At 31.2% G+C, this 144179-nt stretch overlaps 8 protein-coding genes and 1 long non-coding RNA gene across 11 annotated transcripts; 2 read left to right on the forward strand and 7 right to left on the reverse strand.

The window, feature by feature from the left end:
• Positions 1-24302: 24302 nt before the first annotated feature.
• Positions 24303-25238, reverse strand: LOC7491108 (uncharacterized). Its single transcript, XM_002313453.4, has 2 exons — positions 25071-25238; positions 24303-24992 (listed from the first exon to the last, which is right to left on the reverse strand). The coding sequence occupies exons 1-2, from the start codon at positions 25198-25200 to the stop codon at positions 24601-24603; spliced, it is 522 nt and encodes a 173-aa protein (XP_002313489.1). The 5' UTR covers positions 25201-25238; the 3' UTR covers positions 24303-24600.
• A 22770-nt stretch (positions 25239-48008) lies between these two features.
• On the forward strand, positions 48009-50479 carry LOC7491107 (40S ribosomal protein S14). The gene is made up of 6 exons (XM_052455790.1): positions 48009-48231; positions 48647-48766; positions 48870-48915; positions 49452-49537; positions 49651-49780; positions 50182-50479. The coding sequence occupies exons 1-6, from the start codon at positions 48229-48231 to the stop codon at positions 50247-50249; spliced, it is 453 nt and encodes a 150-aa protein (XP_052311750.1). The 5' UTR covers positions 48009-48228; the 3' UTR covers positions 50250-50479.
• Positions 50480-56795: 6316 nt separating this feature from the next.
• Positions 56796-57796, reverse strand: LOC7489313 (NDR1/HIN1-like protein 1). The gene has a single exon (XM_002313452.4). It carries the CDS (start codon positions 57610-57612, stop codon positions 56983-56985), a length of 630 nt encoding a protein of 209 aa, XP_002313488.1. The 5' UTR covers positions 57613-57796; the 3' UTR covers positions 56796-56982.
• A 12199-nt stretch (positions 57797-69995) lies between these two features.
• LOC7489312 (malonyl-CoA:anthocyanidin 5-O-glucoside-6''-O-malonyltransferase) lies at positions 69996-71444 on the reverse strand. The gene has a single exon (XM_002313451.2). The coding sequence runs from the start codon at positions 71442-71444 to the stop codon at positions 69996-69998; it is 1449 nt and encodes a 482-aa protein (XP_002313487.2).
• A 2108-nt stretch (positions 71445-73552) lies between these two features.
• On the reverse strand, positions 73553-74849 carry LOC7489311 (NDR1/HIN1-like protein 26). Its single transcript, XM_002313450.4, has one exon. The coding sequence runs from the start codon at positions 74620-74622 to the stop codon at positions 73882-73884; it is 741 nt and encodes a 246-aa protein (XP_002313486.1). The 5' UTR covers positions 74623-74849; the 3' UTR covers positions 73553-73881.
• A 9981-nt stretch (positions 74850-84830) lies between these two features.
• On the reverse strand, positions 84831-94554 carry LOC18101988 (serine/threonine-protein kinase Nek5). 3 transcript variants are annotated; one of them, XM_024608792.2, is made up of 15 exons: positions 93996-94545; positions 93830-93896; positions 93680-93745; positions 93560-93606; positions 93417-93462; positions 93232-93312; positions 93093-93135; positions 92944-92993; positions 91838-91919; positions 91713-91762; positions 90792-90865; positions 89563-89614; positions 88824-89477; positions 87232-88740; positions 84831-85898 (listed from the first exon to the last, which is right to left on the reverse strand). In XM_024608792.2, exons 1-14 carry the CDS (start codon positions 94091-94093, stop codon positions 87247-87249), a joined length of 2904 nt encoding a protein of 967 aa, XP_024464560.2. In that variant the 5' UTR covers positions 94094-94545; the 3' UTR covers positions 84831-85898; positions 87232-87246. The 3 variants fall into 3 exon arrangements, with proteins under 3 accessions (XP_024464560.2, XP_006378991.2, XP_024464561.2); XM_006378929.3 differs by lacking the exon at positions 84831-85898 and having other exon boundaries at positions 86963-88740; positions 93996-94233; positions 94415-94554; XM_024608793.2 differs by lacking the exons at positions 84831-85898; positions 91713-91762; positions 93417-93462; ... (2 more) ...; positions 93830-93896; positions 93996-94545 and having other exon boundaries at positions 86963-88740.
• Positions 84983-85630, reverse strand: LOC112328674 (NDR1/HIN1-like protein 3). Its single transcript, XM_024608758.2, has one exon. The coding sequence runs from the start codon at positions 85628-85630 to the stop codon at positions 84983-84985; it is 648 nt and encodes a 215-aa protein (XP_024464526.2).
• Positions 94555-110458: 15904 nt separating the features above from the next.
• LOC112328675 (uncharacterized) lies at positions 110459-111109 on the forward strand. The gene has a single exon (XM_024608759.1). The coding sequence runs from the start codon at positions 110459-110461 to the stop codon at positions 111107-111109; it is 651 nt and encodes a 216-aa protein (XP_024464527.1).
• A 3451-nt stretch (positions 111110-114560) lies between these two features.
• LOC127905768 (uncharacterized) lies at positions 114561-115418 on the reverse strand. The gene is made up of 2 exons (XR_008060106.1): positions 115249-115418; positions 114561-115161 (listed from the first exon to the last, which is right to left on the reverse strand). It is a non-coding gene; the product is annotated as an uncharacterized LOC127905768 (long non-coding RNA).
• Positions 115419-144179: the final 28761 nt, after the last annotated feature.

Below are 144179 nucleotides of genomic sequence, written 5' to 3' on the forward strand. Positions count from 1 at the left end.
GGTTAGAAAGTTGATCATGAGATTCTATAATATGGGGGTTGGTACTCAGTTATTGTCGATGGAAGTGGTGTATGAACAAAAGTCAGCGACGGGAATATTGGGCTGACATAAAATTCAAATCTGGTTGAGTTTTAGTTTTCGAAAAGTTGAGTTTTTAATGGGGTTGACATTAAATCCATATTCCTCTTGTGAGTTTCTAATTGGTGAATGTTTTTTTTTTTTTTTTTAACATTTTGATGTTACATGACTGGCTCACTAGGCAAACAGGTTGATTTGGGTGCAAATGCTAATCCTTGCTTATGATTTTAGAATGATGACTCCATTGTAAATTTTAGGAAAGTTATGGTCATGGTTGTTATGCCATATCTGATGCAGGAAAGGGTTAGATGGTGGGATAAATTACCTTTAATATGATACAATTCTCATTAAAATTAATGCTCCCATTTGAGTGCTTCTAAATATGAAGTTAATTGGCAGAAAAATGTTTCCATTATACCTGGCCAATAAGCAATACGGAGTAACCTAAAAAACTGCTAAGAGTGTTTGTGTTGTGGGATTTCCAATGCGTGACTGTATCATTGACCTTTCTTCACTCACACGAATGGAATGCAACCTAGGAATTTCTGGAAGCTCTCTCAAATATCCATGGTTTTTCTTTTCCCTTGGGTTCGCCTTTAATTTCTGCCAATGTGTTTATTTCTAGTGGACTGGCATCAAATGTCCTAGAAAAGGCTTTGCCTTCACCAATATTTCCACTTTCACCAAGCCGTTGTATTGTGTTAAAGATCAACTACAAGATCAAGGCAAGTCTATTGTTAGATGATACCTTTTGTTGCATGATAATCTATCCCTATATCTCTGCAGTCTTGGTAGAAAAATAATTAGATGGTACATTAAATGGTTTAATGCATAAATATAAGCATGAGTTGCAAAATGTTGGCAAATAGTTTTCCTGGTAGTGAGAATCCACATGATTGGTGTAAAGCAAGTTCGGAGGTGCAAATAGTCTTCAGGAGGAAGCTGACGGCATGCTTCTTTGTGCTCTGATCTAAGAAATCACAAATATCCAAAATAGTCAGATTTAATGGTAATTGTCATTTGCAATGAACCAGCTAGAAGGTGTCGATTGTGCACAACTCAGATACGATGTAGAGGTGATTCAGTTAGGCAAGAGTGTGCAGAAATTGAACTTATTGCAGGTCATTTGTTTGAGCTAGGAATTCATATGACGACAATATTATTAGCAGAGGTTAGTTGATTGTGAGTTTTGCAAATCGGAGGTCCTCAACATGTCAATATGTTTCCAAGAAATTTTTAGAAGGCTTACATTGGGTGACTCGTATTTCCTTAGAAAGATGGGAATGGTGATATGTTAAGAACACATGTAAATTCAGTTAGGTGCATCAAACAGCTATCATATAGTGCATAGGCACATCACAAATATAGCTTAAGATCATGGGGCTGAATCGTGTGAGCTATTGTATTGAATGCCCTGAGCCTATTGGAAAGAAAATTGTGTAGCTCCTGTTGCTGGAAAGCTCCACCCAATCAGCTGCTCTGCTTTCCAATTGGTCATGGATGAGAATTTAGCACCTTCAGACATACAAGCTACTACTTCACAAGCATACACATTCAAGCTGTACAGGGTTCGAGGGAAGAATGAAATCATGATCAAATAGCTTGAGATTACACCACTGCCAAAGTTGCCCACAGCTATGCCAAACCAAATGTCCGGTGAAATACCATTAGCAGCTACTTTTGTGCAATTAAGATTACACACAATCGATGTTTATTTGAGGTTCTTTTGATAAACAACATAAGCCTTGTTTGATTGGTTGGAATTCTCTTTGTCAACCAAAAGCTTGTGGAGGCGTAGGATTTCAGAATGTTGGAGATAATAATGAGGCTTTTCTTCTAAAACTTGTCTGGACTTTTTTCCCCAATAGTTCAGCTCTATGGGTTCGAGTTTTGCATGGAAATATAATCAAAAGTTGACCTCTCTTCCTTACACTCTCAATGGGACGAACGATTCAGAAATATGGAGAGGTATTGCTAGAGTTTGGCCTCAATTATTGCATGGGTTCTCTTGGTTGATTGATAATGCTGGTCCTCTTTATCTTTACTTGTGTACTCCAATTCCAGGTGTGTTTGAGAGAATCTACTATTGACAGCTATGTTACTCCTTTAGGTCAATGGTGATGGGAGGATTCTCCTCTTTTCTTCCTCTATTTATTTAAAGATAGCTAGTATTCAACTACCTTGAAGAGATTTGGATGGGGATGTCATATTAGGGAGTGTCAAAAAACTATCTCAATCTAAAAATCTAAGCTTTTAGGTGAGGTTTTAACAATAGTTTTATATTACTCTGTAACATAATCCCTAATCCCTTAAGTGAGCCTTTTGGACTTGAAACTTTTATAAGACCACCACTATCTTATACTTGATTTTTATAATTTAATTAGATAGAATAGAGTGATGAGATTCAAATTCTTGACTGTCTGGTCATTAAGAATCTGATACCATGTTAAATAATCATCTTTCCGTAAAAGCTTAAGTTATAAGATAAGGCTCCAAGAATAATTTTGTATTACTCTCTAATAGGGTGCTACTAGCAATGGAAAATTCACAACTAAATTAGCCTACTGTCTTCTTCAGGAAGGTACTTGGAATCCAACTAGTAAGGTTTGGGATTTAGCTTGGAGTTGGAATGGTCCCCAACACATTCATAGTTTTCTTTGGCTGATTCTTTGTGGTAAAATTTTAACAATGAGCAGCATGTTAGGCGTCATTTGACAAATGATGCTTCCTGTTTTCACTGTGGTTTTTGTCTTGAATCTATTATCCATGTTTTGAGGGATTGCACTCTTGCTGATTTTGTGTGGAACGGCTGCAATGCTCCTGATTTTGTGTCAGATTTCTTGATGTCAGATTACTGCTCAGCTGCATAGCACAGGGCTCCAACAGTGCATATGGTGAAGTTAGGAGATGTCTAAATGCAGGTCTCCAAACATCAATCATGGATGGTTAGTCAAACAAGAAAAGGGTTAACCATGGAGAGTATAGGTTATTTCCTGATAGAATCTATATGATTAAAACACACACTTGTGTGGAATCTCATTGGAGTGCAATTTGTGGCAGGAAGTCATTTCTCTCACTTGTGCAACTCTATGCTTTAGACTTGGTGATATCTATTTCATGACTGCTAATTATTACACTTACTTCTGCAAGCCCTTTATCATGAATAATACAAAACAATGGAGATATTGAAGTTGGTCTATTAGGCTTGACTAATTCAATGCTAGCGACTTGAGTCTTCTGCTTCAATCATGCCCGCCTTGAAGGTAGAGCATTTTACAAACATTCAAGTAGCTAGATATCACAAACTTCTTGATTAATGACTTGTTATAAGTAGGAAGATTTTTGTGACCAGAACTGATCACTGTATGAATGTAAAATAATGGAAGTGAATTTTCTACCATGTTGCATTAACTATTAGGAAGTAAATCATCCTTTTTGTTGAACTTTAAATGTGAACCTGCTTATGATTTTTCAATGTGGCAAGAACACTATCATTCTTGATAGTATCAATAAAATGTCTTAGATACTGGTCTATATGTAGTTATCATTATGTTATAACTATTTATACTTGGTCGTGATTCTCTTGAAGTCATATTGGTTGATAAGTCAGACTTGCCAATTGCCAAATGCCAATGCCTTGACTTCTTGGTTCTCTATTTCTTTTCCATTTTAGAATTTTCAAGTTACATATGTATGCCATTCCTTTTCTTATCTTTTTTTTCTCGTCAAACTCCTTGGCAACTGTATCATATTATACATTTCTCTTTCCTATTACTGTAGTTTCCTTGATTCCCAGCCTCCCAAGCTATGCTTTTGGATTTAAAAATGCGGGGAATATTGGAGGCAATTAAGATGGTAACATCTTCAAACTGTACAAAGATAAATGACGCTATCATTCTAGGTTGAAAGCTGAAACTGGTTAGAGCCAGTGAATGATATTTTCTCCTACACTTGGTAATTCTCTTGGTTACTTTGAACATTTACATGCCTCAACTTAATTGTCATACTGAATGCTCTCCTATTTCACATATCATGAACATTTCCCTCTTTCTTTTTTTCCCTTTTTTTTTTTTCATTCCTTTTAACTTTCCTCCTATTAAATGAACAAAAAAGAATTTACTACTTTTAAAGGTAAGGCTGGCTCATGCATGCCTATTCTGTCTTGGGACAACTACCTAGTCTTATCGGACTAGGTTACAAATCTATCTGTGCTGGGCCAATCCAGTTGTTCCGGTCATTCCCATGCAGGATCAGCCCCCAGTTGGCACTTGCTGCAGTCCCTGGGTAATCAACATGGTCTCCTCCCGAGTATGAAGTTTCAGGTGAGCTTGTCATCTCCACAGTTATAGGGTCCTGAGCAGGTGTAGTTGCTGCATCACCAACATGTGTCCCCCTAAGAAGATGTTGTGTCCCTCTTGTTACAGCTTCTAGAGGCCGTCTATCAAATGCCCGAAAGCTTCCTGATACCACATAGACACGGCACAAACTGAATTCATGCCTCAACTGCATTCAAGTGGACAGCCAAATAATGGTTAGTAATGTAAAATGATTGCACGTTGCATTATTAGTACATCTTTTTTAATTGCAAAAGCTAAAAGATCATGAACATGCACACCTTTGAAGTAGCATTTCTAGACGATTCATGAACTTCAATGGCTCTATACTCATTCATCTTCCATTTGGTTTTTCTTCCAGTCGGAGCTTTTCCTATATAGAACACCATGGTTTTCTTCAATCCAATCACTCGATTATCCGATGAGTAAACATAACCAGGAGAGCCTGTGGCCTTCCAGTACCCGGTTGCTGTAGTCCGATTAGGTCGCCCTCCCCTAGCTTCTCTCGCTTGCCTGGGTGTAAAGAAGAACCACTGCTCCGTGTTGCCTCGACATAATTCTCCTGAAAGCTCTGCAACATATTGCGAGAGACAAACTAAAGTTACTTGAAGCATTTTTAACAGTCCTGTGTCATGCTTATCAGTAGTTAAAAAAGAAAAGAAGTGGATGAAAAAGATTTTTACGTGGAAGATCCCCCGGCTCGATGTCGTATATGCTGATCTCTGGAATCACACGTTGCAGTTCTTGTCTCGTCCCTTCCAGCTTATTATGCAAGTAGAAGGAGACTAGCTCTTCTTCCGTTGGGTAGAAGCGGTAACCTAGAGGGAGTTCTTCCATTCTTGCACTTGTTGTTCTTGTGTTTTGATACTCCTTTTGTTTGCCGGAGCTGTGTATGCTTATATACACACACAGAGAGACACTTTGTCGATGGAAAAAAGAAGAAGATGGATTTGCCGAGTGAAATGAGAAAAAAATGCAAAGTCTGTGATTGGTGGAAACTTCCACGCGGTTGCAAGGAGATGAAGTTTTTTATCCTATGATGCTGATACACTTGTCTAAACATTATTTCTCGTCCAATGAAATCTCTTTTGAACAAGTCAGTGCACCTTCCCTCTTCTCTATTGCCTCCCTGTCAGACACAGTTTTCAAGGGGTGTGGGGCTTATTTTTGCTGTGAGGAGCAGACAAACTGGTCCTTGTCCTTGAGGGCTGTATTCGCTGTATTTGTGCACCAATGCCCCTTTCCTTGTTCAATAATCAATACACGTGTTAAGGGCACTACTGTTTCAATTTGATCACTGTATTAACATAGTCTGCGGTGTCTTTCGATCTTACCTTGAATGCCAGGTGAGGTGACGCTAACGTGAGCTTTGCTGCTAATTAAGTGCATTTTGCTGATTTTTTAAAGCTCTTTGGAGGACTTGATCATGGTCTAGTGGTTGAAGGGCGTTTATGAAGTGCGTTTATGATATTTGAGGGATAAAGTGCTTTTCTTTAAGTGCTTCTTTCTAAACAGTCGTCTTTTGAGGTGCGGTAATGTTTTTTTTTTTAAAAAAAAAATTTATTTTTGATATCAGTATATTAAAATAATTTTAAAAACACAAAAAAATAAAATTAAAGTAAAGAAAAAAATAAAAAATAATTAATTTTAATTTTAATTTTTTTAAAAAATATTTTTAAAATATAAAAACAAATGGAATCTAAATTAAAAAAAAATGTCAAAAGTTCCAATCCAATAATAATTATTCTACAACAATAAGAAACAAACATAGAGAATAAATTATTCTTTTAAAAAGGAAGGATATAGAGCTCATTAATTATTGCTTCCTCGAAAAACAGATAACGAACCACTACGGCGTGCTGAAGGGAATCAAGTGAGAGACAAGGGGAAGAGTTCAAATGACTTTTTTGAGATTATCTAGTTATCTACTTTTTTGAAAGACAAATCAAGTTAGATAATTGCTGGTACCCATACAAATTAGGGCAAACATGCGCAAGATGGAAGGCAAGTGAGTAAAAAAAAAAAAAATGAAAAATCGATTAAATCGAGAAAACTAGAAAAAAATAATTGAAAAAACTGAACCGTGAAAAAAAACCGATTAAAATTTAAAAAAAACCATCCGGTTCGGTTTGGTTTCGGTTTTATAAGCCTGAAACCGAAAAAACCGAACCCAAACAAAAAAAACCAAGCCAAACCGGTTTGAACCGGTTTTTATCTTAAAAAACCGAACCGAACCGAAACCGGTCAATTTGAACCGGTTTCGGTTTTTTTAAAAAGAATTTAGTTTAGTTACTTTTTTTTTTCTATAAAAACTAAACCGAACTGAAAATGATGCTTGCTAACATAAATTATAAATTATAAATTATAGCTTTTTTCATATCGAAGTTTTCATCGACGTGGAGGACTTGCTTATGATTAAGATGGGAGATATTTAATGTTTTACCTCTTCATATCTGCGTTAACAATACAAAAGCTCAACTTTTATTTTTCTTCCATAACCTAAGACTCTATGCTCTCTTATGTCAACTTCGTGTTCTAGCCACGAGGTCACCTCATGTGTTAACTTCAAATTATAGACTTTCTAACTAGCTTGCTTCGACAACATTAACAAAGGGCAACATGGGTGTTCATGTGAGTCTTTAAATTAATCGAGGTACACGCAAGTTGACTCGAAGATCCACGTTAAATTAAAAAAAAAAAACATGGGTGTTCATGTGAAATATAAACATATCTGTTTATAATAGATTTAAATTTTTTTTATTAAATCTAAAATAACCAACAAAGTAAATTTATTATATGATTTGTAACAAAATTTAGAATTTTTTTGTTACTATTATTAGATAGGTTTGATTAATTTTCTAATTTGTTTTGGTTGAAAACAAATGTGTCATTTACATGAAGCATGCATAGGAGGAACTACATGGATTTAAAAGTGTTGTGAGCCTTTTATACAAACTATTTAAAAATCAAATATGTACTTGCAAGATAATATAAAAATATGAATAATTTATTAAACTAGAGATAAATACAAATATACAAAGTACTTATATATAGAATTAATTTTTCTATTTGTTTTCATCTTTTTCTCAGAATAAAGCCCCTTCACCCAGAGGCTATGAATGTAGAATTAATTTAAAATTAATTAGAATTTTTCATAGCAATCCATTAAATTTGTAAAATCAATGAATATGAGAATATTAATTGGAACTGAATTAATTCCTAACAATTCATTGAATTTGTAGAATCAATGAATCTAACAAGATATAAAGAAACTGATTAATTAATTTTACATTTACTCCTAATGGTTTTAGAAAATATATTAATACAATGAAAAAAACCTTTTTATCAATAACCCCTCCCACAAATGAAAATTGGCTTGACCAATATATGAAAATACAAGGAATCGTAGAGACAAAGGAATTAGAAGATCACTATATCAGAATAGGTAGCTTTTGACTTTGAAACTTTTCTAGTGAAGTACTATCAAATTTACAGATCACTATATCAGAATAGGTAGCTTTTGACTTTGAAACTTTTCTAGTGAAGTACTATCAAATTTACTTGGTTAATTAGTGAACGTAATGTCTCAAACTATTTAATCTTTTGTGTAAACTAGGACAATAGTACACATATAGTTTCCTTTCTAGAGTTTTTTTTTTAGTTATCATAGTTGTATTCATTTTGGTCCTAAATAATATTTGGTTTCATGAGTACTTTAGAAATACAGTCTTTTGAATTTTTTTTATAAAAATAATCACGTATCTCACTCATATAAGTGATCTCTCATTTAAACTATTCTACTATTCTCCGCATGATAACCTAATATATGAGAATCATTAGGAGTACAATTTACCCTTATTACCTTTTTTCATCTAGGAATAATAATAAATTATTATTTTTTAGTGCTATTGAGAGTGTTATATGACTTAGTGTTTTTCTTTGAACCAACATTATAGGATCTATTGTCAGCTAGGTAGGGTTATTATCGCAACATTATTTCATCTTTAAAGGCTTTAAGTATATTCTTTTCAATGAAGTATATACAAGCTCTTTTGTAAAGCATTTAGTAAATGGATTCGTAATATTTTTCTATGACTTTACATTGTTAACAAAATTATTTAACAATTTTATATCTATAATAAATATATCTAGATTTACCATTATATATACTATATTGTGCCTTTCCGATTGCTAACTAGGAGGCACATTGGACACAAAATACTAGCACTAGCTTTGACTAACATGAAATATCATCTAAGAAATTTCAAAGCCATCCAACTTCCTCTCTAACGTTATCAAAAGTAATAAACTTTAATTCCATCAAAGATTTTGCGATGCATATTTTTTTACAGGACTTTCAAGACATAATTGCCTCTCTGAGCTTGAAAATATATTCACTAGTGGATTTTGAATCCTTAGTGTCATATATCCAATTTGCATTATTTTAACCCTCAAGTACCACCAAGTACCTAATATAGTGTAGCCTATAATTCAAGATGTATTTAAATATTTAAGTACCTTATTTATTGCTTTCCAATTATCCATACATAGATTATTGGTAAATATACTTAATTTGCTAATCGAGTATGCAATATATAATCTTGTGCAGTTCATAACAAACATTAAGATTTCCATCATTCAAGATTATTTATTTTATAATAAAACCCAAATATTGATAACCGACAAGACAAGACCAACCTATTAGTGGGAAACACAAAAAAGCCTAGAGAATGATGTGTTTCAAGTTTGTTAATAGTTGCAATGACCATTAACATTTGTATTGAAGTTATTCTCGACACATGTGAGCATGTGTCAAAATATTTCACACCCTTAAATCATATAATAATAAATCTTGCTTTATATATTTTTTAAATGGTTTCATTAGCTTTTATCTTCCTCTTATGACCTAATGGTTTATTTTTAGGTAGAAGATCCACTAGTTCGCATGGATGATTTTGGATAATAGACTCAATCTCATTATTGACTACCTCTTTTCAATAGAAAGTTTGGGAATAGGAAATTGTCTTGAAGTAACTTTAAACTTATTTTTTTAACAAGTTAGAAAATAAGGATCATATGTTTATTTATATAATTTTTGCCCTCTGACTCCTTCTCGACTTAATTTCATCATCTTCTATTTGATGATGACCATTTAATCTTGTTTAATTTTTCCTTTTAAGTAAAAGAGTTTCTTGTGTTTTATTCAAAGAAAACACATCTTTAAAGAATATAAATCTCTTGATTCCACTATTGCATTGGGATTAATATTCTTAATACTTGACTTGTATACAAGAAACTGACATGCATTACTATGGTAAGTATATCTAATGACGATATAATCTATAGTTTTATGTCATATCTTGATATTTTTTGAGACAAGTATCATCATTTTTGCAATACACTCCCACACTTTAAAGTATTTGTAAAAGGTCTCATTTAGTTTGACAATTTATATGGTGTCCTTTCTAACTTATTGTGAGTTACCTTATTAAGTATATAATTGGTTGTTATAATTTTCTTTCTTCACAAGTTCTAAAGTTCTTCCAAACTTATCAACATGACATTCATTATTTTTTAAAATTTGGTTTTTATATTCAATAATATCATTTTATTGAGGTGAATAAAGAGTCATAGTTTTAAGGATAATAATATTTTAAAAATAAAAGTCACCAAAAGGTGCCTTTTATTCTCCACCTTTATCACTTCTTATTACCTTTATCTTTTTATTGCGTGGATTTTCAACTCCATTCTTATAATGTTTAAATATTTCAAGAGCCTAATCTTAGTTTATTAGCAAATAAATATAACAAAACCTTATACAATTATTTATAAAAGTAATGTAATCTTTTTTCTCACCTCTAGTTTGCATAAATTTGAAATCACTAATACCAAGTAAATTAATTTAGAGGTTAACTACTTTTAATTGTTTTAAAAGAAATTGTTATGAATTTTGATTCTACATAAACTTCATATATGATTTATTTTTTCTAAAAAACCATAGTTAATTACAATTTAAGATTCATTAATATTTGTATAGAATTATAATTCACATTTCTACCATGTCGTATGTTATAAGACTTAAAGCAAGTAAGTTGAGGAGGTGTTTTTATTCTTATTGTTATCATATTTAATTACAAAGGTCATTACATTCATTTTGAAAAGGCCATCATAGAGATACTCATTTTTTAACAAACATACCCCTCTTTATGGGTATAAACTTATCACTTTTAAAAACAATTTTGAACTTATTTTTTTTTCTTAATAATGAGCTATACACTAAGGTTTTCCTAATGTTTGCAATATGGAGCATATTATTAAGGGTGATAAGCTTTTTAGAATCCATCTTCAAAATGGCATTTCTAATGCCTAGTACTTTTAAGGTTAGCAAATTCCCCCTATATAGATGGTCATCATCTACTTCTTTATAAGTGGTGAGCATTCTTTTCTTGGTGTAGACATATATTGTATTAACCCACAACTGCTTAATATTATTGATCAGGTTAATCTCTGAGATAATTGTAGCAAGCTTATATTTGATACTTCATTCGAGAGGTTATCAACTTTAATGATATAGGCTTGAGCAATCCTTCCTCTCTTAGGGTTGCCTTACTGAGACCTATTTATATATTCTTAGACTTTATGTCCAATCTTGTTATAAATAAAGCATTTGATAATGAATTTCTTAAAAATGCCTTTGTTATTCAAAACAAACATCTTTTTTTATTTTTTTATTATGGGACTTCACCACTTGTTTAATCATACTTTCTCTACAGGTCATTAAAGAAGAGTTGACTCTTTTCTTAGACAACTTATTGTCTTCTTCTATCCTCAACCTCATAATAAGATTTTTAACACTCATCTCCTTTCACTTATGTTTAAAGTAGTTCTTGAAGTATTTTCAAGATGATAGTACTTTTCAATAATAGTAGCTACTTGAAAAGATTCACTTAGAACCATCTATTTAACATGAATTTCATGCAAGATGAGTTTAAACTATTAAACTTGACTCATTATAGTTTTTTTAATTGATCACTTTGAAGTTAAGAAATTTGCCAAAAAAGAATTTGTTTTCATGTCGACATCTTTAGCCGTGTACTTTTGATCCAAAACTTGTCATAATGCCTTTCTTGATGGAACTATACACATCATAGAGTATATTGTCCAATTTATTCAGGATGCAGTTTTTACGTACAAAATCATCGTGCATCCATAACGGTCATAATAGTTGGATCAAATTCTCGTTTGATAGTTGTGATGCATTTTTAGTTAAGAACTGCACCAAGTTCCATAAAAAATGATGGTGGAATCCTCCTTACTAAAGTAATGTTTGTCGTAGCAACATTTGCAAAATCAACATCAATATTCTCTTGAGTAGAGTTAATACTTTTCTATCACAATAATAAAAATTTCATTATTTTAAACAATCTAATTATTCAATTAACAAAACATCATGCAAGAACACATTTCTAATCAAGGCCACTGAAATAGAAAACTTATTAATTTTCTCTCTCAATAATTAGCAGAACCTAAAGTTAGAGGAAGTAAATCACATGAGCAAAGTAGATAAAGAGAGCAAAAATCTTCTATTTAATTTTTTCTTTTCTTCTCTTCTTATTCTTATAATGAACCTTCCATCCTTATTTAGATAGGAGGCTAGGGATGTAAGATTAATTAGAATTATTCATTAAATTTACAATATATATATATATATAAAGGATTGACACTTAAAGTCTATATGGCCCTGACTATGTTGTCGTGCTGTCATATTAAGTACATTAAATTGTTCAATAATAAAATGATATGTTGTGTCGTGAGTAAAATCACCTAACCGTTAGATAATCTATCACTTTGTCTTTTAAACTAAAATTACTCTTTAGGACATAATTATATATAGATATAAAACATGCAATTTTTGTGATTTAAGATTCTTTAATGTTATTTTTTTTCTTTTGCATGACATCTCAAAAAAAAAAAAAAAACATCACTTCTCATGCTTTTATAAAACTCACATTGCACTCTCTAAAGTTAAGCTGCTGATTTTAAAATTCATATCTAATGCTTTTTTTTATCCTTTTAATTACTTTGTTTAAAAAAAAATAGCTAAAAAATAGCTATTAAAATAAACTTATATTAGTAATGATATGTAATGTCAGGTAACTATTGATAAATATGGTATTAATTTCTGAGATAAATGCTTTATTAATTATAATATAACTTCATTTTACCTCAATAAGTTTATTAGTTGTCCATTTTTATCTCTATAATTTATAATTTTTTAATATTAACCCTATAGCGTTAAAAAAGCTTTAATGTTACCCCTAACAATCGAAAAATATGTTTATAATTTGTTTTTTTGGTTTCAAAGTGTTTTTGAGTGATATTAACAGGATATGAGATGATAGAGGTGAGCAAAAAACTCAATAAACTGACAAAACCAAAAAAAATTAATTGAAAAAACAGAACCGAGAAGAAAAATTAAATTAACCGATTAAAAAACCCAAAATAATTTTCGGTTCGGTTCGGTTTTGGTTTTCAATGCTTGAAATTGATTGAACCCAACCGGTTCAACCATAACTCTGAAAAAATAAAAGAGACTATAAATAATCTCTAACCTAAACCAACGCCCGCAACCCTCCCTTTCTCTCTGCCTCTCCTCTCTCCCTACAACCCCTCTTTTTCTCTCTATCTCTTATCTCATCAAGTCCATCCCTGCATCTTATCTTTTTCCTGGCAACAAATTTATGAACTTCACCATTTACTTCAATCAAACTACATCACTATGAACATATCTGTTTTCCTTCCAATCTTTAGCTCTCATTTGGATCCAACTCATTTACTATGGGCGAATCTGTTTTTCTTCCAATCTTGATTGATCTCCAATTTCTATTTTCCTTGATATTTTATGGGTTTGAACCGGTTTCGGTTTTAAATTTATAAAAATAATAATGTTGATTTGGTTAATTTTTTCATGTGAAAACCGAACTGAATCGAAAATAATCACCCCTATGAGATGATATATAAAAAGAGAGAAATATTAGAAAAAAATAAAAATATGAGAAAAGTCATTTATATTAGTTATTTAGTAGTGAAGGGTAAAGCTGAATTTTTCAAAAAACTATAAGGATAACTTTAGAAAACCCTAAACTACGAGGGTAGAAGTGAAACATCAATGAACTTCTTAGTATCATTTTAATGTGGCAAGATTTTTGCACTTCCTTTAAGCAATTTGTTCAAGACTTCGGGTGCGTGTGTAGAGATTGAAACACGAAAAGCAATCTTGAAAACGAGGATTCATGAGGACTGGTGAAATCGTAGAGCCAGCTAGTGCTTGGGTGCATAGTGCATAGTTATTAAACCCAGCCCGGAGATTGACCCGGTCAAAAGACCAGGTCCTAGGTTTTATAGGTCAATCCGGGTCAACTTGGGTCAACACGGAAAAATTAAAAAAATATAAAGTTTTAATCTTTTATATAAAAAAATTAAGAAAAAATCCATGTAAATATAGGCTATACATATTGTAAATAATGAAGTTTAAAAAAATATTTTAAAAAGTTTTTTATCCCACATTAAAAAGATATTATGTTAAGCTTTTAAGTTGAACTATTTAAACCAAAAATATTTTTTTATCCCACATTGAAAAAATATAGTTTTTTTCTTGTGAACATAGAGTATATATAATACTAATGGATTTCAAATTCCACATTGAAAAAACATAGCTTTTTTATTGGAAACATAGAGTATATATACTAATGGGTTTTAAATCCCACATTAAAAAAAGATAACTTTTTTCTTTGGAACATAGTGTATATATACTAATGGGTTTCAAATTTCACATCGAAAAAACATAGCTTTTTTCTTGTGGACATAGAGTATATATACTAATGAGTTTCAAATCCCACATTAAAAAGATATTATGTTATCCTTGTAAGTTGAAGTATTTAAACCAAAAGGTTTTTTTATCCCACATTGAAAAAACATAATTTTTTTTCTTGAGAACATAGAGTATATATACTAATGGATTTCAAATTCCACATTTGAAAAACAAAACCGAGTCTATTCTAGGTCTTGCCCGGGTCGATCGGGTTTGGTCGGGTCATTGCACTTGCAGGTTTTTTGACAAACCCAGACCGGTCAACCGGGTCCTGAGTTGACCCACTAAGCCGGTCCGAGTTTAATAACTATGCTTAGATGTCGTATTGACCAGGAGATTAAACCTGTAATGATTTATACGATGAAAAGCTGTAGAAAAGATGGTCAGATTGCAAGTATCAACCTGACTTGCAAATTATGCTATAAAGACTAAGGAGATTATGATTGATTGAACTTGGGTGACTTTTTGTAGAGGGTGTTTAGGATTATTACAACGGATGTTTTTTAAAGTATTTTTTGTTTAGAAATGTATTAAAATAATATATTTTTTATTTTTTTAAATTATTTTTACATTAAAACATCAAAATTATCTGAAAACACAAAAAAAAATAATTTAAAGTAAAGAAAAAATAAAAAAAATTAATTTTTATAAAAATATTTTTAAAACATAAAAATAAATAGGTTGTGAAAGACCAATAAATTAAGTGGACATTTACAAGGTTGCGATGACTCTAATACAAGTCTTTGAAGTTGGATAGACAATGACAAGGAGGCCAAGAAGCAACAATAAGACCAAAATAGTGATGATTTTTCTATGTTGACCAAAAAGAATCCGTCAAAATACTAGATGATAATAGGGATGTCACTGGTTATTATACAGACAATTGTCAAGGAGTAGTTGGGAAAGATTCCATGCACGCGCTTGCTAGGATTTTACTAAAATGGATTAAAATTATGCACGTGTACTATATATATATATATGATTTTACTAAAATGGATTAAAATTATGCACGTGTACTATATATATATATATATATATATATGATTTTACTAAAATGGATTAAAATTATTGATTTTATTATATATATATATATATATAAAAGGACTCCTTTCTCATCATTAGCCATATAACTGCCTTTCCATCCATGTGTAAGTTTGCAAAATATCATTGGTTAACTTAACATGAACCAATGCATGGATGATATGTTGTGATACAGTAGTCCATTAACTTGAAAAATCAAGAATTGTTTTTTTTTAAATAGAAATAATAATTAAGCAAATATAATAAAAAATATTCTTTCAATAATATATATAATATTTGTTTAATTATTTTTCTATTTTATAAAAAAAATATTTTAAGTTAGTGGACTAGGATGTCACGTGTGGTCATCCATTCTTTGATTCATATCAGATCTACTAACAATATTTGGTTGAACTAAAAACCCAATAGAGATGCACGAATGGAGCAATTAGGTGGCATCTTGCTAATTAATCATATATTTTTATGATTAATATACTACTAGTTAATTGTTTCTACCTATTAAAAAAAGAAATTACTCAATAAAAACTTAATTATGAGAAGAGGTAGTAAGCAACCTCGTAAAATCAAGCGTTGTGTGGGGATCTAAGACTTTGAACCCTAAAAAAAGATCACATACTCCAAGTTATGCCATACAAGGAAAATGAAATGTTACAAATAAGGAGAGAAAGATTACAAGAATTAAAGTGTTGAAAAATAAAGAAAAGTTGTAAAGAAAATAGTAAGAACCTACGAGGAAGAAGATAAATAAAATTGTATTGAAATTGCATGCGTAAGATTAACCATTGTTCACAATAACTATGTGACCCTTTATATAATGGTACAAAGTTTGAATTATATCAAAACATGCAAACCGTAATCCTATATAGATATTGGTATCAACTAAGAAGAATTCCAATACAAACTAAACTCCATGTGTATTAATATCACATGAATTATAAGCTCATCTTGTGACTTTTTATTAGTTATTATGTTGAGGAATCCCGCTTTAAATAGAATTAAGCTTTCTTCTTCTTGGTGCATGTTCAAACCCTTATGTTCGATCGCCTTTCCTTGGTTGATTATGATTCTTGTTTGCTTGGTCAACTAGTTGATCGCTTCTTCAAAAATCTTAATTGAGTAGGACTCTTTTAGCATGGTCAATTCGATCGCTTAATTGATGTCATCTCTCTTCCCTTGATTTTTATAAACAATCATTATTCCCCTACATTTGACACATGGATGCTTATTTTTTTTTATGTAAACAATGCCCTCATATTCCTTTAGTTTCTAAATGAAAAAATATTTCCGCATCATATTTATACTTAAAATAGATCGATCGAATATGATGTGATAAGTGATATTGTTTAGCTAAAATCATTGATCATGTTTTAAAACATGTTTGACATGCCAAACATTTCAACCAATCAATTTAACTAAAAAATAGCACATGCTCTGGCTTTTAGGTGAAATGTTTAGGTTTCTCAAATTTCTCTCAATTCTTCATTCTCTACATGAAAAATCCTTAATCCCTCTTTCATAGTTTTAGAAATTTCTTTTGTTGAGATTCAATAAAAAAACCCTAAACACTTTTCTTCCTCTATAAGACTAAAATGATAGCTTTAGGCTTTATTCCACCTAAATCTATAATCATCCACCATTACCAAAACTTCATATACTACTTGCCCTGTATAAACAAAACTACCATCAATGTTTACAAGAACTGCAACCATTCTATAAAAAAGTTATCTAAAGATGAAAAAGGCCAATACTTTGCCCTAGACATCAAGAAAGAACTTCCTTTCATGATGATCATGTAAATTTGAATGCCCAGAAGAAAACCATTCCTTAATGATATCCAATGGTATTATCATTGAACATCTCAACGCAACACTATTTTGGCAACCAATTGAGGGTTTAAGAGATTTATAATATAATCCATTTATCTAGACTCTTTTCCAAACCCAACAATGAGCTTTTAGCCACCCTTTCTCTATTTTGGTTAAAGTCCAGCAACGCTTTTGTATTTTGGTATAGACTGCAAACCATTACCACATATGATTTAGTCATAATGAGTGGCATTTACCCAACTAGTGAGGGACTTTATGCCTCCACAAAGATTGATAACAATTTATTCAAAGATTTGGTAATAGGCACATTTGAATTTAGCATGCTTATTAAAATAATGAGAGAAAGAACCAAGCTTTTCACCTTTAAAGTGCATATACCTTTATGATATATTAGGTATGTGATACTGATATAAAGGATGGTGAGAATCAACAAGCATTACTACATGATCATTTAAAGTTACCAATTGGGTCAATTATAAGGTCAAGGGTCAAAAAGATTAAAAAAACATTAATTGGGTTGATTCAAGATATTTGGGTCAAGACAAGTGTTCAGTCTTCAACAAATGATGAACATACTTTAATCAATGTAATTAAAAAAGAAGATGGTAATAGGGCTTAAATAAAATTCATAGTAAAAAGGGGGAGACAACAAACACTATATTTTCTTGAGTTGTGGAGTCTTTATAGAGCCAAACACAAAGCTGACAACTTTTTTTTCAATGACACTTTTGGTTTCATGCTTACATTGAGTTTTGGGCTTTGTTATTTTAATTGTTATAAAATTTAATTTAATTTAATTTATTTGTGGTCTTATGTTTAGACCATTAAATTTTAAGTCATTAGCATTATAAATACCCTTTTGAAAGGGAGTGTAAGGGTTCCAGACTTTGATGAATGAAATTTATGATAATATTTTCTTGCTTTGGCTCTCTAAAGAATTGAATCAAATTATCAAAGAACAACAGTCTTCTTGGTGTCATCCTATACTTCTCATTCACGAATTGTTATTTGTTGGCTGTGGTTTTTAGATTCCAATAGTGTTAGTGTTTAGATTCAAGGTAATCCTTATGTCACACTTTCAAACTTGATTTCTTGGCTTTCTAGGAGTTGTATCATTTGCGTGTGGGTTACGTGATCACGTGATCATGGGTGTAAACCCCAGGATAAATAAAATAAAAATAATAATGATAAATAAATAAATAATAAAATCATTGGAATCATAGTATAATGGTATGAAAAAAAATGAAAATAATAAATTAGGAAAATAAGTGTTAAGAAGATGGAAGAAGAAAAGTTTTTTTTGGCAAAAAATAGCAAAAACGATCCAGCCATTTTGAGAAATGGCTTGATCGATTTGTTGAATCAGTCAGACCATTTACCAAAATGGTCAGATCATTTTGATTTTTGTCTTTGTAAAACTGATGTGGTGCTGTTCTGGGAGAAGAGATCATTTTTCATTTTCTTCTACTATTACACCTTTAAATGCTAAAGAGTGAAATTAAGAGTGAAAGGAAGTGTTTTAAAATATGAAAACACATCCACTCTTGGAATTAAGAAAGATCAAAGAGAAAAAAGATTTGAGTTAGAGAGAGAAGGTGATGAAAAAAAGGGGGAAAAAGGAAAAACATGGAATATTTTGAATGGTTAGGGTTTGAAGACTTGACAATCATTTAGGCCGTGTTTGTTTCCAGGAAAATACTTTCCTGGAAACTATTTTCCTCACTTTCCCATGTTTGATAAACACATGGAAAGTTAGTCAAAGGAAATTAAATTCTGGTCAAAAGAAAAGCTAACTTTAATAGCTGGAAAGTGTTTTCCTCTTTTTATTCTTGGAAAACACTTTCCTTTTTTACTTACGAACAATGAAACAAATCTCTCCCTCTTTTTCTCTCTTATTAATTAGTTTACTGGAACTGATCTCTTCAAAAAATCACTTTGCGTGGCTGTTGTAAATCTCCCTTTCTCAAATCTCTTTATTGGAACAAAAGATCATCTTATTTTAGATAATCATTTTCCTCAAATATTTCTTATTATCTGTCTTTTTTTTCTTGTTCTTGATTTGGATTTTTAATTATGATTGTGGCATAAATCTTGTGAGCTTGTTAATTTTTGAGGAAAAATCAGAACAATTTCATGCTCTGTTTTGTATAGGATTAGAACAATCAGAATAACTTAGGACATCATTCTTTCTTGGGTTTTGCTCTGAGAAGAGAGAGTATGGCTTCTATCTCTGTTCCATGCCCCAAGACTGTCTTGGTTACTGCTGGTGCGGGATTTAACGCTCAAAATCCACAACCAAAGCATAGGATCTCTTTTCCTCGACCACCCAATTCCAATCAGAACCCATCTCTCTCTTTCAGATACACGGTGTCTGGTCTTGAGGTCAGTTCATCTTGTAGTAATTTGGTGGTTCTCTCTATATCTTCATCATTTGGTTGCCCATTATAAAGTTTTTGAGTAAGACATGAATTATTCGTTGTCTCATTTCTTTTCTTTATCTGTGTGTTAAGCATGAATCTTTGATATTTTATATTGATGCAGTGAAAAATACATATGGCCCTAACAATTTATTTTGGGGTTAATGTATTCTTAAGGAAGGTTGTCTATTTTTTTTTCTTTGCCTTCTATATAGTTTGATAGCTGACTGTGATCATAGCGAAAGACAACAATGTTTCAGATTTTTGAATTAAAATTTCAATTATAGATTCATCGTTTGTGTTTTTAATATGAGTAATACCTGGAAACAAACAAGGCTTAGATGCTTATTGTTCACATTCCCAGTACTGATCATATTCCCAGTGCTTATTGTTCATATTCCTAGTGCTGATCATAGTTCACACACCTTCAACTCTTCTGTTTGTGCTGGGTTTTTTTTTCCCTCATTATATATATAATAAAAAAATTTATTCTTTTTATTATTAATCTAGTTGATTTTAAAGATTATTTGTTTTGCCATTTATTTTGAGCCATATGTATTTTTAATAAGTTATTTTTATGAACAATATGTAAATATATACAGCTAATAAGAAGCATGGATTTAGACAAAAAAAAGAGTGATGATATTAATTTATCTTTATCCTAAACCCAAATACTGTTGGATTTCCTCATGATGAACAAGAAAGTAGTCAACAATTTCTCTAATATTAATTTATCTTCAGCCCCCTGAACGTTTAAAAGTGAAGCTCTTTCACTAGTATACATCAGTGGCTTGATACCACAGATTGAACTGAACATGACATGTAGAATTACAAGTATTTCTAACTATCCAAATATATTGATTGTGTCAGTTTGATCATAATTTCTTATATTGATTGTGTAAGTATTTGATATGCTTTTTGAATGTTTATTTCTCCAAACTTTTTAGGTTTCATTATCAGAAAACTTTAATTTCTTATTATGGATAGTAAGATTATTCATGCAACATGTATGAGAGCAGCTGTAACTGTCATAGCTGCAGGAGTAGCTATTATTGAACGAGAAAAAAATAGAATTTATATACCAAGAGAACCATGTATAAATGCAATTGCTCAACGAGAATTCTATATTGATAGCATTTTGAATCGAGGTGATAGAACTTGCGTCGAACAAATTCGTATGAAACTAGTTGTGTTATATAATTTGTGTGATGTTCTCACAAGTCGTGACCTATTACGATCAACTCAAAATGTGTCTATTAGGGAGCAAGTAATTGTGTTATTACAAATTATAGGTCGAAACCAAAGATTTCGTTTTATTAGTGGTATATACTATAGATCTGTTAAAACTATCCATCGTTACTTTAGAATTGCTTATAAGCAGTTCTTAAGTTATACAAACACCTTATCAAAGACCTAGGGGATACAGTTCCCGCGGAGATAATGAATAATCGCAGATTCTATCCTTATTTTAAGGTATGAGGGCAATATCAATATTTTTATACATTAATTAATTACATCTAGAAAAAGAGGTTATAAATTATTTTTTTCATGTTTATATAGGATTGTGTGAGAGTAATTGATGGTACCCATGTTCCTGCAAATGTTCCTGTTGAAATTCAAGGAAATTTTCGAGGTCGAAAAGAGGGAACAACACAAAATGTTTTAGCAGCCATAACTTTTGATTTGAAGTTTATATATGTTTTAGCTAGATGGGAAGGAAGTGCACACGATTCCTGGGTTTTAGGTGATGCACTATCAAGACTTAGTGGACTAAAAATTCCAGAATGTATAAATTAAATATTTATAATATGCAATAAACATGTAAATTGTCTAATTAGATAAAGATAATAATAGGTTTTATTTTTTATTTGTAGGGAAATATTATCTTGGTGATGCTGGTTATGGTATTCGAAAAGGAATCATTACTCCTTTTCGTGAAGTTCGATACCACTTGAATGAGTTTACAGAACATTCACCAGAAAATAAAAAGGAGTTATTTAATCTTTTACCATTTTCATTACAAACCGCTATTGAGCGAGGGTTTGGTATTTTGAAGAGTCATTTTAGATCAATTGATGGAAAACCTTTTTGGTCTTATGAAACACAAGTGAGTGTTGTGCTTGCATGTTGTATTATTCATAATCACATAATAGGAGTTGATCCTTATGACTTTCTTATGGAAGAAATATGTTTGGAAAGTGAACCAATTAGAAGAACAATCAGCTTAAGCGAACAGGAGGAGAGGGAAGAGAATAGGGAGTGGATAACAAAAAGAGAAATGATTGCATCAACCATGTGGAATGATTATAACACTCAAAGAAACTAGTAATTGAGTGTTAATTATATGTGTTTGTTTTTATTATGTCTTTCTTAAGTTTGTATTGTTTTTGTTATATATTTGGATTGTTTGTTGACTTTATTATAATTTATTACATATTTCATGTGTTCTTTTTAAAATATTAGTTGTATTTTTTTTTTTGTATAAAATTAGTTCAATCTAAATATTATATGATTTTATTTTGTATAAATTTGTGATTTTTTTTGTAGAAATAAGTACCGTGAAGAATGAAAAATGCAAAGGTAAGCACTTCACATGGTCTAAACCTATGTCTCACATGCTACTTGAGATATTAGTCGAGGAGACACTTAAAGGAAACAACATTCTTTCACCTTTAAAGCAGAATCTTTTGTAAAGGTGGCTACAGAAATTAGTCAAAAGTTCAACGTGCAATGCGAGCTTAAGCATGTGGACAATCATCTCAAAACTGTGAAAAAAAATGGAAAATAATAACCCAACTTAAAAATAAAAGTGGTTTTGGTTGGGATGATTGTTTAAAGATGATTACGGTTTCGAAAGATGTATATGATGAAGAAGTAAAGGTATGATAAATACTATATTATATGTAATTTTTACATTTACTTTTGTTTCCAAAACTTTATACAAGGAACTGAAAATTGTATATTTTAATATTTATGAACAGACACATCCCAATCATGACAAGTATGTTAACAAAAAACTTGATATGTATGAAGCAATGACAATTGTTGTTGGAAAAGATATGGCAACCGTAAATTATGCCAAATCATATGCTGATATCAACCTGGAAGAGAACACTGAAGAGCAATTTATTTCAATTGAAAATGAAGGGAAATATGAAGAAACTTCAAAAGGTAAAGAGACATCTTCCTCTAGTGCACAAAAGAGGCAACATAAAAAGAGAAATCGAATGTATGAAGATGATAGTGTTGAAAAGTTGTCTAAAAAGATTAGAGATGTAGCGTTTGCAATTCAAAGCCTAAGCAAAAATCAACTTGATGTTAATGAGCTATATACAGAAGTGATGAAAATTGAAGGCTTTGAGGAGATCGCTCTTGGTGATGCTTTTAATCACTTGGTCCAAAATGAAATGTTGGCAAAAGCATTTATGGAAAAAAATGTTAATTTGAGGAAAATTTGGGTTCAGAATTTTATGAACCAACACTACTACATGCCTGATTGCTAAAATGATTTTACTATGATAAGAAAGTATATGTTTGTTATTTGACAAGTATGTTTACTTGTTTAATTCGGTCTAGCATGTTTATGTTTGTTAATTTGAACTAATATGTATGTGTATGACATCAAAACTTAATATTTATGCATGACTATGTTTGATGTTACATATTTATATTTATTTCTTGATGCTTATTTGATATATATTAAAGGGATAATTGCCCATACCCGGAAAAAAAAAAAAAAACAATCTTTATCCAAAAAACCCATCAAAATATTTTTGTATTTATTTATCTTTTAAAAAAATCTTCATACCAAAAAAACTCAAATATCTAACTCTTACTTAATACCATAAACTAATTTGGCTTTCTTCATATGAAAAAAAAAACATATTTTAAGCTTTTAAAATTGAAAAAAAAATATTAATAGGTTTTACTTAAGAAATATTTCATAAGGTTATATCTCTATAATATGATATGACATATATATTTATATTTTATAAAATAAGCTATATATGAATATAGGATATAATAAAAAAAAGTTCATCATTATACTTTTTAAATTTCATTCTTTTATTGTAAGTGATTAAATATTTATATTAAATATTTTATATATATTAGATAAACTTGAAAAAAAATTAATTCATTAATAAATTATTTTTCAATTTATTTTTCAAAACATAACCAAATACTGGAAAGTGTTTTCCAGTTTATTTTTCATAACAATACCAAACATCGAAAAATAATTTATTTTTCAAGAATTCACTTTTCAAGAAAACCACTTTTTAAAAGGAAATAACTTTCTAGCAAACAAACGGGGACTTAACGTGGAATAGTTATGGCTTACATGTACACCTAATTCTCCCCCCATATATTAGAACATAACAACTCCATTCAGCAAAAATATTTAACAATATGAATGTGGTATCTAGAGCATTGATGCATGGGCCTCCAGTTTGGGCTTGAATGCATGAGGGCTACACACAAGAAACATCATCGTTTTCAACAAATAGTTACTACTAACATAAGCACCTAATATATGTTGGTAGAGAAGCTTACAGATAATAATATCACCACAAGATGAGCAAGTGCATGCTCATGTTATTGAGAGGAATCAACGTCTCTAGCTTACGGCTGAAGACGTTGATCGAAGTTCAAGTAGGCTACTAGTGTGTCTCTCTGTGTTTGAGAGATCAAATCAATATATACTCTAATTAAAAACAATTAGGTTTGAATTATTGGATATTTTCAATGTTGAAGCTCTTAATAACATATATATAGAGAAAATAAAATACAAAAGTGGCATAATTTAAAATGCTCCAACATCGTCCGAAGCATCAGCTCATGATACACACTTCTAGGAGAAATAATAAAAGCACACCTACAGTAGAAATATATAATAAAAGTACACCTATAGTAGAAATACATAATAAAAGCACACCTGCATAAATGATCGATCTCCACACTTGTAGCCATAGGTAGCACACCTATAATTCCTTGTACATCACATTAAAGACGGAACTAAACAGCTAGAACAAAAATCAAGGGATGCCGATGATGGGAATGAAAGGAACATAGTAACTTGATGGTGCAAGGCCCCATTCCCTTGGCAGAGGCAGGTCAACTGTTTTGGATGAGCCAAACTGGTTTGAGACTCCACATTTTCCACCTCCTGCAGAACATGTAGAGGAGAAGGCAAGAGGAGTGGAGATGGTGTACGAGTTAGAATCATGGGTTTGAACAATCTTGGACACCATGTTTTGTCTTGAGACATAGAGCTGACTTGGACCACCGAGAAGCTTAGCTAGGCAAATCAGAGGAGTTGCTGCCGTTGAGGTGCCTGGAGGAAGCTTAACTTCAAAGGAACCATCGCTTTGTGTGGTTGTTGTGGCCAACTTTCTTACTTTGTCACACTTCACTCCAACCTTAATCTCTGAAAATTAATACAAGTAGGAAATCAAATCAGAAACATGGACTTAAAGAACATGAAAATGTTAGGGTTGGGACAGACCTGAGTAGTCATAATGGCCACCGCAGTCAAGGCAAGACACTTTGCCTTTAAGAACTTGACATGTTGAAAGCTGAATCCCTGAGAGAGCCAATGCAAGAAGCAATACTATAGTGAGTGGATGAAACGCCATTGAAGAAAAATTATATGAGAAGATAGTGTGAATATTGCAGCCTATAAATAAACCGAGGGACAGGCAGCGGAAACCATATTCAATGAAGGGCCCCCAAGTCACAGTAAGTAGTTGGTGTTGATAAATTGTGCAATTTATTTCACTTCCCTACTTCCCGTGAAAAACTTACCACGAAAGGTCAAAAGATTCTTTTTATCTTACAATATCTGGTGGAAACAAGTTCTGACATTAATTTAAAGAACCAAAGACTACATTGTTAGTTTAATAATTGATGATGTTATAAAGTTAAGATTTATGTTGTTGGATTGTCACACCCGACATCGCGACAACCGATTAAAAATTAATCTTGAGTGGAAAAAGAACAGATATCTGGCATCTTGTTTTTTTTGGTGAAAAAAGTCATGTTCAAAGAGCCGCCACCTAGTATTATGGTCACTAGTAACCCTAACTGGTCAATAGAGATTCTATGGTACGAGACTGGTTACGCAAAAAAGAAGATGCTATCACCCCTTAAGCGTCCTACCTAAGGCAAGCTGCATTGCTGGTTTTGTCTAAAATTACTAAGAATTTTATTTTCTTTTTGCTTTTCTATTATTCTTTTCATGTTCCTAACTCTGACATCAGTGAACAATTCCTACGAATATTTCCAACTTTAGCATTGGAAAATATCGCGCAAATCCAAAAATACGATACTCCTGACTCTAGCGTCAGTGAATATTTTTGCAAAAAATGATTTTGAAGAAGAAATTTGCTGTGTCATTTTTCTTGTTTATCCTTTATTATTATTGGCCCTTTTTAGACGGAAATAAATAAAAAAAAAAACATTGCACGACATATTTGCATTTAACAGTGATAGTCCACAGATTGAGCACATAGCTAAAAAATAAAAACAAAACTCAAAGAAAAAAAATCAAAGTGCGAGGGGCCCACAAATAAATCAACGAAGATCCCCAAATATTTTTGGAATTTTCTGATATCAAAACGGGGATCGTTTGGCCAAATATCAAATTAGAATGGGCATAAAAATTATGGTCAAGGCATAAGGGTGTGTTTTGCCAAACACACCCTTAGTAAACACAATTTGGGCCGGATGGGCCTAAAGCCCAGACCCGGCCCATTATTTTTTTACTCCTTTTGTTTTGGGCTAGGTCTAGCCCAACCGTATAGGTTGGACTAAACCCAGCTACCGGCCCGGTTATTGGTTCAAACCAGTAACCCAACCGGTTTCATACAATCCACACAATATATATATATATATATATAAGTTCAATATGAACATAACCCCCATATCATATCATAAAATTTAAAAGAAAAAGGAATACTAACATGCAAAGAAAGCATTACAACATAATAAGTGTTTTTAAATATTTCAAAAGGGTTAATTACAAGATAACTAAAGTACTACATGCTAAACTGAACTTTTATAAATACATCAAGGTTTACACAAAAGCATACTACATAAACACGTTAATTCCCTTTTGTTTAAGTTAAATATTTTACATAAACTTGACAAAGTAGAGTCCTAAACTAATGATCTCCCTGGATATTTGATGAACTTGTTACATAAATAAACATACCATTATATTGATAAAAGAAATATACATATGCTCATGTAATGTAGATGAAAGAAGTATTACTTTTCTATCGGATCCATAAGAATTCTAACAAACAACTTATATTTTGCTTGTAAATCTTTTAAACCCAATTAACAAACATTTGTATATTCTTAATTTGAATACTCTTATTTACTTGCATGAACCGGGTGACCTTGCAAAGACAAATCTTGTGATTCATTTCTCGGCAATCCTATCACGGATGCCATTAGTCGAAGCTAATCTTGTAATTCGTCTCCCGGCAATTCTTTCACGGATGCCATTAGCCGAAGCTAATCTTGTAATTCATTTCCCAGCATTCCTATCACGAATATCATTAGCTGAAGTTTCCCGGCAATCGTATCACGGATGCCATTAGCCGAAGCTAATCTTGTAATTCATCTCCCGGCAATCCTTTAACGGATACCATTAGCCGAAGCTAATCTTGTAAATACGCTAGATTTTATTTACATTGAACACAATATTTATTGTAATTGCATTCACCAGAAGAATTTTAAATTGTATAAGTGCAAAAAGGAGGGAAAATCACACACCTGCTCCGCTTGTCTCGTGACCTCCCCTAACAGAAGATCCAATCCTGGTTGCTCCTACTGAATCACAAGGAAGTTTTTGGTTATTGTTCCTTCAAGCCGATATTAGAGAGAATTCATATTCATTCATTACTCATATGTTACTTCCTATGCATGTTCATTTCCTCAAAATAACAAGCATACATATATCATGTATATTTTCAAAGTTAGTATCTCAATGTGCAAGTGTTCGTATGACTCAATTCTTTTATATTCTTAGATATAATATTCACGTAAAAGTCTACTGTTACTATCTAACTTTGAACTGTTACTGTCCAACTATTGTTGTCCAACCGTTGTTGTCTAGACATTGAACCATTACTGTCCAATTATTGTTGTCCAACCGTTACTGTCCAATCATTGTTATTTAGACATTGAACTGTTATTGTCCAACTGTTGCTGTCTAGACATTGAACTGTTATTGTCCAACTGTTGCTGTCCAACTGTTACTGTCTGAACACTGATCAGATTTTTAACTATATCTCGAGTTCTAGAACTCCATTTTAAGTGAGATTGATCTCGTTGAAAAGCTAAGACACGAGGCTACAAGTTCTCTAAAGGAAGGAGAACCCAGTTCTGCCTCCAAGATAGTCAAAATTTCTCATCAACTAATCAGTCCTACTACCCTACAGAATCAGTCACGACTCAATCTCGGTTGGTAACCCATAACTGGAGTTCTGCATCTCTAAATTGAGCAAGACCAATTTTTTTGGTTAGTTAACATCCAAATCTACAATTTCTATGAAGGAACCCGACCCTAATTCCCTCATCCTCCTACCCGAAATTTCACCGAAAGTCAGGAGACAAGTTTGTTCAGATTCGTCACCCCCTTCCCTTCACACAATACTTTCATAAACGACATACCACACATGAATTAACATAATTTTAACAATAAGTACTTTTTTCCCAATTCATGTCTAGGAACCCTAACCTATAATTCAAAATCAAGGCATGAATTCATTATCGAATTAAAAATGAATTTTTAAGATCATGTTTAGAACACCTTACCCGGTACGAATTAAGATTTTGATCTTCAACCAGTTGAAGATTTTCAACTCCCTCCTTTCTTTTCTTCTTGTTCAATTTCTTGTTAATCCCTTTGCTCACAAGTGTTTATCCCATCTATAAACCCTTAATCTTGGATGGGTTCTTGAAATTTTAGTGTTTCTCTCTTGATTTTGCAAGAATGGGTATAAAACTCCCTATTTTTTCTCCTTATGGTTCCTACAGATTTTTGGTGAGGAGAGAGTATTTATACTCTATATTTTTCCTTATTTGCATTTAGGCTCCATTTCCTTTAAATTTTTGAATTCCTATCTTTTATTTAACCATAAGTATGAATTTCTTCACTTTTATTTCTCATGTATTTAGTTTTCAATTTAAGTAACTTTTATTTATTTTTATTTTTCCAGGGTTTACAAAAAATCTCGAGAGGGCTGCATGGGGTCCGATGTTCCCAAAATAGGCCTCTAAAAGTTGCATGGGCCCATGGGCATTGGGCCTAGACACGTTGCATATGCTCTTAATTTTTTAGGTCTTCGGGGGTTTTTATCGTTAAATTAGGCTCAGAACAATAAAGAATTTTGTTTTGAAAACTACTGATAAATCTTGATCCATTACTAATAAAAGAAAATTTAACCCAATTTTTAAAAAGAAATAAAACTAAATTTATTTAATTAAAATTTAATTGTTAAATCTAAGTTTTAGATCAAATAACAAATTATAAACTATAAAAAGTAAAATGAGCATTGATAAAAAGTAACATATAAAAAAACTAAACTAGTATGCCAACAAAAAATTTTAAAACTTCAATTATTAACAAATTAAATCATATTTACCTATTGAAGTGCATATTATACGATACAATAAAAAGATGTTATTGTTGCTAGATAAAACTTTCTAACCAAGGTAGTAAATGCATATTTTCTCTAGGGATTCAATAATTATACTACTTAAAATCGATGCACTTCAACACTAAGACTAAGTATCTCAAATAAAAAACAATAAGGCTAGGTAAATTTAAGAAAACTGACTGCTTTTATCTCAACATATATAAGAACTAGAATAACCATAAAATATAAAAGTAGAGAAAGATAATTTAGAAAGAATAATTTCTTTTTGTTGATTTTTCAGAAACCAACAACAACCTCTATATATAAGCCTTGAAAGAGAATAAGAGTTTCTTTTTTTATGTGGGAGAAAGGCTACACACACATAGGTCTTGGAAGAAAGGAAGAATATTTGTTTTTCTAATGTGGGATAAAGATAATATACACGTACATGTAGGCCTTGAAAGAGAAGAAGAATTTCTAATTTTTCTAATGTGGGAAAATTATATTATTGGATTTTGGTATTTTTCAAACTCCACCAATGATTATTTAAAATCAATTTTTTATTCACCTAAAATTGGTTTTAGACGTTATAGTATTTATGTTGAAGAACATTTTTCAAACAAAGTTTTAATAAAAAAAGGAAAGAAAGATGGATTTCACTTGTAATTAGGCCTTAAATGTGCCTAAACCATGTCTAAAAGATAACTTTTTCAACAATCCCCCATATGAATGGATATTGATTGACCAATATATGAAGAAATATAGAATTATAAGGAGAAAGTGAATTGGTAGGTCATTATATCATAAATAGATAACTTTTGGCTTTGAACATTCTTTATGAAGTACTATTGAATTTATTCAGCGAATTAGGAAACATGATATCTTTAACTATTAAGCCTTTCATGTAAACTAACATAATAGACTCGTATTCTTCTATACATCGAGTTTTCTTTAGTTCTCATGGTTGTGCTCATTTTAACCTTGAACAACTCCTGATTTTCTAAGTGCTCTAAAGAATTCCATCTTTTTGAAATTATAAAAAAAAACCGACAAATTTCTCACTCATATATATATATATATATATATATATATATATATATATATAATTAAATTTATTTTGTTATACTTCATTTAATATACAAAGATATGAAAATCATTGAGAATATAACTCATATTATCATGTTGCAACTAAATCCTTTTTTCTTTATTATAACTCACATTATTATGTTGCAACTGACTCCTTTTTTCATCGTAGGAAGAAGCAAGAAATAATTATTTTTGAGTGCTATTAAAAATGTTACATGACTTAGTTTTTTCTTTGAACCTAGATATTGGGATATTCAGTCAAATAGATAGTGTTACCATCATGAAACTCTTTCATATTTAAAGGCTTTAAGCTTATTTCCCTCAATGAATTATAAACAAGCTTTTAGTAAGCAAATCAATAATATTTTTCTTTAACTTTACATAGTCAATGTAAACGATCCAATTTAAGTACAAGTTTTTAACAATATTATGTTTATGACATATATATCTACACTTACCATTATATTATTTTGTGTCATTCTAATTATTGACAGACTATTGCAATAAACATAAATTGCTAGTATTGTTTTTAGCCAATATAGAGTACCCTCTAGGAAATTCCAAATCTATTTGACTTTCTCTTAAGCTTTTATCAAGAACAATAAACTTTGATTTGATCATAGATTGTGTGATATATATTTATTTAGAAGATTTTCACGACATAGTTGCTCCATTAAATGTGAAAACATATCCACTAGTGGATTTTAAATCCTTAATAAAAAGATATCCAATTTGTATCATTATATCCTTCTAATACCACTAGATATCGAGTATAGTATAACCCATATTCTAAAGTGTGCATCAAATATTTGAGTACCCTATATACTTTGATTGCTTGTAAATCTACTTAGTTTGCCAATTGAGTATGCAATATCTTATCTTATACATTTCATAACATACATCAAACTCTCAATTATTTAAGAATATTTCAATTAGTGTTATTACCATGCTATTATCAGCTTTAAAAAACAAATTCAAGATTTCTCTCAATATAAAGAGATTAGGACAATAATAATTCATCAAATGACCTAGATTTTTTTTATTCCTATAATGACATCTACAACACCTATAATGACCTAGATTAGGACAATAATATTTCAAGTCAAACTTGTTAGTTAATATTTTCTTGATAGACTTGATTATGTAATTATTGTTGTCAAAAATTAACATGTCATCCATTTAAAGATATACAATAACATAACCTTTATTTATGTTTTTCATATAAAAACTTATATCAACTTTGTTGATTTTAAACTCATTTGACAACAAAACATTGTCAATTTTTTCATGTCATTGTTCATTTGCTTGTTTTAAATTATGTAATGACTTAACAAATTTACATGCTTTCTTTTCTTACCATTTAACAATAAACCCTTCAGCTTATACAAAGTAGACCTTTTTGTCAACGTCACCATTTAGGAAAGCTCTTTTTACATCCATTTAATGCATTTCAAGCTTGTTAATAGTTGAGATGACTATTTATATTTGTGTTGAAGTAATTCTTGAGAGAGATGAATATATGTCAAAATAATCCACTTCTATTTATTATTTGAATCCTTTAAGAAGAAGTCTTGCTTTATTTAATAGTCCGATTAGCTTTCATCCTCTTCTTGAAGATCCGTGTATGATATAATGGCTTACTTCTTGGTGAAAGATTCAATAATTCTCATGTATGATTATGTATAATGGATTTAATTTTACTATTGACTACCTCTTTCCAATATAAAGCTTCAAGATAGAATATTGTCTCGAGTAGTTTTAAGGTTCATTTTCTAATAAATATGATAGAAAATCAAGACCAGATATTTTATCACTTTCCCCCTCTTACTCATTCTTGGCTTAACTTTATCATCTTCTAACTGATGATGGCTATTTGAGCTAACTTTATTTGTCCTTTTAAGTGAATGAATTTCATGTGTTTTCTTAAATAAAAATATATTTTCAAATAATATAGCATTTCTCGATTCCATTATTATATTAAAATAAATATTTTCAATGCTTGACTTGTGTGTAAATAATCAATATCTTCAATGCTTAACATTGTATTCAAATCTATCAAATACATAATTTATAATTTTAGGTCCTATCTTGACCTTTTTTGGATTAGGTAATCTCAATTTTTACAAGACACCTTCACATTTTGAAGTATTTGTGAGAAAATCTTCTATCTTTTCACATAAGGTATTTTTTCTAACTTTTTATGAGGTACTTTATTAAGTATATAGTTGACATTTAAAATTTCCCTATACAAGCTCTAAGGTGCTCCTAAACTTACTAAAATAATATTCATAATTTATTTTAGAGTCCAGTTCTTAAGATCTGCAGTGTTATTTTATTAAAGTGAGTTTGAAGCAGTAGTTTAGTGGATAATATCATTTTGAGAGCCAAATTTATCAAAAGGTATCTTATATTCACCACCTATATTATTTTTTATTTCTTTTATATTTTTATTGAGTTAATTATCAACTTCATTTTTATAAGCTTAAACATTTCAAAAACCTCATCTTTACTTTTAGCAAATAGATATAACAATATCTTGTGCAATCATCTATATTTTTCCCGATCTTTAGTTTACACAAATTATAAATCACCAATATTAAAGTGAATTAAATCTAGAAACTCACTACTTCTTTTAATTATCTAAAATATACCCTTTGTAAATGTTTTATTCTATATAAATTTCAACTTATGATTTTTCTAAAAAGCATATTTGGTAATAACTCAAGTTTTATATTTTTATTGAGTTAATTATCAATTTTATTCTTATAATGCTTAAACATCTCAAGAGTCTTATCTTTGCTTCTTAGCAAAAAGATATAATAATATCTTGTGCAATCATTTAGACTATTTTCTATCTTTAGTTTAAACAAATTATAAATCATCAATATTAGAGTGAATTAAATCTAAAGATTCACTACTTGTTTTAATTGTTTGAAATAAAGACTTTGTAATTTTTTTATTCTATATAAATTTCACACTTTTGATTTTTTAAAAAAACATAGTTGGTGGTAAATCAAGTTTTACCAATCTTTATATATAATTATAATTCACATGTTCTAATTTTTCATGCCACATTTCATTGACTCAAGCAAATAAAAGGAAGCAACAATTTTATTATAATTCTGACATCTAATTTATCATCACATTCATCTTAAAAAAACCACCACACATATACCCCTTATCTATAAATATCTCACTCTTTATGAGTACAAATTTTATCAAAGACCATTTTTAAACCATGTTTGCTTAATAATAAGTAAAACACTAAATTCTTGACAATGTCATAAACATGAAATATATTGTTGAGGATAAGAAATTTCCTAGAAGTCATCTTTAAAATGACCTTTTTAATGTCCATCACTTTTTAGGTTGATGAATTTCTTATATACAAATATTCATCATCCACTTCTTTATAAGTTGATAAAATCCTTTTATTGACGCAAACATATCATGTAGCACCAATATCAATCAACTACCACTAAAGATTATTGATCAATTTGACTTTGAAGACAATAATAGACAAGCTCATTTACAAAACTTTATTTGACAGGTTTTGAACCTCTATGACATTGTATTGAGTAGCCATTCCTCTCTCAAGGTTGTTTGTTGAGTTCTATTTCTATAATCATTGGCTTGATGTCTAGTTTTATTGTAGATGAAACACTTACTATCGAATGTTTTTGGTAATACTTTGTCCCTTCACAACTAGCTTTTTCTTTTGGTTTTTATTATGGTTTCTCACCACTTTTCAACAATATTACTTTGAGGACCATAGAGGAAGTATTGGCTACTCTTTCAAACAACTTATTATTCTTTTTTATCATCAATCTTAGAATGATGTCTTCACTTCTCATGTCCTTATACTTATGATTAAGATAGTTCTTAAAGTCTTTTTAAAATGGTGGCACTTTCTCAATAATTGCAACCATTTAAAATGATTCACTTAGAACCATCCCTTTCTAGCTTTTTCTTTTGGTTTTTATTATGGTTTCTCACCACTTTTCAACAATATTACTTTGAGGACCATAGTGGAAGTATTGGCTACTCTTTCAAACAACTTATTATTCTTTTTTATCATCAATCTTAGAATGATGTCTTCACTTCTCATGTCCTTATACTTATGATTAAGATAGTTCTTAAAGTCTTTTTAAAATGGTGGCACTTTCTCAATAATTGCAACCATTTAAAATGATTCACTTAGAACCATCCCTTTTATATGAATGTTATGCAAGATGAATTGAAACTCTTGTATTAGCTTATTATTATCTTTGAATTTACCATCTTAAAATCCAAAACTTTATCGACTATGAGCTTTTTCATGAAAACATATTTAGTCTTGTATATTTTCGATCCAAAGCTTCTCATAGGGCCTTTGCAATATTGATTGAACTATGCATATCATGTAATATGTTTTCTAAACCATTTAAAATGTTGTTCTTACATGTGAAATTATTATGTATCCATGCATCCATAACTGCCACAATGGTAAGATTAGATTCATCATCTGACAGTTATGGTGCATCTTCAATAAAGATCTTCACCTAATTCAAGGTTGTGAGATAGAAGAGCATCTTCTGTTTCCACCTTTTAGAATTCACATCATTGAACTTCTCAAGTTTCTCATCATGCACCACATAAAGTGAAGGACAAATCCTCCTTACCAACATGATATTCTCAAGTTTCTCACTGTGCACCATAAAATATGATGGTAGAATCCTCTATGCCAAAGCAATACTTTCTAAAACAACATTACAACATTTAATATTACTAAAGTAATATTTCAAAAAAAAAAACTAGAAGCTACTCAGGCCGATTGACTAGTCTTGCTTTAACCAATTTTTTAATTTCCCATTTTATTTTATTTTTTCAAGTGAGAAAGTAACATGTCACAAACTTTTTTTCATTTGATTATAAAAAAATAATAAACTCATCTTATATAGTTTTATAACATATAACCAATAAATAATTTTATACTAAATTAAAATCTTGGAGCAATATAAGCAATAAGTGTAGTAGTTTTTTTCTTTTTCTCAATCAAATAATTTAAGAATTATTTGATTAATAAACAAACAATAATAAAAGCAATATATATAAAATAATAATTACACAAATAAAATATTCTTTAATTAATTTTTTCATAAATTATTAACTTAACTAGCTTTTAAAATAATTAAACGTAAAATTTGTCTTAAGTTTGTTGGATTTAATAAATAAAAAGTTTAATCTATTTTCACAAAGATAAATAAAAGTAAATTTATTTAACTAAAGTTGATCTATTATTAAATCTAAATATTAGATCATATAACAAATTAAAAACTATAAAGAATAAAATGGGAAAGCATACAAAGCAATATATAAAAAAATTAAACTAGCATGCCAACAAAAAAAATAAAAACTTAAATTATTAACCAATTAAATCACACTTGTTTAAGCGCATATTATACAATACAACAAATGAAGGTGATTGTTGCAAAAGTTATACCCTTTGTCCTTAAGATAAATTTTGTTTGTCAATTGGTGCAAGCAGTAGATGCAAATTGCCTACCAAGATCCAAGAATCATATACTTAGTGTTGATGCGCATCAACATTAAGACTAAGAAAACTTTTTTTAAAAAGATCAATCTGTTTTTTGTCTACATGAAAACTAGAATAACCATAGAAGACATAAGTAAATAAAGATATTTAAAAAATAATACTTTTTTTGTTGATTTTTCATATAAGATCAATTTCACACACACACGAAAACTATAATAGCCATGGCTTTTTGGAAGAGAGGAAGAGTTTTTATTTTTAGTTTTATTTATCCAATTTGGGATAATGTTTTATGGTTAAGATCAATTTAAAATCAATTTCTTATTTATCTAAATATGATTTTAGGTTTTATAATATTTCATATTATAGTATTCATGTTGGTTAATGTTTTCCAACAAAGTTTTAACCAAAATAATTCCTAAACACCATATATAAAAGTCATAAATAGAAGTTCTGAAAATTAATATAATGAATAATTTTTATTAAATAGGCATGATTTATTATTAAAAATTAATCATAGTGGATTTCGAGAGTATAGTCTATCATATATTAGTTTTTTGTATTTAACCCAATAATTTTCAAAGACTTTAATTGATTAATCTGGTTGTTTGCATTTTTAAACATGATGGAGTTCGTGGAGAATATTTCTTCAATTCAAAACCTTTTGATGGATATTTTAGTTATTGTTCCTAGTTTATAGTTTAATTTAGATAATCATGCAATTTTTTGCATTCAAGTTAATCTAGTAAAAGATATCAAAGTCAAAAACCCAACATGCATACTAAGCTTATAATTGAACACTTTAACCATAAAAAATTATACCACATACATACCATCACATACAAATTCAATATTATAATTAAGTTAAAACTAGTGTAATATACTTACTTGCTAGAGACCTTAGAATCAAAATCAAAAAGTAGTTTATTGTTGTCAATGATTAATCATTTGTTTTTAAAATTTTATTGCTTCTCACATTGTGCAAACAGAATGTATACAATTAGTCTCTTATGATTCTAACAACTTCTTCATATTTATGTATACTTATAATTAAGATCCACAAACTCAAGGAAATATAACTCGGTATCTCTCTACAATAATAGAACATAAGCTCTAGAGTTTGAGAAAAACTCAAAAAGGAACAAAGCTTAAAACAGAGGAAGATAATATGAAAATTGAGGTGGAAAGGTGTCTAGAATCTATGTAAAACAAATATTTTTCAACTTTTTTTATAGTGAATTTTAAAACAAAAATGATGCAGAATTAATTTTGATAATTACCATAATTAACTCACACCCACCATAAAAAGAATAAAAACCTGATAGTTTTTTTTTTAAAATCTTGAAAACCAAATGTTTTTCTTTGAAAAGGTTGTTAAAAAAGAAGAAGAAAATTGTTTAGACTCTTTATTCTTAAGCTAGATATATAAAAGGGTTAGTAAAAAAGTCTTTATTGGTCAAATAATTATTTTATAATAAACTCAAATCTAAATTCAAAATAGATTAAGCAAAACTCAAACCTGAGTCTAAGGCCCGTGGCTAGTAACTCATGGCCTAAGCTCGTGTTCATGCTCATGCTTGAGCCAAGTGAAGCATGCACACGTGAGTGAGACTCAAACTATTTTGCTAAGATTCATTCATGACTCTTTAATTTTTTAATATAAAAACTATAAAATAATCTTGTATTTTTTCAATATAGGATAAAAAAAATTTAAATTTTATAAAAACATGCCTATCAATGATTTTTTAAGACAAGTTTCTTATTTATCAATTTATTTTAATCATACTAATGTCAAATATTAAATTTTTTTTTTGTTAAATTTTAATTTTCAACAAAATTTTAAAAATAAAATAAGTGGATTCCATTTTAAATTTGACTTAATATATATCTATTAACTATGTTTTTTACAACAAAGTCCATTGTCGGTAATTTGTTTCTCATAACAAATGCAATTTCTTGGAGTAATGGAAGCTTATATGAAACTCTCTAGAGCTATCACTTGAAAAGGATGTGTTGCTTTATTTGGATACATGTGATGAAAAGGTGAAAGCAAATGTTCATATAAATATAGTACAATATTTTTTTTTTTAGTTTAACGTGGGTGTCCGGGCCAGCTTGCGCGCACCTCGACTAATCCCACGGGTCCTGAAGTTAACGACCATGTAAACCTCCAGTGGCCATCATATGAGCAACCACTTGAAAAGGATGTGTTGCTTTATTTGGATACATGTGACGAAAAGGTGAAAGCAAATGTTCATATAAATATAGTACAATATTTTTTTTTTAGTTTAACGTGGGTGTCCGGGCCAGCTTGCGCTCACCTCGACTAATCTCACGGGTCCTGAAGTTAACGACCATGTAAGCCTCCAGTGACCATCATATGAGCAACTACAGGGCTCGAACCTGAGACCACAGAGGAAGCAAACCTCTTGGTCAATATAGTACAACATTTAATAAGACGTGAGGTGTGACAAATGTAAATCATGAAAATATGCGTACATCACTTAAAGATACAATTTCTTTTCACGGGCTCAATTGTTGGTGCAGATGATAAGTATAAAACTTATGCGAGAAAAAAACTGAAAAATTGATTAAATCAAGAAAACTAGAAAAAAAAATAATTGAAAAAATTGAACTGTTAAAAAAAACTGATTAAATCGATTAAAATTTTGAAAAAACCAACCGGTTCAGTTCCGGTTTGATAAGCCTGAAACCGAAAAAACCGAGTCGAATCCAAACAAAAAAAACCGGAAAAAAACCGAACCAAACAGGAAAAAAACCGAGCCAAACCAAAAAAACCAAGCCAAACCGGTTTTTGTCCTAAAAAACCAAACCAAACCGAAACCGGTCGGTTTGAACCGGTTTCGGTTCGATTTCGATTTTTTTTATTAAAAAAATTCGGTTTAGCTATTTATTTTTAATAAAAATCAAACCGAACAAAAAATAATTGCTTTTAAAACTTACTATCATTACAATTAAAATATTTGAGATGAAAAACACTGTTTATATAAACAATCAACCACCTTCATGTTTTTTTTATTCAAGCTCTTTTTTATAGGATATTTTTTTCTTTTAAGTCTTTTTTTGTTTTTTATCTTTTGCTTCCCAGTTAACAAACCTCTACCCTTTTCTTTTTTTTCATTCACGTACTTTTATTTTATTAGTTCCTTTTACTTTTTATTTAATAAATATAGTGCGGTTTAAACCATAAAATAGTATTTAAAATTATGAACACACGAGACAATATAAGATAAAAAAATATTAAAAAAACAGTGAAAATGCTACATAGGAGAAAGACATAGTCAACTATAAGTTGCAATTATTCTTTTTTTTTTAATGATTTTTTGTCGCTTGACTTTTTTTTATTCTCAATTTAATCTTTTTACATTAAGTTGATTTGTGATTGAATTTGATATTTTGTATTGATTGATTTTATATAAGGCTCTCACAATGTTTAGAATAAATTTTGACGTTGTGTTCATGCTTAATTTAACAAAATAAAATTTAAGTTTATTTATTCAAACCAATTAAAACTTTTGGATCCAATTTCAAACTAAAATAAATATTCATTTTTTTCTCAAAAAAATAACATCTTTATCTCAGCTTCCCAGTTTAATCTTTAGTTATAATCAATAAATTTTTTATTATTTTTTAGCATATATAATTCTTAATTTATTTTATTAAATAACATATAAAATTTTTTGTTTATAGTAAACTTTTTCATAATAATAAAAAACATTTACCACAAAAAATGCTCAATCTCGCAGCGTAGCATGGGGGATCGAACTAGTTCAATATTTAGAGTTTTTAGGGTTTTTTTTTTAAGAATATTATAATTTATCTATATTTAAGGATTTGATTCATATAATAAAGAAAATATTTATTACATAAAGAAAAATCGAAATATCTATATCCAACTTGCAAAAGTACTATAAACTTCATTCTCAAGTGTAGGTGTCGTGACAACTAGTGCCTGCCATGCATTGATGCAGGACTGTGAGGCATGTGGGGTGCTATTGCCGTAGGATACAAGATTTTCGAATAAGGAAATTTATCCACTTGCCACAGTGTTCCGAAATGTTTTTAAAAAAATTTAAATTTTTTTATTTTACTTTAAATTAATATATTTTTAATGTTTTTAAATCATTTTGATACGTGAATGTTAAAAATAATTTTTAAAAATAAAAAATTATTATTTTAATGTGTTTTGGAATTAAAAACACTTTGAAAAGTAACCGCTACCGCACTTCCTAACACTACCAGACGTGTTTGGAAACGTATTTGAAACCGTATTCCCTTAAATTTTAAAAAAAAATTGCTAAAAATTATATTTTTTTATGTTTTTAGATCGTTTTGATGTATTGATCTGAAAAATACTTTTAAAAAAAATAAAAAATATTATTTTAATATATTTTTAAATAAAAAACATTTTAAATTACAACCGCTGTCATGATCCCAAATAAACCGGTGCAGTAAACCAGTGAGATGTGGTAGGTAGAGATTCATTAGTTGGCTGAGCCCCAGCTTCGAACCATAAAGTAAGACTCATGGAAGCTTTTAAAGCACAGGGAGCCACACCACGACCACGGCCAGTAGTCATCCCTCTCTCCTTAGTGCACCAGTTCATCAACACACACACATAGACATGATTTCCTCTTGGTCTCAGAATGAACTGACATGAATTACAGGAGGATTCGCTCCTTAATTATGAGCTGTATATTTTCGTGCATGATTTCCTGGAAAAATTAACTGGTGAACCTCCAGCAATTTGAGCAAGATGATTCTTCAATGAGTGATCAATATTGTAATGTCATGTTCGTTGGCAAGTAATCAAGCGGTTAGTTAAAACAACGCTAATGTTTCAAGCAGTATTCTCCTTCAACATTACATTAATACAACTATCCTCGATTAATAGGGTCTTCTAGAGAATGATAGCAATAGCAATTTAAAGTGTTTTTTTACTCGAAAATATATTAAAATAATATATATTTTTATTTTTATAAGTTATTTTTGACATCAGCACATCAAAACGAACTAAAAATACATAAAAAATTAATTTTAAACAAAAAATTTAATTTTTTTGAAAAATACAATTTTAACTGTTTTTTTCAAACACTGCCTAAGTGTTCAAGTAACTAAGAATTTAAGGGGAATAATTTTTTTATTAACATGGGTGTCCGGGTCAGTTTGCGCATACCTCGACTAATCCCACGGGCCCTGAAGTTAACGACCATGTAAGCCTCCAATGGCCTTGAGGTTAACGACCATATAAGTCTTCAATGGCCTTGAGGTTTGTGGGACTCGAATTGGTGACCTCTAGTGAGCAAATATATAGCCTAATCAGTTAAACTACACCCAAGGACGGAGCCAGGAATTTTCCTCCCCTAGGCTATTAAATAAATATATAATTTTTTTAAAGATTAATTATTAACTCATGTACATGAATTTTTGAAGTTAACAGTAAAGTTTTAATTCAAATACACTACCCAAAATATTAAAAAATAAATTTGAAAGTACATAAAATTTAAGTGAAAGTAAAAATAAACTCACTATTGAAGTTATATCTTTCGATGTTTTGTGGAATATATAATTCATTTATAATCGAATCTGAATCGATATTGTAACAACCCCTCAACCGGGATAAAATAGTAATCTCATATCAACTGAAAAAAAAATTAATTAAATTTTTTTCTCTCTCTCAATTCCTCTTTCCTTCACTTGATTCTTTCTTAGATTAGTGCTTTATAAGTTGGACTTTGCAAGTTTACAAGGTTATTCTCTCATTTTTTTTAATTTTTTCCTTGGATTTTTTTTTTATGTTTTTCCCTTACTTTTCTCTCTTTCTCTCTCGACTTTTTTTTTTCTATTCTACTTCTGCCCAGTCGGCAACATATAAAAAGAAGGAAGAGCTTATTTGTTTTATTTTTTAATGGCAAATAACCATTTTACCCTCAATGAGTCGTTTTGCTTTTATTTGACGGTCTTTTTTTTGTTAGCACTACCAAGCTCCATTCATTCTAAAATTTTAACCAGATTTTATTCAATATATTTTAAGATCTCTCATAAAATTTCAGTTTAATCTGATGGTCGAATTGAAAATTATGACCAATAACGTAAAACTGGTCAAATTGTGATTTTTCATCATATTTCTGAATTTCTTCAAAAATTCTAAAATTTTAACCCAAGCTAAAGCATCATATTAGAAGGCTCCACGTAAATTTTTAGAATTTTTTAATAACTCAATCAAGAATTATAATTTTTTTATATAAAACTAGTAAAAAATATTAATAAAATCTTAACCTGGATTATAGACCACCCAAGCCTTTAACATGCCTCCGCCCTTGACTACACCTCTCGGAATTAGAATTTAAGGGGAATATTGAACAGCTGAGTTATTACCCTATTTTATTGACAATTTTGAATTGATTTTTCTTCTCTAATTTACACTCTTGACATCTATACATTTATAGATAGCATGTGAGCTTTTCTTATCAAATGTCAAGAAATCTTCAAAATTGATTGAAACATCATTAATAAACCCATCAAAATTATATATATATATATATATATATATATATATATATATATATAGAGAGAGAGAGAGAGAGAGAGAGAGAGAGAGAGAGACACACACACACACACAAAGTTTCAATCTTCATTCCATACGATCCACCTGTGTGGTCTACCTATTTAATATTGAGATTCTAAAAATAGTAAGAGAAATACACTGCTTTTATTCAAGATTTCAATATATAGCTTATAAAATATAATTTAGGAAAAAGAGGAGGTGCGAGACATGAACCTAACTTAGAGGCCCATAAACACACCCTTTGCCCACAGTCCTTGCCCCTTCGTCTTCAGTAGGGACACATGCCTGTAGTCCCCAGAAGACGAATTAATCATTAGAATCTGCTAGCTTTTGTTCTTGTTTACAGCAACACAATATATAGCGAGCGCTTTCTCGTATTCGGATCTTTAATGTCCTTGATAATTAGGTAATGTCTATTTGATGTCCTTGATAATTAGGTTATGGCCACCTTATCTAGTAATGCACAAACGAGTCCTCACCTGCATATACATGTTTTGCCAGTTTTGGAAAGATCAAAATCCTTGATTGAGGTGTTGATTTCAGGCATGCAGCCTTTTCTTGTTGTAAGAGAGATTGAGTTATTTTTTAAAATGTTTTTGAAACGTAAATATAAATGGGTTTTTAATTTATTCTTAATTTAGTTCTATGATGGTGTTTTACAAGATTTAGGACTTGTTATTTAGTATTGCAATCTTGTTTTACGTACGATTTTTCTGATCATTTGTTTTGAGTTCATCAGTTTGAATTTACTAGTAGTACTTATACAAAAACATCTTGAAAAAAACACTAATGTTTTTGTGTACAAATTAGCTTCACAATCACTACGTGGATGGATGGTAGACTAGTTTTTTTTATATTTGGTGTTGTCAAATGCTCATTCATATCATGGTTGGAGTAGGCATTTAATTTTCTTGGTGGTGGGTTCATTTACAGAGTAGGTACTGAGATTTATCTTTATGGTTTGATCCTTGGCTGCAAGATGGCATATTAAGGTCGGATACACATTATTGATTTAGATTTCAAAGTTTCTTGTGGTGCTTTTGTGTACTAGCTACACATATTCAAGAATTAGTAAAACAGCTTATTCTGGCTTTTGTTCGAAGCTAGAAATCTTCTTCCAGATGCGAGGTGGACTTGGATTTGGAAATTGAAGGCTAAAAAAAAAAATCAAAATGTTCATTTAGCAATTATTTCATAATATCTTTCCCACTAATTTATTGAGGTTTAAACGCAATATTTCTTCATCTTCAATATGTGGTGGACGAGGATATTTTACATTGTATTAGAGATTGTGTGTTTGCTAGGAGTATTTGGCTTGGACTAAGTCTCACAAACCGGCAAGGGTTCTACTGTTCTGATGTGGTAGACTAAGTTCAAAGATTCGCCTCATCGGACATTTCCTTGTTATTCTTATCTGGTATCTGGTGGATTTGGAGGAGGGGGAATATTTTAGCTTTTAGGGAGGTGTATTTGGGGGATAACTGGTTGTTACGTCAAATTTACTTTTTAAAAAATATGTATTGCGATGCTAAGAATAATCCAAATATGGTGCGTAGGCACCCCATTATTGTCTTATGGCTTAGACCTGAAGAAAGATTTATTAAACTGGATGTGGGTTGCAGCTCTCTTAGGAACCCAGGGAGGATTGGATTTGGGGGGTCTCTTAAGAAATTCTGAAGAGAGATGGTTGATGGGTTTTACGGGTTATGGAGGTTTTGGTTCTAATATACTTCTAGAACTACTAGGAATTAAATATGGTTTATTGGTGTCATGGGATAGAGGTTTCAGAAAGGTCATATGCAACTCTGATTATACAGATGTTATTCGATTGATTCATGATGATTTTAACAAGTATCATTTATTTGAAATTGTTATTTTTTTACATCAAAGAACTCCTGACATGAAATTAGAAAATTCATTTGCTTCATACCTTGCACAAAACTAATTCATGTGCTGACTATATGGCTAAGCTTGCAGCTAAAATAACTCTGATTTATGTATTTGAGATAACCGTTCTTCAGGAGTTTGTCATTTGTTGTTATATGATTCTATAGTTTCTATTTACCTTAGAGTATCATAGTTTTCTTTTTTCTTTTCATTGTACCAAAAAAAATTATCATGGTTGGAGCATTCATCATAATAATAATCATAACTTATCAATTTAAAATTTAATCTTAAATAACTAACAAGCTAGACTCCCTGTTTAATTAGCAATGAAACCAAATTCTTTATATTATTCAATAATCTAGTAACGTGGGGTATATGTTCGTTATTCTTGAAATGATTATTTTTATTATGTTACTCCCTTAATTATTAAGATTTTCTATGTTTTTAGAAGTTTTCGATCGAGTCCAACATTGTTCGATAAAAATAAATATAATTTTTTATTTTTTATTAAATTAAACTAATATTTTGTCAAATCATTTTAAAAACCCAATTCTATATAGGAGCAATTGGTTTACCAATTGTTTTTGTTTATAGATCCAAATTAAACTCGGAAGCTATTTGTTTAATAAATTTTTTATTTTCCTGGTTATTTTTGTATTTTTTCTATTTAGATTATAACCTACAATTTAATTATAATTTTACTAATTAAAATGTTTTTCTTGTATTTAATTAATAGTCTTGCAAGCTATCTATACAATAAATTAAAAAAATTTCCTATTCAAAAAAGAATTTTATAAATTATAAACTTTTCAGAACATATCAAAGTTTTTTTCTAAAACCTAAGCTAAGACCATGGAAATTTCTATCTTTTTAATAGCCACATGAGCTCAAATTCGTGAAAAAAATTGTTAATATCCTCATAGATTTCATAGTGATTTAAGCAAATGGGTGATAATGGTAGAATTCATATCCTTCGAGGGGAAAAGGTAAAATTCAAACTTGCTGGAAACAAAACTCTCTCATGGTGTCTGATATCTTTTCTTTCGACGAGGGAAAAGGCAACAGAACCCGACGGAGTTCTCAATGTGTTGATTAAGGGCGGACAGTTTCAGGCGATTATAATATTCTTGGTCCCTCCCTACTCTCTAGTCTTTTGCTGGGAATACGAGAATAAAATGCTGGTTATGCGCTGAAATTTCTTGCATTTTTAATCATAAAATGAAGCAAAGATGGAAAGTGACTGTTAAGTAACGTTTGCAATAAATAAAAATATTAAAAATAAAAATATATTTAGTTAAAAAAAATATAAAAATAAATCTTGTCTCTAAAATATTTTTAGAGTAAATTTATGTATTTTTAAAATAAAAGGTATAGAAAGGATATGTTTATAAAGATTACTTTTTATTTTTTATTCCTAAAATATCATTGTGAAAAACTCTCAATTCCAGAATTATCCAGCTAAGAAATATTAGGATAAAAATTATTATTATCATAGTTTTAAAATTTAATTTGGGGGTCAATCTGAGGCAAAGCTCAGGTCATGGATCGGGTTGATCCAAGTCAGGGTAAGAATAAAAGTGGTTGTTATCATAGTTTTAAAATCTGATTCAGAGATCGATTTGGCGTAAGGCCCGGTCACGAGTAGGGTTGACCGTTAACTGAGGTCAATGTAAGGACAAAAATAGTTGTTATCATAGTTTTAAAACTTAACTCGGGGATTGACTTGACGTAAGACCCAGGTGTCAGGAGGGTCAACCCGGTCAACATAAAATAAAAGTTGTTATTATCATAATTTTAGAACTCGATTCAAGAGTGAACTCGAGGGAAGACCCGGGTCAATGTATAAATAAAAGTAGTTATTATCATAGTTTTAAAACTCGATTCAGGATTCAATCCAAGACAACGTTTAGGTCATGGGTTAGAAGGGTCAACCCGGCTGACCCAAATGTTTTTTTTTAAATAACTGAAGCAACCTTGTTTTCATCAAAAAAAATTTATAAAAAAATCAACGAGATTTTTATCCATATTTTATCTCAGGTTGACTTATTTTCTTGATTGGGTCAGGTTAAATTAATCATTCACTTATTTTTTCCTAAACTCGAACTAGTTTAGGTCCTTGATCAACCCGTCAAGTTAGTCCTGATTTTATAATTAAGATTATTATGATATTATTAACTTCAACACTCAATATAAACTAAAATAAAAATAATAATATTTAATTAATTTTAAAAACATGTAAGTTTGAAAATAATATATATTAAAGGTAAAATAAATTTTTTTATACTTTATTTAGTTTTATTTACCATAATCAAATATGATATTAAGATTTTAACTTTATATCTTGATATCATTATTAAATATAATTTTATCTCAATTTTTTTTTACTTTGTTTTCTTTTTCTCTGTTTTTTTATGATGATTACCAAAAGGTACTAAAATTTCTTGAGTTATGTGGATCAAATTCCACTTGGCCCTACCATATTCTCCTTTTCGTAATGGAAAACCAACTATTCTTGTTGTATAGTCCAAGAATTAGTTTCTCTCTTAATGTGTTGAAAATTTCATGTATTTCTTTTTAAAAAATAAATCATAAATGGATTTTAGACCCAGGCTAGTAAAGTCACAATCGACGCATTTTTAAAAAAATCAAAGGTATTATATATCATTAGCTCCGAAAATTGCCAAATTATAAACAACTACGACCCTTATTTTAGCTAACTACGACCCTTATTTTAGCTAATTTACTGGTTACATCCAATGGCTTGGGTCATGTGATTCAAATTCTTTTATTGATTATATATATGCGCGCGGGGGTGAAGTATTTGTACATAAAAAGAGAGGAGAGAGCGGGAGGCTCGCTCTGGCATTACCCTTTTTAAGAAGGCGAGCACAATAATAATAGACCAACTCCAAATATTTATTAAAATTTCTTTTGGTAGGTTTTGTTGGTATATTATTTACATGGTATAATTTTCATTAAATTTATTAGTAAACTTGAAAAACATTACAATTTTAATGTATTTTTGAAAAAAAAATATACATATAACTTTGGAAAATAATGAAATGGGAACAACGTCACCAATAATTTTTCAGTCAAAATGATATATTTTATTTTTTGATTTTTTAGGTTTAAATTTTAAGATCATATTAAGGGGATTAGTGTGTGTTTTTAGAATTTTTAAAAACAAAATTTAATATTGATTGACATCCTAATTAACTCAATAATATTTTTATCATCAAATAAAAAAAAAACTCCATTTTAATTTGAATACTTACTAAAATCAATGTATTTAGTTTGCCAATTTTAAAAATCAAACCAAATGAAACTGAATTCTCGCTAAAAAAAAAACCAAATATTGTTTAAATTAAATTCTATCTCAAATCTATAAATTAATAAATCTTTATGAAAATTGTTTCTAATCACTTTTTTTTTTAATTTGAATCGGCTCGGTCCGATTAAAAAAAAATCAAATAATTCCATCAAAAAATTTAATTGATCCGGAAAAAAACCCAACTATTAACTAGTTAATATTTGTTTTATATAAAAATATGATCTTTTTCTAAATCAAGTTCAGTTTTTAAAACTATGTTTAAATCACATTCAAGAAGTCATGTTGGGTCAGCTTTTTCACAAAGCATGGTAAGACTCTATAGCCCATATAAATAACCCAAGACTACAAATCAGATTTGGAGCAAAGAGAAAAGCCCAGCTCAATATGCAGTCCCAATATGAATAAAAGGAAAATCCAAGGACCTTCAAGCAAATACATATGATATTGCTGCGCTCCTAAAACCCTAGCCACTTTCCCTCATATAAAGTCCCCTATTTTAGCCAACCTCCGTCGTCTGTTGCAACTTACAAGCTCGGCCATCAACCCTGTTAGCATCCTTCGGCTTCTAGACCTACTCAGCTTTTAGCCATGGTAAGTGAAATCTCTATCACGTCCTTAAATCTCTTCGTTATACTCTTAGCCCCCACTTTTTTTTTTTGCTGTTTTTGTTAATGTTGTTGTATCTGATTTGGAGGACTGAAGAAATGGAAATTTGTTTCTTTTGTCTGTTTTTTTTCCAAGAAAATAAACAAGAAAGACAAAGGGAAGTGGGTTTTTGCTGTTGTTTCGGATTTTGAACTTGCATATGTTTTAGGCTGAGAATGTTTGGAAATCGTAGGAAAAATATATTGTGCTTTGTTTTAATCGTTCACCACTGTGCTAGGGTATAGAGTAGTGGGGTTTTATTTTAATCATGCCTCGGAGGTGATATTTGTTTATCAGATTTAGATTTTGTTTCTTTTTAGTGGATTTTTGTTCTGATACAGTTTTGTTTGTGATTTTATAGTCGAGGAGAAAGACAAGAGAGCCAAAGGAAGAGAATGTTACACTTGGCCCAACTGTAAGGGAGGGAGAGCATGTTTTCGGGGTGGCTCACATTTTTGCTTCCTTTAATGATACCTTTATTGTGAGTATTCGTTCATATTAGCTAGAATGGAGTATAAATATTTTCATTATTGTCTGATTTGATTTCATCTGTAAGTGATTTTGCTTGGTTGAAATAATTGCAGCATGTGACTGATTTATCTGGGAGGGAAACCCTGGTTCGTATTACTGGTATGTGTTTTATAATTGCTTATTTTTCTTAATAATTGGTTTGAATCTGAGTAAGACATGAAAAATATATACGCTTTGCTTACTGCTCTATTTGCCTTTTCCATTTCAATTCCCTGTTTTGACTAGCATGATTGAGTATTCTTCTTTGTAGCCCGGACTTCTGTCTGTATTATATATACATGGGTGTGTTCGGACTCAATTAGGTCATTACCCTGATTTCAGGGGTAGTGTTTACCTGTGTCTGTGTATTCGCATTTGACATGTTTTCTTAGGTGTGCAGTGGAAATCTTTTAATTATCTGAAAACACAATTTCTTAGTGAATTCAGCATTTAGTTACCATATATTGTTCAAGTATTCACTGTAGTGCCACCTTTGATGGTTTCAATGTTTTGAGCTGTCATATAATTGGGTAGTTTGCTTTATTTTGGTTCTGCACTCATTCATTGAACTGTTGCTCTGGCATATGGCTTCAGGCCAGGCATCAGGCCATCGTCTCTGCAATAACTATGTATCTCCTTGAACCTAACATGTACAGGTGGAATGAAGGTTAAAGCTGACAGGGATGAATCTTCACCATATGCTGCTATGCTTGCTGCACAGGATGTTTCACAGAGATGCAAGGTTTTTGTTCTACTCTACATAATACAATGATTTTAGAAAATTCTTTTTCTAATTTATAAGCTGTTTATTCACCAGTCCTTTCATCAAGACTAACCTGGTTTCGAAACTAACAGGAACTTGGCATTACTGCTCTTCACATCAAGCTGCGTGCTACAGGAGGTAACAAAACTAAGACCCCTGGTCCAGGTGCTCAGTCTGCTCTGAGGGCATTGGCTCGTTCTGGAATGAAAATTGGTCGTATTGGTAAGATATTGATTAGAAATAAAGTTCTAAAACCATTGATTGAAATTAGGAGTTTAAGATGCGGGTGTTACTTGATTTGAACTGTTGTTGGGGATGATTGAGGATTAAGCTTCAAGCTTTGGTGCACTATTTTGTGTTTTCTGTTGAACACAGTAAGCACTTGGTTGCCCTTAGTTTCTTAAGTTTTCCGGAGCTTGACATTTTAAATTTGTTACATGACATTTAACAAATGTGAATTGTTTATGTTCTGTGTTTTGAGTGATAAGTATTTAGCTCATTCAGTAATTTAGCTCACATTTAACAAATGTGAATTGAACTAGAGAAGCATCTGTCTGAATCTTCATCCACTGGCAGTAAATTTCATTTTTATTTTATTTTGTTGATGTCTTGTTTGTTTTCAGAGGACGTCACACCAATTCCTACTGACAGCACCCGCAGAAAGGGTGGAAGAAGGGGTAGAAGGCTGTAAGCTGTCTCTCATCATAGCAGTTCCATTATGGCTGGTGGTGCTTTGATTGCTTGGTGACGGTTCTTTTCAATCCGGGATGTTTTTGTAGTTTTTATTATCCTATCAGGAGTTGTTGACTTTGAATTTATATTTAAGCATTGTAGAAACATAAAGATATGATGGAGTTTTGCTTGTGACTTTGATGTTCTAAATGAGGTCATTACTTGTATTGAAGTAATATTTTTTTTTGACATGCCATTGCAAAGATAGTCATTTGCTCGAAATTATCTATAAGTTATCCCTTGTTGCATTATTTTTGAATCTGGTGTTTCATTCTCTGACTGTAAGTAGCCTTCGCACCAAGCATTCCACCTGAATCTCACAGGCACTGGTTATTCCCTTTCGGTTAACCATTCAGAAAGTGTCCTTTCATGATCGATCTTGGGGTGATGTTATTTTGTTCTCGCTCTAGCCGTCTGTACGTTTGTTTGTAGCAAATGGTAAAACCTAGGAAACATTAGACGGCCTCTTTCATGATTTCATCAGAGCAAGAGCTTCTAGCCCGCAAGTTATCTCACATTTTTCATGCAGTCTGACGAGATTACTAGAAAACAATGCAACTACTATCTTAGGTTCAGAAATAATCATCAACCTTTTAGAACTCTATTCCCTTCTCTTGATTTAGCATGAGTAACTTTAGACAACATAAATGCTCTGGTTAATTTTGTATATCATTAACTGCATCATGATATCTTTCGGTTGATTCGGAATATACATACATCAAACCTTTCCCTGAAGGTTCAATGATGGATTATGGAGAGAATAATTATTACCAATATAAAACAAGTTAAGATAAATGGTATACGATTAAGCAAGAGTAAATATGCCCCATAGAGGCGATTATTTAATAAAACTCATTAAAAGGAAATAAAAATAGGAGACAAGTTAGAGATGGCAGAAGATCACCAAGGAACAAGAAGAAATGGTGGTAACTATTAATGAAGTCTATCCTTACGGTGTGCAAGACCAGAACTTAGACCTAGAATGGTGGCAACACCAGCCTTGAAGTTCTTAGCCAGGATGTTATCATCAATGCCAGCGGCGAAAAGGGCGGTGGGAAGTTATACGGTCCCCGCACTAGTACTCACGAAGGCAGGAATTGCTAAAGCTGGCTCTTGAGCATCAACCCTGTATTGGAAGTGAACATGTCACCACCCTCTAGTGTGTCAACGAATCCTACTTGAAGAGATTCATCAACAATGGTCTCATCTTTGCTAAACAAAAATAAAATCATGCCCTTTCTTTTAGTTGCTTTGTCCACTTCTTGGAAGGTTCAAGCAAGCGATCTTGACATTGTATCAGACTACGTTGTCCCTGAAAACTCAATTCCTGATGCAGACCTTTTCACTTTTACTGGAATCCGCGGTATCACCCCCAATCCATTGAGCTTCTTTTTCTTGTTGATTCTTGAGTTTGGTTTTATTGACACCACAAACAGACTTTTAACTCAAACGCTTTGAATTGGCCACACTTTCATGTTCCCGGAGGGTCTTGTTCATTTTCCATACAATGCTGATATCAAGAACCCTGCCATCTCTATCTCTTCATTTCGTAGTGCAAATGCTTGAACCGTCTCGGTTTCTACCTCAGTCTTTGCCAATGGAATTGATGGTGTGGTCCTTGCCAAGGCCTTCAAAACTGATGTTCCCACTACCCATAAGATCAAGGCAGGCCTTGCAGCCAAGGCTTAAACTGAAGTTCCCCTTTACCTTCTGTTGACACTATTCATCTTTTCCAATGGGACGCCAAGATTCATTGCCTACAAGCCATGTAGAAGTAGATTTGATATCTTAATGTTTCATTTCATCTTGGTTTTTGGCTAATAAAGCAGATGTGTTTTTATTAAATGCAATTTTAGTTGTAATCATATGATTGGAACTGAATTATAATCATCAATTATATGACAATATTTAGTTTCAGAAGCTGAAAGCAATTCTACTTAAAATGATTCATCACATATTGAACAAAACTGAGCCAGTCTACGAAAATAGTTTTGCTGCCTGGTTCCTTCAATTAGCACAAGAGCACAGAAATTTCCACCAGAATTTCAATTGGGAAGGATTAACAGCTCCCCATTTTTTCCTGATCTCCCCTTGGTTGCCAGTCTTGACTTCAACAGCTCCCAACTTAACTGATCAACTTTGAATGGTATTTGGGTCCAGTGCCAGTAGCTGATCAACTCTGAGAAGCCCATTACCTTACCGTATTTGCTCGTAAGTAAGATTTGTGAACTACAGAAGAACCACGAGGATTCTGGAGGAGATTAGCTGAGTTGCTACCGCCAGAATTTCGTGGACAAAGAGTTTTTTTAGGGTTTTCAGTAATGTTGTATTCATGGTTGGGTCAGGTTTGCCAGTGTTCTGGAAATCATAAAGACGATTTTCGAATGCAACACAAGGTGCTATCCCAACACTGTGACCACCTCCTATACATCATCAAAAGATCTAAAGGATGAAATTAGAAACGGAAGGAACCAAAATTTAGGAAATGGAAGCATTGATCACATACCAGGAAGATAAACCATGCCTGTAGCATTCAGTCCTTTATTTTTAAATGCTTGAACAGCCTTATCAATTGGGATATCTGGAGATGGAAGATATAATTTCATCATCACAATCATCTTCGGTCTTATTAATATTAATGGTTTAATGGCGTGATTTCTCTAGATCAAGCCCGGGTCAACTAGATCCATAGTTATTAAACCCGATCCGGGTGTTGACCCGGCTAAGGGACCGGGTCCCGGGTTTCATAGGTCAACCTGGAAAAATTAAAAAAAATATATTTAAAATTTTAATATTTCATATGAAAAAATTAAGAAAAAAATCCATGTAAATATAGGCTATATATATTGTAAATGATAAAGTTTAAAAGAATATTTTTTTAAAAAAATTATCCCACATTGAAAAAATAACTTTTTTCTTGAAAACATAAACTATATATACTAAAGGATTTCAAATCCCACATTGAAAAAACATAACTTTTTTTTTGGAAACATATAGTATATATACGAAAGGGTTTCAAATCCCACATTAAAAAGATACTATGTTATCTTTTTAAGTTGAAATATTTAAACCTAAAGGTTTTTTATCCCACATTGAAAAAACATAATTTTTTTCTTGGGAACATAGAGTATATATTATAATAGGCTTCAAATCCCACAATGAAAAAACATAACTTTTTTCTTGAAAACATAGAGTATATATACAAAGGGCTTCAAATCCCACATTGAAAAGATATCATGTTATCTTTTTAAGTTGAAGTATTTAAACCAAAAAGTTTTTTATCCCACATTGAAAAAACATAACTTTTTTTCTTAGGAACATAAAATATATATAATAATGGGTTTCAAATCCCACATTTGAAAAAAAAAACACAAGGTCTCACCCGGGTCACGGGTTGACCCGCCGGGTCGACTGGGTTGGGCGGGTCATTGCACAGGCTGGTTTTTTGACAAACCCGGACTAGTCCAGCTCCCGGGTTGACCCACTAGGCCAGTCCGGGTTTAATAACTATGACTAGATCACTAGTTAATCAAAGTTTTACTTTTTTTTTTTTTTTAATTTTATCTTTAGCATAAATAATCTAGATTATTAGGGGCTCAGTCCAAATATCTATAGAATTATAGATAGATTCCGCTCATTGTAAAGTACCCCCAAACAAATATGAAATCCCAAATAATTATGTTACAAGTAAGCCTAATAAATATATAGTACTAGAATTACAAAAATGAAATTGTGCTAATTGAAAAGAATTAAGCTTAAAAGCAGACTAAAGGAATAAAAAATTAATTTACAAGTAAACCAAAATAAAATAAAAATGATACATTAATATTTTTTTCAACACAAAAAATATTTTAAAATAGCTATAATCACAGTCCAATCATCACTAAAATAGATTATATAATACACATGTGTATGTTAAAAAAAAAACATATACATATATAGAAAAATCCTTCACGTAAAACATAGACCAATTTTTGTTAGTTTTCCTACAAATACTAATAATAATTGAACCTAAAATTAAAATCTACAATTATTAAAAGAAATTCTACATCTGATATAAAACATTGAATTCTGTTTTTTTTGGGTCATTAAAGGGGGCCCAAGGCCCAAACTACAAAAGAAAACATTGTATTCTGATTCATAAACCTGGTTTTTTTTTTTTTTTTTAACCATTGAAATTTTTTATTATCTCCCGTAAAAAGTTGATCAAACTCTATCGGTAGTTGTCGCTGCAGCTAGCTTTTGGCAAAACCAACCTTTTGCATGTTCTTTTTTTTAATTAAAATAAATCAGGTAGAAAATAAAACTTGAGTTAATTACTTAATTATAATTAATTGTATAAAAATTCCACACATCCCTTGCCTTCAATACTAAAAAAAGAAGAAGATTATACCAAGTTTGTTATCCAGAGATCACCAGTTTGAGTGTCACAAACCTCAGGGTTATTAGAAACTTATATAATTATTAACTTCAGGATCTCGAGAGATTAGTTGAGATACATGTAAATTGACTCGGATACCCATATTTATATATATATATATATAAAAAGTTATGATGTTGTTACATATTAATTAAGCAAGTAAAAGCTATTAGTTGGAATGAAAAGATCCATCAATTGGGGTATAATGCAACACACAACAAATCTTGCCGACAAAAATGTTACCACTTGGAAAATGAAAGCATAGTTACAAATCCCTGGCCGATAATTAATTTGGAGTAAGATCTGATTCTTGGATCAGGAATGTTAATATAAAAAATATTTTAAAAAATTAATAAATGGATGATCGGTAATTTACTGAGTTAAACGACTCAGATTAACGAGAACACCAAGTTAATTTGAGATTTTAATTATATCAGTTGAGTTTTTTAACCCGGACCAGTCCAGATTATAAATAATCCTGATTTACTTGCTAAGGATTTTAACACAATGAATGAAAGTAGGTGAAGAAGGTAACCACCCCAGTTCTGGAAATGTTAAGTAGCTCAACTTTTATAAAAGTAGAAGTAAAGATACATTAACGATTTCCCTTTTTGCAGACTCTTTTTTAATGTTTCATGACCTTACATCTTAACAAGATGAACTTTCATGATTTCATTCATGTGGTCATCAAGCTTTTCATTTTCACCTAACATGATAAATGATAAAAGCCCATTCTCTAGCTCTTTTATTTTTTATTTTATTTTAGATTAACATGGGTGTCCGGATGAGTTTGTACGCATCTTGACTAATCTCACGGATCCTAAAATTAACAATCATGTAAGCCTCCAGTGACTCCGAGATTTGTGAGACTCGAATTAGTAATTTCTATGAAGCAAATTTAAAATCTAACCAGTTGAGCTACATCCGTCAAAGTTAATTTTATTTATTTATTTTTGGGATAAATCTTGTATGTGCATCTATTGAGCAGAAATAAACCGACAGGATTCAAGATTGAGCTTGACCAAGTATGATGATGAAGAAGAAGAAGCAATGTATTTATTATTACGATATCACAAATTACAGCGAGACAAAGCATGGAATTCTGATTGCAATATTAATTAATATGGGAAAAATAATTAGCTTGACTGAGGCGCTGAATGTAATTCTAGAGAACGTAAATTAAGTGACATGGTGTTCTGTTTCTATGTAGCAAGATCCAAAAATTATGCTATTAAAGATATTCTTTTCGATAGCAGTGGCTAAAACTATATAATAAAACTACAATGTTTTATCTCCCAATGTACCCATTGACACCTTAGCTAGAAAGAAATTTTAATGTGTACTGATTAAGGCTGAAAAAAACTAAAATTAACCCAAATCATTATAACATTAATTAGTTAATATTCTGAAATAAATAAAGGTAGTAAAGACAAAAACATAATTAGTTTAAGTGACAGAAATTAAAATATAAGAATAATTTTTGCATAATTCTAAGATGATTTTAAAGTAAATTTATATATTTATAAAACAAAAATATATATAAAAAACATGTTTTTATATATAATTTGTATTTCTATTTGTCTCTGTCGGTACCAAAATGATAATTGTAAATTATAATCCCTCCAAGGATTAGTATAATGGCCGGCATTGTTCTTAATTGATCAAAATAGCAAGATTATTAAAGGATTATTTGATTTTGCGTTTCAAAAATGTTTTTAAAAAAATTTTAATTTTAATTTTTTTTTCTTTGCTTCAAATTAATATTTTTTTGGTGTTTTTAGATCATTTTAATGCGCTGATTTCAAAAATAATTTTTAAAAAATAAAATTAAAAACATTATTTTAATATATTTCTAAATAAAAAACACTTTGAAAAACAACATTAACCACATTTTCAAATAAATAGTTGAATAAGCAAGAATCATATTCACTCAACTTGGTTCTACTTAAATCATTTATCAGTAATGGTAAGATATAAACATGACTGGTTATATTAAAAAAAAACATATGAAAAATAATTAAATTCATTTAAAGTTAAACGGATAATTAATCAATAAAAAAACTCACAATCAAGTACCCTCCCATAAAACACAAGTACAAATTTCATGTTTCATATTTGAAAAATATTTCTAACATTGACTAAACTCAATTAATACCAATAGAATCCATATATATGCAACCATCAAAAAAAAAAAAAAAGCCCTTCATTGGAGGTGGAAAAAAAAAAGAAATAACATATGGATAGTGCTAGCTAGAAGCGCACTCTCCTTCGCTTAAACATCCACATGACAATGCTGTACAATCTGATACTTGATCCCTGTTCCGACATTGATTCCATTACTCCGGCTGCCGAGAGTTATATAAGCTGGACAATTCACAAATATTCTGTACCTGCCAGACAACCAAGAGCCAACCTTCCATTTTAGCTTCCCGTTGATCTTGATATTAAAGAGCAGAACCCCAGCATTCACGTCTTGGTTAATTGAAACAGCAAGATATGGAGACACAGGCACGGCATCACCATACAGAAATGGAGACCATACTGAGACGTCATTGTGGCCTTGGTAGGTCGGAGGCAGTTCAGTTGCCAAGGTTATCTGTTGGTTATGGTAAGAAGCATAGATGTCAAGCTTTTCATAGTATATACCAATCTTGTCGTTGGGGTTTTTGGTGGATATGGTAACTTGCATGTTAGAAGAAAGGAAATTCGGGTCTGAAAGATTCAAGCCATAGATGGTAGTGTCTTGAAGGATGAACCTAGGATTGTGGGGCTGTAAAACTATCCATACAAGGAAGATTACCACCAGAATGGTGATGATGACGGCAAGAATGCCTATGAATATGTGGCGGTGGTGCTTGTTCTCGGCGTCGTGGTGGCCACAGTCTTCCACTTCCTTGGACATGGTTGTCAAATCAAGTTTGGGGGCGTCTAAAGAGAAAGATATTGCAGAGAAGGATTAAATAATATTACAGACAAAGGAAACTCATAAAAATAATGCGAAGAAGGTTTGATCGATGAAGAGACTAGAGAGTGTCAATTATGTGCTATATATAGAGGAATTGAAGTGATTTATGTAACTAGAAACTATATGGTGTCAAGTGATGCATCGTCAGTTCAATATATTATATATATGGCGTACGTGACTTTAAGCTAAAATCAAATGCAGATTGGTGTAATTTTTTTTTTCTCTCTCTTTATAAGTGTGTTTTATTAGAGTTAAACCCACAAATATGGGACTTGAATTTAAAATCATACATATCATGAATATCATTAAATTATAAATTAATTCATTAGTTTCTTAGGTCAATTTTTATATTTAAAGATTGAAGTTTCATTTGTTTACACCATAGTTTTGAAACCTAACCCGGCCTGATGGGTCAACCCGGGGCTGGAACCGGATCGGGTTGAAGAAAAAATAGAGGAAGGAAAAACCGGTGTGACCCAACAAGACCTGATAAAAAACTCGGTTGCAACCCGTTGACTTTTGTTTTTTTTTTTACTAAAACGACATCGTTTTGATTTAAAAAAAAAAATTAACCCGGGCGACCCGGTAATCCGGTCAAAACCTGGAACCTAGGCCTTGAACCGGGCCGAGTCTGAAAATTATGGTTTACACAATTAACCGCATTTTAAATTACGGTTAATCATATAAAACATATTAAAAAATAATTTTTTTTTTTTAGATAAACACAGTTTAACACTTAGTATTGTTAATGTTAAAAGAAGAAAAAATGAATTCCATCATAAAACGAAAGGTCTTTTGCATATATAAAAAAAGGTGTTATTAAGTTACAATTTTATAACATCTACGATCAGTCTTTGAATATGAAGATTAAGTCCATATATATATATATATATATATATATATATATATATATATATATATATATATATATTACTTTTGAGGGCCATAGAGTTTATTTGAGAATAGAGTTATATATATATATATATATATATATATAACTCTATTATTTTTGAGGGCCATAGAGTTTATTTGAGAATAGAGTCTTGATCAGCAAGATCTGGTGACTCATGAGGCCAACCACCAGCAAGTGTAGAAGGGGAGTGAAGCATAATACGTGTCTCTCTTTTGAGGGATACAACTTATCTTATACCATCATCCATATGCGCATCAATGGCGAAGAACGTACGGAGACAGTAGGAATTGTGGGTCTGGTTAAGTTCTTCTAGTCATATATATGGAGACAAATTGAAACAGGCCGCAAAAACGATCATATATATGGAGAACCAATCACGTAGGCTATCAAACTCCTTTTGTTTTTTTCTATGTGATTTGCAAATATATATATATATATATATATATAAAGGATAAATAATTTTAAAATGATTTCATTTCTAATCAATTTATAATTTTTCAAATTGGCCGGTAATTAATTAATATTACTAGCAGCATTTATAAGCTCTCATGTTGGAGTGGATTGATCATGTTGACCTAGCTAGTTTCTTGGAGTTGTGGACATTAATATGATCTTATTATGTACAGCCAGCATTTCTATGCACAACTAAGTAAATGGGAGAAACATTCATGGTTCTAGCTACAGGCCAATTAAACAAACATATAGTATTTTTTTTTCTATTTTAAAAAACAAACCATTAAGTCTCCATTTCTTGTAAGGTTTCAGTACCTGCTTCCCTAGGTTTTGTTGTCTTCGTTGTTATTTTAACTTGAAAAATCTAGTGTGGTGCGCGGTTAGAAAATCAACGAATGAAAAAAAAATTGAGTAGGTTTTTTTTTTATTATTAAAAAATATGACGTGTCAATATTACAGACAAAATTACAAATAAAAAATAATTGTCGTTAATATTCATCAGTGAATCCGTTAGTAATATTTAAGTTATAACTTGTCAGACCCCTCTTCCCCTCCCTAATTTCTTCTTCTTCTTCTTCTTCTTTTTTTTCTCCAGAAAACAACACCCTCCCTCCTCTTATTTTGTCATAAATCAAGCTCTTATCATCACAAATTCAACCACCCCACTTAGTCTGTTAGTATCTCTGTTATGATTTAATTTTTTCTGAAAATTTGCTACATCAAGTAAGCAAGCTTATCTATTTTTTTGTTGTAACCCATTTTTTTTATGTTAATTTTTTGGCACTTTTTATGTAGTATATATAGTTTGTTTGTGTATTTACTTATTTTATAGCTCTTTTCAAAAGAAATTTATTGTATGAATATGTAGTTTGTACATGTTAAGGTTTGTTTGAGAATTTAAAAAATTATATTTGTTTGTCATTTGATGAAATTGAGTTTGATTTTGTAACTTATGTGTTTTATAATAAAATAAACAATGAGTTATTTAATGGGTACATTTTATATTTTGTTGACTATATGTTAAATTGAAAATTTAAGTAAATTTAGAGGAATTTGGATTATTTTTTTTTTGGAGAAAATTGATAATCATTAAAGAGTACTGTTAAAATAAATTGAATAGTTTAACTTCACCAATGATAGCTAATTAATTGGGTACCAATAATTTGTTTAGTTTATATTATTAATTAATACATGATGTCATCAATATTTTATACATGTTTCATATAAGTAATGAATGATTATTCTTGGATGTATCAAGTTTCACCTGAAAGGTTGCGTATGATGAATTATTGTAATGAGGATGAGGGTCTTATTAATTACACACTATCTAATCCGAAAAATATTAGTGGAGACAATATTAGATGTCCACGTAAGATGTGTAAAAATAAAAAGATTCTCAATCCAGATGTTGTTACAATGCATCTTTTACAAAAATGGTTCATGGAAAACTGCTAGTGTTGGTTTAAACATGGAGAACCCTATGTTCCTTACGAGACTATGGTAAAAAAGATGGTTGGATCAACTTCTAGTTCTAACAACACGCATATAGTTGTAGATGATAACAATAATCGTTATAAAAGTATGGTTATGGATGCAATAAGAATGAATCATAGTTATGTAGGTGAACGTTCAATTATAGATGAAGAATAAAATATAAACACAATTAGGTTTTTTAAACTTTTAAAAGATTCTGACGAACCATCTTGGGATGAGTGCATAAATCATAGTAAATTATTACTCGTTGCACAAGTGTTCACAATCAAGTCAAATCATGGGCTGAATGAGGTCGATTACGATATTCTTATCGAATGAGCAAGAAGCATTTTACCCGAAGAGGATAGATTAAAAGAGAACTTCTATGTTGCTAAATACACCATGAAACCTCCTAACCTGGAATGCTAGAAAATTGACATGTGTACAAACTTCTACATGTTGTACTAGCGTGAAAATGCAGATTTGACCAAGTATAAAACCTATAGGCATGCTCAATATTGTCAAAGAACCATCGCAACCCAATAGCTTAAGTTGTTAGGTGAAGTCCCAAGATATTATTTATATTATTCTCTAACACATCCCCTCAAGTGAAAGCCCTTTGGGCTTGAAACTTGCAAATGTTCACACTACATTGTGCTTAATTTTTATCAAATAAATGAGGATGGTGAGATTCGAACTCGTGACTGCTTGGTCATCAATGCTTTGATACCATGTTAAAAAATTATCTAAACCCAATAGCTTAAATTGTTAGGTGAAGTCCCAAAATATAATTTATATTATTCTCTAACAAGTATAAACTCAAAACTTGCAAGGGAATGATTCTTTTCGTACATAGAAAATTAAAATACTTTCAATCAGACTTAGACTATAAAGGTTATTCATATCTTCAAAGACTGTTGAGTAGATGATATGATATCATTCACATGATATGGTGGATGAAGCCATGGTGCATTCTTTTCGATGATGTTGCATGGAAGCAGCTTAATAGGGTTAGTTTTCAATATAACCACATAATGTACATGTTGAGTAATCTTGAAATTAGTTCTGACTCATTCAGATTATTTGTTACACCTTATTCTTGTTGGATGATGACACTCACGATTTAAAACTACAAAAATGTTAAACCCAAACCATCGAATCCAACGGCTGCTTAAAATATAGAAATTTATACTTTTCCCTATAGTTTAAATTAAGATGAGTCAACTGTCAAGATCGAAAATAATGTTTGAAGAACATGGCAAGCAATTCTGATGTAGCATCTTCTTTTTTTAACAACTGGATTAAGAAAACAATATTAGTTAAACGACGACAACAGATTTAGACACATCTATCGCTCTCAATCCAGCTGAGATTATTTTAGGTCAAGATTGATTGGATCAGAAGTTTCCACACATCATTCCATGGGACCTCATAAATCTATGTTTATTAATTAATCATACGGAGACAATTGCAGCAAACGGGTGGCCTCATAATTATTAAATCAAGAAATCGATTTCGAATGGTTGTTGCGAGTAGGTGATTGAGGAGCATGCAAGTGATTGACGACAACTACAAATTAATATCATGTTTGCCTTGCTTTGAAGAGAAACATGTATGGAGGACATTAAGCTTTCTCTTATATTTGCAAGAGAATAATTAAAGGGCCCTTGCTATACTTTTCCTCCCATCTTCCCTTCTAGCTATTATTAACAATTAACACCAAAAAAAAAAAACAAAGGTTTTAATGTGCATGAAAACTTGTGCACCATATCATTTTTATTAATTGTGCATTTTTAGTTTTTATATTTTAGTCCATGTTGTTTGCACAGCTTACGATTCGATCACTAAACTTTATTTTTTTTTATTTTATCATTTAAAGTTATATTTTCATGGTTTTGTGTGTTGAAATCTATTTTAAGTTATTTTCTCCTGCTTGCCTAGTGAATTGATAAATATTTTGATATTAAGTTACTGAATAATTTTATGAAATAGAGTTTTAAGTTTTTTGTTAAAAAATCGAGAGATTAAGGATTATTGAAATTAACATAAAGAAAGAAACATAGCCCTTTTCTACAAAAGGTACGTCAAAATTGCATTTGATCCTTTAAGTTTCCATTTTTGTATATTCCATTTCTTTTTTTTAGGTTATTACATGTTAGTCCTAAATTTTATTTTTGTCGTGTTTTAGTTCTTAGAGATTAAAAGAAGATAGAGAAAGTTATCAGAAAATCTAAGAAGAAAGAAAGCTCTTGAATGACCAGATTCCAACCAACGATAACTTTGATTTTGGTGTCTATAGATTCAACTATATAAGGAAACTTAATAAAGAGATTTCTACCTTCACTTCAATGATGTTGTAAAAAGTAGATTGAATCTAAAAAATAATTATTTAATATGATTTTGAGCTTTTACGCCAATTAAAATATGTTTTAAATGGGTTATTAGAGATCCATAAGATGTTTTTCATAGTCTTAGGTTAAAAAAATAGTTGAAATCCGGGTTTTTGGAGTTTAAAAACTTGGACTCCAAATTTCCAATTATTGTAGCAATATTTGGTGGAAGGAAAACGTTACAAGAAGGCGATGAGATGTTCATTTTTTTAAAAAAATAAGAGTAGACAACATGTAATCTGTTTGTTATATAAAGAAAAAAAGAAAACAAGCACTCTTTGGTTTGTATGTGTGATCATAGTCCTTCAAACTTGTCTTTTTGTTTATTTTTCTTATATTTTATAATAATATTCTTTTTAAGTAAATTTAGTAAAATGATATTCATGTAATTGTTTGATAATGACATTGTTTTAAAATAATATTAGGATGATATTAGCAATTGTGTTCAGAATAATTATATATGAACCTATTACGCATAATATTTTTAAAACATTTACTCATGAATTTTCAATACAAATAACATGTCTATTTTATTGTAATTATTTTATATATTTTTTCTCAAATTTTTCTTATCTTTTGTAATACATAGGCATCAAAATTATCAACACACACACACACACACACACACACACACACACACACACATATATATATATATAGATATATTAAAAGCAATACTTCTAATAAAAAAAAAACATATTTTTATCAAAATTGAGAGAAAAGGAATGCTTTAATAAGGGAATGAGGTTTTGATTAAGAGATTTTTTTTCTCCTTATTTCAAAATATAAAAACAAAAATTTAGACATTTATTTTTATTGCCTTCAGTTTATATGCAATAAACCACATATCTAAAAATATTTTTTTGTTAAAAAAATTAATAGAAAAAAAGAGCATTAAGACTAAAAAATTACATTTTTTTTACAAAATTTAAATCATTACTTTTTCATAGATTTTTATTATTGTTATATAATTAAATTAAGAATACCCCACGGCACGATCCAAATTATATTTTCATCCCTACAATAAAAATCTGCATTCTACTTTAGACTTTAATTAATGTTTCAATTTTTTTATGATCTATTAATTTATATATTTTTAATATATTTTATTAAACATAACTTTCTAATTAAATTACAATGTCTGCATATTATTCTATTATATTAAAAATTAACTTGAAATCACATTCCTTATCCATGCTACAAGGTGAATTGACTGTTTATTGACAGTAGCATTTTTCATCTTATCGATACATCATATTGAACTAAATTATTTATGGTAATTTTTTTTTATAAAAACTAAAAACTAAAAATAAAATACCTCATTGAAGATATAAGAATTATTTTTTATCCAGTATTTTACAGAATAATAAATAAATAAATAATTTCTTTTATGATACATCAGATTGAACTCAATTATTTATCCCATTTGTAAGAATTAATTCTTTTTTAGAACACCACATCTCTCTATAGAGTGAACTAGTCTCGGTATCTGTGCCTGTACTATGTTGGAAGCTGAATTAAAAGCCAACTCTAAGTAAAAAACCAAACAAAAACATCTATACAGTAGCTAGTCGTGGTCGTAAAAGCTTGAGACTAAATTTTTTTTTTTATATATAATTTTAAGTTTGAGTTATATAATTATTAATATGATGGTTATTGGAGGTTTACATGGTTCTTAACTTTAGAGTCTGTAGGATTAGTCGAGATGCGTACAAGTTGGTCCGAATATCTATATTAATAAAAAATAAAAAACAAAAAAAAGCTTGCGAGAGTCGTTATTTTTTCTTTAAATGATGAAAACATTGAAATGCGATTTGAAAAATTCACCTGTCAAATCAATAAAATTAATAAATTATTATATGTGTTAATAAATACTCGAGAGTCTTTAAAGATAAACAAAAACTGAAATGGGAAAATTGACCAATCAAATTAATAAAATTAATGAATTATCATGTTTGTTAATAAATACGTGAGAGTCATTAAAGATAAACAAAAACTGAAATGGGATGATAAGCGATAGACATAAATAAAGAACTTCACTTTTTATTGATATGACTTTGATAGAAAGAACTTTGTATATTCTAAATTTAAAATTAAACTGTGTTAAAATTAATTTGATAGAGTTTATTTAATTTAGTGGTCACATATATGAACCGTCACTATATTCAAAATCCAATGACTTCAATATTTTTAAATCATTGTCATTTTAAATTTTTTTAAAAAAATTAGAAATAATATTTTTTTAATCTAAATTAACCCATCAAAATTGTCACATAAATTATATACCCGAGCAATTCAACAACCTTTTTTTATATATAAATCAAGTTTTTTTTTTTTATCTAATATGATATCAAAAACAAACACGTAAAAGGAATGTCAACCCGTGTTTTTAAAAAAATTAATTTTTTTACTAAAAATTAATTTTTTTAATATGTTTTGAATCGTTTTGATGCGCTAATCTAAAAAATAATTTAAAAAAATAAAAAATTATTTTAATACATTTTAATATAAAAAACACTTTAAAAAATAATCACAACCACACTTCTAAATATATTTTAACTCATTAAAAGTAACATTCCAACCATATGTTTACAAAAAACAATTGTTGGATGCTACTTACTGAGGTGCAATATCAGTTTTGCCTCTTTGACAACTCGATGCAGAAAAAAGAATTGTTGTTTCTTATAGTTACCAAAATACCCCCTCATCTTCCCATCCCCTTTTTGTCACCTTCACCAGCTCTTGTCCTCCCTCCCTCGTTATTTTGCTTTACACGTAAAGGATACACATTTCAACAACATTTCAGGTCTTGAAAATTCATAATCATAGGTTACATATTAAAATGCAGTGAAGCTGTTATTTTTATGCTGAAACGTGAATGCTCAATGGGGTTTTATTAATGATAACAAACTAACTAAAATTCTATTAATGTTAAAAATAAAATAAAAATACTTTGTGTTTTCTTTGGTCATTTAATTTACAACATTAATTTCAATCACAGTTTTAATCAAATATCTTTTAATATGTTCTTGGTTGAATAACAATTTCAACCATAGTTTTAACCGAATTTCTATTTAAATCAAACCAACCAGAACTAAAAGTGATTTTTCTAAACATATTTTTTTAAAATCTTAACCACAAAATCTACTACAAAAACAAACACACTCTAAACATTAAGAACATCATGTTTTGGATTGAAACTAGCCAGCTTAGCTTATGACTTTACTCTTATTTAATAAACCTCTTATTTAATCATAAGAAAAAATAAGAATTCTAAGAAAATGACAAAGTAAAACTAAAAATAAGAAAAAAATTAAATAAATTTAAATCAAAATCTAAAAGGATAAAAAAAAAAAAAAAACAAACACATATGCCTAGGTGAGCTAGCATGCTTGGTCCAAGGAAATAAAAAGCCACACAAGCATAAACAAAGTAGGTTCCTGCAAAAAGTTTTTTCAAGCAACAAAAACCTTATTTTTTTTCATATAAAGAGCATAGACCAAACATTAGAGTGTGTTATCATCACCTCAAGCACCTCATAGTAAGCCAATTAAAATAATTTCTTAGACTAGACTCAAACATGAAAACATGAAATAACAAATTGTACTAGGATAAAATTACAAAAAAAAAAAAAAAACAAAGGCTTAAGGGAAAAAAAATATTATTATGGTCTATAATGTTTTGTGAGTGTGTCTACAATAAAAATATGATGCCTTTTAGTTTTTTCTTAATATCTATCATTTCTTCATCCAATCCTTTTAATTTTAAATAATATAACATCACAATTTTGTTAGATAATTACAAAATATACTAAAAGGGTTAGGCAACAAACCACAATACCATAGTTTTTTAAAAATTTCATCCTCAGATTTGTTTTCCTTTTAATTGCAGCTTTCTATGACCCAATTAATGGCCAATTTCTAAAAATTTATTAAGGAAAGAAAAATTCCAGCAAAAAAGATTCAAAGTGTAAAACAATAAAAAATCACATGTTCAGTTTCAAACACATGCAAAAATAAAGAGAAGAAAAGACCAAGCACTCGAGCTTGACCCGAGCTTGACCTAACAAGCTCGAACGCGTGGCCTTTTCTATTAAGATGAGAGGCGCTGGGCTATCTAGACTTAGCTAATTACTCTTTTTTTAGCTTTGATTTTTCTTTTTTTATTTAAATATAAATTAATTAAAGTATGATGCTAAACCTAGTGCATATTCTGCTTCAATTGAAATTATTTAAAATAAATAAATTAATTAAAATTTTAGGATTTGTTTAATAGAATACAGTTTAGTTTTAATTAGTTTTTGGACAAGATTGCAATATTTGTTTTACATTAGTAGTCCTAGCTCAATTTTTTTATTTTAATTTTATTTACTCATTTTCTTGTGTATGTCTTTTTATCATCTTTTTATTAAATAATTTTTTTTCAAGAAACATAGTTATTAAATATAACTGGTTTTATGGCTCATGTTTCAATACCAAATATCTAGATCCATGAACTATCTTTTAGCTTTTCATTTTAACCCTTGATTAAATAGTGTTTAGTTTTTCTTTGTTTTCATATAAGATAATAACAATTTGTTTTTAATATTTATTTTTTGTTGGGTTTTATTAAATAGCTTTTATTTAGATGTCTATTTTTGTTATTATTTGTTTAAATAAAAAAATAAATTCTAAGAAATAAAGTTGTTAAACACAACCGAGTCTATAGTCTCTGTTGTGAAATTAAATATTTTGATTTGTATATATCTTTTAATTTTCTGATTTAGTTTTTTTTTTTGATCTATATGCATTAACTTTTTAATTTACAATTAGAATTTTTTCATAGGGTAAGAAAATATGTTGGAAAAACCTGCAAATTCGTTTTTTTTTTCATTGAAAAAAGTTTCTATTTTTTATCTGCTGCGAAGCGCTGACTGTTATGCAAAGCCTTAATGCTTCTCTGGATCATTGTGTCAGAAAGTATTAGTAAAAGCCTTATGCAACTTGGAGCTAACGGCTAAACCCATGATCCAATTTTCTCATGGATCAGGCTCTGGATTCTTGCATATAAATTATCTCAACACTAAAAAAAAAACTAATTAATAAAAAATGGATAAATATCTCAATATGTTTTTATACATTTAATTGGATATTTAATGTATTCTTATATTTTTTTAATTATATTTATTATATCATTGTATTTCTTAATATGTCATTCCGTCAATCTTTTTTATGGAAATTGACAAAATTATATTTGTAGAAATATTCTTCAGTTACTTAAATAATTAAAGTATTTTAAGAAATAAAAAATTCCTATATTGCTCAACCAATAAGATTTTAAGAAATATTTTATTTTCCTAAACAATTAAAATCATCTTATAGTTGTTCTAGCCATTAAAAACCTAGCTACAATTTACAAGGCTGGAGGGTTTTTTTTAAACCTTTTTCTTTGATAGATAAATCAAGAAATTCAATTTGTAAAATTAAAATTGGTTTAGTCTAGAATGATTATTCTTATTTAGTTAGAGTTTCATAAATAACATTAATAAAATAAATGTAACCCTCGATTTGGGAGTATATATACATAAACAAATTCAGAAAAAGATCACATCTAATTAATTAGATAAAAACACTTTGTGTTCATTTCACATATAATTTATCAACTTGTTTTATTTACAATATATCGGTACAAGTTGTTTTTTCCCTCGTGTAAAAAAGTTCAGATACCAATAACTTATATTTTTACTTAAATAAGACTGAAGAGATTTCAAATTCAAGCATCATATCATAAATAAATAACTTAATAAATTCAAAACACACGCAACTAGAAAATTGATAAATATAAACAAAAACATTGATGAAATTTTTCTGTTAATATATTATAATGACCTATACCGACATAATTTTTTATTTTTGTATCCATCGGTAAATACCAATGAAAAAAATTCCAATGGTGTATACCAAGAAAATTACAGTGAAAAAAAAAATCAATTAGTACGATGACGTGTAACTTTTACAGACAATATTATCGACATAATTAACTTAACAGTAAAGTATGTCTATAAATATGCCGACAGAAAAATTTTCTCGGTATATATATACTAAGGGAATTACAGATGGTATTACAGTGGGATTAAAAAAACCAAATCATATAGTTAAGTGATATTTTTACCAACAGAATAACCGACGGAGTTACTGAAAAAATAATTTTGTTTGTAATGTCATCGGTAATATTTAATTTATGACCTGACGATCGACCCTTCTCTCCCCCTGTCTCATTTCTCCTTCTTCCTTATACATTTTTTTTCTGCAACAAGCATCTCTCCCAATCTTAATACAATTCAACCTCCAATAACAAATCTGGTCATCACAACAATTAATTTGTCAGCATCTGTATCCTGATTCCAATTATATTGAGGTTTCTCTATTTTAAGTAAGCAAATCTATCCTCTCTTTTTTATTTGAACCTTTTCTTTTGCAATTTTTTGTAGTATATGTATTTTATTTGGGTGTTTACTTGTTTTATAGTTTTTTCTTATACAAATTTGTTATATGGATTTATGATTTATACATGTTAGAGTTTGTTTTAAATTTTGTAAAATTATATTTGTTTATAATCGATGAAATTTGTGTTGAATTTTTGATTTAGGTATTTTATGATGAAATAAATAATGACTTATTTAACGAGTTCATTTTATATTTTATTAATTTTATTATTGAGTTGAAATTTTCGGTAAATATGTAGAAACTTAAATTTATATAGATAATTGATAATGAATTAAGAGTACAATTAAATTTATTTAATTAATGTAATTAATTAATATATTTTATCATTATTATTTTATATAGGTTTGATAGAAGTAATAGATTATATTTCATTATTTTATTTACATGTATATAAGAACACGAAAGGATGAAAAAAGAAAAAAGAAATTCAGATCAATTGTTATTGTTGTTACATGCATCTTCTTTCTGGGGAGAGATTTTGGATGAAACCAAGGATACTTTCTACATGTTGCGAATCATTTAGTTTGAGTGCTTCAAAATTGGCATAACTTTCCCTCAGCCAGAAAGTCGAGCAATTCTTTAGCTTTATTGCCTACCTTTGCAGCTCTAGTGTTCTCCACTAACAATCTGGTCTTGGTTTAAGACAAGACCATCGACAAATAGAGAATTGAAAATCTCCATTTCATGCTTTAATAAAACTAAGCCAATTTCAATTCCTCCCCTTCCATCTGCGTTCTCCTGCATGGATATTGATCCTGTCTTGTCAATGGAAGGAGTCTCCACCTTCCTAGGCACACCCCAGCCAAAATCAGCTTTATAAATCTGGAATTGAGGCGACCCAGAAACCGTAACCATTAGCGTGCCAGGCCTGATAGTCATAAATTCTGCGAACTTTTCTTTGGCTCCATCAAGAACTCCTTTATTTAGCCTGACGATAATCTCACTCAGTCTTTCTATAACATTAAGGAAACCATTTTCTTGAACAACAGTTTCTGGACCTATGTGTACAAAAAAGGGCATCACACAACACCCAAAATAGTTCTCAGGTATGCCTAAACGGGCTCTACAATCTGCTGTGAGTCCAAGAACAACCTTGTCATCGCGTTCTAGCTTTTTTGCCTTGAATACACAAACGAATACGTATGCATAAGCTAGCACGAAACTGGATAAATGCATTGGTCTTGTTTCCGTATCTAGGTGGAGTTTCTCAATCTGACAGAGAACCCTTTCCCTCAGATTCTTTATGTCTTCGCGAGACAACCTGACCAAGGCCCGAACTTTGCTGTAAGGATCTGTTATAGCTTGCTTAAAAGGCTTCAAGCTTCTATGATTGGTGTCCAAACCTGGCAGGTTGAGTCCCAACCAGCTGTTCAAGTACAGCATGTCAATCCCATCTGGATCTTCGATAATTGTTCGAGCAAGAAAAGGGGTTAGTTCGGGTGGCAAAGTGATTTGATCGGCATTTTCGTTTTCGCTAAATTGTTTGTGCACATGAGCCCATGCTCTAACAAACATGGCTACGTTTCTAGCATCAAGAACTCCATGGTGTACAGTGGCACCAATGGAAACGCCTTGATTAGGAAATAATGTTATTTGCAGAGCTAAAACTGATGTTTTTGAGTCAGTTATTATAGGTAATTGGGGTACGTAAGGATGTGACCCAGTTATTTCACAGACATCAGTTCCCGAAAGATGATCAAAGTCAGCATTGGACTGTGCAATTGTGAGTGAGACACCATCATTAGGAGTGTAAAGGATGATGGGTTTGGTGCTTTGTGCAGGCCAGATGAGGTTGCCCGCAACAGGGAGGAAGCGGAGGAGAGTATGAGAAAGAGAGAGTTTGAGTTTTGGAAGGATCACTGAGTTAAAATAATCCGGTGTTGCCTCGGTGAGTCTGTAGAAGAACAAGCGTTCAGCTGGAGTGACTTTCAAGAACAGGATATCAAATAAGGAGAGCGGAAAAGATAACTCGGTGGGTGGGTCAAGTGAGTTCAAGAACGGGGTGACTTGACAGACCTCAAGTATCTTTACCTGTACTTGATGAGCTGATGCCATGACAAAAGCAGAGGAAGAAGAGAGAAGCTGTAATGGTTAGGTTGTACAAGTTTGATTTAACGTTGAAAACAATATTTGCTTATAATTTTTGTTCCTCTTTTATTTGCTCCTGCATTAATCATAACTCATCACAAAATTTATATCTCTTTAATTATTTGCAAACGTTAAAGATTAGTTTCTATAATTAATTTATTCGGTTTCATGTATCCTATTATTTTAGAAACATTTTTTTTATTTGACAATAAATATATTTTTGATTAAGTATTATTTTTTTTTTAATTATGTAAAAGGTACTATACAAATTTTTGAAAACAATTTTCAGTAATAAGTTATATTTTTTTTTAATCATGTTACAGGCACTATACAAAATTTGGAAAACAATTTTCACTAATAAGTTAGATATCATTTATTTATTTTTAAATTTTCTGCACCCTCACTGTTCATAGATGTCGGCATGCGGTTTTTTTTCTAGTTCCAACCTAATGTCTTACCATCTCAATAGTTTCTTTGATTTATTGGCAAATTCGACATGCAGAGGATTTTGTCTTTTTGACATAAATGATAACCATATTTAAACCTTGAAGAACACATAACAAAACAAGCTAGAAGACTTCCATGGCCTCTTGATTGCTTGGATTTTCTGGGTTTGCAGGTTATGATCCTAACTTACTTCTAGAGCTCCTCGCCTTGAAGTATGGCCTCTTGATTGCTTGGAACCAGGGTTATAAACACATCCTTTGTAACTCAGACTCTATAAAAAAAATTCGGCTGATTAAAATTATGACATTAATTTTCATCATTATGGATATTTGTTCTCTCCTCTCTAGGGAATGAGAAGTTCAGCTTAGTTATACTCTATAAGAGAAGACAATTGTTGTGTGGATTTTCTTGCCAAATTAGGAGTTAAATATCGGAGGGAGCCATATTTAGGGTTATCCTCTCTTCTGCTTGCTGACTCCATGTTTATGCAAAGATTTTTAGTTTCTACTTTTTATTTCCTTTGTACCAAAAAAAAAAAAAAAGAAGCTTTTTGATGAACAAAAGAACATGGTTTCTTCATTTACATGCTAGAGAAATAGATTTAGATATTCACACGAGCAGTAATATAGTTCTATTACATTAGATTAGAATTAAAGAAAAAAAAACCCAAAGGTTTTGAAAAACAAATTCAATATACACAAGGTCTATGACCCATTTAATTAGTTTGGCATATTAATCCATCTAAAACAATGTCGGCTCAATTTGTTTTTTTAAAAAATCAAAGTTAAAACAACAATGTGTTTTAAAAAATATTAATCTAATCAGATTTTAACTTGGTTATATAATGAATTTATGCCTAATTTTCTTTAGAAAAATAATCAGCTCAAAAGAGTGTCACTAACACTTTGGAATCTGTCTGTACCGGCAGCAGAGCACGGCGACGGAGCTGGTGAGTTTGTAAATAGAAAAGCCTTCTTTACAGCAAAAAAGAGGGTAGTTTTATAGGTATTCCAACTTTGATTTCTTGTAATCGAAGAAATCAAAGTTGGATACCAATCTTGCCACCATTGAGAGAAACAGACAAATTTTCGACAACGATTCATGAGTATCAAACCCTAAAACTGCCCAACTAGGCCTCAACAAAGCCATAAAAAACGACATTCTTGTGATGGAAATGGCCTAATACAAGCAATGCATGTGATCAAAGGAAGATGAAAGACAAAATAATTCTTCACTCAACCCTCACCAACCCTCCCAAAAAGAAAAAGGAAACTTAAAAACATCTGATTGCAAGAAAAAAATGCAGATTTTGAAAAAAACTGTGGTTTCATCAGAATTTAACCAATAATATGAGCTTTGAAAGTGACTATTCCAGCTAAACAAAGACTTGTGTATTTGATCCAGGGAACAGACTACTTCAAGAGAACAAGCACTGATGGAACACTACCAAACATATACGACAGAGGAGCTAAAACAACGAATCAAAGGAAACAAAACCAAGAGCTGTGCATCCATGTCAGTTTTGCAGAATTATCTGCTATATAATTTAAATCCACACCAACCTTACCTTCACCTATAGCAATTTAGCATGGCAAGAATCAATACGAAAGCAACGGATAAACCAGCACTTAGCAACCAAACAAAGACTTCACCAATAACATTCACCTCTACATTCCATTGATTTCAAGAATCATTTCCTTCCTCTACTTATATTTCAATTTCACAGCAAAAGAAAAGGAAAAAAAAACTCTAAATCCTCGTATCAAAAAACTAAAAAAGAAATAGCAAAATTAACCGTGCATCAAATTAGTATGTATTTCAAAGCACTATACAAATCCACAAAAACCTACCTCAGTGTACCCTGCTAACGACACCATAAAAAAAAATACCATGCTCTCCTTTCTCCGAATCTCAATACAAATTACTGCTCATCATCAAGAACCCACAATCCCTCCGCTCAGGAATAAACTTTACATCGCCTAGCACCACCAGTCAAGTTCCCAGATCCACCATTCCCGGAAATCCCAACCGCCAAATCATCACAAAAAACCCTAAGCAACCTTCTTCTTGCCCTAAACCCACCAACCCTATACACCGCATCAGCAACAATCTTCAAATTAAAACTCACCGATCCACGCCCTTTATCCCCATTAATCTGATTCACCGCCCGCCCCGCAATATAAGAACCCATCGCCCCATATTCCGCATTGATATCAGTAACATTCTTTTTGGCCTGTTTGAACGGAGGAATCCTCGTCTGGGACAAGAACTCAGACTTATAGTAAATCGAACTCTGTATATCACCGTACGAGATTTTCAACTTGTTCGGATTATAAACCTGAAACCTGGCGTTCCAGTTACCAGACACACTGGAGGAAGAAGAGGATGCATTGAAGCTGGAGACAGAGAGGGAAGTGACGCGGAATTCGGGGAGGTGGGGTCGGATAACAAGCCAGACAATGAAGAGAATAGTGAAGAAAATGACTGTGACGATGATTAGAGCAGCGATTAAGCGGCGGAGGAGGGTGGCGCGTTGGTTAGGGTAGGGTTGGTTGGTGTTGTAGTAGTAAGGGTTAGCGGGTTGTGGTGGTGGGGCTTGGTAAGGATAGGCGGTGCCGGGTGGCGGTGGTGGGTAGTGGATGCCGTTTGGGACAAAAGGGTAGCCGGTCGCGGGTCTAGAAGGATCAGATGATGCCATCTCGTTCAGATTTTTTTAGATTTTTGGAGTCTGAAGAGAGACTTTCTGTTTCTAAGCTAGATTTTTAGATTTTTGAGATCCTTCTGAAGAGAGTCTGAAGTTATCGAGAGAGAGATTTTTTTATGTATTTGTGTTTTGGGGGAAGATGGCGGCGGGCTGCGCTGATATTTATATCAGGAGGATTCGAGGAGTAGTTTTAGCCTTTAGGTGCTTAATAACTTCTTACAATAAACAAATTATTTGTTTAACATTATTGAAAAAAAATCACTTATGGCTTTGCTTGTCCATCCTAACGTCTCTTCAATGCTGCCTGTCATCAACCACGACTTCCAACCAAATTCTATAAAATGATAAATTCAACATGTCAAATTGATTGTGTCATGAAATTTCAGAATATAAAATAAAGAATTTGTTAATTTATAAGATTAATCATCTACTTCAAGCTTTTTATAGTTTTTAACAGTATTCATCAAGGCTCGAGATCAATTGAAATTAGTGGAGAACACAATCAATTTTGATGATAAAATAGCACTTGCATTGTTGCTTAGATATTGTTTTTTTTTTATACAAAAAAAAAACCTTCAAAATATATTGAGTATTTATTTCATGCTAAAAACTAATTTGAAACCAACAATAAAAATAAAAATAGCTAGTTCTAGTCGTGTCACCTTGGAATAAACCTTATATTTTAAAGCATTACGCCTCAGCCAACCCAAAATATATAAACTATAATTATTAGGACCCTCTCAATCATTTATCAAATACCACTCAATCTCGTTTTTGCTCTCCATGCTATTTTTCTCTTGTAAATGTTTTTTTGAATTAGAAAGTCAAGATATTTGACATATCATCTACTATTATGCCATCAACACTCATATCTTATTGAGATCGACTAACATTAACAAATCCTCCTTATCTCATCAACTTTCCAATAATGTTCATACATCCTTGTCAAAGTATCTTTCACCTTTCTTATCAGCTCATTTATTTTGTCAACATCATACATATGGTTAAAATAGAATTTCACATATTTCGGATCTAAGACAGTAGCTATATATAATAATAAAAAAATTGATTATCTTGATTTCTCTAATATTTGTAGCAAATGATATCTTGGCAAACTATAAAAATGATAAAAATAAAAAAAAATAAGTCATCATCTAGTTTTATGGTAACTAAGAAACATAATTGGTCTTCAAAGGTTCTAAATAAGGGGCTGATAATGCTAAGAAAAGATTAAAATCATCATAAAACATCTTACCTAAAATAAAATGGGTTGTATTTGTTTTTAGTAATAAATTTACCTATTGTGCATGCATGTGAAGATTTTATTTAAACTTGTATATAGATTTTGGTTATTGAAGGTATGAGACTACTAAAGCTCAGGGCAATGATTTGAGAACTAAGTCTAGTAATAAGGTTTGATCCTCACTTTATGAATATAGGCCTTGGACCCGAGCTCTTGTATCTCCTTTAATTATGTTCAAAATAGACCCGTAGACAATTATTCACCCTTAGTGTGCCTATAAAGGATCTTGTTGATCCAGCCTAAACTCACTAGACATGTCAAAAGAACAAGATCATAAAACAAGATTCACGCACATCAATTTGCTTACCCTTAATGCGACATTCGAGAAAAACACTTTATTAAGATTTACAATTACTTGGTTGGTTTTGAGTTAAAAAATACAAAACAATGAAAACGCATGAATACAAAAACAAAAATAGCGACAATGATATTTACATGCTGATGATAAATGAAAAAATTACATAGATGTTTTATATAATGTAAACACCTTCATAAATATTTTTATAAATATCCTAGATATTTATAAGATATTTATATTAAATATCTTATAACTTAGATATTTATATAAAATATCTTAGATATTTCTTAAGATATTTATCTTAAAAAAATCTATATAAATAGAGCTTCATCTTTATAGATAAAAGGTTTGTCAGAGCTCATATCTAGACTTTATCTCTCTAGACAACATATGTCTACAAAAACATAAGTTTGATACAAGATTTAAACAAGGTTTAAGGAACATTCAAGTCTAAAGAATATTTATTCTCTACAACACCTAAACAAACACTATACTAACTTAAGCTTCAGAGTGTTTTTCTTGTAGGTGTCGTCGAGCCCACCAAGTCCTCCGAGTCTAGTTTTATCAGCCCTTGGAAAGCGTCCCCAATCTTTTCACTGAGGATTTTTCCAGCCTTTCCAATTGGTGTCATCTATAAGAACTAATCAAAAAGTCAATTTATTCTTGTTTCTAAAAGCTCTTTCCATGGCTCACGAAACCTGATGTAACGGTAGCTATGCTAGCTTCTATGCCTATTGTTATGCCAACGGCTAAGCCATCAGTTATGCCTAGGCTATGCTAGAGGTTACGCCCAAGGCTACTCCAGCAGCTCTACGCTGCTACACCCACGGCTATGCCTATGATTATGCCCACAATACTTAGGTCACTCGTGTGGCTCACTCCAATCATCGTTAATGATCTTTCTTGGTGTCGTTTGATTTGTCTTGTCAAGATTTTTTCAACATTACTGATGATGTCATCATCTGAGTTTCAATGTGTTTTCAGAGTGTTTATTTTCTTTATTTTTCTCTCTCCTCTTTTTTTATGTTTAGCAATTTTACAATTTGAGAGAATTCGCATATAATACTTGCAACTAACGAATCATAAATATCATTAGTGATTTTTAAAATTGTTTTACTTTTCTAAATATTTTTAAAATTATTCTAAATAACATGTTTAAAATTATTCATCAAAGTTGAACAACCACTAACATGTTTGAAATTATTCGAAATAAATGATTAAGCGCGTTAGGGGTTTGAAAAAACCTTCAAAAAGCTACCGGAAGTGACCAGAACACTATTGGAAACAGATTGGGCAGGGATGACGCGTGGCTATCACGCGGCTATGTGTCTAGTTGGATCGGAGAGTAGCAGCAACGCCTGTATCTCGCGCGCGGTAGATTGAACCTGCAGAAGAAGAAACAGAACCAATTGGTGAAGAAGGGTTGTGATTTCTGTGGATCTTATGAATGACAGAAAGTATCGCCCTACAAATTGTATTTGATTTCTGTGGATCTTATGAATGACAGAAAGACTTTTAATGAATATTTAAAAGTTGATAAATATCTAAATATTTTATCTAATAAATAAAAGGTAAAATATGAATATAATAAAAACTCGATCCGTGGTGAACCATTGTCATTCCTAAACTAAACATTATTAAGGATTGCATTTGTTTGTCATAATTGGGAAGATGTTTCCTTTGCAAACCAAGTATTATGATAAATATTATTAAACTCAATCTGACTTGATAACTAAACCCATTAACCCTGAACATGGTCAAGGTAAGGTTTCAAGTTAAACTATGTGGAAGTTGATATGGTAAAATTTGATAGATCTAGCGGGTCAACTCGTAACTTGTTCAGCCCATTAAAATTCTGTTTGACTTAAAAAAAATTATATACAAAACAATGTTTTTATTTTTTTTCAAAAAGTTCTTAAAAAACATTATTCTAAACTTACTCAAGTTAACTCATCTATCCCATGAAGCTAGCCGGATTAATAGAGTCCTTTTGGTTTCTAGCACAATAACAAAAAATAATAAAATAACATAATGCAAAAAATATTTAGAAAAATAACACAATTTAGACAGTCGCAGATGACATCTGTGATTCGTGAGTCGCAAGGTCATATGTAAACTCTCTCAAATTGTAAAATTGATAAACACAAGATTCGATAAAGAGAGAGAGGAGAGAGAAAAAGGAAAGAAAGAAAAAGATTTTGGAGTCACATCGAAACTTCAATAATGACACCACCAATACCATTAAAAAGATCTCGACGAGACAAATTCAATAACACCAAGGAAGGTCACCAACGGTGACCGAAGTGGGCCACACGAGCGGTCGAAAGACAAATCATCATTGGAGTTTCATTGTCTCCAAGATCTATTTTTTTCTTTCTTTGTTCTCTCTCTCTCTCTCTCTCTCTCCTTGTAATTTGTGAAGAGAGAGGGGAGAGAGAAAGAAAAAACAAAGAAAAAAGATGACCTTAGAAGCACATCGAAACTTCGATGACGACACCACCGATACCGTTGAAAAGATCTTGACAAGACGAGTTAAACGACACTAAATAAAGTTACAAACGCTGAATAGAGTGGGCCACACGAGTCATCCAAAGATGTTTGGGCTCAATATTTGCCTTTGAGTAGCTTGTGTGACCCACTTCAGTCACTGTTGATGACCTTTCTTGGTGTCGTTGGGTTTGTCTTGTTGAGATCTTTTCAACAGTACCTGTGGTGTCATCATCGGAGTTTCGATGTGTCTCCAAGTTTTTTTTTTTAATTTCTTTTTTCTTTCTCTCTCCTCTCTCTCTTTTATCAAATTTTATGTCTAGCAATTTTACAATTTGAAAGAGTTCACGTATGACACTTGCAACTCACTAATTATAAATATTATATGTGATTCTCTAAATTGTGTTATTTTTTTAAATATCTTTTTATATTGTGTTATTTTATAATATATTTTTACTGTGTTAAAAACCAAAAAGACTGGTATTAATAACTTAATTTGATTATGATTAGCTTTGTACATTGTAGCAGGCTGTCAGGCTCATGTAATACTCCTTCGAAGTCGGATGATGAGCTCACCAGACCAGATCTTTGGTACTATGCAACAGTGCAACTGGCTAGTGGTTAATTTGAAAGGCAATCTATCCAGAATAAACAAAAGAGGAAAGAAATGCTGGGGGAGCTCATGAGATTCAGAATGCTAGGAGTCTTGGATAATTAGAGAATGCAATTAATGATTGGATGTGTTTGAGAGGGAAATAATGAAGGCATATCAGCAGCTGCTGCTCATTGCTCAATTCATTGCACTAATAAATAAGATTACCAATCGACATGCATATCCTTGGAAGAGAAATTCACATTTCCATGTTAATATCCCTTACCATATGCTTGTAATGATCAACCCAGAAAATGGACTATTGAGATTCTTCACAGAACTAGAATGGCTAAAAAGAGGAAAATATACAAGTAATTGCAGGGAATTAATAAGCATGCAAATGGCTCTTCTAAAAACTAACGAAAAGATCAATCAGCGAAAGCCCTGTACACTATCAAGAACGCGTAGAAGCTTGCTATTGATGAAATCAAACGATAGAAAAGACTAATTACAGGGCTAATCTTGATCAAATCAGCAAATACAGACAGACCCTAAAGTGAAACAAACAAAATGAACAAAACAATGGCAACAACATAAATGTAATTCCAAAATAATCTGCTGCATTTAGTCACAATTCTTTTCCACTGCCCATTGACATCACATTCACTAGAACCAAACACCAACGTTGTCACCTTTGAAGGAAACTCTACCTTCACATTCTCATCACACGTTGCCTTCATCAAATCCATGTTTGCAGGCCACGTCCACCTTCCATACTTTGCCATAGCATGCAACTTCACTGTCAAATTCACTCTACCACCACTAGAATAATTGTCATTAACCTGGAAAAAGAAGCTAGGAAACACAGTTAGTAATGTTTTTTGGGTTTTCCCAGGTTGGTGAAAGGGTGGAAGAGTAATGCTAGAGAGACTTTCCTTCCCATCGAGCACCAACGCAGTGATTTTGTCATAGGACATGGTTTTGCTATTTGGGTTTTTCATGGAGAAGGTAACGTTAAGGTTTGCGGTTACGGTGTTAGAGGAGACATTAAGGACTGTTAGCGAGGATGAACTGACATTGAACTGAGGGATTTGAGGTTGAAGAGAGATTATGCAAAGAGTTATCACAGGAACAGAAACAATTAGTATGGTTGCTACTGTGATGAAGAGAAGGAACACGAAGCAGTCATGTGCTTTGGCTTTTGCTGCGTCAGATTTGGTGGTGGTGGTGGTGGTGGGGAGATAGCTTAGTTGAGACATGGGAGGTTTTTGGTGGGGAGTGGGGGGTTGATTTTCTTGGAGTAGTGAATTTATCACGTTATTGGGTTCCTTTTGTTTCGAGGAGAATTCACAACGTGATGCGGAGAAATTTTCTGCAAGCAAAAAAAAAAATGAAGTTTTTATGAGCCCACATTATCAATGGAATGGGCCAAGTATGGGCTCATATTTGCTTCTTCTTTTTTTCCATTTTTTTTTTTTGAAGAACAGAAAAAGAATTCATCAAATTATGCATTCCATCCACTAAGTTGCGCGACTGATAGAATGTCAATGTCTATTTTGCCATTGCATTGGAATATAGTGATTAATTTTTTATACTCTCTATTTTAACATGATTCTAATATCACTAATAGGTTTTTGGTTTACCATCAATGAATTCATTGCATTTACAATATGTTAGATTTAATCTGTTTATAATAATAATAATAATAACTAACCTTTAACCATTAATATTAATATGAATACTTTTATTCATAATTTGTAAGCTATATTAATTACCAAAAAACAGGAGAAATAGCTACAATAAATTTTATTACACTGTAAATTAATGATGGTTGATTCACGCTTAATCTTTTTAAACAAGATTTTGAATTCAAGTTTTGTGTATAGAGCATATCATCACTAAAAAACCTTTATTTTTTAATGGACAGACCTAACTCGACCAGATTAATCTGGATCTAGTAAACTTTTAAATACAAAAATTTAGATTAAAAAAAAAAAGACCCCTGCCCTTTCCTAGTGGTATTGTTTCTATTATCCTAATATAAATTCAGCCAGCCCATTGCTCGACGACTACAGGAAACCTTCCTCTTGTTCTTCTTTTTCTTATTCAATGGCTTCTCATACTCAGATTCTCCTCACTTCGCTCATTATCATCTTCATGGCTTCAGGCATAAACTAATTAAACTTGCCTTTGCTTTACTTCATATTATATTTTAGATTTTACATGGTACAGGACAACGTTTATCGCGTTACTACTTTTGATAATTTTATTCCTATATAGGTGTCCTGTGCCAGTTCCATTCTCCTGGAACTCTCGTCCCCAAGACTGCCTGTTCATGCTCATCTACTGTACTGCCTGTTCATGCTCTGTTCAGTATATTATTATTGAAAAATAATATAACTCTCCATTCCAATCCATTAGATTGAATTTACGAACTGTTTTTCTTTAAAATAAATAAATAAAACCTCGAGATTAACCAAATAAAATCAAGATGATTCCTCTGGTTTGTCTTCTAGGTGGAGGAACCATCTGGGTAACGAGGAGGAACCATCTGGGTAACGAGAAGGACCCTTCTCTACTTTGTCTTCTAGGCGGAGGAACCATCTGGGCATCACCGTCACTCATTTACAGGAAGGGAAAACAAGAGCACATTTTCCTTCCCTTGTCATCTGACTCGTCAACATTATTATTCATAAACGAATCTCGACAACCAAATTTCTTAAATCCCCCATTTTTTCTCCCTCAAAAGTAGGAGTCATCCTGGAAAGGGAGATAGGCCCCATGTAATCGTTTCAGACAACATTTTTGACCAACTCAAAAGATTTGAGTTTTTTCATTTGAATAATTGGTTTCTAATTTTATTTTTTTTAAAAGCCAGAGGTTTAAGCTAAGAGATTCTGATGTGCCATAATTTATTAGAATTTTTTTAAAATAATTTTTTGGATGGTCCAAAGTCTGTTTTAACGACAATCCAAGTCCTCAAGGATCTCCCAAAAAATAAATCCAGGCTTCGACAGTGAATCTGTACTTGAACTCCAATCATGCCTCAGCGTTCTTGATGCCTGGCATCTTTATGCCCGGGCACCATGTCCGGGCTCAAAGACTAAGCATGTGCTTGATATTTCTCGGGTTCAAGCTATGCGTTTAGCCCAATACAAATACTAGTACCTCATTGGATTAAGATTGGATTGAAAGAAAGAAGAGGAAGGCAGGCATCGTGGATACCGCATTGAACCGAGCAATCCCTTTCCTGCACTCATGACCTTCCCTGTAAACTAGAAATTCAAAAGCTACCGTCGATTCTTTTTTTCTTCAAACTTAAGGAATCATCCTAGAAAGGGAGATAGGCCCCATGCAGTTGTTTCACACAAATTTCCGTTGAGTATCTTCGTCGACGCAGGCAAAGCATGAGGCCGGCACCCATTCAAAAGATTTGACAGTCATCAATGTAAACAGTGAGTTATTAAGTCCATGTGGTTTTATGATTTTACAATTCAGTCTTTTTGTTTTTTTTTTTTTAGTTTAACGTGGGTGTCCAGACCAGCTTGCACGCACCTCGACTAATCCCACGGACCCTAAAGTTAACGACCATGTAAGTCTCCAGTGGCCATCATATGAGCAACCACAGGGCTCTAACCTGAAATCACAGAGGGAGCAAACCTCTTGATCTCAAGTTCTTACCACTGGACCACCACCTAGATGGTTAAAATCAAAAGATTTAAGGCCAGCACCCATTCAAAAGATTTGACAGTCATCAATGTAAATAGTGAGTTATTAAGTCCCTATGATTTTATGATTTTACAATTCAGTTTTTTTGTTTTTTAAAATCATAATAAGTTAGTATTTTGACCAATGTTGACTTTGAACATTGTTCAAAATGTCCCAAGTATACTCTTAAAAGGTCCTCTTGGTTTTCTTTTGGTAGGCAAGGTTGTAAATTTTGATTGAACAAAAAAAAAAAACAAAAAATGGAGAGAAATTTTATGAGAACAAATAATTAAATTGTAATGGATATTAATATAATATTATTATTTATTATTATTAATAAAAACTAAATGAGGAAAGCACTTTTAATTGGAACAATGCTCTCTTTTTTAATTTAGTTTTTTATCTTTTAATTTTATCATTTAATATTTGGTTTACTGGGGATTTAATTTCATAATTTGTTTTTTCTTTTCTTTTTATATGGTTATCTCGGTCTAATGAATTACTTTGCAAGTTTGGTAGGTTGACTCAAGTCGTTTTATGTGTTTTTTTTTAAATTAATTTTTTTTTCAATTTCATCCTTGAACATTAGATTAGTTGGAAATCAAGATTTATAATTTGTTTTGATTTTCTTTCTATGGAGTTATCATCGTCTTTTGTTCTAAATCGTGAATTTGATAAGTTAACTCTCAATTCAATATATTGTTGTTTTATTTTTTTAGAAAACGTCATCTTGAATTTTTTTAGTCAAACTATATTTTTATCAATCAACCAGGTTGACTTTGAACCCGTCAAGTCAACCAGTTCATATCAGATCAATTTTTATCAATCAACCAGGTTGACTTTGAACCCGTCAAGTCAACCAGTTCATATCAGATCAACCCCCACATTAACATTGCATGGATATTTTTTTACATTAATAAAATAAAATAATTCACCCTCCAACATAACGCGAGCCAATGATCTATTACTGTAAACTAAAAGATATGATAATTTTACAATAGCGAGCATTATTTACCAAGACACAAAACATTATGGATTGCATTCTTCCCCTCCAATGCAATCTTTAAAAGCTCAATTTAATCCTTGATGTTTTCATAAAAGTTCAATTTGTTCCCTAAAGTATTTTTATTTTTATATTTTTGGTCCCTATAATTTTATGTGTTTAATTATGTTTTAGTACTAAAATTTTAATTTTTTTACATTTCGGTTCTTGAGTATTAAAGGATGAGAGAGAAAGTCACCGGAAAAAGAAATAGGACATACAAAGACTTTGACCAACTATATAAAAAAAAAAGGGGTGATTTTTTGTGTTAGTGAGTTCCTCTTGAATATGGAATTTTAATGAAAGTGGTATTGCTTTTTAACCATGTCTGAAAAAGTAGATGAGGGTACATTAAAGTTTTTTATTTTATTTTATTTTATTTTTTTAGACTAAAATTGAGAGTATTTTAAAGTTCATAAAAATATTTCTAAATTTTTTACACTAATTTAACAATTCCATTGCTTCATATATCTTTATTAGTTTTTTCTTAGAAAAAAAAAGATTAATATCTTGCACATCTATATATTGAACATTGGATTTCTCAATTATATACATAGTGAAAAATAAAAATAAAACAGCATGATTTGCCTCCAAGAAAAAAATAAAATAAAAAGACTAATGACTCCGCCCGTCCTCATAATAAAATAATTATTTAATATGTTTTTATATGAGCTAATTTTATTTTTGAATATAAGGTATGTAAGTTAATTATTATAAGATTTTCCAGTCAAACCATCAAAAATAGTAATGTAAATCACGTGACTACTTTCAATGGTTTAATCTAAAAACCTTATCATAAAAATAAATTAAAATTTAACTTATATTCAAAGATAAATCAGCTCAATAATAAAGTGAAAAATCACATTATTATGTAAAGAACAGGCGGCGCTACTAATTGGATCGGAAGGAATAGGTAGGAAGACATCAGGCATGAACCAAGCAATCCTTCCCTCCGCTCATGAGCTTCCCTGTCCCCTTTGTAGAGAAGAATTCAACAGTTAAATTCATGCACTGAAACTCCATGATTCTTTGCTTGGTTGGCAGAACACCAATTTCAAATCCTGCAGTGATAGACAATTTGACATTGAAATTTACTATCTTTGTGCTCCACTCATCACTTATATCCTTAAAAACCCTATCCTTCAACGAACAAACCGCGTCCCTTCCCAACTCAACCTTCAACCTTGCCTCACTCATCTTTCCAAGATACTTACCTTTTCCAAGAATCTGAGTACTGGAAAGGAGGCCCTTTCTATAATTCACGATGACTTCGACTTGGTCGACGAACAAGTTGACCTTCTTGTTAGTGTTATTCACAGTGAATTCGATGTCGTAATTTGCAGCAAATTGAGGGTTAGAGACTGTGATGTTGGAGACAGATAGGGAATTGAGTCGAATAGCAGGATCAAGAGGGTGTATGACAAGCCATGCAATGAAGATGATCAAGCATAGTATGAAGAAAAACATCACCACAATCAACGTTAACCGGGGAACAAAGGAAGAACGTCTCTTCGTTGACCCAACAGGCTGATCGGAAGTTGTACGATTGTTGTAGTTATTAGTATGCTCCATGAGGATATTCTGGCTTGGCTTTGTGTTTGGGAAGAGTCACAGAGAAGCTGTGGTTAGAGAGAAATATTCAACTGTTAGGTAAGTTTATAGGAAAAAAAAAAAAAAAAGTACCAAGACGCGTGATTCTTTTTAAGGAAAATTCCTAGTAATATTATAGGAGTATAGTATTTAGCGTCCCTGTCCGAAGAGAGGAAACTTCATGAAGTCGACTTCAGATTCTTCCAAGCTGCTTCTTGCCTCCGCTGCGTCACCAAACGGAACAGAATTCCTAGTAATTCAAAAACATAATCATGATCAGTGTCTTGCAATGTAAAGTATGGAGATTCAAAATTAAAAGCATGACAACAGTAGTGAAAGCTTCTATCCATCCATAGAAATAAAGGAGCACCACTACGAGACAACAGTAGTGAAAGACTCATATTATATACTTTTTCTTTCTTTCTTTCTTTTACTTGTTTGTTTTGGAGTGCAACAGATATCATGAACCACACATGTGGAGAGGGAGTGTGATGATAGTTTGGTATATTTTCATGTTGAGTTGATCATTTTGGTACCCACCAACATATTTTTGCAATATATCCTACTACACCACAATACTGGCAGGTTTCTTCTCGGTATAATTCTCGTTCTGCAAGTGTTATGTGATGTTCACCAGGTGAGGGGGGCGTTTCTGTATCTTCGGATTGTTGAGCATGGAGGCCTCTCCCAATAGATATAAACTTGTGTTTGTTGCCATAGTTTCTTGAAGGAAACTATTGAGGACGCTGTTGTTTTTGCCCATAAAATACTAGTTGCGGGGTGAATGAGTTTTGAGCTATTCAAATGATTAGTAAACCAATTTAAATCTTTGATCAAGACTTTGTAGTTATGAGACTTGTATTGAGGGTCAAGACTAGTGAGGAAAGAAAAACAAAAAGAAACTCTTTCTTTGTCAAAGACAGGTTTCTCTATAGCTGCAAGATTGTCAAAGGTACAAATGTGTCCACCAATGGTTTTGTCATCTTCTTTGTGGAGATACGTAACCTGTTGTCTGAGAGTGAATTCATGTTCTTGTAAATCTTATGCATATTCATTATTGAGAGCATTCTTGACAGCATAGGTTTTATCTAAATCCACATCAAGGAAGAGTGTTTCTTCTAAATGCGTCGACGATCTGCCTTCCGCTAAACGATGTATTCTTCGGTTAGTTTTGGTGCAGAGATCTACGTCTATAGTGTTGTTTGAGTATAGTATGATGTACTCAATGGGGGAAAAAGTTTGACATTTTTTTCAATCTATTCTGAAAATGAATTGTCACCGTTGACAGAAAAAACCAAGAGCAGCATAGCCAAATGAAAAAGCTTCAATGCCAAAACTTATATTTAACAATTACCACAGCATATCCATGCGTTTGTCTTGGAGACAAAGGTAATCAATTGTATGGTTACCACGGACAATGACAAAGTGGATAGAAAGAATTAAAAATAAAATAAAATAAAAGACAAGACAAGACCTGGCTGTTCTCTGTATAAATTCAATTGAACTTGAATGTGTGGAAATCATAACAGAAGGCTAAAATCACTAGACAAATGTCAAATGCGCATTGAAATAGAGCAACTTACCACGGATATCATGATTCATGAACTCCGTCCGCTGTCCTCGGCCATCATTCCTTTCAGACTCTTAGCTAACCAGATAGCTGTCTCCCTTGGAGAGACTTTATCTTTCCCGAAAGGTTTTAAAACAACCGCAAGCTCTTCTAACCTGCTTTGCTGAAGCAAATCAGCAGACAATTCTAGAAGTCCTTCAAGTGCCTCTGCCCTCTGCCTGAAAGATTTAACATCCAAAGTTTCCCTTGCTGCTGCTTCCTCTTCAGTGACAGGGGAGTTGGATTTTGGTAGCTCCGATAAATCAAATTGTGGAACCAGAGGGCTGATGTTTCTCAAATCAATTTCTTTAATGCTGAAATGATCTGAAAGACTTGATTTCAAACTCACAGCTTCAGAGCAATTTGATGATTTTAGAGCCATCGGCGTACTCACATTTCTCATTTCGAGTTCATCTCCTACTACATTTAATAGCTTTCCCACATCCACATTTTGAATCCCCATCTCCACAGTTTCCATAGCTGGCTGCTCGGTCCCAACACGGAAACTACTGTGCCGTATAACATGTATTACATCATCAAAAGCAGGAGACAGATGGGCAGCAGTGGGTTTTTCAACAGTTGAATTTTGTAAAATGGCAGCTTTTTCTGACTGCAAATTCTTTTGGCTCGTTGACATTGGTGAGGTAATGGAAGGAGTGGTTTCTGAAACTGGTGATAGAAGTTCTCTTACTGTGAACTTGTCGTCACCACCAGATGCAGATATAAGATTTGATTGGGGCACCATATCAGGGCCAGTACTTGGCCTGCTTAATTGGGTATTAGTATCTTTACAAATAAATCTCTCTTCAAAACTTGAGACTATCAGATTCAGAGCACTGCTTACACCCTCTCTCCCATCACCAACAGTTTTCTTGTGAAGATCTGTGACAACATCCGAGGTTTCCTCTGAGCATAGTATGGATTTATGAGCACATCCAGCACATGCACTGTTTTCCCAAGACAAATTTTCAGACATGCCAGAATGCAAAGTGGTAGCAGGAGAACAACCAGGTGGATGATTTTCTAAGCTTTCCGTGCAGATGACTGCCTCATGATTAGGAAGTGTCTGTTCAGGCATGGCAACAAATGGAGTTGTTGCATCATCACAAAGCTCAAAAGATTGAATTGACATTGAAGATGAGACAGAATTACTGCTTTCTGCCTGCTTTCCTTTGCAGGCTCTGAATAGAGCTTTTTGAGACTCTTGCGATACCTCCTTGGAAAAATAAGGGCGACCATCAGGAACTTGATAAGTATTTTCAGGTTCTTGGTTTTTCTCAGTTGGACTCAACTTCATGTTTCCATTTGGAACATCAGCTCCTGTTTGTCTTGTCCTTCCAGGAAATGAAGATCGCCTAAATAGATTAGGTGTTCTTTGCCTTGGCTTCATGGCAAGTCCATCATCAACATGTTTAATTGGACCAGGTGGAGGAGTCCCATCATGTCTGAGTTTAGTCTTCGGTGAGGACTCAATTATAGGTAACTGCAAAAGTAATTTGGAAAGTAAATGATTATTTCAGCACATCTATCAAACTAGGGAAAAAGTATGGTCAGTTCTGATTATACCTGGTGTTTCAAAGGATGTGATCCCTGGACCTGCTTTGCAGAATCCAAGGCTGCTTTTGCTGGGGCAACAGTTGGTGTATCTGCATTAGACTTTAAACCAGATGCAAGGGCATTAGGTATAAGAGGTTTTGGTGATGCTTCTATGTTACTTCTTTGTGTTGGTGCACTTCCAGACTTTGTATGATTTCCTCTCGACGAGGAACTATTTTCTCTAGGTTTTCCTTCTTTTAAGGCCATCATAATACCTTTGATAGTTTTTGGTTGCTTTGGTTCGACATTGCATCCATGTTCATTATGAGAAGGTTTCATCACCCTCTGCTCATTCATTTTGACAATGCAAACATTGGGACCTCTTTCTTCTTCGCTTGGCATGGGCTCCTTGGTCCCATCTTCATCACCAACAGAAGCTAAATCTGTATCAGTGGCTTTAGTGTCACAATTTGAGACCACTGCTGGGATATTCCGATCACTTGAAGGCAAACTATCCTTATCACTACTAGAACTATTACTGGTCTGGCTTTCATCCATACTTCTTCGAGATTCACGACTTCTAGGAATAGGTTTCTCAGGAGAGCAGGATGTGGGAGGACTGAAGGATGGACGGTACTGATCGACATATGTCTGCAAGTATGGGTGCTTCAAAATCTCGGATGCCTGACCAAAGGAAATGCAGATTGCTAAGATGAAGTCCTGTAATGACAAACTGTTGAAGTTGGCACATAAATTTTAAGAGTCTTACATTTGGACGATGCTCAGGATTCTTTCTCAGCATGCCTTTAATGAGTGTTTTCCTGCAGGCACAGACATTTAATATTAGAGCTAAGCAGTGACTCAAAGGTGGATCGCCATCAACATAGCACAGGACAGAAACAAAACAAAAACAGCAAAGCTATCCATTTTCGTAGAGGTAAGGTGGTTAAATTGCCAGGACTCAAATGAGATCCATTATATGATCTTCAAAAATCTAGTCTTCTGTTCATCATCAAGCCTTGAGGAGAAGTAGTAAGAAGGAAAAAATGACACATAGAAAAGATGAAGCTGCTTCTCAGTGCAAATTTATTCAATACAAAAATTTAGAATGAAGGTGTTCTCAGCTTGCCCGTGATGCATGTGAAATCAATCATCAGGTGTCCCCATTTAAACCTAACAACAAAAGGTATAAACATGAGAGAAAAGTAACAGTTGCTTGATGCCAGGGACACTGTGTAATAAAATCTTAATCTATTATATAATTGAATATATTGTGTCCATTAATGTTCTCTAATGAAATTTGGGGTAAGTGAATTTTAATCCTCTTTAACTTTTTCAAAACTTCTAATTCAATCTTTCAACTCCAACTTTTCTTGTTTGAATATCTTAACTATTTAACAATCCCTAATCAGGTACATTGTTTCACAAATACCCTTATGTAGATATTTAAACTAATTGTCATGTTATTGATAAAGAGGGTATTTGTTCAAAATGAACTTTATTGGAAGTCTGTACACAGTTTAGGTATTCAAACAGGAAGAGTTAAATTTCAGAGACATAGATAGATATCACACTAAAGTTGCAAGTAAAAATGCTATTATCCCACCAAGATAGAGACTGCATGTCCACACTGTTGTTTCAAGCAATGATTGAAGAGCATATTAGATCATTAACGTAATTTATAAAGAGGAATGTCACAATTCATCTTTAATACTCGTATCAACAAAAAAACCAACAAGATAATTAACATGCAGAAATCAATTTGAATAATCACACTTGCAGCAATAAATGATAGGAACCTTGTCTATCAATTAAAATTTCATATGGTTCCAGTTTTCTGCCATAACTGCATAGATTGTTTTGGTAGCCTGTATGGCTACAAATAGTAATTGCCTAGTCAACTCCTAAGTACAGTACCATAGTAGGCAATGTGAGATGGATGTTGTTTATTGTCAAATACACAAGCAATAAGCTTTACGACAGTCCATGGAGACTTACAAAGACGGAGAATAGCAGGAAGGCAACGGGCCAATAGAAGAACGATTTATCTTGCTAATCAATCCTGCCATGTCCTGCAAATTTGACATCTTGATGCAATTAGGGAGTGAAAATAAAGAAACTTGTACAATTAGATGTAGATGAAGTCAATCAAGTAAACAATGCCTTAATGAGAAGCTTGACATTAAACCCTACATATTTAGCATGCCAAATTGAACTCTGAAATTTTGGTGCAGGAATAAAGGCAAATAGAACATAAGTTGGTTCCTGATTTCTGAAAATATATTATGCTGAAATTACATAGCATCCATGCTCTGTCAAATTGTTGGCAGGTCATGGGTGCTAGTTAGCTTAGCAGGTAAAGTCACTTGGCATCACATCAAGCAATCTGGATCAAATCCCGCTCACACCTAGGATAGAAACAATTTACGGAGGTCTGGGGCTACCCCCTATTGTGAAGCTCAAAGAACATCCTACTGATGAACCAAAAAACAGGTACAGTAAGTCAGCTGGTACTGGTATTACACTTATTTCATCTCCGCAACATAACAATCAAGCAAAAGCCATGAATGGGTCATTACAGTATTCCAAATGCTTTAGAATTTCCAGTGACTATCAAACTCCAGGAACTACTTACAAATGTCAATGTTGTGTCGTTCTGTTGCTTTACATAAAAAAATAAAAAATAAAAAAACAGATTGATAATAAAGATACAAGAGAATTTCGAGTTCTCATTTTACAGTGTCATGAAAGATATTATTATACAGACAAGCGATTCAAGTAATAAATTACACAACTTGTCATAAAACATTAAGTGAGATATCACAATCTATGTATTAAGCAAGTTGTAGGGGCCAAAGAGCTTCAACAAATTTCCAACGATAAGATATGTAATGTGAAAAGAACCATGGGAAATCTTACAAAAGCTTTAAAGGCAGGACGACGAGCAGCCATCTCATACATACAGCACCCTATTCAACAGAGGGACGTTTTAGAAAGGCACTACAAGTAATAAAAATCTCAGATATGACCTAGAAAGCACATACCCAAGGACCAAATATCTGATTTGAAACCATAAGGAATATCTGCAAGTAGTTCAGGGCACATGTAATTAGGAGTTCCAACCACCTGCACAAAAGATAAAAAACAACTTTTAGTTTCAAGGTTGATAATTGGAAATGCCAGTAGTTATTATGTCTCTTCAATTATAGTATACTGTACTCGGTAATTTCCTTGGTGTCTAGGGAAATTAACTTCATCATAAAGGAACAATCATGTTTACAAGTTTCATTTAATCTTGCAGTTTGGGTTTAGATCTATCTCCAACTAAGTACTCAGACTAGTTTGCTCGACTTTACAACTACAGATGATTTTAGTTTGACAGGATACATACAAGTGAGAAATAATTAACCCTGGACATCCTACATACTATTTAGTAGTAAAGTTTAGATGATATACAATTATTCTTTTTTGGTATTTAAGGAAACTACATAGTAGTAGGAAAAGGAATTTGACGATATAAATTTAGAAATATTAAAGCCTGGACATCCTACATATTATTTTGTACCAAATTTTAGCTGTTCTGAAGTTTTTTGTTTTTGGTAGATAAAGAAACTACATTAGTTGGAAAAGCAATTTGATGATTTAAATTTAGATTTACAAAAAAGAAAAAAAAATAGTGTTATTAAAATATACAATCCAGCATCTTCTCATAAACATGATGGATTTCAATCAACGTAAGATTTGTCGATGAGAATACAAATGAATCCCAATGGAGTTCGACTATAAAGTTTAATACCATAGTAAAAAATTAATATAACAAACTTTAGCCATCAGATATTATATGCACTTAGTAAATAAAAAAATGCAGCATTTCTACTAGCAAAATTCATAGATACACATATCACAGTACATTACATCCATCTGGCTTGATAGCAAAGATTTTAAAATGAGTCCTGGATTCAAAATGAGATGGTTTCACAAGCTCATGCTTCACATATATTCTATTTCTGAGAAAAAATATACCAGTAAAAAAAAGAAACATCTTGAAGGGGAAGCAAATGCAGAACAAACTCTTCTCTGTGCTCAATAAACAAATGACAGCAAACGACCCAAAAACAATAAAAAATTAAAGAAAAAGCAAAGCACATACTGAGGAAGCCAAGTCATCTGCTTTCAGAGTCTTAGCAAGTCCAAAATCCCCTAAATATTACCAAGAAAAAGAAAAGCAAAATCAAGACATAAACATAAAAAAAAATCCAATGATACAACAACTAAATGTTGATAAAAAGAGCAACTCACCAAGGCGAACATCCTGTTCTTTGGTAAGAAAGATGTTGGAACACTGCAAAGAGAGTGCTTCATAGGTTCAATCCATTACACCTCCAAAAGCAATAGAGAAATTCAAATTCCTAATCCAAATACTGATAATTCTTCTTACTTTCAGGTCCCGATGTAGAACAAAATTGCCATGCAGATATTCCACCGCTAACAGTAGTTGAGTGAACCACTTGCAGAGTTTCTGAACAATTTTCAATATCATCAACAAAACGACAAGTCAAAACAAAACACAAAAAAAAAAAAAAAAAAAAAAAACACAACAACCAAGCAATTGTGTTTGCTTACCTCTTCAGGAAAATACACCCCATTTGATTTTTTCATCAATTCAGCCCTGTTACCAAATCCCAAAACCAAAAAACACAATCGAGTCTCGTAAATTACCAAAACCTTGTAAGCCAAAACTTGATTACTTAAAAAACAACACTCACATGTCTCCACCTTCACAATATCCGGTAACAATACAAACATAGCAACCCTACAACGCCAATGCACACAACAAATTAGCTCAATTCCATAAATATAAATCGTAAATCAAAGGAAAGTCTCACCTTCTCAACCCATGCTTCTTTAAATTCCACAATGTACGGATGCTGAATTCGCGCAATCAGCGCCATCTACATTAAATATAATTCTCAATATCTCCATATAAAACAAAACCTAAATATTCGTTGAAGAATATGAAAAATACTGAGACTTACTTCTTGATGAGCAGATCTCCGGCATCTCTCAGTTTGTCTCGCAAGCCTGATCTTCTTCAACACATACCTAACCATTTCTCAAAATAAAATAAAATAATCAATACATTGCAAAAAAAAAAAACTGTTACTAAAATACATAAACAGTAGAATAGAAGAGAGAGATTACTTCTTCCTCTCCGATTTATGATGAACAAGAATAGCAGCACCAAAAGCACCACGACCGATCTGCTCCATGATTTCATACTGATCCATTCGTGACTCCATTTCTCTCTCGATCTCCTCTTCTCTTCTCTTATGTCTGTTAAAATCACAATCACATTTTCTTCAATTCAAAATGCATTATCTGAATCTCCACCACCGACGAGTCTTCTTCTTCATGCATCTCAAACCGCAATTCCTTTGAACTGTTTTCAATTAAGATTTCATTAAACTTGAATCCAATCCACTTCCTTCCTTTCTCTCGCTTACTTCACTCTCTTTCAACTTCCAACTACTACTTTTGAGTAAAACTTAGATTAAAAAAAATTGTATGGTCTTCTTTTTAATGAGTTAATTAGCTAATGAACATTTAATACACACACTTACACTTCTATTAATACTTGCTTTAATTAATTTTCAAGTATACGCTTCCTCCTCACTTTCTTTGAGTGGAAACCAGAGGAGTTATGGGTATTAGTGAGCTTCAGTCTACGCCGACATTAACAGCTACCTTCTCTGTGAGTCAATTACATTCTTTCAATATAAACTTAATTAACGAATAAGATCACATTAAATTTATATTACCTTCGTCATCTTTATTTTAAAATTTCTAGATAAAAAATGGGTTACTAAATATTTTTAAAAATGTTAATATTAATTTAATTCATAGTTTCAAATATAAGATTTTATTAAAATTCTCCAGGTTAATAGTTAGAAAAATAAAATAATTTTATAGGATTCATTATATATAACTAATGACATCTTATTATTTATTTTCTAGATTTATTTTAAAAAAATAAATAGATAAAATATCAACATATTACTTACTCTCTATCACTCACTTTGGAAAAATAGATATATAAAGAAGAAATAGGTAATGAATTTTATTTTTTCTACTTTTTTTTCCCTTGAAAATAAAATTAATAAATAACTAATATAATACTACCAATCACCCCATATATACTATTAGTTTGGACAGCATCAAACAAGATTAGACTGGATAAATAATTATCTTGTCGTTTGTTTTGTATTGGACCGAACAATTTGCCTTATTTTTTATTTAATAGACACTAGAAAAGACTCGATCGACCCGAGATCTAGACCGGAATGGGTTTAACAAAAAATAAAAGAATGATTAATTCGACCTGACCTGGTCAAAAACTCAAGTCAACCTACGACCGAGTCGACCCAAGATAAAACATATGTAAAATATCCATTGACTTATATATATATGGGTCGACTTGAGGCAAGGCTCAAGTCATGGGTCGAGATAGTCAATCCGATTGACCCAAATTAAGAAAAAAAAATCAAAGTAGCCTCATTTTGACCATTATATATAATAATTATTATTTTTATCTTTATGTGGATCCGGGTCAGTAGTTAACCCAACCTGTGATCTGGATCTGGCTCCAGGTTAACCCTCAAACCGGATTTTAAAGTATGATAATTTTTATTTTTATATTTTTGTTGACCTGGGTCAACGGTTAACCCGGCCTTTGACTTAAGCTTGTCCCCAGATTAACCTTTAAATTAGATTTTAAAATTATAATAATAATTATTTTTATTCTCACATTGATCCAGATTAACTAGATTAATATTTATGCAGAGAATTTGATAAATTTATCATACCCTTTTTAATAAGAAGAAATTTTATCCACTAAAACAAACTTGGGCAAGACACAAATTAATTTTATACTGTCTAAAAACAACTCCACAACAAAATTATCTTATCTAATCCATCATTATCCAATATACCTAACACTACCCGAAATCTTCCATGCAGACTATTGGCCAAGGATGAAATGCCATTACTCTCATTTATATTTTAACTAAAATTAATTAATGATATAAAATGACGTGATTTTGTTTGAGATATTTAGACTTAAAAAATATATAAATTATATTTTAAAATTTTATTGACGAGTTAAGTTTTATTTAGCTGGAATGATTTTTATCTGAAAGCATGTGAAAAGAGCATAAGCTTTTTAGGTTTTAATTGATTAAATTAATATAGATAATCATGACTGATGGCAACACATTATTATAACACTGAAGCTCACATGAGCAAAAGAAATCATTTTCTTTAGACGGAGCGAGTGGGTGAGAATTGTTTAATGGGTTAATTATACTAGCATCACGAGGTTTACTTCTTCTTTTTTTTTCTTTTTTTTACTTTGCTTTTATTTTTTAAAAATCATAGTTTATATCTTATAATTTATAAATAATGCAATACTCTATGTTCTCACCTATGTATATATATAAAATAAAATAAAAATTTAATTATTTACAAAAATATCATTGTTTTTTAATTAATGACTAAAAAGTTTTTAAATAAAATATTATAATTTTATTATCAAATTAAAAAAAAACCCTCTAACCACCGTCTCACTTTTTTTTTTTGGAAGGCTGATTTGTTTTTGTTTTTTAAAAGAGTTTTTGAAATTTTTTTATTTTTTTGCTTCAAATTAATATTTTTTGATATTTTTAGATCATTTTAATGTACTGATGTTAAAAATAATTTTAAAAAAAATATATATTATTTTAATATATTTCAAAATAAAAAATATTTTAAAAATTAACTGTAATTACACTCGAACTGCGCCACCTAAATCCATCAAACCAAAATAACAATTTGCTGGAACTCAAATCCGCTACAAAAGATAGTATTTGCTATTATTTTTCATTTCTAAAGATTTGCATCTCTTTTATTTATCAATTTTGAAAATCTATTTGAACTGTGTAACCTAAGGTCTTTTCTCCAAAACACAGTAAATTAGGGAAATTTTTCAGAGCACTTCAAGTCTACTGAAGAGTACGAAAATACAATGGATGCAAAAAGTTTTGTCTAAATCATATAGGTATTAAACTCGACTCAGAGTTTAATCAAGTTAAAAAATTAAAGATCAAGTTTTGGATCAACTTTAAAAAATTATAAAAAATATATATATTTAAGATTTTAATATCTCACATGAAAAAATTAAAAAATAATTCATATAAATATAAATTAAATATATTATAAATAATAAAATTTAACATATTATTTTAAAATATTATTTTATCCCATATTAAAAACATATTATTTTCTTCTTTTAAGTTAAAATATTTAAACCAAAAACATTTTTTATCCTACATTAAAAAAAACATAATTTTATTATTGTGAACATAAAATATATATACTATGGTTTTCAATTTCATATTAAAACATAAATTTTTTTTTAGTATTTATATAGTAAATTTTAAAATAAATTAGTAACTAATAAAAAAAATAATAAGCTTGTGTGTATAAAATTAGATGGAATAAAAACAAAACCTCTAATTGTCCCCCTCCATATGCACAAGGGAATGCCCATGCTTTATTGACCTTCCCTTTTACCTTTATTTATAATTTGTTCTTGTCCCTCTTTTAACTCTTTTAACTGAAGCCATTATTTTTTTTTGTCCCTTCTTTTGGTTCCATGTCATGTTCATGGACATGCTTTCAAAAAATATTAATTAGATCAAAGATTAAATTTTTTAGTTTGTCGCACAAATGTCAGGTTTTGTTGGATCATGGGTTAACCTAGCGGGTCAGACAGAATTTACTGAATCATTACATATTTGTTTTTTACTTTTTCAAATTTAACTAGAATTCTAAATTAACCTGTTAGATGAGACTGAATGTTCTAACTGTTGTGTAAACTAGCATGATTCCTCTTTCCTTACTTCTCTTCTGTCTTACCAAGAAACCATCATAAAAGTGACCGCAGGTGCCAGATTGGTTATAATAATGGTTATTTTTTAAATATATTAAAATAATATTATTTTTATATTGGTATGTCATTCAAAAATATATAAAAAAGTTTTAAACAAAAAAAATCAAAATTTAATAAAAAACCGTTTAGAATATAGCTCCAAACAACCTTTGAATTGTATGTCTTCCAAACATTTTTTTATATATATAACTCAATCAACTTGGGTATATCACTTCATCCTTAGCTTCTGTTTTAAGCCAGATGACTTTTCAACTCTTGCTCTACCACCGCCTCTAAATTTTTTTATGACGCTTAAAGAATAATTAGTGGTATCATATTAGTTATTTTATATCTCTACTGTGAAGAAAAATTAGACACTAAAAGAAGAGAAAAAATAAAATCCATGACCCATAAAAAATAATAAGAATATCTCTACCTCCAATTCTCTGTTTTACCTATCCAGGGTAACTAATAAAATACTACTAGTTACTTACTAAGCATCGTAAAATTTCTCACATACCTCCTTAGCCAAACAAGTCAGAAAGGACCTGTTTGAGAGTGTGATTGCAGTTGCTTTTCAAAGTGCTTTTCATTCTAAAATAAATCAAAATAATATTTTTTTTATTTTTTAAAAATTATTTTTGAAATCAGCATATCAAAACATAAAAATAAATTAATTTTTAATAAAAAATAAATTTAATTTTTTAAAAAACACGAGTTGACTCGCATTTCTAAACGCAATGAAAGCCATCTCCACCAACCTCCAAAGATGCTACTACTCACATTTTAAAAACGTCATCTCTTGATTTGCGAGGATGTATGGTATAAACTCTTTAGTCGATAAACATGACTAATTTATCACCGCTGGCAAAAAAAAACTTAGACTTGTTTAGGCAAAGATCTTGTGAATTTTACTGGTAAACAAATAATTGTTTTATCAATGGTGAATTTGCATGCAACTTTTGTTTTTTGGTTGAAATAAACTACCTTTTTTTTATTGAGACAAAGAAGAGATAAAGAGAGAAAAATGAAGAAGGGAGAGAAAGAAAATGGAAAAGGAAACTCATATGCGGTTTGTGTGTTTATGTTATATTATATATAAGAATAAATTCATATTGTTATCTTTCTTTAAATTTTATTGACAAAAAAATAAATTAGACAGTGAAAAAAAAATACTAAACTATAGAAAATTATCCATTGTTTATTTAAGATTTTGAGAATGGATAAATCTGATTTATCTCCGATGAATAATTAATATTGCCCACAAGCTGTCTTAAAGTTTAGTCACTCAACATTTCCATTTGTTTTAACTAAATTATTATCCATTTTGTTTAAAAAAGAAATGATAAATTATACACAGTACCCATTACAAACGAACCAACCCCCCCCAAAATAAATAAATAAATACATAAATAAAATACATACCGCCAACTGTTAAAATGTAATCTCTCTACTCCATTATTATATATTTCGGCTAATTAATTTACTCTTGTATGCTCTAACTACAATCATCTATTATTTTTTATGTACTGATACTATGCAAGAGAATTGTTTTTTTTTATTAATGTGGGTGTTCGGGTTAGCTTGCGCGCTCCTCGACTAATTCTACAGGCTCTGAAGTTAACGACCATGTAAGCTTCCAATGATCATTATATTAACAACCATAATGGCTCAAATCTAACGTTCACATGGGAATATTGAATTTATGTCAAAGAATTTACATGTATTTCATTAAAATAAAAAAGAATTTACATACTTATTTTTAGCATAATATATAAATACAAAAAGAAGTTATATATATATAAATACTCAAAATTAAGCAATAATATAAAAGTGACGTCGAACTCATTCTGAGTATATTATTAGCATATATATGACAATAATATCAATCAATTGATACGAATTCCATGGACTCTTGACCGGTGGATATAATTGTTTCTTTTTTAATCATAGTTTTGTGATGTTGGCAAAATTATTTTTCAAGAAAAAACAAAATGCGGACAAATTAGACGATGCCATGCCTCGACTTGCATATGCTACCTTCACTTGAGCTGCTCCTACCACCAAATCCAACGCAAGAACTCGAATATAAAAGGGAGAAGAGTTAGAAAGAAGATTAGGTAGGAGAATCTTACCATAGCAGCCACAAGAAAAAATTCACCTGGGATTGGTCATGGAGAGTTGAATGTTGGTGAAGAAAAGAAAAGGGTAGAATCTCAATATTTTCAGTAACAATTCTTTGACTGTGTTTAATGCGTGATTATGCTGTAATTTGTCATTTTCATGAAGATATCCAACTAATTGCTAAACAGTAGTATAATAATTAGTCCATTTTCAGTGTCTTGAGAGGCTTTCTAATTGATTTAACAGAAGATTAAGCTATATGATCTTATATTAAATGGTGCAACAACTCTCCATTGCATTTAAATGTAAAGGGATACAATATATACAGGAGGAGTCATGAAGGTTACCTAATTTGCCATCCTATCCTATAGTAGTTGATAAGATCAATGCCTTAATTTAATTAAGGGGTAGTTGGCATGGTTTGCATTTGAATATGCCTTCCTTCCTTTCCCTCCCACCAAAGGGAGAAAGGGTGGGGAAAAACCTAGGAAATGAATAATAATTGAATTTTATGTCTATATTTGTTTGTTGAAACCTACCAATATTATTGTTTCAATCTAACTGGAAATTAAAGCTTTGGTAGGAGGAAAGTAAAGACTCCAAACTATAAATTGTAAAGAATAGGAGACCTTCTAATAGCTAATTAACTAAGAGAAAAATAGTTCAAATTGAACTTCAAATGGCTTAGATCTTAACAAAAAAAAAAAAAATGACCTGGTTAATAGTTTAGATTTAGATTTAGCAATAACACTTGTTGCATGTACACCTAAGTGCTTTGAAATATCACATGAAAAGAGATGATTGGTATACATATGGAAAATGACTAGACATGAACTAACATGGCTGCCTAGGTGGTTACACACATGTCAGATGATGCGGCAAATAGTTGGGTCGTGTATCAACGATGCGGCTGTTAACATGACTGATAACGTGGTTGCCAAGTCGGGCAGGTCGGTTTCAGGTTATTGAGTCTTATTAAGTGAAGAAGAAGAGTTGGCTTGTGAACAAAATTAAAGGAGGCACATGAGGGCATGTGTATGAAGCTCCGATATGAGTTTTGAACGTGATTTTCACCTTTGTACTCATCCTGGTATCCTCCTTACAATGGTATGTTCAACACTTTCAATTCTAGGCAAAGATCAAGACACACTATTTTCCTCACAGATTCTTTGCACACCCTTTTCAGTTTAGGCCAACAAAAATGTTCATACAATACACCTAAAATCTTTGTGCCACTAAAATATCCCATTAAATCACCCATATGTGCTTCACAAACAAACAATTCACGCATAGGACTCATAGGCACACACAATGTATTCTCTTTAAATAGATATCCATCAAGTCTGTAGAATTTATCAAAAGTTAAATTCTCTCACACATGATATACATTATTGAAATCGCTATCATTCACATACTTAAATCCCAACATTTTAGCATTCAAAGAAGATAAAAGAACATACCTTCACGATAACACATCAGTCATATTTTTTTTTTACCAAGGTTTCAATGAATTCCATCCACTTGGCATGTTGTTGATTTAGCTTACCTTGTCTTTTCAAATGCTTTAATGATTTATTATTCGAATGAATCATGAATTTATTTGAACATAGGTAATGTTACCACACCTTCAAAGCCCTCACCAATACATAAAGCTCTTTATCATATATTAGCTTTTCATTGAAATAAGTAAGATGTATTTTATCCTGCATTAAAACAACTACAATAACTATTCCTAATGCGTCACAATCAATCTCAAAAACTTTTGTAAAGTCATGTAAAGAACATAAAATTGAGTATAGAACATAGTTTTTCTTTCAACAAACTAAATACATTATCCTGTTCAATTTTGCATTTAAAACCAATTGACTTTTTCATAATTTCTGTTAAAGACATGATTAATGTACTAAAACCCTTAACAAAGCACATATAGAAACTAGACAAACCATGAAAACTTCTTATCTTAGTGAACGATTTAGGTGTAGGCCATTCTCGGATAACCTATCTATTTTAATACCCTAAGCACTTATAACATAACCAAGAAACATAATTTTCTTCATGTAAAAGATAAACTTTCTCAAATTAGCTTACAATTATCTTTTACAGAACATATCAAGTACATTATAGAAATATTCAACATGCTCAATCAAGTTCTTGCTATAGATTAGAATATCATCAAAGTACACAAATATGAATCTTCCTATGAATACATGCAACACATGATTCATTAATTTCATAAATGTACTAGGTGTATTTGTAAGTCTAAAAAGCATGACTAACTATTTATACAAATCATACTTAGTTTTAAACATAGTTTTTCATTCATCATTTTCTTTCATCTTAATCCGATGACATCCATTTTTAAATCAAATTTTGAAAATACACATGATCCGTACAACTCATTTGACATACATCAAGCTTAGGGATAAGATGTATATACTTTACTGTTATGTTGTTAATGACACAACAATCAACACGCATCTTTCAAGTTCTATCCTTTTTAAACATAATTAAGACCAAAATAACATGTTGACTCATACTCTTATGTTTATACCATTTTGACATCAATTATTCCACTTGCTTTTGAAATTCTTTTGTTTTTTTTTTTGGGATTACTTCGGTACGCTGGTCGATTAGAAATTATAGCTTTAGGTATAAGGTGGTCGATTAGAAATTATAGCTTTAGGTACAAGGTTTATTCGATGTTCAATTTTTTTTTTTGTGGTAAACCACTTGGAATATTTTCAGGAAACACATCTTTAAATTCCTACAATAAAGAAACAACCATATTAGGAACACAATAGTCGAGATCGTTATCATTAAAATAAACCTCTTTGCACATAAGTATAATCATCAACCTATTAACTTAAAAAACAGATTTAATCTCATCCTCTTTTGCATAAAAATTAGGTTATTTCTTTAACTTTTCCACATTTTTCTCACTTCACACACTTATTTTCTTCTCTCTTCTTATTTTACCGCCATTCTTGGCTGAATTCAATTTTAATTCATTAGTGCCTAAATTTGACTTTCTTTTCTCACCATGTTCCTCACTTGAATTTAATATGATCAACATACATTTGTTTGGGTGATAATGGTATAAGGGTGATGATTTAACATATTTTACAATAGTATACTTATTCCTAAACCCATCATACATTGTCTTTTTATCGAATTGCCAAGGACGACTCAATAATAAGTGACTCGCATGTATAAGAACCATATTACATAATTCCTCATTAGAATATCTCCCAATCAAAAACAAAATCAGGACCTTTTTAGTCATTTTAACTTCACCACATTCATTCAACCATGACAATCTATAAGGTTTATGATGTTTTACAGTACTTAAATTCAACTTCCTAACAAGAGCTATACTAGCTACATTTGCACAACTATCTTCGTTAATGATCATACTACATATCTTATTTTGGATATGACTTTACTTATGACAGATGTTCTCTATTCACTGCTCCACACCATCTTCCTTAACCTAAACATGTCATATATGCCTTATAACTAAGGCCTCCCTCTCAACCAGGTATGCAACCCTTTCATAACTACAATCCTCAAGTGGTTGTATCTTATCATCTTGAGATCCGTCACTTTCAGACTCAACCTCACTATGATCCTTTAAAATCATCACCCTATTATTTAGACACTAAAAAACAATATATTTAATCCTCAAACACCTGAAACATTTGATATTATGGTTACAAATAGGTTGGGTTTCTAATTTACCTTTGGAATTTGTAGTAATCTTTTTCTTAGCTTTAGTTGGTTTAGATTTAGCATTTACAACACAACTTGGATTGGGCAATCTCCTATATCCATAAATTTGGCCTCCATTGTGACAAAGAACCAAAATTAAATACATGATGTTTACTGCCCTTCCTCTTAAGTCTTCTCTCTACTTTTGTAGCCATATGTATCATGTTCTCTAACTCCATATATTTGCTATATCTCTATTCATTCCATTAAGAAATCTCGCCATGGTGGTCGCTCTATCATCCACTATATTAGCCCAAATCATAGCAATCTTGATACGATTCAAATAAGGTTAGATTCAAATTTTGGTGTAAAATTTTATATTATCCACTTTTATGTTATTGAGCATAACTCCAAATCCAACCTTTGGATCGAGCTGAAATTTGACATAAATATTTCTGAGGTATTGATTTATGTTGGGGTAAAGTTTCAGATGAATCGGAGTTCAGGAAGAACATGCAATATAAGTCAGAACAGGTTGTACGAATTTTGTTATTTACTTCCTTTTGACTTATGGACTTTCTATTTGGCAATGATTCCTTTTCCTACAAGGATGTGATAACTTGTTTTGGGAATCTCTTAGCTCTGCAAAGATCTCTAATGGGTTGCAACATAGTTTTCAAGTGTGACAAGGTTTCATAAATGTTTCAAAATCCTTTTCTTACAAGGATTCCTTATTCATCCTAGCTACAACAAGGAAAGAAGCCTTCAGAATTAATTCTACCTTCATATCAAATTTCCTAGTCTATTTGAGACTTCTTGATGGTGACAAATATGATTTTAGTATAATTAGGATAATAATTTTTAGATTTTTATTATTTTTTTCTTAGTCTTTTGGTTATTATTACTTATTTGGGTCAATTATAAGTGGGCCTCATATAAGTCCACCTAAGGGGGGGTCTAATAGGGTTTATTTAAGTCTAGAGTCAGTACAAATAAAGGCAAAACTAAGCATGTAAGTTAGACAATTCAGATTAATAAAACTTCTTATTTGCCGCACTTATTGTGTGTTGGTGGGATAATCTCCCTTTCTTGGTTCTCTAAAGAACTAAAAAATAACTTATCGAAGAACAACTGACTTTGTGGTGTCATTCTTATACTTCTTATTCACGAATCAATATTCATTGGGTGGGGGGATCTGTTTCCAATAGTGCTGGCGTCTAGGTACAAGTTATCTTTGTGTCACAATCTTATCAAACCTGATTTAATTAGCTTTTCGGGAATTTGGTGTCTTTGCGTGTGGGTTGCGTGACCACGTGATCACGAGATTCACATCAAATCTTCATCTATTTGTGGTAATCCTTTACACTCTTATACCCCTAATTCAAACCTTGTAGTTTTTGAAATAACTCCTTATAATGGTGGCTGAGAACAAACTGTTTTTTTTTTATTATTATTATGGCCTTTATCTCATCTCAAGTATTAATAGGCCTCTCTTAGTTCCTCTTATTTAACAAAAGTTGATCCCATTATATTATTGTATAATCTGTAAACTCATTGATTGCAAGTTTCATCATTTTCTATTCCAAGTAGTTATGATAATAAAAAAACCCATTCTATCTTTTTTTTTTCCCACTCTAAATATGCTTCAAGATTTTTTTCCTTAAAAAGTAGAGATTTTTTTAATCTTAAATGGTGCCCAAATCTCCATCAATGTCATCACGATTCCTACCCTTTTGGTTGAATTGACTATGACGCCTAAACTCATCATCTCTTCGACCTCTATATAGTTGAAATATATCTCTATACCCTGCAAACACATCATCAAATTCATCATCTTCCATATTTACATTATCATCAACAAAGTCATCAAAGTTGTTGTTAACACATCTTTTTGACCTATTAACATGGTTTCCCCTTCGATCAACCTTATATCTCAGTCCATCACTTTCATTATCATATTCCCCCCTTCTTTTTTTTATCATATCTTGGAAGTCTATCATCACTATCTCCATCTTATCCATTTGTTGTGCCAAGGCTTATATTTGAAAATTCTGATTGTTACCCTCCATTAGAGGTGTTATATTGCTCTTTTCATACATCTTTAAATATGTAAAGTTTTGTTAGTGTCAAGAAAAAATATATCCTCATACTTCTCATGCAATCCAAATATGTATAATGACTCGAGAAATAATAACCATGTGAAAATAAACAAATACAAAACTATAATTATGTTTTCGCGAATAGTAAACGAATTCATACGAAATATGGATGTTTCAAAGATACGAAATAAATCAGATGCAAAATTAATAAAAATAACTTTGTTAACACCTAAATATCCAAATATAACTTTAGTATATTGAATAGGTTGATTTCAATAGTGGAAAAACATGTTTCATAAGTTGACGCAAATCAAATCTCTTTACGCAATCTAATACCTAAATTTGAAACGCAAACCAAACAAAGTCTAAATGATCTCAAATTTAATATTCAATGTTATTGCACCCAAAAACCCTAGAATATCAATTTTTAAGTGATTATGATGTGGTTTGATTCAATCTCCTTTGTATTAGTGTTTTCATGACAAAACTGAATCTTTAGGTTTTTAGAGTGTTTCTTTTTCTTTTTCTTTTGAATTTAGTGTAAGTGATATGTATGGATAGTTAAAAAAACAAGAACCACTTTTTTTTTTTTAAATGAAAGATGTTATAAGTAAGAGACATAATAGAAGATTGAAATCAAAGAGAAATTTAAATGCATAATATAAAAAATGAAAATTTCAGAAAGGTATACCTGAACACGGGAAGCACAAAGACAATCACAACAAAAAAAAAACAGATTTGTTGAGCAAAAATAGCTGCTGATTAGTACTTAAAAGTGTATTTTTATCAAGGTTTTATATCATCATTTTGCACTTGAAGTATCAATAAATCCTTAACTAAAGCATGTTAAATGCAAGCCTATCACATAAATAAAAGGATTGATTGATGAGTTTAAGTACAGAAATTGAAAGGACAAAGAAAGGGCCAAACTTAGAAAAGAGATGCTGGTTTAGTCCAAATTGGAACACTGTTCGGTAATTGGGTCATATCTGGAGTTGTAGATCTTGGATTTAGGTTTGCCTTATATGGATAGAAAGCTAAGACATAGGCCTAAAACGTTCATGGGAGTTCAAGATTTAAAAATGTTGTTTTCAAGTCCAAATTATAGCAACAACGGAGATGTCCGAATTTATCCTACAGCCCAAACATTGTTCAGTGTTCAACCCATATCTCGAGTTCTAGAAGTCCAAATGACCTCAACTTTTTCCTGGAAATCTGAGACAATTTCCTAGAACTTTCATGATTTAAGTCTATTCAAATTATGACGTTATCAATGATGTTTTTGGCAGACAAGAAGATAAGGATTGTTACCAAGTCAAGATGTGGCCACCCACTCAACAATTAGTCAACAAATCAATAGTTCTGAATTTTGGCCTATAAAAAGAGGCATTTGCCATGTATTTAGGCATCTTGGTTTGCAGATCAAGATCATGCTCTTGCTCTCTCTCTTTGTAATGCTTAAGTTTTGTTTATATTAATTTCTTGTTTATGCTTTTCATTTCCTTTCCTTGTTTATTTATGTTTCTCTCTTTCATTATGTTTAGCTAAGTTTATCATGTCAAGGTGAAAATGTTACACTAATGGTGTAAGAATAAGTATAATATAAACTCAACATGGACCTTAATGTTTGATACTAACATGTTTTATATTTGTTATCTTGTTCATTTTTAATACTTTGCTTGTTAAATGATTAATCTAGATTTATGTTGTATAACCCTTGGTACAACAAATACTTGGCACTTTCATAGCCCAACCGTATGGTATAACCGACACCTGTGCTATGAAAGGAACTTGATTTGTTGTTAACATAAGTTATAATCATGAATGTCTGACAACATTTACAAGTATTAGCATTATTTAAATAAGATAACTAATGTAATCATGTTAACAATTTATAATCCGATTGGAACCACCTTTGTGTGTAGTTTCCAGTTGAGTAATAAAAAGAGTTTATACTATACTTGTTTGAAATACCATTAGTGGATCCTTTAACCTTGACAATTATTTTATCCTTGTTTAATCCTTACATCAATATCACATCTCAAAGCTCTCTTTAACTTCTTCTTGTTGTTGTTGTTGTTGTTGTTATTTATAATTTATATAGTTAACCTCCCTGTGGTTCGATCCCGATCTTGTCGGGTTATTTATTATTTCGACACTCCTGCACTTGGAAGAAGACATCAATCTTTTGGTCGTGTCAGCTGCAAGCTTGAACTCTAAAATCACAATTTTATTTATCTAAAAATAAGTCTAATAATTAAAGTCTGCCTTTCAAAGAGGTTTACAATGTCCTTAAATAAGCTAGAAAACCAGCCTATACTAGGTAATAGAATCAAAATCCTAAAATATAAAGGAAAATAACATAAAAACATGAAATAAAACAAGAAATTAAGGAAAAATAAGGAAAATTAGCAAAACAAGATCTTTCTAGCTAAATTTGAGGAAATCCATGTAGCGAATGGACTGATGAACTAAGGCCTCCATGAAACCGGGCCTCAGGAATCTCTTGTAAAAACTTGAGCCTAATCTAATAGTCAGATCAAAAGTTATGACCCTTTTAAGCTAATATATTGGTATGACATGATCAGACTTCTTATTGGACCCGACTCTATCTTATTGGTCCATAAAAACATATATTAGGTCATTTATGTAATTTGTTTGCGGTAAGTTCACAACTTAGTTATGACATATCCTCATTTGACTACTCAGAATCTCTAGTTTCGAGTGACACTGCTACATCATTCATCCAACAAGAATTATTATTTGCAGATACAATTAACAACATGATAAATAACCTTGCTTGCTACAAAAACTCTCATGCTACTATTTGTTATCAACATCCATGTGAATCTGAGAAAAATATGGAAAAGAAAATCATGGTACCTATCTAAAAAGATGTGATTTCATGGTGATAAATCTAGAGATCGTGGGGTGATTTGAAGGGTAGTGCAACCATAGAGATGCAAATGTATAGAATGGACTCGCTACAAAGTTCATGTTTTCTTTATTTGTGTGTTGATGTCATGTTATTTACTGGTCCAATATATTGCTTCTATTGAGATCCATTAATGATTATTATGACTTGTTCTTGAAAGAAACCACATATTTGAATTTAATTATGACCTTTATATTTTAGATTGCTACTCTTAGATTTGTGCATTCAAGTGCATAGAAACAATGAAATAATTTAAGCTAGGTGCCAACAGCAGCAACAACCAGCTGTCTAGTGTAATTTGTGCTTCGTTATGATTATAAATTTAAAGCTGTTTGGTTAATCACGATGGAGTTCTATTCTAAATATTTTTTTTTTAAAATCTTGGTTAAGAAAAAAAATATAGTTTATCACTTTTTTAAAATTTATTTTTTTAATTGACAACCATAAAAACTAGCATCGGAAGGTAAACACACACAAAATAAAAAAGAAAAGCTAATAAACAAAATAAACAGAAACATAAAAGAGGTTGTTGCTCGGCAGGGATCCAAATTTGACCTTCTTCTTTCCTGGTATGCCACGAACGAGTTAGTCGTCCCAGCTACTAAAAAACTAGAACCTGGTGGCATGATAGTTTTGGTTTCGGCCACGTTCGAGTGCTGTCAGTACCGTTATGATCTTGATGACAGACCATTTCCAAACTGTGACTAGGTCATGAGATGAGGTTATAATTAATAGCGTGTTTCAGTGCAAACCATGTTCTTTTAAATTTTAATTTTTTTTAGTAAAAGTTATTTTTTTTTATATGTTTAGATCGTTTTGATGTACTGATATCAAAAATAATTTTAAAAAAATTATTTCGATGTATTTTTGAGTGAAAGACACTTTAAACTACAACCATTATTATAATCCCAAACAGGAACAAAGTGTGATCACATGCTAGTTTTCCATTCAACTAGTAGATGGCCTCTTGAATTTTAAAGAAAAAATCAGACTAACATCATGTTGTATTTGATTTAAATTCAAAGAACGAAGAATTATTCCGTTTCAACGGGAAGGATGCCTAATTATATCTCATAGACAACCATGTGAGAATAAATCTACCAGGAAAAAAAAATGCTAAGTGTAAATAAATTCTAGATTTCTATATAAACAAAAAAAATATTCTAGATTTCTAATTCAGGAAACCCATGAAGAATTTCCTACCAACATGTGATTTGCCTTTATTCATAAACTACTTAATGAATCGCGCGTTATAGACAGTTTCTTAAATATAATTATTCATTTTCTCTAATGCATCTATAAATATCATACCTTCTTAGATTTAATAATGAAGACGTAAAGATGAAATGATATATATAAAATTTTTTTTTAGTAAAATTATTAACTTACGTTTACTATGTTATATTTAATTATATTATCTTCTTAGCAACAAATTATCTTTTTTACAATCCTTTTTAATATGATTTTGATAATTAAAGAAATTATCATTTTAAGTTAGTTAAAAAAATTAATGCTCATCATAAGCTCAAGTGAAATATTAATCTCTATTTATTGTTCCAGACATTGGAAATTTAATGGTAGTATAAGTTTAAGATAAAACAATTTTTTTTTTCATTTTGTTCCGTCATGTTACTTATAATATATAGATATTCGCCATATCTTGTATACTACTACTAAACACAACTTCATCTTCGTGGGTAACACTTACAATAAAATCAAAGCTCTAGAACTTGAAGCAGACTCCCTAAATTATCAACGAGAGAACAGAGACTTATTAGCTGATGAATTAATCCAAAGCAACACCATTTCCTCTAGTCTTAGAACCTTGTACAGAATGCAAGAGTCTACCTGGCATCAAAAGTCAAGAGTCCAGTGGTGTAAACTTAGAGATAGAAACACTCGTTTCTTCCATTTATCAGCCACAACAAGACCAAAAAAGAATCAAATTTTCTCTTTGGATGTTGATGGAACAATTTTGACGAAACCTTCTGATGTGAAGATAGTTGTATTCAATTTCTTTAGTAAACTATACTCTTATCATGATAGACCTAAAGCCTCATGCTGTAATCTGGACTTTCTAAAGCTTCAGCCCTCATCCTTGGCTACTTTAGAAATTCCATTCTCTGCAGATGAGATCAGAATTGCTGTATGGGATTGTGAAAGAAACAAAGCTCCAGGCCCTGATGGTATTAATTTCTTCATCATCAAGAAAGCATGGAACATTATAGGCGGGGATATTGTCCGAATGGTGGATGAATTCCATCGGACAAACCTTCTTCCTCCAGGAATTAATAACTTTTTTGTTACCCTTATCTCGAAGATAAAAGGTGTCAATAGGTTGAAGGATTTTAGGCCTATTAGCTTGGTGGGAAGCCTTTACAAGATCATTTTGAAGCTGCTAGCAACCAGAGTGAAACAAGTTATGTCAGAAGTCATCAGTGATCACCAAAATGCTTTCATTCAAAGGAAGACAAATTCTAGATAGCATTTTGATTGCTAATGAGGCCATTAACTTCATAAAGAAGAGAAAGGGCAAATGATATCTCTTCAAACTAGACTTTCACAAAGCTTTTGATTCTGTTTTATGGGAATATATCAATGAAGTCATGGCTAGTATGGGCTTTGGTAATAGATGGCGAGGCTGGATCATGCAATGCATCTTAATAGCAAAGATGTATGTGCTTGTAAATGGATCCACCATAGAGGAATTTAACTTGGAAAGAGGTTTACGTCAAGGAGAACCTTTCTCTCCTTTTCTTTTCAACATCGCAGTTCAGGGGCTGAGTTGTATGTTGCAGCGAGGTTGTGACCCCTTGTGACCTGGTGTTTATTGAGGGTATCGACATTGGCCAGGGCGGTTTTACTTTATCACATCTTCAGTTTGCGGACGACACAATTATCTTCAGCTCAGCCTTCTTATTCAGCATGCAGAATATTACGTGCATCCTCTTGTGCTTCGAACTAATGTTGGGTCTAAAAGTGCACTTTTCTAAAAGCAGTATCTTTGGTGTGGGTATAGAAGATCACGTTTGTGACTACACTTCCCAGATTCTTCGATGTAAGCAGGAGCACCTCCCTTTCAAATATCTTGGCCTCCCTGTTGGTGCAAACTCGTGTAGATCTTTGATGTGGAATCCTATTATTCATAATATCAGCTATAGGTTGGCTTCGTGAAAAGGTAAGCTCTTATCGATAGGGGGCATATTGTGCTTAATTAAATCTGCCTAAGTAATTTTCCCATCTACTTTCTCTCTCTGTTCCCTATGCCTGCGATGGTAGCAACATCAATTAAAAAGAAGTTCATATCCTTCTTGTGGTCTGGAAAAGAGGAAGGCAAGAAATTATGCAATGTTAGCTGGTCAACTATTTCTCTACCAAAAAGTGCTGGTGGTCTTGGGATTGGATCTCTAAGGAATAAAAACAAAGCTCTGCTCTTCAAATGGCTATGGAGGTTTGGCTCGGAGGAGTCGAGCATGTGGAAGGATGTGATTAAAAGCATATACAATACTAAATACTCCAAAATAATTCTGCAAGATCATCTCTCAGGCATTGGAAATACATGGTCTTGTATTGTTAATCAATATGTTAAAGATAATAGGCTGCAGGATATTGTGAATCATCAATCTGTGATGTTAGTTGGCAATGGAAAGAGAATTAAGTTTTGGCTTGATGACTGGACAAATAATGGCAGTTTGGTAGAACAATTTCCTGCACTATGTCGGTTATCCAATGATAAAGAAGCAAGCCTTGAAAAAATGGGAAAGTGGGATGGTCATGCATGGTGTTGGTTATTCTCCTGGACTAGACCTTTGTGAGGAAGAAATACTGGTCTACTAGAACAAATGAATACTATTCTCTCGAGAGTGTAATTGGACAAAGAAGCAGAGGATAGACTTGTCTGGAAAGACAACACTACAGGCAAATTCTCAGTTAAGTCTCTCTACGGCTCTTAAATCACAATCCCTCAATGAACATTATTTTCTCCTTTACTGGGATTTAAAGAGGAATCGTCCCCCCTAAAGTCGAGGTCTTTTGCTGGATGGTTATCATCAACAAAATCAACACCCGTAGCATGTTGGTCAGAAGAGGCATTTTGATACTTCAACTGCTAACTGCCCTATATACTTAGCTAAGGAAGAATCGGTTGATCATATCCTTATCCATTGCCACAAGCATTAGATCATTTGGTCCACAATCATCAACTGGTGGGGTTTAGCGTGGTGTTGCCCAAAGAACTTGGCAGCCCTTTTCTCATAGTGGGACTCTTTGGTCTCTGGCAAATTTAAGAAAAAAACATGGTTGATGTTGTTCTTCTCAGTGGCTTGGTCTCTTTGGCTTCTCCATAATGATGTGATCTTTAAGAATAAGATCCCAGACTATGATACTCTGTTCTTCCTTATTATTACTCGGCTTTGTTTATGGATAAAGGCTATAGACCTTGATTTTCCTTACTCGGCTTTGTTTATGGATAAAGGCTATAGACCTTGATTTTGCAGAAGGACTGATTCAATGGGACTAATATGCAAAAACTGACTTGTGTTATGTGGCCTGCTCCTATGGCTAATAGCTTCAAATGGAATGTGGACAGATCCTCTCTCGGAAAGCCTGGCCCCTCAAGATAGGTGGTGTTTTGCGGAATCACAATGGAATTTTTCTTGGTATTTTCTCTCTGCCGGTTGGGATTTTAGATTCCAATGTAGCAGAGCTGAGAGCAGTTGTCAAAATTATTAAACTATCGGCCTCTAATTGCCTCATGCATCATAAGTATATTATTATTGAATCTCACTCTGTCAATGTCATTAGCCGGATGAATAACCCTCATAATAGGCCTTGGCTTTATCATAAACTATTCTCCTCAGCTAAGAGACTAGCTTCATGTTTTGGTTCAATCACCTTCTCTCACTCTTTTCGTGAGAGTAACCACATGGCAGACCACCTAGCTAAACAGGGAGTGCATAGAAATCTGATTTTGCTGCTTGGCTCTGAATCAGTCAGATGATCTGCGGGTGCTCTGTAGTCTACTGCAGTTTTGCGGTTCTTGGGGCAGTGGTAAGTTTCTCAGGCAGGGATCCGGCTCAGTTAGTTTTTGCTTGCAAAATTCAAGTTACTGTTTCTGTGTGTAGTCATCTGGCTTCTGGAGGGAAGGATCAGAAATGTAATCGCTACAGCCTACAGAATTTATGCCATGAATAGTATCTTATCATGATCCTTCGCGCGAGTTGCCCTGCAAAATGCTTGTTCACGTCCAGAAGATGAAGGGTGGTAAGAAACGACCCTGATTGGTGTGATAGAATAATCTGTTTTTTGGGGAGGATCATCTCAGCAGAGGCGATCCGAATTTTCATAGCAGACTCTGATGTTTCATAGCATTTCATGGAGTTTGGGAATCTCCGGTTCAGACAGCTTATTGTTTCATCTTATCTCCCTGTGTGCTTTTATGTTAAGATCTCATGTGATGACAGGGCAAGCTTATGCTTGATTAATTATATCAGCTTCTTTCAAAAAAAAAAAAAAAAAAAAAAAACACAACTTCATCTTCCTCGTCTCATTCTCTCTCTATCTCATATGTTTCTATCATTTCTATCTTAAAACAATAACCAAATACTATTAATTTATGGATGGATTTCAATTCCAAAAAAAAAACATTATGACCTCATGAATTTCTTGTAATCTTTAACCATTAATGTTTACTTCCAAGAATCTTTATCATTTTGACCTCAAGAAAAAAAAAGAGAGCATAAGCACTAGTTCTACTACTTGGTTTCGCTATTGTTGGATCCATGAGTTCAATTTTAAGTTTGCTTGTCCATTCAATGCTAATAGTTAAAATTTTGAGATGAGCTTAATCTCGAGATAATTGATCCCAAGCCAACAATAATAAGCAAGGAGCCCATGCCAACTTTTTTTGCTTCTAACCACCTGCTACAATTAACAACAATGCTCAATTACTCAGATTTATTAAACAATCAGGCTTGTCTTACAATATTATTTGTCGATCAACAAATTGGTGCATCACCTTACCCAAGGATGCATCGAACAACAAGAAAGCTAGAGCCATACGGCTTGCTTTTCACATATGAATTGAAACGAGCAACAAGATGTAAGAGCTCACTACCGTGACCAAACATGATGACTCTCTCTCTGGACTTGACACTGAAATGGTCTGAATGAAGCTGCAAGCAAGAACCTTACATGGATATTCCAAATAACAAGTGCTTTCAATGCAAGTAGAAGCTAATCCTCCATTGGTTTTTAGTTGCTTGAACATCATAACGTCACTTTCCATCTAATACAGATATTTCTACACAACCCTCCATCAACAGGACACTTCTCCACATAAAAGTGGTGAACGCAAAGTAACCTTCATCATGATAAATTGTGTGGGTGACGGTTAAAACTCTGCCACTATGCAAATGTTATGATTAAATTGGCAAGTAGGCGTACAAAATCCCATAAACCACAATTCTGAAAATCTCCAGGGAAAGAAAAGAACCCTCTTTTGGGCGTACCTGAGTTCAGCTATGGTATCCAGGAGTCCTGTCAACAAAAAGCAATCTAGCATCATGACTAAACAAATGCAAAACATATCATCAGAAACGACTCTATCATACAATTAAGATGAACCTTTGGTTGTATTATCCTCACTGATTTCAATGTCAAAAGCTCTGCAAACTCTACAAACTGTAAGATCATGAAGCAAGGTTCCCTCTTCCTTAAGATCATGAAGCAATTTCTTCAGCTCTGCAAACATGCTATGTCATTCGGTCTGATTGACTAGAATGGCGGCTATCATGAAGAAGGTTCCGATTTTTCTTTTTTTAAAAAAGAAAAAAAGAAAAGGAAAAAACCTTTCCTGTATAAAAAGGTCCAATTTCCTATTCTATTCTTATTAAAGGTAAAATCTTTTATCCTACTTTGTACGTGACTCCTTATATATGAAATCTTTCCAGTATTAAAACTTCCTCTATATATGCATTCATTATTCATTAATTTATTTCCCATTTAATATCGGCCTATGAACCGTGATTAAGTATAAATATAGCTTTGAATGTTAGACTTTTTTGAAAACATTTTACATTATTGATAAAGTTTGAATCATCTACAGAATTGTTAAGGGTAGATTTTATTTGCTCTTTGTTTGCCAAATTTTCGGCTCAACTCAGCCTGCTGTTTTTCTTTAACTCTTAAATCTTTATTCATGAAAGAAACACAACTTTTCTTTTGTCAAGTGTTTTCTCTTTTTCTATAACCTATTTAGCTAACAAGCTCCCCTTTTTTTTATACTTCGCAAGCAGAACCTCCAGCTTGAAGACCGAACAACAAAGATGAACATGATGTTTGGTATGTTAATCTTAGTTGCTATAATCCTAGTTTCCACACTTCTTTTCTGGGTGTGCTAATGCATCGTTAATGAACCTAAGAAAGTAACAAAGAAGATAGCAGAAGGTGTTAAGGATCTCACGGCTCAAGACCCACCAGTGTAACCATTGAAGGGATACCATCATCAGCTTAGTGCCTCTCATCCCATGGATACAAAGCACTAACAGGTCCTAGTTAATTAATATCTTGAATATTTAATTGCAATGGAGTCATTACCTATTTAAGTTGTGACGATGGGGCTTTTCTTTGTTTCCCTAAATTTTCATCAGAATTTTTGCATCGAATCAAGTTAATTTTCATATCAGATTTGTTTAAATATATTATAAAATGTCATTCAATAGCTTTCTTTCGTATCCTACCAACATATAAGTTTAATATCAAATAATGCGCGCGCGCGCGCGCGCGCGCACACACACACACACACACATATATATATATATATATATATATATATATATATATATATATATATATATATCATCTGGCATATCTAGCTCGTGGAATATATATGACAATCCACGAGCTAGATATGCCAGATGAGAAGGCATACCCAGCAACAAGTTTAAGCAGGAAACCTAATACACACTTTGTTAGTAGGTGAAGAAAAAAACACACGTATTGTGCAGATAGGCCATAATATTTACATATACGTAACATATGATTTTCATTAGGATTGCATAATCAACAAATTGTCTAGCAGCATTAAATCAAATTGTAGATAGGCCATTCAAGGAAAGGAAAAAAAAACATTCTGACATAAAGAATTTCTAGTAGTCTTCATTACTCATATTAGAGAATCAGGTTTTTCTTGCAAAATTTGTCTATACACAAAACAAGATCAAATAAGAAGAATAAAGTTAGATCCATACATCTTGCTTTTCACAGTTGAATTAAAACAAGTTAAGAGATATAAGATCTCACTATCGTGACCAAACATAACTACACTCTCGACTTGACACTAAACTGGTTTGAATGAAGTAGCAAACAAGAACCATAAATGAATCCCTTCTGATTGTTTTGAATACAAAATCATCACAATGAACATTCAAATAAGAAGTGATATAAATACAAGTCGCAGCTAATTCTCCATGAGAATTAGTAATAACTAGATTGGTAACATATGCTATGCATAGGTTGTCTAATTTTTTTTAATGTGCAAAATGGACACTCAAGTAATGATAGTGTTTATAAAAAAAAGGAAGAAAAACCCGATACTCATGTCATTAACTTGACTGTATCAAATAAGATCGAGTGATTTAATAATTTGATTTAGACCGTAGGCAACGATAGCAAATGAACTGTAAAAAAATATATTTGGCAATAATTATCTAAAAAAATAAGCCATCGATATCATGCCCGAAAGGAGAAGAAAGAAAAAATCACTTGAGACTCACCATCACTCCACTGTGGACATCGCCCAACACCAAAAGAGTTTGATGAGATGGTTTAAACTGTTAAGTTTAAAGGTCATGATCTTTTCTAAGATTGTACACGCCTCTACGTGATTTATGAGGTTGAGTTTTACTTAGTGTCTCATAAGTGCTTGTAGTGTCCTAATTTTAGGCATTTTAGCTAACAATTCTAGGTACTTTATTGCTTCATTAAGGTCTTTATCTTTAAAAGTTTCATTGCATATCAATTCTACCATTTGCCTATTTTTAGGTGTTAAACATTCATAGAAGTGTGAAGCTAATCTCCATGTTTCAAAACCATGGTGATGACAATTATTAAGCAAGTCTTTATACTTATTCCAATACTAATAAAATGTTTCTCCTGATTTTTTTAGTGAAGCTGGTGGTTTGTCTTTTAAAAGAGTTTGTTCATTGAGAAGAAAAAAACTTCTTTAAAAATTGTTGTTGCATTTTATCCTAGACATGAATAAATCTTGACCTAACTGAATTGAAGAAGAAGAAGAAGAAGAAATGGGAGGAGAAGAGAGAATTGTTAGGTTTTAATTCCTTTTCAAATCATCGACTAACATTCTATCAGTAATTTCGTTGGTAATTTGACACGTTAAAAATACCGATGAAATTTCTGACGAAATGTTTTTATTCTGTTGCAGTTTCCATTGGAAATTTTCTATCAATAAATAGCGACAAGATATTTTTTATCAGTAATTGTGTTTTTTTTTTAATTTTCTGGTAGTGTTTGTATTTTTCTTATATATATACACACACATTACAGTAACAATGATTTTTTCTTCTTTTGTAAAAAGTCAGAACCTTCTTTTATGATCTTTACCATTCTAGTCTATCAGGCCAAACAATATAGCATTACAGCTTCTAGAGTTGAAGAAATTGCTTCATGTTCTGAAAGAAGAGAGAACTTTCTGGTCACAATGATGACGGGGATAGAATTAATTGGAAAAGGTGAAGAATAGGATCCATTAGTTTTTATGCATATTTTAGATACTTGGAAAGCCCTGTATATGAACTAGTAGCTTCCCAGTTTGAAGTCCAAATGTTGCTGCGAAGTGATAATGATTGCATTTGCATATCCCACGGGTCTTTGTAGAACTTAACGAGATATAGCTAATAATTAAACTTTATTTGGAAGAGCTAGCTTCATCCGCATAGATAATCATGGATAAATTATTTTAAAAAAACTCTTGGGTTTTCCATTCAAAGAATCTTTGATTTTTCTAGATTTAATTTTTAATTTATGACTGTTAATCAAATGTTAATAATAGTGGAGATTAATTCTTATTATTTATTCAACCTTTTAGCTTTCAAAATTTACTATAAAAAGAGGGTGAAGAAAGAGTTTCTAACTTGAATTTTTAAGATTTCTACACACTTTTTCTTACTTTATTTTTAGTATTTATTCTTCTTTTTATGCTTTGAGAGCCTAGGTTCATCTTATTTAGATAATTATTTGAGTTACATAATCTTTAGTTTAAAGACCTTGTTTTAGAAGTGCATCTAACTAAGGTGGTGTTGTTGGAATCTTAAGAGGCATATTGCAAATATTCTAATTGCACAAGTGAAGATCAATAAAGTCTTAAAGTACTTTAAGATTCATTACTTTAAAGTGCTTTAAAAAGTAAATCCTTTTATTGTTTTAATTTAAAAATAATTAATTTTTATTATTAATATGCATGCTAGGTTGATATATATATATATATCAACCTATGCTTAGTATACATTCTAGAGTTCTATTATTATTTTTTTGTATTGAAAGCATGCTTGTTATTATTTATGTTTTTGCTGTTTTTGCATACTTATAAATTTATACTTGTATGAACTTTAGGCTTTCCTTGAAAACTTCTTTTATATTTAGTATGTATTGTTATGATAAATTAAACATCATTACTTTCTAGTCTAATATATATCTAGAAACTATTATTTACAAAAGTTACTATGCGTTTAACACTTTTTCATAAAAAAAGCATCATGTTGGATGAAGGGTTAAGCATTTGCATTACATAGATAGTGATGCTATGTAGTCCAAGTAACTACCAATCATTAGAGGATTAGCTGTTAGTTGTATTTAAATCACTTTTTATTTAGATGTTTATTACGAAGAACAGGGAGTAATGCAGAAACCTCATAAGATATGTTAAAATCAGATTTGAATGTTTGCAACTTGACCCAATAAAAACCTGCATTGAAAAACTAAAGTTATACACAATGATCACCCCTATCTTACGTCTATAAATAGACGCGAACAAGTAGTATAAAATCACAACGAAGTGATCAATTCTTCAAAGAGTTTGCAAATTTAATCAGGAATTTAGTATGAGAATCACTCATTCATCCACACAAAAGATAGCAAGAATATTGGTTTTTTTTTTATTAAAAATAATCTAACCTCTAAAAGTATCTATAAAAAAATATTTATACTAGGAAGAATCCTAAATCTAATAGGATATCCCTAATGGATATGGATAAACCTAATAATAATAATAATAATTCAATCAACTTAAATTTAAATAAAAGCCCTAATATTGCTAAAAGACATAATAATACCTAAAAAACAAATAAAATAATAGGCCAATTAATTTAAATAAAACTAAAGTCATTTTTGTAATCTGATGGGAGAATTGAAGCTCAAATTAAAATGCATGGTTATCTCTCATCTTAATAAATTAGAAAACGTGTTATATATCACCAGAAATCTACGGATATCTACTTTTCAATGTAACTGGAATCACATTAAAATTCCTTATGTTTATGACCTAAACAATAGAGAATATCAAAATTGACAGATTTGAATCTTTTAATTTCAATATTTTGTAATGTATGAATGTCTATCAACAAGCTTTTCTTGAACATGAATTAAATTAATTAATACTTGTTCTTCATTATTTAATATCTTCTTGAAGTCTACTTTAACCCATATATCTTGAAGAAGTTCAATAAAAATCTCTTTGAACCTTTTATCTTTAAATCTTGTCACCAGACTAACTAAAATCTCTAATGAATTTTTTAGTGTTGCTTGGATCACATCAAGGAATTTATGTCTTCCTTGCTGCTTCATTCAGACCAGTTTAGTTTCAAGTTGAGAGAGTGGTCATGTTTGGTCAAGTTTATATCTTTTTACTCATTTTAATTCACCTACGGAAAGCAAGATGTATGGCTCTATTATTTGAATTTTTTTTTTTTTTTGTATCGACAAATTTTGTAAGAAAAACCTGATTGTCTAATGTGAGCAATGAAGACTACTAGAAATTCTTTATGTCAGAATTTTTTCCCTCTCCTCGGCCTATCTGCAATTTGATTTAATGCTGGCTGACAATTTATTGATTATGCAATCCTGATGAAAATCATCTGTTACATAGATGTAAATGTCAGGGTTATGATGTTTGATGATAGTTTACAAAGTACGTAGATAGCCAATGGGTACTCTTGGGAGGCAATTCCTTCATTAATGATATATTATTCTGCTACTCATTCATGTTTTTGTATAATCTTTTTGGAGTGGAAATCTTTTTGGATAGTTTACAAAGTACGTATAATCTTTTTGGGGTGGAAATCCAGACTTTATTCTGCTATTCATTCATGTTTTTGTATTAAAATCAGCAGGTTTTAATGATATATTAATTAATTCTTGTCCAACAATTCCTTCATCAGAGTAATTGATTGATATAAAGAAAATATAAAGATTCAAAAAAAATTAGGAACCAAGAAATTTTTCTTTAGCCAAAAAATAATCATTAATGGCTTTCCTTTAGCCACAACCTTATTGTGAATAAATAATTGCAATATAATAATTGAAATAAAACACTCAAACAAAAACAATCATACACTGCACTAAATATTGGAAAAAAAAACATCAAAATCTTGATGAAAATTAACGGAACCAAACAAAAACTCCGTAGTCACAACTTAAACAGTAGTGATATCATTGCAACTAAATATTAAAGATAATAATTAATAAAGACCTATTAGTGCTATGAATCCACGAGATGAGAGGCACTAAACTGGTCATGGTGTCCCTTCAATTATTACACTGGTGAATCTTGAGCCGTGAGATCCTTAACACCTTCTATTAATTTTTTTGTTGTTTCCTTGGGTTCTTCAAGGAAGGGCCGGCACAGCCAAAACAGAAGTATGGTAACCACGATCATAGCTGTTCCAATTACAATACCAATTACAATGTTCATCTTCTTTGTTGTGGTGGTGGAGGGTCCTCCTGGCAAAGCAAGAAAAAAAAAAGTTATTTAGCTGAAGAGGTGATCGAACAATTGGAACATTGAAGAGAGAAAAACATTTTCTCTCTTTTTAGAATAAAAACTAAGTAATTAAAGAACAAGAATCGTTATCAAAGTGGATTCTTAACGTACAAAAGAGATATTAATCATAAATTGCATGCATTCAAGTTTGCTAAATATTAAGAGGAGGAGAGAGTAGCTGAGCCAAAATATTAGCAGAAAAAGATTTGACAATTGAACCTACCCTTACCAATGCAGTAGAGAAATCAACTTGATGAAAGTAACGAGCTTGCAAAAAAACTCTAACCCTCAATTATATATTTATACTTGAGTACCGTAATCATTAGGAATAGGGGTGGAGCCAGTAATATTTAATAGGAAATATCAAAATTAATATAATAAAATAATTAAAAAGCTTATTTATTTAAAATAAAAAAAAATATTATACTATTCCATATTTAAATACTAAATAAAGAAAATTAAATGTTTTGTAGAAGCTAGATCCTGCTTGCCTCCCCCTAGTTGCGCCTCTAATTAGGAAAGTATTATATAAGAAATAAACTATTGAATAATAAATACGTATAAACAGGAAATTCTACTATATATGTATAGGAAAGGCTTCCCGACATATTTTATAAGAATAGAAAAGGAAATTCGATCTTTCTATACAGGAAAGGTGATTTTAGCTTTATGACTATTATTTTTTTATTAATAATGCATTAAATATTCAAATATTTCTCTTTTTTATATAGGGAAAGTGATTTAGATTTTTTCCAGAACTTCTGGGAGGAAAAAGCACTTTAATGCTCCCTCTACGTGAAAAGGGTATTTAAGAGTTTTAGCAATTGTTTTGTAATGTGTTTTTTTTAATTTATTAAAATAATATTTTTTTAAATTTTTTTTAAAGTTTATTTTTGAGATCAACATTATAATCAAAATATAAAAAAATAAATTTAAAATAAAAAAATAAATTTTGACCTCCTTTTGTTTGGGCTGCAATCCCAACGGAGGTAAAATATAATCCTTCTACAGCGGTGATGCTGCTCCTGATTTGAAATCATAGATGGAGCAACCTATATGTGAACAATTAGCTTTCCAATTTTGAAGCTCGTGATTGAATTAGTAAATCATACAAGTCTTTGCATAGCAGAAGGACCCTTGTGATGTTGCTTTGATGGCTTCACCCACCTGGTGAAGGTTGTTGTGGCTTCACCCACGCAGGTTATATGGTTTGATGGAGGACTATGTAGAAGTATTTGTTGTTAGAATTTGTTTCACTAAGACATGGTTAATAGGTATATTTGAAGCTAAATTTAAAGTGGAGTCCACTCATTTTTATAATTAAAATTTTATTGAAAATTATTTTTGACAAAAACTCATTAAGAAATAAAAAGCTATTATCGAGACTGAAACAAAACTAAAGCTAAAGTGTCCAAGGTTAGACAATAAAGATGAATATATTGATGGAGGCTTTGAGTATTGTGTTGCTAATGATATCTGGATGGAGAAGACCATTTCAAGCATACAACAACATAATGGTGTTGCTAAGCGCATGAATGAACCATCAATGAATGATTTAGAAGCATGAGATTTCATTTTGGTTTACCTCAAATCTTGTAGTCTAAAATAGTTAAAACTATAGTCTATTTGATCAATTAAGGACCTTTTGTTCCTTTGAATTTTTGAATTGTAGAAGAGGTCTCGACAGGAAAGGAGGTAAACCTTTCATATTTGAAAGTATTTAGTTGTGTTGTTTATGATCTTCTAGACTTTGAAGCCAAAAGCAAGCTTGATCCAAAGTCTAGAAAATGTATATTTATTGGATATGACACTGATGAGTTTGGATATCAATTTTGAAATGAAGAAAATAAAAAAAATCATTAGAAGTAAAAATATCATTTTCAATTAGAAGGTGATGTACAAGGGCAAGGATGCTGCATATTCTAGTAGGTTTATACTACGAGCAAAGGCAATCAAGGTAGTTGATGTGTATGATATTACGAAGAGGATTGTGCATAACAGTGATCATGACAAAGAAAATATAGATTCACAAGTGAAACCATATACACCAGCAATAATTGTGAGATCATATAGGATTAATAGACGTCAATAGTGTTTCTCACATCACTAAAATACATCCTATTGATAGATAATAGCGAACCAAAGAGTTTTAATGAAGCCTTGCGAGATGAAGAGTCAAGTAAGTGAGAGTTGAATATGAGATATGAGATGAGTTCTTAATTTATTAGGTAATCAAACAAGGGAGCTAACTAAACTACTTACAAGAAAGTAGGATTTGCACAACAAGTGGGTTTCCTGAATATGATGATAGTAAGAGATTCAAGGTTAAACTTGCTAAAAAAGGATTTCGGCAAAAAGAAAGAATCAATTACACATATCTTTTCTTTAATGGTGAAGCTAACAACAATCAAATTTGTATTAGGAATTATAACTATAGAATATTTGCATCTTAAACATTTAGTTATAAAGACTACTTTCCTTCATGGAGATTTGAAGAAAGATATCAATATTAAGCAATCACAAGGATTCTTAGTAAAGGGAAAGGAGAATCTAGTTTGCAAACTGAAAAATGATCTTGTATGGCTTGAAACAAGCTCTTAGATTATGGTATAAGAAGTTTGACAATTTTATGTACAACAATGGATTCATAAGACTACAGGCAAATCATTATTACTATGTGAAGAATGTTGACAACTCTTACATCATCTTATTATTGTATGTAGATGTATGCTCATTGTAGGATCTAAGACAAAGAAAAAATTAAATTAAAGTAGTTGTCAAAACATCTTAAAATGAAGGATTTGGGAGCTTTAAAACACATACTTAGTATGAGAATCATCAGAGATAAAAGGAATAGTTACCTGAAGCTTTCACAAAAAAAGTATGTGAAAAGGGAGCTTCACAAACTCAACATAGATAACGCAAAGCCAATAAACAACTTTTGGCTAGTCATTTCAGACTAACTAAGGAACAATCATGAAAGATAAAAAAAAATGAAAGGATCTATATGGGTAAAGTTCTTTAATGTATCAACAATCATATATACCATGGTTTATATAAAATCAGACATTGTATATACAATGGGAGCTTTAAGCATAAACATGAGTAATTCGAGAAAACAACATTAAGAAATAGTCAAGTGGATTTTGAGATTTTTGAATGATTTAACATGCACATTAAGTCCATGCCTTATAACCAAGACCTCCACCTCAATCGGGTATGCAATCTTAACATCACTACAATCCTTCAAAGGTGGCACCTCATCATCATTATATCTATCACTTTTAGACTCTATCTCTCCATGGTCTTTCAAAATCATAAATCTTTTAAGAGTTTTGAGTTTACCTTTAGCATCCATAGGAGTCTCTTTTCTAGCTTTAGGTGGTTCGACCTTAACAAGCACAAAGGGCTTAGATTGGGTAACCCTTTCTCTCTTCATATTCGACCTTCAATTAGAGGAAGATGAAGCCAAATTGAATTATAGCCATGAGCTACCCTTCTTCTTAATTTGTTTCTCCACCTTCCTTGTTATATGAACCATGTCCTCTAACTCCATATAATATTGTAACTCTACTATATTACTAGATCAGCCTGAATCATCACTATCTTTATCTCTTTATGGTAATCCTTCATAAACTTAGAACCTTAACTCAAACCCTGTAGTTTTTGATAAAGCTCCCTATAATAATTATTAGAAACAAATGAATTTCTCATCAAAACCTTTATATCACCCCATGTATCAATAGGTATCTCTTTATTCCTCCTCCTAGAAGTCACAATTTGATTCTACCAAATAATCATATAATCAACAAATCCAATCACCACAAGTTTCACTTTTTTCTACTCAAAATAACTATAGCAATCAAAAATCCAATTCACCTTCTTTTCCCACTCCAAATAATCCTTAAGATGTTTTTTTACTTAGAAAACTAAGAATTTCCACATCTTCGTGATTTCTATAGTTTTGAAAATCCCTTCTATGGTTACATAGGCCCCTATATCTAAACTCTTCATCCCTTCAGCTTCTAAGCTGCTAAAAATTATCCCCATGACCTACGATCACATGCTCAAAATCATAATCTCCCATAACATCATCCTCATCTTTAAAATCATCCAAGTTATGGTTTACATGTTGTATGGGTCTCTTGTCATGGTTACTCTTTTGATAAACCCCATTTCTTTATCCATCATAATTTTTATATTTTATCTCTTCTCTATCCAACAATTCTTGCATATTACTAAGCACTAAGTCGAAAATCTTCAACAACTATGATAGACTTTGAATATGAAGTTTTAGGTTGATATTCTTCATAGAAAGTGGTGTATCTCTTTTTTCTTAAGACATTTTAAATCTACAAAACAATTTTTAGTAGCAAAAATATCCTCACACCTCTCATGTTTCATATAAATAATAGGTTTTACTTTAATATTCTTGATACGTTTTTTTTCCTCTCGCCTCACCTTCTTTTTTACTTTTGCGGAACTGAAATCAACACAACAAAAAAGAACAACATAGTAGCATAATCCAAATAAAACTAATTGACTCAATAAGCAATAAATATATAAAAACAAGCAAAGATGAGACTATGATTACAATTTCATGACTAACAAGCAAATTCATACGAGATATGGATGTTTTTTAAAACATGAAAAAAAAAATCATAAGAAAATATTTTAAAAATTACTTCATTAACACTCAAATATCCCAAATAATATTTTATTATATTGCCCAAATCTATTTCAATAGTAGCAAAGCAAGTTTCAATGGTTGATGCAAATCAAACATGTTTCGTATAAACTAAACCTATATAGTGTGTATGATTAGACTCCAAATAACCATACAAAACATGTTTGATTTGTGTCAATATATAGTGTGTATGATTAGACTCCAAATAACCAAAATATAAATTTTTAAGTAATTTTTATGTGGTTTGATCCAATTTCACCTTATTTTAGTTTCTGCGGCAAAATCTATAACGTCTTTGTTTAAACAACTTTTTTTTATGTTACTAATAAATGTAGTGACAATAATGAAATAAAATAATACTTTTTTTTTTTGTAAGATGGAGATTGGAAATAATGAGTTTCAACAACAGAACAAGAAAAACAAAAAATACAAAAGAATATAACATGATAAATAGAGTCAAGCTCTAATACTAAATAATACAAATCTTATGGTCACATGGTTATGTAACCCACATGCAAGAACAACAAATCCTAGAAAACCAAACAATCAGGTTTGATAAGAGAGTGACGTAGAGATTACATAAACCAAAGCACCAATGCCATTGGAATGAATCTCAGCCCAATAAATATCAATCCATGAACAAAAGGTATAAGATAGACATTACGAAGATATTTATTCCTTGATAAGTTGAATAAGTTCTTTAGAGAACCAAAGAATGAGAGAATACTTCACTGATGCAACTATATTATTCGATAGTTTCACCCACATTTAACTAATGATTTGCCTATGTTATATCTATAAAATACCTTGAAATTCTTTGTTTTATGTTTTGAAGGTACTTTTGGATGAAAGATGCAAAAAGGAGTAAATTGGAGGTAACTGACAGATTTGACGTTCAGTCGATGTTTTATGCAGAGCGTGAGTTCTAGAGGTCAAAATGATGAAGTGATTCCAGTGGCACTAAAAAGCTAACATCTATACCATTCTGGACATCTAAGGCAAGAAAATAAAATAAGGAAGATCATGGAAATCGCAGCTTTCAAAGTCAAATCTCGCAATCTGCTAGTGTTGACCTTTGTCCATTCCAACTTGAATATCTGGAGCTACAGAAATCCAATTGATACAAACTTAATTGTTTTGGATTCCTGACTAACAGTCCTATAAACGCTCAAAAGTTCAACAAAAAACGATGTCATATGAGGGAGATATGATTTTTCAAAGATGACAGCTGAATTCTTCCAGCAAACAGGTTTCGTGAAGGAACATGTCCAAATTACGTTTCGAAGCATCTAAACCGGCGTCCAAGGTTTTATTTCAGAAATTTAGCTCCTCTAAGTCAAAGCTTGAAGATTTAATGCAAGGCTATTTCTTCTTTTTAGAAAAATAGTTACTGAAGTACTTAAATGTAAACTGTCAACTTAAATGAGGGTTATTTTGTAAAATAAGGACTAGGGTTTCTTAACATATAAAAAGAAAGAGAGAAGAGAAAGGAGGCAGCAGCCAGAAGTGAAGAAACACAAACTCTCCTCTCTACAAACCAGAAATATGCTTTCTTCTATCTTTAAGAGTAGTTGTTCCATAGATATGCAAGGTTAAGCTCGTTTTCTTGGTTGCAAGGACACAACAAACCTTCCGATTTCAAGAACCGTGAGATTTATTCTTCCTTTTATTTTCAGTTTATATTATGAATGAGTATGATTGTTTTCCTATGCATATTTTCTATGATTGTTGTTGATAATTGCTAGAGCGGACTCTAAGTTATTATTGTGAACGATCTATTGCTAAGTTTGATATCAATCAAAACCGGAGTTGTGATATATAAACTTGTGAAGCAACTAAGCTTGATAATTGTGACGGAACTACGTTATTAAACTTAGGGAGAACACTCAAACAAAGGAACACAAGCTACAAACAGCTTGGTTGTCAAGAGATCAATCAATTTATCTAGTTCTTAGGGCTGCCATTGAACTAAATCATTAATGCGGACATTGTGATTGTTTGTTGGTTAGGGTTAGTAATACGGCGGATTCGTTAATTAATCAACGTTAAGAAAAGATAAAAATTCAGAATATAAATTGAAGTTTCGTTTCAAGGATCGGTTCTAATTTCCGTTGGTGGATGTGTGCTTGCGACCAAGGTTTATTTTCTTGATAAATTTCGGTTTCAATTGATTTTGTTTGCTAGTTTAATTTCTTCCATAGTTTAGATCATCACAAATCAAAACCCCCCAATTGCATAACGTATAGCATAAAAATCTGAACTAAATCTTCCTTGTGGGATCGACCCCTTGCTTGCTCTATACTATCTTGTGTGTTGTGTTTGAAGCTAGGGTAATTAATTTGTGCGACCGCGACATCGCAACATTCACACACACAAGCAATATTATTCTGAAATCAAAGCCTATAAAGAAAACCTAATACAAGCTAAATAATCCTATTTATAATATGTAAAAAAATATCCTAAACAAGTTTTAAAAAATAATAAAACAGTACTAGTCCAAATAAGAAAAATAATTTTAAATCAAGTAGGAAAATAATGTGATACCCTCACAATAGCTTATGGACCTCTTACAAGGCCTTTTTTATGTCTGATTGGTCTAAGATTTTATCTTAATATAAAAAATGATCTCCGAAAACTTCAAGTAAATTTTAGATTGATCTAATGGTTAGATTTAAAACTATACTTATTAACGTAAAATTATGCATTAGAAAAAATCAGCCCAAAACCAACTTTAACCTCCTAAATAAGCATGTATATCTTTTCAATAGCACATGCCCATTTGTTTCCTTGTAGAATATGGAAAGTCCTTAAATATTCTGCTAGAATATCTTTGTAATGTTATGATTAATTGTTCAAAACAAGGTTGTCATCATGATGTCAACCCTAAACCCATGTTGTGGAAGAATTGAGTCCTTCTTGCACTTGGATTAAGTTGATTATAAGATGACTCATATGTGTTATAGCCTCTTTGAAGTCATCCTTGGCCCAAATTTGTTGAAAAATCTCATTCAGTGCCTCTTTTAACTTAATATCCCTTAACCTGGTGATTGACCCAATTAGCACATCTAGTGGATCATTTATGTTGGTGGGCTAGTTCGTATCAAAAAGCTTGTGAAAATTTTGGATTGATCTTCAATATTACTAACATGCAAAAAAATGGAGAAGATTTTAGAGATAGAAGGTGCTCTAAAAATACTTGATTGATCTTCAACACTTCACCTTAATCTAGATTTTTTAATTTTTTATCTTCAAATAATTTCCATTTTATCCTTTTTTGGAAAGTTCTTCACCCATTTAACCTTCATGACATCCTCTCAAGTAGGAAAGCATTCCTCACATTTCTCTACCGAAGCTTCCAATACTTGTTGACCACCAGTAAACATAATACAGGTAGGTGGATAATCTTTGCCACCGAACCAAATGTTTTATCAAAATCTAATTTGTGTTGTTGTATGAACTCTTAAACTAATAGAAGAACCTTGTATTTTTCTATCAACTTTTCTAGTTGTTCTTTAACCTTATATTCCTATTTACAAATATCATGAGGTTACTCTTCTAACTTTCTTATCTCGCAATGCTTCAATGTGAGAAATTCTTCTTTTGTCACTTCTTGTCACTCGATACTTCCCGACACCTCCTCACATGTCATTGACTTCATTTCTTGCTTTTCTTTGACAAAGACTTGTGAATTCAATGCATCTTCCATAATAGTTATTATTTCTTCATGAGCTTCGTATTTCTCACCAGTTTGTAAAAGACATTTTTCCTCCAACTCCTTGCTAGTTGGGCATGTGTAGTCCTCCATTATCTTTTAATCAAATGGATTAATTTCCACCCATTTTTTTTACTTCTAATAACTCCTTTTCTTCTTCAATTACCTCTATATTGAACCATTCAATACTTTTTGGTGAACATTATGATAAAAATCCTTTATCAACTAATATCATTAATGCATATGATGTTTTAATGTCCTATTCTTATTCATTATCGATTTCCTAAGTTAGCTTATATGATGATGCTATGTTTACTTCCATATGTCTTTTCTTTACACCACAGTCTCAAGTATAATGACCTTGTCTACCGGAATTGAAACATTTATCATGGCATTGAATCGATCTACCATATCACTCTTTATGTAAGTTGCCTTTATTTTGATGAGCTATTCTTAGCCTTGGACTGCTACCTTGTTGATTTGTTGAATTATCATCTTTTATGTTTTCTTTCAAATTTTTAAAGTATTGACCTCTTGGCAGATCTCTTCTGTAATTACTAAAGATAGTTTTTGCATCTCCTTTTAGTGAAATTCCACACATTTGTTTGACTAGAGTTTCCTAATTGGCTAATAAATTTTCTAAATATTCAATAGAAGGTTGAACTATCTATCCTCTAATTATGGTGGTGAAACCACAAAACTCAGGTCTTAGACCATGAATAATTATTTTTCTCATTCTATCTTCACTTATCTTAGATTGTGGATCTAACTCAAAAATTTCACAACAAATGGATTTTACTTTTGTCAAATATTGATTAATTATCAAGTCATTTTGTTTGACTGACATCAATTCTCTTTAAATATTTTGTAGAGGAATTTCATTTTTCTTAAAGAACAAAGTGACAAAAGTATCCCAATAAGTTTTAGGTGCAATGGATTCTTGATGTGTTCCAACATATCTTCCTCTATTGAAACTTTAATAATAAACATTGTTTTTCTTGTTTGAACCTTTCATTTCTTTAGTGATTGATCATTTGTTTCATGAGGTGGTGTGGTATTGCTACATTGGTGATCTCCCAAAGATCATGGCATTCCAAGTAAGATAGTATCCAAGTTAACCATGTGCTATAATTGTGGTTGTTTAACTTCTTAATGATGCCCATCAAAATGTCCATGACTACTTGATACTTTTATAATATTCTATCAAGCAATTTGATCCCAGACCAAAAACACTTTTGTAGTCCCTAACTTCAAACAAGCAAAGCCTTCTTTAATAACTCTTCAATAATTTTGATCCTTGATCGGAAAAATAAAATGATAGTCCATGACCGCAAGCTTTGATAGGTCCCTGACCTATGAACTTCACGATCTCTAATTATACACTTCAGCTAGCAACTTTAACGTGGTCTGTGACCACCAACTTTAATAGTCCTTGACTTATGAACATCACAATACTTGATTGTGAGTAACCCCACATATCTGCTCAAACTAATTTTTTTTCCATATAAACAACTTATAAACCATCATTTCAACCACTAATTACAACTTTTATTTTCTAGGAGAAACAGTCAACCCACCTCCACCCAAAACAAGCTATCATTTCTGCCTATTTTTTCATGTTTGGTGTTGGAGTGTAAAGCACATGCACCACAATCCTTCAACATAGTCCATGCACTAGGACATGATTCCCACATGCCATCGCTACCCAATCTAGTTCTAGTTGATTCTTTACCAACTCCAGTAACTTTCAAAGATTTTTTTAATCCCTAACACAATTTATTATTTATCTCGGATAAGCTTTAACATGTCAATGATTTTTATATGTATTGTGATAAGATACTTGAAGTGTTAGGGTCTACACCATTGTATGGCAACCCTAGTGTATGAAGTTGCGAGGAATTTATTTTTTAAAGTGGAATAAGGATTGAATCAATATCTCACTATAGGGTTGGGAGGATGATTTGCAATGGATTTATCAAATGCATAATTTTTTGGTTTTATTGAAAATTTTATGGGTTAACTGTGTATATATTTCTCTTTTGCTTGGAGAATGATTTGGTTTTGTTGCATATTAAAGGTTTTATTATCATAAATCAACTCAGGATAAATGAACTGTCATTGGACATTATCCTTAGATGTTGACCGAGTGGATAATGATTTTACTTAGCACATAACTTTATTACGTGCAAAATATTTTCAAACCATCATATTTTCCTAGTAATTTGACCATGTATTTGTTGTTTTTATTATTCATAGACCAACCTATGATCATTGAACAGTCACTAGGCATTATCCTTAGATGTTGTTGAGTAGATAATATAATCATTTAGTGGTTGATCATTTATTTTCTGAGGTGGTGTGGTATCACTACCTTGGTGATCTCTCAAAGATATGGCCTTCCAAGTAAAATTGTATGCAAGTCGACCATGTGTTATAGTTATAGTTGTTCAACTTACTAATGATGCCAATCAAAATGTCCATGAATACTTGATACTTTTATAATATTTTGTCAAGCAATTTTATCCCAGACCAAAAATACTTTTAGAGTCCCTAACTGCAAACAAGCAAAGTCTTCTTTAATAATTATGATCCATGATCGGCAAAATAGAAAGATGATCCCTAACTGCAAACTCTGATAGGCCCCTAACCTATAAACTTCATAATCCCTGATTATGCATTTCCGCTAGCAATTCTAACATGGTCCTTGACCACTAGCTCTGACGCGTGTCCCTTGACTATTAGGCTCTACGACCATCAAGTTATAATACCAATTGTTAGGTGTGAATACTAGATAATAACTCTGATACCAATTGTTGTATCTTTAGGACATTAGGGTAGCTAAACAAAACACACTAGACTTTTATTAATTAGTGATACATGTACAACACACATAATTAACGATGTTTCACAATCACACACAATACAATTTTTTAATAACATTCCTCACACCACTCAATATATCTCTTTTTTTCCCACCCACTCTTATGGAATACACTCTCATTTTCTCTTTTTAATTACACTTAAACACACGCCATTCTTTTCTACACCCATACTTCTTTTTCTCTTGTTGGACACACCCAAAACAAAACTAGCCCCTAGTATTTATTGGCTTGTTATATCGGTGAAACAAGTCTATATTCTTCTTCTTCTATGACCAAATTCTTTTCTAAGAAAACTCTAGAGTTAGCTAGGTAAAATTTAGCATAGACCCTCATGGATATTTCCTAGAACAAGATCGCTTGGAAAGTATGTGAAAATTCTGGATTGATCTTCAATATTAATAACGTGTAGAGTAGTGCAGAAAATTCTAGAAATAGAAGGTGCTCTGAAGAGATCTAGATTAATTTTCAACACAAATTTGATATGGGAAGAAAAGGAAATGAAGCTATTATTGCTGATATTCTAAGTAAGATCACCTTAGAATAAAACAGTTGATAGGAATTAAAATGACCAAAAACCTTGAAGCCAAAGCAAAACAAGGAGGCCTTCATCTTATGCCTTGTTGGAATCCACTCAAGTGTTGGATTGAATTTATAATTCCTGAAGGAAATGCCTCTCAAAACCTTTAAGAAACCACCGATCCATAATTCCTTCAATTGGGTGAGGCCACAAAAGAAATCCTCAAGAAATTAACTCAAAATCGAACACTAGAAGATTTCTTTCTAATTGGACAACAGAATCTTTTATTTAAGCCATTAGGAATAGACATGAGCTTATCATACTAGAAAAATTTAATGATTAAAGATTATAAGATGACAATTTTCTATAATCATCAAAAATGATAGATATGCTCCTCGCACCCTTTGATTTCTAATTTATCCAAAGATGTGTGGCATAATAGTCGTCTAATTGGAAAATAATAAAGGGATAGAATTAATAACAAGATGGGGTTTAGACACATTTTTTCAACTTATTTCAAATGATTAAAGTTTTTTTAAAAATCTTTATTTTAATTATTGTTGTTTTTTATTCAAGAAACATGCTACTAATTATTGCAAGGGACACCTCGACGAACTATAAGGATCGATAGGGATACAAAAAAAAAAAGAGTTGCCAACTTTTTTATGATAAATAAGAAATACTAAGTAGTCTTTCAAAGATTTTAGGTAAATAGGTTCTCAAGAGGTTACGTGATAGAAAAGATAATGACCACACTTTATAGTGTTGTCAGGCTTGTAGAAACTTAAGGTTTTAAGCATTTGAGCAAGGATCTAACACTACTAGATTGGGATATAACCCAAACAGACTATATGGATGGCCTAGCATATGCTTTTATAAATCAATATTACAAGTCTAGGCCTCAGTGATTCTATAAGAAGTTTTCTTAAGGGAAGTCATTGTGTCACTTATCAAATTATTGGATCTTCTAGAATTACGTCCAGAAGTTGTTGTTTGAGCTAATTTTGTTATTTTTCATAGTTTTGTTATCTCATTTTATGTTTTAATTTGGATTTCTATTTTATTTCCCTTATATTTTTGGATTTCTAGTTGTTTTCTAGTAGAGGTAGAGTTTTCTGACCTATATAAAGGTCTTGTAAACCTCTTGAGAAGACAACTATCATATATTTTATTTTCAGAGAATAAAACTGTAAATTTAGAGTTTATATATGTAACACTTTTCTCTTATTACACCTTATATGTTTCTCTGTGTTTCTATATTGTCGATGTCCTATTTAGCCTCCTTCTACATCACTTTACTTCCTACTTATGGTAAGCTTTTTTGTATTTGTTTTTAATGATAAAAGGTATATATTGTGCTTATGTGATAATAATTTGTCTAAACTAGTATATAGACTATTATGATCTAAGATAGTGATTTGAAATAATCCTCACTTTTAAGATATAAATGTTGGACCTGAGAAGATGGTGAATAATTGATAGCGAAAGCTCATTCGTGAGTATATTGATTGAAATGGACCTTAAGATCATCACTAAATGGGCCTATGTGAAATTGCATTAATCAACCCAAATTTGCTTGTCCTATCAAGGAAAGGTATCTCAAAACAAAGAAAAAAATCACACATAAACATGAACATGAAAAATCAAAATTAAAGAACAAGTGAATATTTACAAATAATATTTAGAATTATTTTTTTTAATGTTTTTACAAACATACATTTATACTTTTAAAAACAACATTGTCACCATAGGTCACTCTACTTTTTAAAGCCAATTAATTGGATAGTGAGAATAATAGCTTGATAGAGTATTGTCGAGAGCACTCTCGAACCCACACGTTTAGATTCATAAAAAAAACCTTTATTATTTTTTATTTATAAAATAAAAAGTCACGTGTTAATTGCTTCGTTACCTATTAGGCAGCATCCTAAAACAACGCCCATTGACGATTCATTTATCCTTGGTTGATTTTATAGATAATAAAAATGGTTAATACACAATATACGTTGCAATGAAAAATAGGATAACTTGAAATACTTTGCATACAATGAAAATAAAATCTTGCATAAAGTGATTATATTATATATTCAACAACATCTAAGGATAATGCCCAATGACAGTTCAGTTATCCTAAGTTGATTTACCGATAGTAAAAACAATTAATACATGGCCAAATTACTAGGAAAAATATGATAGTTTGAAAATATTTTGCACACAATAAAGTCATGTGCTAAGCAATTCCATTATCCACTCAGTCAGAGATGGGTTAATTGTTTCTCCTAGAAAATAAAAGTTGTAATCAGTGGTTGAAACGGTGGTTTAAAGGTTGTTTCTATGGAAAAAAATATAGTAGTTTAAGCAGAGATGTGGGGCTAATCATTTTAAATTTGCAACTACTTATAAACTAGAGAATAAGTATCTAGTTCGGTCAGTTAGAAGTGGAAAAAAAAAGGTTATATTGTATTGATCACTATGGGGTTGTTTGGTGTATTAAGTCTTATAGTGGCTAGCTTATTGATGGTAAGGGGAAGGGAGGCTTCGAGTTATTGTGTTTGTTATAGATGTGGTTTTGATTCCAAAAAAAGGAAATCATGATTTTTAGGGTTTTTGTGTTGACGAGGATTGCTAGTGAGGTGTTTAGTTTAGTGGGCTAATCACGGTATAGAGGAGAGAATGTTTATTTTTGTCAATGGTGTTTTTGGTTGGAATTTGACAGGTGAGAGGTCGAGAAAGGTTGGTTTTGGTGTGTTTTTTGTGCCTTTCTTCTTCCAAAATCCAGTAATGAGAGGGAGACAAATAGGTTGTGAATATTGTTTTTCTTTTCTAGATTAATTTTTTTCTCTTCTGTTTTTTCTCTCTGAAAATTATATTTCTGCCACCCTTTCACTGTTTTAGCAGCCTATTTATATACTTTTTTTTATAGTTTATTATTATCTTTTACCATTTTCTTCCTTTTACTTCCTTTTAATGATTTTTATGCTTATCTCCTCTTTTATTCCTTCATATCTTCTCCACTTTTTTACCATTTTCTTCTTTTTACTTTCTTTTAATTATTTTTTATCCTTATCTCCTTATTTATTAGTTGCTTGGAGAGGGGGCAAAGTTTTATATTTATTTTGTTCTCTTTTTTATTTCTTGATTATCATTCCACACACTAATCTTTTTTGTAGTACTTAATTTTTTTATCAATCTTTTAATCTTTGAAAATCATATAAAAAGTTGATTACAATACGTGAAAGGATAAAAAAATATATATATGAAATAACCACAAATCAGCTAAATGGAATTAAAAATACTTTTAAAAAATTTATTTTTTTTGTAAATATATTTGAAAAACAGGGAGAGTCAAAAATAAGTTATGACACTAATAAAAATTTATGTCATTATTTTTTAGAAGATTAAAGTTTTTATGATGATGTTATCGATTTCTTTTATAGATAATTATGTTTTAGCTTCATATATAAAAATTTTAAAATAATTTTCTCATTAATATTGAATGGAAATAAAATATCTATGTTTCTTAATTTTTTATTTAAATCTTTTATATAATTTTCTCAAATTCATTGTTCTTAGATCTTTACATATGGATGCATAAATATGATATTTGAAACTTTCTTTCATGATCATAATAATTTTTTTCTTAAAAAAAGGCTTCTCATTAAAAAAACATGTTTTCATGAAAAAAAAAGTGTGAATAAAAAAAATTAGGTTTTTAATTAAAAATATATTTTTACTTTTTATTACAAATTATTATATATTTCTCGAATATATTTTTAAATTTTCTTATATTTTGATTCAATGAATTATTCTGCTAAAAAAAAATTGTTTTATTGTCATTTAAAAAAAATTACTTGAGTTAAAAACACAATTTTGATGGAAAAAAATATGTCTCTCCATAATAGTTTTATTTGTTGTCTTACTCGTGGGCAAAGTTTTTAAACCCGGCCCGGGTTCTGAGTTTTGACCGGGTCGGCCGAGTCAATCCCTATTTTAAAAAAAATTCAAAACGTGTCGTTTTAGTAAAAAAACAAAAAACAAAAGTCAACGGGTTGCGACCGGGTTTTGCCGGGTCAACCGGGTCGCCGAGTCGGCCGGGTCACACCGGGTCATGGCTTATCCTATGTTTTGATCAACCCAGCCCGGTTCCAGCCCCGGGTCGGTCGGGCCGGGTTTCAAAACTATGCTCGTGGGTGTCAGTTTTTATTATTGTTTAATTAAATAAAAATAGTGTTAAAAAAAAGTTATTAAAGCAGACCACATCTATGTTTCAGATTATAGATTGAACAAATTAACTCGAGTTAACACTGATTAATTTAAAATATTATCATTTTAATATTTAAAATAAATATTAAAAAAATATTATTTTTATAAAAAAATTAAAAAAAAAATCAAACAAGATTTTAAGATCGAGTTACAAGTAAATCGTCAAGTTGATCAGTTAATAATTTAAAACATCAAGGACTTGTTGACTAATCAAGTTGGATTAAATTTAATAATACTGATAAAAAAAAAAAAAAAAAAAAGTGGCGCAATGCAGGCAACAAAACAAATTGATGCAGCAGCCCACATCATCCTAATCAAGGCGAGAAAGACTTTTTCATCGGAACAATATTTAATAGCTTGTTTACGTTTCAATAATATTTTAAAAAAAGTTAATTTTTTTTTAAATTAAAATATTTTTGATGTTTTTAAATTTTTTATATACTGATTTAAAAAATTTATTTTAATATATTTTTAAATAAAAAATACTTTAAAAAACAACAAAATAGAATCCAATAAAAGAAGCATAAAGAAGAACGTACAATCACCATTCCTTGCTTCTTACTTATAATTAATTGACTTACATGGAGATTAATATGGTAGTATAATAATTATTATTATTTTTTAAAATATTTTTTATTTAAAAATATATTAATATAATATTTTTTTAATTTTTTAAAATTTATTTTTGATATTAATATATTAAAATAATAAAAATTAATTTGAAACATAATTACATGTCACCAATCTACACTGTATTTTGAAAAATTCCAAAGACATGGTCTTGAGCACCTTTTTAAAACATCTTCCTTTCTAAATGATTTTAATTCTTTTACAAAATAAATTAATCGAGAGGTTGGATTTAATATTTGAAAAACTAACTTAGAAAATGTCTCGTATTGAATTATAAAACTACTTGTTCGATCAATGAGTTTTTAAAGATATCAAGTTTAAACCTAATAAATTGCGATTTTCTCCTTCTAAAAATAATTGTGTCAATATTAGACGTAACTAGCCCAACTTGTTGTGTTTTATTAATTATATTTTTAAAAATATTTGGATAATCAATACTAATATAATTTTACATAAATCTCACTAAATTAATTTTTTTAAAAATATATTAATTATTAAAAAAATATAAATTATATTTTTTTATAACAACTATAAAAACTACCATCAACCACGTACACTGAAAAGTAAATTTTTTGTTTTTCCGTAAGCAAGTGAATAATAATATAGAAGTAATTAAGAGGAATCAACAAGGACGTCAATATATATTCCTCTAGTTATTTACTCCATTTAATTAATTAACTACAGTACTTTGGCAGGTGTCAAGCAGAATGACGTCAACGCCAACTGAAGACGGCGCCGTCAGACGAATGTCCATCATGGAATATATAGGGAGAGGATCTTAATGTGTCTTCTCTAATAATTTCTCCAAAAATGGCTGCATGAACAATCATTTGCTATCTGTTTCAATTTGGAAACTTCTTGTTTTGCTGCTCTATAAATTGGGTCTCACTCGCCACTCTCCTGCTGCACATCTATCTAAACAGTTGCTCCTGTCCGTCACCCTACCTCCATATACACGCTCTCGGTTTCTCTAAGATATCCTTTCTCCAGATTTTACTTAGGTTTCCACAGAAATGGCTTTGAGTTTTAAGTTTTACTCTCTCATATTCTTACTAGGCTTGCTCTTCATGGTCTTGGAAGAATCTTCTGGTCTGAAACTATTTCTCTCTCTCATTGAATTAATGTTTTGTTGAATATGAAGCATGTTCGGTAGAAGTAATATGAGGCAGCTGAAACCTTTATCTTACCTGTTTTAATAGGATGTAAAACTGGGGAGAAATGCTTTTATGGAGATGCAGCATCTCTCGTGGATTTTAAAAGCAGAAAGGTCAGGTTCACTTCGCCTTATTTTTCCACTATAACTTATAATGTTTTAGTTTTTATCGTGTGTTAGTGTTGTTATTGAGCTAATTAGCTATCGTTTACTCAGGTGTTGGTTGTTTCGAGGGGTGATGTGCGTGGAGAACCAACAAGCAACAGTACTGGGAATGGAGAGGAATTGGAGATTAGAGAGTTGAGGGCAGTTCCTTCTGGCCCAGATCCGTTGCATCATAACGGTGGTAGCCCCAAGAAGCCTAGAACTCCATGACTGCATGCACCAAGCAAAAACTATAGGTTAAGCAGTATTAGTAATTAATTAGGTTTAGACCAATGATAGGAGATGTTTTGCATCTGCTGTATCTTTGACTGATAGATGCAGCAGCAGCCTTTTGTTTATCCTCAAAGAAGAAGATGTTAAACCTGTGCTGTTTTGTTTGGGAGGGAGGGAGGCCAAATGCCCTCTAGCTCGCTATTTATGTGGTTGTGAACTCCTATATATATTCGAACTCCTGCTTTGACGTTCCTTTTCTTTCTTGGTTTTGCTAAGACGAATAGTTGTCTTCTCTTTTATGCATATGGGAAGGTATCTTGTTTAGAGATGCTGGGCAACTTGGTTTTTATGTTCTGAATTTTAAAAAATAAAATAATATTATTTTAATATATTTTAAAATAAAAAATAATTTTTACTCCACTTTTAAATATCTTATAAAAAAGCTTCGGATTGTATAATTTTAATTTGATTACCCATTTTGATCCTTGGGAAAGGATATTCATGATTCTCCTTCTCATGTAGATCGAGAAGTTTGTCCAAGCTTGATCCCATCGATGGCATCAAGTCATTGGGGACTTCACTTTCCAAAGTATATATATGTAACGTTTTTAAGAAAATAAAGTATAAATTAAGTAAAGTGATTATAATTTAATAAAAAAATAAAAAAAGTAATTAAATAGATGGAAAATCATCATGGAAGTAACACCCCCATTTGGTTTTTTCTTTTTTTAAACAGTGTTAGAAAATAATTCTTCATAGCACAGCCAGCTCAACCTTGCTTCCTCCCATTTTTTTCCCGCTGACACTGCTAGTTTACAAAATATTTTAAGAAATAAAAACTCTCCAGAAATCTCATCAGACTGGCATAATTAAGGCTTGACATGCAAGAACAAAATGTTGATGTGATTTGTATGAAAAAAGAAATGGGAGCAGCTGGATATTACGTCAGTACTGTAAGAGATGTGATCGTTTAGGGGCTAAACTGGGAGTGTCAAAGTCAAGCATCCATGACTGAGACTACTTGCAGGTCACAGGGCTAGCAAATCTCCTGACAGTGATAGGAATGGAATAGAATCGACAGGAGTTGTAGGCCTTTATGGTAAGTCCTGCAATAACTAACCTCGAGCTTCCATACCAGATCTATCTCTAATCATGGTGCAGATGTGATAGTAATGGCGATACTGCATGCATGCGAGGCCTGGCGTTTATGACACCAGTGAAATCATTCCTTTCGTTTCAAACCACAGAAGATCAGTTTATTAAAAATTAAATCAAAAACAAAAACTAAAAGAGACACAATTTACTGTAAATTAAAATAGTAAAATAATCATTTAATTATTCTAAAAGTAACTAACAAAGCTTGCTATCGGAGTTAATATCACTTTTTCATATTGTTCATTACTTAATTGATTTGGGGATAAATTAATTTGTGCACAATTTTTTAACATATTAAAATGATTTTAATACATTTAAAAGAAAAAAAAAATTAAAATAGAGTTAGGGGATGTTTCAATTTTTTACGTTTTGTTAGCCCATTGAAATGATCACATTGCGTTTGAAAGAAGAAAAAAATGTCCAAGGGCTTCTTCGTGATATCATCATGGCTTTTAGTTATAAGTTACGTGAATATAAGGGGAATAGCCTTAGTAGATGGTAAATTAGTATTTTTATAAAAATAAAAATACTTATAAAACCAAAATTTATTGGTTCATGCAGCACACGTGCTCATAGATGGGAGACATCTGTACTTTTTTAGCAATGCATGCCACGCCTCCTAGTGATCAAACATTGTTTATTGGCGATCAAATATTGCCTCCACAACAGCGTTGGAAGTGTCGCACCATCCTCTGCATGGTACTGAGGTGTGTGCACATAGAGGAGTAGTAATTGGACTCTGGTGGACTTTTTTTTCTTTTTCTCTATCTTTTCTCTCTTTTCGTCTTGAATTTCACATCAGCCCTTCAAAAACATTAAATGTCATCCATTTTGTATTTGTATCAATTCGGTCCTTATTCTTTTATTGCTATTTGTTTTAGTTTTAGTGCTTATTGAACTTTTAAAAAAACATTCATCCCTAAGTATTTTATTTAATTTATTTATTTTTTCAATTTAGTCCTAATTCATTGCTGTTTTTTTTTTTACATTTTCTTGATTTTATTTTCAATTTTTTCCCATAATATTTTATTTAATTGATTTTTTTTATCAATTGGTTCTTATTTTTTTATTTCTATTTTTTTTTATCATTTTCTTGATTTATTTTATTTTTCAAATTAGTGTCTCATTATTTTTTCATTTAGTTTTTATATTAGATTTGATATTCATTATTTTAAGTGCTATTTATTTTATTTTATTTTAAATGATGATTAGAAATTTTTCTTCGTGATTTTCTCGTGCTTGATTTCCATAAGATAATTTTAGTTTCATGACCCAGATCACTGTTTTGAAGATTAGTCCGATTTAACTTTGGTTTTTTTTTTTCAAATTCATCATTCGACATAAGGTTATTGGACCTTGAGCTTTTTATTTTTGCTACTTTCCTTTATGTGGGTTTTTCTTGATCTCATATCTCAGGTCATAGGTTAGTCGAGTTTACTCTAATTTATTTTTGTATTTTTTTAATTGATTTTTTTTAATTTCACCTTTCATTATTTTGTTTACTTGAGAATTGACATCCATTGTTTTATTTGGCATGTTGACTCCAAGTTTTTTTTTTATTTTAAAAATTGATTTTTATTTTCAGTTTGTCCTTCAACGTTTGATTTGGTGGTAATTGAGCTTTAGATTATTTTTTTGTTTTTTTTTATAAGGTTATCTTATTCTCATTCAGTTTTTATTTTCTAATCAAATAAGATCATTGTGATATTTTCATAATATTTAGAGGGTACTTTTTCATAATGTTGGTAAAAACTCATTTTTTTTTATTGGTCATTGACTCTTTTTTTTAACTATTTTTTTTCTTAATTGTATTATTAAATTAACAGAGATTATTAAACTACTTCGAATTGATAACCCGGATTTTAGATTTTTTTTACTCCTTTAAAAAAAAAATATCACCTAGATATTCTTATTTGTTTTATATTAAAAAACAATTAACCTGATTCATATTGTAGCACATTCCAAGTTTATATCTGAAACTTAAAACCAAAAGTTATTTTTTAAAAAATGTAAAATTACTATAAAAACCCGTGCCTAGGAATATATAATTTTGCATTGATATCACGAACCTCTGATTGGGGTGGACCTTTGAGGCAGATGAACATGGAAATTGCTATGTAAAATTTGTGATAGCTTCTTGTAATTGTGATTTGAAAAGGTATATTTAAAAAAAAAAAAACCACAAATTATAGCTTTTAGCAATAAAGATTTTTAGAGAGAATTTTCACTAAAATCCATACAAAACTATAATATATATTAATAAACTAAATATTTAACTGAGATTAAAATAAAATATAGTTTCAGCTACACTTTACTGCACTATCTTTACTCTACTAAATTAAGAAAATGGTATTAATTAGCAAGGGGAATAATCCCCCCCCCCCTCCCCCGGTCTTAGAGTTGAATTAACTGTGGAATTTTCTACCGTGTTAGTTAGTTTTTTTTTTTTTTAGATTAATGTAAGTGTTCGGGCTAACTTGCGTGCACGTCAACTAATCCTACAGGTCCTAAAATTAATGATCATGTAAACTTCCAGTGGTCTTGAAGTTAGTAAGACTCGAACTGGTGATCTCTAAAGAGCGTGTTATTTATTTTTATTTATGTGGAAAGGAGAGATTGAATTTTTGTTTGAATATCGATTATGATCTGTTTATTAATTTCTTTTTTTTTATTTTAAAGAGCATATGTATTTATCAATCCTATATAATAGCGTGGGAGTAAACCTAACTTCACTAATTTCTTTGACACTCTTAATTCAAATATAATTAATCTAACGATCTACAATCCTTTCATGTCCAAATTTTATTCACTAAATCTAGCTGATTGTATTGAAATGATTTTGTACGCCCGAAATGAATTGCAAATAAATTAAAATATGCAGACTTGTTATAGGTCTATTTTCACCTATTTCCTTGAATATTGAAGTTCGCAGCAGCATTGAGCACGTAAATTACCATTACAAAAATAATAATAACAAAAAATCCTACAAAAAAAGGAGGGTTTTTTCCTGTTCACCCTACCGTACACATATATTTTGCACAGTGCAATTCCAATCGTTTTTTAGGCATGGAAATCTACATTGTTGTCCCAGTAGTTTTTATTTTGTCTTTGGTCCCTATAATTT

The sequence above is a fragment of the Populus trichocarpa genome, chromosome 9 (assembly GCF_000002775.5).
Source record: "Populus trichocarpa isolate Nisqually-1 chromosome 9, P.trichocarpa_v4.1, whole genome shotgun sequence".
Lineage (NCBI taxonomy): Eukaryota > Viridiplantae > Streptophyta > Magnoliopsida > Malpighiales > Salicaceae > Populus > Populus trichocarpa.

Excerpts from the sequence above, each read along its gene's own strand:
- LOC7491108 (XM_002313453.4), bottom strand. The coding sequence starts at position 25,200 with ATGGCGTTTCATCCACTCACTATAGTATTGCTTCTTGCATTGGCTCTC. Across the intron at positions 24,993-25,070 it reads TGGCCATTATGACTACTCAG|AGATTAAGGTTGGAGTGAAG; the intron begins GTCTGTCCCAAC and ends ATTAATTTTCAG.
- LOC7491107 (XM_052455790.1), top strand. Across the intron at positions 48,916-49,451 it reads AACCCTGGTTCGTATTACTG|GTGGAATGAAGGTTAAAGCT; the intron begins GTATGTGTTTTA and ends TAACATGTACAG. Across the intron at positions 49,538-49,650 it reads ATGTTTCACAGAGATGCAAG|GAACTTGGCATTACTGCTCT; the intron begins GTTTTTGTTCTA and ends CGAAACTAACAG.
- LOC7489313 (XM_002313452.4), bottom strand. The coding sequence starts at position 57,612 with ATGTCCAAGGAAGTGGAAGACTGTGGCCACCACGACGCCGAGAACAAG.
- LOC7489312 (XM_002313451.2), bottom strand. The coding sequence starts at position 71,444 with ATGGCATCAGCTCATCAAGTACAGGTAAAGATACTTGAGGTCTGTCAA.
- LOC7489311 (XM_002313450.4), bottom strand. The coding sequence starts at position 74,622 with ATGGCATCATCTGATCCTTCTAGACCCGCGACCGGCTACCCTTTTGTC.
- LOC112328674 (XM_024608758.2), bottom strand. The coding sequence starts at position 85,630 with ATGGAGCATACTAATAACTACAACAATCGTACAACTTCCGATCAGCCT.
- LOC18101988 (XM_024608792.2), bottom strand. The coding sequence starts at position 94,093 with ATGGAGTCACGAATGGATCAGTATGAAATCATGGAGCAGATCGGTCGT. Across the intron at positions 93,897-93,995 it reads CATAAATCGGAGAGGAAGAA|GTATGTGTTGAAGAAGATCA; the intron begins GTAATCTCTCTC and ends AGAAATGGTTAG. Across the intron at positions 89,478-89,562 it reads ATCCTGAGCATCGTCCAAAT|GCATCCGAGATTTTGAAGCA; the intron begins GTAAGACTCTTA and ends TCCTTTGGTCAG.
- LOC112328675 (XM_024608759.1), top strand. The coding sequence starts at position 110,459 with ATGCAAGAGTCTACCTGGCATCAAAAGTCAAGAGTCCAGTGGTGTAAA.